Consider the following 117938-nt stretch of genomic DNA (forward strand, 5'->3'; position numbering starts at 1 on the left):
ACGTGGTGAGTTAGACACTAAACCGGCTTGGTTATAGATAACAGAGGGTGATGGAGGGCATGTTGAAAAAAACCAGAGGGTCATGCCCAAATTGTTCAATTTATAGTATATTTTTGTCCATGAAATTTAGTGGATCAGTGTTGGGATCTATGTGCTATATACGAAAATTGAAGGAGGTGTGGATAGTGCTGTCAGAATACGGCAGGATTTTGATCAGATGGAAATTTGAGCAGAGAAATGGCAGAATCACATTTTTCTATCTGGGACATATGACAATAAAACACTCTTGACACTAGTGTGAGGGAATGCATTTTGGGAAGTCAAATGCAATGGGGAAAGTATACAGTTAATGGCAGCACCGTTGGGAACATTAATAATGGGATTTCGGGCATATGTTTGTGGGATGAAGAGCATGCTCCTGTCTGTTCCTCTATACATTGTATTAACTTTAGATTTTAAAAATCTAAAGTGAAAAATACCACACTGGGCAGGCTCACTGCAAAATAAATATTCTCTAATTTTAAGAGCCCTCAGTCATAGCTCATACCCACCACTTGGTCTAATGGTTAACGTTTCAAGTCCCACACTAATGAGCTTGAAAACAAAACGTATACTGAGAAACCAGTGTAGGATGAAGGAAGCATTGCCAACTGGAGCGACTGTGTTTCAGATCAAAACCAGTCTGTGTTCTGAAAACAAATTCTGTGAAATATCCTGTTCCAGTTCTTTAAGAGAAGTGAGTTCTATACAGTGTTCCAGCCAATATTTTACTTCAAATAATCTATACAACAGTACAGCACAGGAGCAGAGCCTCTGGTCCACAATGAAACAAGCCAAATCAAACTAACACCTTCTGTTTGCACACAATCCATATCCCTCCATATCAGGTGCCTATCTCAAAGCCTCTTAAATGTCACAATTGCAGTGCCCTCCATAATGTTTGGGACAAGGACGCATCATTTATTTATTTGCCTCTGTACTCCACAATTTGAGATTTGTAATAGAAAAAAAATCACATAATAATAATAATAATATCTTTTATTGTCATTGCACGTCAGTGTAACGAGATTTAGTGGCAGCTCCACTGATGTACAAGAAAGGTAAATAAATACAATACATAAATAAGCAAGCTGAATTGATTGACGTGACCATCTGAGGGAGACTGTCCAAAGGGGGTGGGTGGGAGGGCACTCAGCAGGGCCGGTTCAGAGCCGCTATAGCTCTTGGGATAAAACTGTTCCTGAGTCTGGAGGTTCGGGCGTAGAAGGCCTTGTAACGTCTGCCGGAGGGAAGTAGTTGAAACAGACCGTGACAGGGGTGTGATGAGTCCTTATGGATGCTGAGGGCCTTCCTGAGGCACCGCGTGTGGTAGATGCCCTCCAAGGCTGGTAGCTCTATCCTGATGATCCGCTGCGCTCTGTTGACGACGCGCTGAAGAGCTCTCCTCTCAGTCTCCTGAGATACCACACAGAGATACCACACAGAGATGCCATACGTTAGTATGCTCTCTGTGGTGCAGCGGTAGAACGTTGTCAGCAGCTGTTGGGGCATGTGGTTAAAGTGCACATTGTCAAATTTTATTAAAGGCCATTTTTATACATTTTGGTTTCACCATGTAGAAATTACAGCTGTGTTTATACATAGTCCCTCCATTTCAGGGCACCATAATGTTGGGGACACATGGCTTCACAGGAATTTGTAATTGCTCAGGTGTGTTTAATTGCCGCCTTATGCAGGTATAAGAGAGCTCTCAGCACCTTGTCTTTCCTCCAGTCTTTCCATCACCTTTGGAAATGTTTATTGCTGTTTATCAACACGAGAACAAAAGTTGTGCCAATGAAAGTCAAATAAGCCATTATGAGGCTGAGAAACAAGAATAAAACTGTTAGAGACATCAGCCAAACCTTAGGCTTACCAAAATCAACTGTTTGGAACATCATTAAGAAGAAAGAGAGCACTGGTGAGCTTACTAATCACAAAGGAACTAGCAGGCCAAGGAAGACCTCCACAGCTGATGACAGAGAATTCTCCTTATAAGAAAAATCCCCAAACACGTGTCCGACAGATCAGAAACATTCTTCAGGAGTCAGGTGTGGATTTGTCAATGACCACTGTCCGCAGAAGACTTCATGAACAGAAATACAGAGGCTGCACTGCAAGATGCAAACCACTGGTTAGCCGCAAAAATAGGATGGCCGGGTTACAGTTTGCTAAGAAGTACTTAATGGAGCAACCACAGTTTTGGAAAAAGGTCTTGTGGACAGATGAGATGAAGATTAACTTGTATCAGAGTGATGGCAAGAGCAAAGTATGGAGGAGAGAAGGAACTGCCCAAGATCCAAAGCATACCACCTCATCTGTGAAACACAATGCTGGGGGTGTTATGGCCTGGGCATGTATGGCTACTGAAGGAACTGGCTCACTTATCTTCATTGTTGATACAACTGCTGAGGGCAGAAGCATAATGAATTCTGAATTGTATAGACACATCCTATCTGCTCAAGTTCAAACAAATGCCTCATTGGCCGGCAGTTCATTCTGCAGCAAGACAATGATCCCAAACATACTGGTAAAGCAACAAAGGAGTATTTCAAAGCTAAAAAATGGTCAATTCTTGAGTGGCCAAGGCAATCACCCAATCTGAACCCAATTGAGCATGCCTTTTGTAAGCTGGAGAAAACTGAAGGGAACTAGCCCCCAAAACAAGCATAAGCTAAAGATGGCTGCAATACAGGCCTGGCAGAGCATCACCAGAGAAGGTACCCAGCAACTAGTGATGTCCACGAATCGCAAACTTCAAGCATATGGATATGCAACAAAATACTAAACATGACTACTTTCATTTACACTGCTGTGTCCCAAACATTATGGTGCCCTGAAATGGGGGGGACTATGTAATTTCTACATGGTGAAACCAAAATGTATAAAAACGGTCTTTATTAAAATCTGACAATGTGCACTTTAACTACATGTGATTTTTTTTTCTATTACAAATCTCAAATTGTGGAGTGCAAAGGCAAATAAATAAATGATGGGTCTTTGTCCCAAACATTATGGAGGGCACTGTATATCTGTTTCTCCCAATGTCCCAGCAATGCATTCCAGGCACTAAACTAAACACTCAACAAATCGTGCCTCGCACATCTCCTTTAAACATTTGCCTCCTAACCTTAAACCTATGCCTTCCAGTATTCAACATTTCCACCTTGGGGTACACAACCGTTTTGACTGTCTAGTATATCTACGCCTCTCATAGTGTTATAAACTTTTTTCAGATCTCCTCTCAGCCTCTAAAACTCTCCAGAGTAAATAATCCAAGCTTGACCAACCTGTCATTTGTAGCTAATATTGTCAAATCCAGGCAGCAGCCTGGTAAACCACTTCTGCATCCGCTTCAAACTTCCATATCTTTCCTGTAATTGGGCGATTAGAATTGCATGCAATGTTCCAAATACAGTCTAACCAAAATTTAAAATTCAGCAAAATAACTCCCTGAATATTCCAATCAGTGCCTCAATCAATGAAATAATCTGTATTTTTTTTAACCACTCAATCTACTTGCTACTTTTAGGAACTTCCAAGATACAGGACAGAATGCCATAGGAGATCCTTCTTCCCTGTGGCTAGCAAACTATACAACTCCTCCCACTTCTGCCGTGGAATAGATTGAGACTGACTCCCTTCCCTCCCTGAAATCTTTACACATCCCCAATCCGTTCCACTCGTCATTTTAATTTCATGTTTCATGTATTTTGTGTTTTTATGACTGTTGGCAGATCAGTTTCTCTCCTGGGATATAGAAAGTTCCATCGCATCATATTGTATCTAATTGTGGACATCCCTGATGTTGAGGGTCCTGCTATTAACTGTCTACTTCTCCCTTATATTTGGTGTCCAAAAGTGCAACACCTTACCCTTGGCCGGATTAAACCCCATCTGCCATTCTTCTGCCCATATCTACAACTGGTCTATATCGGCAGCATCCCTGGAGAGAAGGAATGGATGATGCTTCGGGTCGAGACTCTTCTTCAGTCTGAAGAAGGGTCTCGACCCGAAACGTCCCATTGCTTCTCTCCAGAGATGCTGCCGGTCCCGCTGAGTTACTCCTGCAATTTGTGTCTATCTCCAATCGTCTTGGCCCCGCTCTGGGAGTAGGAGTGGGGCGGATCCGGATCCGCAACAGCCGTGAGCCCCAGGCCGAGCTTGGCGATCGTTTGCCTGCTTCTGCTGCTGTTGGAGGTGAGACGTTGCGCCGCGCCAGGGTCTTGGGCCTGTCCCACTTTGGCCGTCAGTTATGCAACAGGCCGTTGGCACGCGAAGATTTTGTGCAGGATGAAGTCCCCACTCCTCAACGCCACTCCACACTCCTCCACGCCACTCCACACTCCTCCACGCCACTCCACACTCCTCCAGACCACTCCATGCGCCGTCCCGCACTACCCACACGCTAACAGGTTGCGTAAATGGCGCGCGAAAGACAGTCAAGTGGGATAGGCCCTTTACTCTTCTGGATAAGCCATCTTTGTCATTATCACATTGAAGTAATGTGTGTGAATTGTTTGCTGCACATACCCCAATATTGATCACCTTCTCTCTAAAACAAAGGCACTGGAAAACTATGAAGCGTGTTATACAATTGCTTAGATATTAGTCTTTAAGATAGCAACGATAGTGTGCACGGGAAGAAAATATCTGCACAGGGCTCTAGCGTGCCCCTCAGTTACACTGGAAGACTGGACGGAGTTGGTACGTTGACCCTGTGACCACGTGGGTTTTCTCCTGGTGCTCTGGTTTCCTCCCACATTCCAAAGACGTACAGACGACAATGTAGGTTAATTGGCTTCTGTAAAATTGTCCCTGGTGCCTAGGATAGTGCTAGTGTACAGGGATCGCCGGTTGGTGTGGACTCGGTGGGCCGAGGGGCCTGTTTCCGTGCTGTATCTTTAAACTAAACTAGTCAGGAAGCATCTAAAGAAAGAGAATCTCTAAACTAAACTAAGACTTCGCAAGTACACAGATGGACAAAAACACTTAAAAAAAGGAGTTGAGACATTTGTACTAATTCCTCAGATTTACATCTTTTATTTCAACAATTCAGAACATAAAACACAAACTCATGAAAACAATTCTATAAAATTCTGCAACAGTATTAGTGTAATAAAGAAAATAATTAATTTTAATACATCTTTAATTACATTGCACAATTCCATATAAGCGAACAGGTTTAAAAATAGAATGCCGTTTATTGTCATTTAAACAACAAGGTTTAAACGGAATTACGTTCCTGCGGTCATAACAACAAAAAAACCAAAACACACAAAACTTGTGCATCTTGCACACGTAGATAAACATTGCATTGCTAGTTGCTTCTTGCTTCAATTTGTGGTACTGAACAAGACTCAGAATCTCATTTAATCATTGATTCCCCTGGGATAAACTGATCAAACTTATTTGCTCAGATTACACACACTGGTGCTTTACCTTAAGGAAAGATCACAAGCCCAGGCACTTTAGCATGAGATGTAACGGAACAAGGGATGCAATTGGGATATTCCGTTTCTGGAGTCGGATACTGCCACTACATTGTGTGTCTTGGAGAAGAAACCATCATTAAGATCAAGTCCTTCACTTCCACAGGCATAATCGTCATAGCAGGCACATCTGCCAATTCAAATTATACTTGTTCTTCACCATAAGTCCAGGATCTAAACGTTGCAGTACGATCTACCATTTTAACGCCAATGTGTCCACCCCCACGGTCCTGTTACCACGCACGCTAATGATCTGATAACTGGCACTGGAATTGGTCATTTCTATCTGCATTTCACATTGCACAATCCCAACTAGTGGACACATTGTCCAGAGAGCTGTGCAAGTGTCACAGTGCAAGGCAAGTGAATTGGACACCACATATTCAAATCACACGAATCCAGCAAACATAACGTTCACTCGTTCTATAAACAAAAGCCACAGCAACAATTACAAAATAAAGAAAAACTGGATAAAGAGCAGCCAGCCTTTCACAAGACACTGAATTACAAAAGATGATAAAATAATCAGATTTGTGCTGTCACTTTGCAAAAGGCCATAATATTTTCATTGGTATTTCTTAATTTCATCCTTACAATGAATTATTTTCAGCATGAACAATAAACTGCCACCCTCTTCCTACCTAACAATTATAAAGGATCAGTCCTAAGCACAACAGAATCAATTTAATTTGCTTATATCAGTCATTTTAAATACATCTTATACTTTTCTACGGTCTGAAGAAGGGTCCTGACCTGAAACGTCACCCATCTTTTTCACGATAGATGCTGCCTGATCCGCTGAGCTACTCCATCACTTTGTGTCTATCTTCAGTTCTTTTCTACACATTTTTTTAACTTTTGGATGTTCTGCATCTCTACTCCTTCGCCCATTTCAGGACCTTGCGAATGTGCCAAGAGGCACTAGAGGCCCTGATCTCCATCGCTGATGCTCTGGAACAGGTGATGGCCGCCTTAGCAAGAATGGAATCGGCCACGATGCTTCAACAGCAATGAGAACATAGTGTTAGGACATTCACACCAGAATCCTCACCCCATCCTTTTGTCCTATCGTATGGCGGGAGAAAACTTGGACTCAAGACTTGCATTCTTATCCTTAAGAGGATGAGGAATAATAAGATGAAAAGATTATCTTATTTGAGGGGAAATAAGTCACTTTACCACACTGTCCTATCGTAAGCATATGCAGAATATTGCCTAAAAAACATAATACTTAATAATGCCAAAAATAAATAATTAAATCCAGAGCAACATTAAAAATGCAATTGTATCTTCAGTACATGGCCTGGTAGATGTGAATATCAAAGGAATAAGGCAAAATCCATCGATCCATCTGGGTTTGCAGATGGATTCAAATTCATCTGAATGAAGGGGCAATAACTACACATATTGTGAATTGTAATCAGTGGTAAACAATGTGGATTTGGAGAGAAACAAATGTAACCTCAACATTTATAAAACAATCAAGATCTCTTACAGTTGACAAATCAATAGTTTGCAAACACAACCTACAGGAAATGTACAGCATATGTATTGACATCAGAAACAGGAAAATCACCAAATATCCAAGTGCATAACTGGACTTCTCTCTCTCGCTCCCATCTTGATGCTAACATGGTGAGTCGGGGTATTTTTTGGGCCATTTGTGGAATGTATTTAGCACTTCATGGAGTACAGATGCCAGGGGTTATGGGAAGGAGGCAGGAAAATAGGGTTGAGTGGGAAAGATAGATCAGCCATGATTGTGTTTAAGAAGGACTGCAGGTGAACCCTTCAGGGTTTCGGCCCGAAACGTTGTCTATTTCTTTCGCTCCATTGATGCTGCTGCACCCGCTGAGTTTCTCCAGCACTTTTGTCTTCCTTCAGCCATGATTGAATGGCAGAGTAGGCCTGATGGGCTGAATGGCCTTATACCTCATGAACAATCCCACCCTAACAAATTGGGGATAAATGCAGACCATGTGCCCCAAATATTGTCCCGTACAGCACTGCATTATTCAGCGCTTCATATGGGAACCTTGTATGCCACAGGCTGAAGCATGCCAAGCAAATCAGTACCTCCAACAATTTTGTTGAAAGATAGTTATATCAGTGAACGATCAGGAACGCAGGGTGCTGGGATAGGAATGCTTACTGTGGGGCATTGCCAGAAATAGAGATTTCAATATAGTTACTTCAAAGTTTAAACTAAAAGAGTTTATTTGTAAATATTATGGCTAACGATTCATTGGGTTCTCAAGCATTTGTTATTCTTACTTGCCATCATTCTAGATCAGTGCCGATCAATATCCTTAAGAAAATATTAAAAAGCAAACAAAAAAAGTAAACCTGGCTTAACTAACTTGAGAGCAGAAGTGGTAATTGTTATTTTTTGTTACGAAACATGACTGGTTTTGAAATTTAAAAAAAGTGCTTTTGTATTAAATTCACATAGAAAGCATTTTATAATTGGTAAGCGTGATTGAGTAGTTTAGATACAGTGCAGAAACAGGCCCTTCGGCCCACCGAGTCTGTGCTGACCAGCGATCCCGATACACTAGCACTTTCCTGCACACTGGGGTCAATTTAATATCTTTACCGAAGCTAATTAACCTACAAACCTGCACGTGTTTGGAGTGTGGGAGGAAACCGGAGCGCCAGGGGAAAATCCACGTGTACAAATTCCGTACAGACAGCATTGACAGGATCAAACCCTGGTCTCTGGCGCTGCAAAAGGCAGCAAATCCATGTATCCTTCTTCAAATAAATATGGCAGACTTTTCATTAAAATTAAAATATATATTGGACTGGAGTTCTGTGAAGAATGTACTAGTAACTCTTTCACAGTGGCAGTGAATAGTGCTTCACTAGGTTAAAGCACTCTTTGGTTTGTGCAAATCAACATCTACAATTGTTTCTTAAACCACAGAAAGCATTTCATCTAGCTGCCAAAAGGGAACGCAGAGAGAGTTTGGTACAATGGAATGTTGACAGCCCTCTCAAGTGAACGCAAGAGATGCCATAGTAACATCAAGTAGTACGGGTGTCAGAGGATATGGGGAGAAGGCAGGAGAATGGGGTTAGGAGAGATTGATCAGGCATGATTGAATGGGGGTGTAGACTTGATGGGCCGAATGGCCTAATTCTAATCTTATGATCAAGCCCACGAGTAAATGGGGTAATGACTGGCAGCGCTTCCTGCCAAATATTCCCCTCTCCCTCTCTAAACACAAGCAATAAACAAACAAAGCTATTCATGGAATATCACTGATCTATCACTGTCCTATCTGGGACATTCGATGTCTCTCTCGCAGATGATTAAATAACTTTAATATATACAGTACCTTTCGTAATTTTCAGTGTTTCAAAAGCAAAATCTTGAAGATGCTGAAAATCTGAAATAAAAATATAAATGGTTAGATTTACCACTAACCACTTTTATTTTTATTTCAGATTTTCAGCATCTGCAAGATTTTGCTTTCGAAACACTGAAAATTACGAAAGTCGCTGTATATAGATGCTGCTGCACCCGCTGAGTTTCTCCAGCATTTTTGTGTACCCTGTATATATTAAAGTTATTTCTGTTAGATATCAATGGAATGTGATTGGAATCTATTCTGCGATGAGATTCTGAACTTTGCTTGCTTCATTCCAGTTTTTAATAACCTCATTTGTGGAAGAGGTAGGATCAAGAAAACCAAGTTATTCAATATGGTGACGACCTGAATACGAACAAAGATACAAAGTGATGGAGTAACTCAGCGGGTCAGGCAGCACCGCTGGACAACAAGGTGATGTTTCGGGTCAGGACCCTACTCCAGTCTGACAAAGGGTCCAGACCTGAAATGTCACCTATGCATGTTGTCCAGAGATGCTGCCTGACCCACTGAGTTACTCCAGCACTTTGTCTTTTTTGGTAAATCAGCATCTGCAGTACTTTGGATTCACTAAATACTAATGAATCCTGACAGATTCTCTGGATCTGCCTTCCAGGCATTCAAAATGGCAAGCGTCACACAAAATAGAGAATGGCTCAAAGGGAATCTAATGAACAATTATATATTTGGAGCGTGGAAAAACTGTATTTGTGCAGCTTGGCATAACTCAGCCTATTAAGCCTTTTAAAGTGCAGGGGGAGAGGAAGATACTCTGAAAGAAAAAAAAAGTTAACATGGATAATAAATATTTTCATCAAGCGCCCAAATTCTAAGAAATTTTCCCTGTGTGGAAAGTAATTGAATGCATTCATTTGTTCTCCTACTGTAGAGCTCTGTGCTGAATGGACAATTATTTTTGAGGCACCGATGAGACAAAGTGGAATAGGAGACATGGTGAAGAATATTACTAAAGTCTTACTTTCATGCAGTACCGAGCCAGTGCCCGACAAAGCCGACCTTTGCCTAATTCACTAGGTGTTCCCATATTTAATGAGGGAAAGGCAGTCAGTCACACATTCATATAGAACATTACCAGTTAAGTACTGCCAAACATTGCGTTACTCTGTGCGTCTCCCGACCTTCACACTGTGCAATGAAACTATCTGGCTGAGATCTAAATGACTCTTCTCTATAATGGTCCCAATAGAAATTGCAATTGCCGACATAGAATTTGGAATGGGCCAAACACAACCCTTAATTAAATGCAAGCGCACATAAGACTAAACTGTGCTTTTTCATCAAATCGCAACATTTTGCGTAAAAGGAGAGTCTAAAGACACGGATAAATGAATGACCATGGGAGTTCAAGGCAATACAAATTCGGAATATAATGTCGGTTTGATTCGGTTACAACTGAAATCTGATTTGCAATAGGGTAAAATATCTGCCTTTGTTTATTATTGTATGCAGGTATCTCAAAGTAATATAAAGAATAAAGATAGAGATTCCTTTTGCAATTGCTTTGGCTGGAAGTACACAATATTTGTGGCAGTGCTGTTTTAGGAGCTTGATTGCATATTTTGATTTAGGCTGGGGTATCAGGTAGAAAAAGCATTGGGTGAGACAATCTCACCATAATCCCCACAATTATATTATTTGACATAACTGAAGAATATTGATTTCCTCCTTGTGTTTATTGTGAGATGTGTTTTGGATGTCACTGGCTGGGAGCATACATAATTCTGTTCAACATATAAGATAGACAAAAGTGCTGGAGAAACTCAGTGGGTTGCCTATTTCCTTCGCTCCATAGATGCTGCTGCACCCGCTGAGTTTCTCCAGCACTTTTGTCTACCTTGGATTTTCCAGCATCTGCAGTTCCTTCTTAAACAATCGATTCAACATATATTTTTGCAGTCAAGACCTTCAGTCAGGGCTAAGTTAACAAAGGTCTTGTGTGATTTAAACTTCTTTTTGAAACGAGGTAGAGCATGTCTGGAACACTGCAGCATTTGAATGCAGCTTTTATAAGGTGCAGTTGCTGCCAGCTCTCAAACTGCAGTGGAAATGGCACACCTCAAGGCGACGTTTCAGGAATAATGCTTTTGCTCTTTCTGAGGTCTCATTCCAAAAAATATATTTTCCACCGATATTGGCAGAACCAAAAACATGAATGAAAAAAAATAAAAAATTTGACCAAGATCATTTGTAACTCAACAGGAAGTTTCCCTGGTGTGAAATGTTCTAATTCGAGCCACGCAGAGTCAAAACTGATGAACCACAGGAATGTACAAGATGCACAATTCTGACCTGAAGCTGGGATGTTTGGTGCCAGCACAACTACTGTGGGTTGAAGTCCCTGCTCTTAATTCTTCAGCTTTCACCCACAATAATGAATGTTGCTAGACATGAGCAAAATCTTTATGACTTCTTGCTTAATCCAGAAAATCCAACAAAAATGCATTTTATAGCCTTCTATTTCACACAACAGGTACTGGTCCAGAATGCGTCAAAATCAAGGATAAACAGCAAATGCAACTTCCCCTAACATCTCTCTTCACCTTCACCATTGACCTCAAAAGCAGAATAAAGTGCAACATAGATGCTGAAGTCAATGGAGGACAAGAAAATGTTGAGCAAACACACTAGCTCGCTCGCATCAGATTATAATAATGTGGAAGAGGTCTACTAATTAGATATAGGAAATGAACAGTGCACAGCAATGGAACGTCTAAGTGGGTACTGACCTAAAACAAGATTGAGCTCTGCAAACCAATGAGGATTCTGAGACTAAAGAAAACTTGGAATTATGTCCCACCACCAACAGTAATAGCATTATTGTTGCCACACAGGGAAAGCCCCCAAAAAACATCAAATCAAAATGTTAATGCCACTGGCCGTATTTTCGTCATCTGTTCCAACACATTCTCATGGAAGTACTGAAAATAATTGGATAGTAATTGGCACATATCAAATCAGAAATGTAAAATTTTAACTTTTAGGCCTAACAATAGGCATCAATGTGAAATAGTCACTCAAAAACAAAATGCATATTTATGTGGCCATATGGCATCTATTTCACAAAATGTATCTGTGCCTTCTTCTCAAGTGCAATAGTCACAACAAAACCACCAAACTACCTAAAGAAAATTCAACCTAGACTCCATGCAACCGGATTTTTATTACGATCAAGTACTCACTTATTATTGATGTACCTGGTTTGTTAACAATATTAAATAATTCTTAGCCCCAAAATACCTATAGTCACAAAGCCAACCACAGAACTCAATTCCATAATTATTTACTGCATTTTGGGATTTAAATATCTACAACCAAGAGTGCAGAAATGTATAGTTGAGGTATGAATGTTATTGATTTTGTTTAAATAACCCACCCATCATTTTCTTATAGCCCTATTCTTTAGCTGTGATTTTTGAAAGATTTTGCATATGTTGACTACTCAAACAAAAAAAGTGTGTGCAAAATTATACTGAACAGAACCCTGAAAACTGTGCAGGCTCGTTATTTAACTTTAAGTGTATTGCCAAAAGTGACCCGTTACTCTCTCATTGACTCTCTCATCAAACCTGAACACAGTCAATGAGAGAACTTTGCACAAATTCACCTCAGATTTCAAGCACCAAACAGGTACAACTAAAACCTCAAATCCAGCCTCCGTGCCCCCTTCTGCAGTTGCCTGTGTGTCTTTTGTTGTAAACCAGCATCTGCAGTTCCTTGTTTACTTCAGAAAAATGAGGTACATTTTCACTGTTCTTCACTGAATAAAGATTGTGGAATTGAAGTGACGTGGCCAAATGACTCATCTAAAACAATCACCATACGGTTGGACCTGAAGGATGTCTAATAAAAACCCCAGAAGATTGATTACAGTAGCTGCACTGTAGTCAACATTCATTCAAATAGCAAAAAACAAACTGATGGAGGAATTCAGTGGGTCAGAGAGTATCTGTGGGTGGAAATGGACTGATTACTTTTCATGTTGGGACCCTTCTACGGATTGAAGGATCCCGCCCCGAAACGTTGTCTGCCCATTTCCATCCACACATGTCGTCTGATCTGCCAACTTCATCCAGCAGTTTGTTTCTTGCTCCATATTCCAGCATCGGCAGTCTCGTGTCGTCATTCATCAAAACAGGATGCATCGAGATGGTCCGTAGCCTAATAATATTTTGCATTACATTGTCATCCACGGTGACATTTTCAAAGGTGGTAAACTCATATTTTAAACATATTCAAATATCAGATCAAAATCAGTAACTGCCTTTTTCATACCAGTTTGCACAGTACCATACATTAGAAGCAAAGTTACCCACCCAAAGCAAATTTCCCATATTAATACTTTTAAACTGCTAAAAATGAGTCACCAAGCTTGTGCCTTTCCACAATTCTGTCACCCACTGAAGCACAATAATAATATTAACTGATGGATCTGTATACAGATGTTTGCACTTCATATTGTATTCTCCGAAAGCCTGTCCAAAAGCCATGAGAAACTGTAAATCATAAATCAACTCTCAAACTTTAAAATAATAAAGCTCAAATGAATGAGTTTCCTTTTCAAGTGGGAAGCTGCAAACACAGTGCAGCATTGACTATGTGTTGGACTTGGTCAATGAGAGCCTGTACTACAAAGAGACTGTTGCTGGCATCGTGTTGGTGATTAAACACAGTCCACAATTTATTAAGTCACAACACAAAAAAAGCTGCGGTTCATTCCACTCGATGGGATAAAATTTACTGGATATAGCTCCAATTTAACATGGTAAATATATTTTTGCTTTTATAGTTAAATGTAACTACATTGTGTGACCAATAAAATGTGTATTTATCTCATTGAGTTGGTCATTTACCATAGATCCTAAATAAGAAAAATTGACCACGCCAACCCTGGTTTACAAACTGCAAAGTTATCATGTACCAAGTCAGGGAAAAATATACTTTGAGGAAGATGGTGTTTGATTCAACCAGCTGGAAGAGACAGTAAGAATACAAAATCAGTCTGAATAACTATGATATAGTTTAAAATAAAAATTAAATGTGGGTTATCTTGTGCTTGCTTACATCATTCACGAGGTAGAAAGATTTCTGATGATCGGTAGAATGTTGTTTTCTTAAAAATATCAGTATGTTGCTTTCCACAGTAAATATATGTTCTGGAGAGCACAGATCAATTCATTCTTTCCCCATGCCAAAAGTCCCATATCTACAAATCATTAGAAAACACCCCCCGAAAAATCATATTTGGATTTTCAATTAAATTTAATATCTATTACTTTGGGTTGATGGTCAGTCATCACAATACAGGCACCCCCAGAAGTAGTCAATGAAGAATAAATCCACAACCGAAGGGAAGTGGCGTTAAAATGCTTCCCAATTTTCTTCAATCCTAATGGCACTCATGCTTAATGCTTCTGGCACAAAGAACATCTGAAGTGCATCTATTCCCAGAGATCGATTAATCTGCACAGATCAGTGGAAAGTAATCCAGAAACACAGAACCTATTTGTACAAATTCCTGTCAGTTGTCCAGCTGAAATCAGCTAACTCAGCGCAACTCAAGAATGCCCTTGAGTTCTTGATCAGATGAACTCTAAAGATTGAACCCAGAGGCAGCAAAATGTCAACATATGCATTATTCCATTTCTAATTGTTTGTTTTTACAAGATTTAGGTACTCGATTCCACATCAACCAAGCAATAGATCAACTAGGAAAAGATAGTGTCCGAATTCATAGATTACGAGAAGGAATGAGCATTCACCTAGTCCTCCAGAGCAATGGTGACGATACGATTTCTATATAGATAATAATTTATTATCAATATTGTAGACAGTACAAACTTTTATATAACCTAACTTTAAACAAAAACTTATTTGCGTTCATCCCTACAAGTGCAGGACCATCCAAAGTACTCTTTTTGAACAATTTCCAGAACAACGTAGGATTTAATGAAAAACTGCACGTCTTTGGGTCTTGGTGGTATTCTAGGTAAAGTTAAAATGCCAATGAACAAACATTAGGATAACATGCCACGTATGGACAAGTACTCCAAGTGAAACTCATTTTATAGTTTGACGGTGAATTTGGAGAAGGCATCACAGAGGACCGAATGGAGGTAATTGATTAGTTCTGCAAGAGCTTCCCCATGTATGAATTGTACATCTTTGTTTTTCTAAAAGGACAAAATCCAGTGAAAGACTTAATTGCCTACATTTATTTCTTTTTTAGTTCAAGCACTGCTGCGCTTAATCTGATCAAAAGATCACAAAACAAATGATGGAACTCTATCTGGGGCAGAAAAATAAATGTATTTGTCAACCATAACTTAAAAATATATATCAGAAGGCACAAGATTTCAACAAACAAACTCCTGAAAATTTTTCTGGGACCTCTAAATGCTGGCTCATTTGCTCATACTGACAGCAGATCTCTTGCGATAACGGCAATTCTTGTTCCATGTCCCGGTGACTAGAAAACCAAGTTATTGTCAAGCACGGTGAATTGCCATGTCTTGTGCACTCAAAGTTTCCTTCACGGAAAAAATACATAAAGGGTCTTGCAATCACTCTTAAACAGTTGTGATAAGAGAATAACTTGGCTGGGTGAACTACATTTACAGCAGGGAGGTGTTTTAGGATTACCAAACCCAAGCCAGGAATGTAATGATAATAAAGGGACCGAATGATTGAAGATTTTGGCAAATAAGGTTTGTACAGTGGCTACTCGCTGTGGTCTGAACAGTTCTGATCTGATGATGTTGTACATTGGGGCTTGTTCTTCTCCCAGTGACATATAGCGTTTGTGTATTCGAGAATAAGTTTATCCATCCAAGTTAAAGGTTTTGGGAAAAGCACCGCCCCTTCAAAGAATCCGAGGTGCCCACCGTGGAGTGTTAGCACAAACATGACATTTTCTTTTTTCTCTGTCGAAGAAAGAAAAACATAATTAGAGATATATAAAGAATGTGCGACGCAAAAGTGCAATCAACTAGAGCAAAATATTTGCAGCTTCCCTCCTCTGTACAAGATCTACAAATTAACCTTATTTTTTACTTAAATCAACTTTAACCTAGTTTCAATATGGATTCTGTTTAAGAAGGAACTGCAAATGCAGGAAAATCGAAGGTAGACAAATGTGCTGGAGAAACTCAGCGGGTGCGGCAGCATCTATGGAGCGAAGGAAATAGGCAACGTTTCGGCCCGAAACTTTGCCTATTTCCTTCGCTCCATAGATGCTGCCGCACCCGCTGAGTTTCTCCAGCACTTTTGTCTACCTTCAATATGGATTCTGCAGCTTTCTTCAGAGCTCAGTTGCTCAAGTTCACTGATTAGTGAAATACCAATCAAAGATTCCACAATCAAACCCGATGTAGGATTGACTACTGGATTTCATTTGAGGTACTGGGTATTTCTTCAGAATGTCTAAGAGATGGGAGGCAGCAGTTTTGGACATCATTCAATAACATCTGCCAGAAAGTTTATTGATAGGCAGGGACAAGGCCAGGCCTAGCTGCGATGACAACCCCACAGGCATTGTGAGGTTGAACCCCACACAGGTGCACATTACATCTTCAGTTGTATTAGGATATAGAACAGTTCAGCACAGGAACGGTCCCTTCAGCCCACAATGCTTGTGCCGAACATTAGGCCTAGCTGAACTGATCTCATCTGCCTAGGCATCATCCATATCACTATTCCCTGCATTTCCTTGTACCTACCCCAACAACATCTTAAACGCACTATCGTATTTTCCTCCACAACCCCTCCCGGCAATGTTTACCACCCTATGTGTAAAACACATACAAGATACAAGATAGATTTATTCATCACATGTGCCAGATGGCACAGTGAAATGAAATTCCCATACAGCCATACAATTAAAAAAGGGACACAACACACTATAGGGTTTGACATAAAACATCCCCACACAGCAGAATCAAAGTTTCCCACTGTGTGGGAAGGCACCAAAGTCAGTACCCCTCTCACCTTATAACTACAGTGGCTTGCAAAAGTATTCATACCCCTTGAACTTTTCCACATTTTGTCATGTTACAACCACAAACGTAAATGTATTTTATTGGGATTTTATGTGATAGACCAACACAAAGTGGTGCATAATTGTGAAGTGGAAGGAAAATGTTACATGGTTTTCAAATTTTTTTACAAATAAAAAACTGAAAAGTGTGGCGTGCAAAAGTATTCAGCCCCCCTGAGTCAATTCTTTGTAGAACCACCTTTCGCTGTAATTACAGCTGCAAGTCTTTTGGGGTATGTCTCTACCAGCTTTGCACATCTAGAGACTGAAATGTTTGCCCATTCTTCTTTGCAAAATAGCTCAAGATCAGTCAGATTGGATGGAGAGCGTCTGTGAACAGCAAATTTCAAGTCTTGCCAGAGATTCTCAATTGGATTTAGGTCTGGACTTTGACTGGGCCATTCTAACACATGAGTATGCTTTGATCTAAACCATTCCATTGTAGCTCTGGCTGTATGTTTAGGGTCGTTGTCCTGCTGGAAGGTGAACCTCCGCCCCAGTCTCAAGTCTTTTGCAGACTCTAACAGGTTTTCTTCCAAGATTGCCCTGTATTTGGCTCCATCCATCTTCCCATCAACTGCGACCAGCTTCCCTGTCCCTGCTGAAGAAAAGCATCCCCACAGCATGATGCTGCCACCACCATGTTTCACAGTGGGGATGGTGTGTTCAGGGTGATGTGCAGTGTTAGTTTTCCGCCACACATAGCGTTTTGCATTTAGGCCAAAAACTTCAATTTTGGTCTCATCTGACCAGAGCACCTTCCTCCACATGTTTGCTGTGTCCCCCACATGGCTTGTGGCAAACTGCAAACGGGACTTCTTATGGCTTTTTTTCAACAATGGCTTTCTTCTTGCCACTCTTCCATAAAGGCCCGATTTGTGGAGTGCACGACTAATAGTTGTCCTGTGGACAGATTCCCCCACCTGAGCTGTGGATCTCTACAGCTCCTCCAGAGTTACCATGGGCCTCTTGGCTGCTTCTCTGATCAATGCTCTCCTTGCCCGGCCTGTCAGTTTAGGTGGACGGCCATGTCTTGGTAGGTTTGCAGTTGTGCCATACTCTTTCCATTTTCGGATGATGGATTGAACAGTGCTCCGTGAGATGTTCAAAGCTTGGGATATTTTTTTATAACCTAACCCTGCTTTAAACTTCTCCACAACTTTATCCCTGACCTGTCTGGTGTGTTCCTTGGGCTTCATGATGCTGTTTGTTCACTATTGTTCTCTAACAAACCTCTGAGGCCTTCACAGAACAGCTGTATTTATACTGAGATTAGATTACACACAAGTGGACTCTATTTACTAATTAGGTGACTTCTGAAGGCAATTGGTTGCAATGGATTTTATTTAGGGGTATCAGAGTAAAGGGGGCTGAATACTTTTGCACGCCACACTTTTCAGTTTTTTATTTGTAAAAAAATTTGAAAACCATGTATCATTTCCCTTCCACTTCACAATTATGCGCCACTTTGTGTTGGTCTATCACATAAAATCCCAATAAAATACATTTACGTTTATGGTTGTAACTTGACAAAATGTGGAAAAGTTCAAGGGGTATGAATACTTTTGCAAGCCACTGTATGTTCTCTAGTATTAGACATGTCCACCCTGAGACTGTGTACCCTATCCATGGATCTCAATTTTATATGCTTCAATCAAATCTCTGACATTCTAGAGAAAACAATCCAAGTCTATCCAACCTCTCCTTGTAGCTGAAACCCTCTTATACGGACAGCACTCTGGTAAACCTCGTCAGCACCCTCTCCAAAGCTTCCACATCTTTCCTGCAATGGGCAATACTCCAAATGCTGTCTAACCAACATTCTCTGGAGCAGCATCAAGTATTGCTGACTTTTATATTCAATGCCCCCGAGCAACGAAGGCAAGTATACCATGGGCGATCTCCACCACCCTATCTACTTGTGCTACCACCATGAATTAAGAAAAGCACATGATGTGCATCGTAGATCAGGTGCCATCTTTTGAAAAGCTTCATTTACATTCAAATCTAAGATACTTCACTAAATTAACACATCTATTTAACTATGAGTTTACTTGAGAGAGATGCTACCTGATCTGCTGAGTTATTCCAGTTAGAGTTATTATTTGATAAGGCAAAGCCAGTGGATGTGGTGTATCTGGACTTTCAAAAAGCCTTTGACAAGGTCCCACACAAGTGATTAGTGTGCAAAATTAGAGCACATGGTATTGGGGCAAGGGTATTGACATGGATAGAGAACTGGTTGGCAGACAGGAAGCAAAGAGTAGGAATTAACGGGTCCTTGTCAGAATGGCAGGCAGTGACTAGTGGGCTGCCGCAAGACTCGGTGCTAGGACCCCAGTTATTTACAATACATATATCTACGATTTAGACGAGGGAATGAATAAATGTGACATCTCCAAGTTTGCGGATGGCACAAAGATGGGTGGCAGTGTGAGCTGCGAGAAGGATGCTATGAGGCTGCAGGGTGACTTCAATAGGTTGGGTGAGTGGGTAGATGCATGGCAGATGAAGTATAATGTGAATAAATGTGAGGTTATCCACTTTGGTAGCAAGAACAGGGAGGCAGATTATTATCTAAATGTCGTCAGATTAAGAAAAGGGGAGGTGCAACGAGACCTGGGTGTGCTTGTACATCAGTCACTGAAAGTAAACATGCTGGTGTAGCAGGCAGTGAAGAAAGCTGATGGCATGTTGGCCTTCATTACGAAAGGATTTGAGTTTAGAAGCAAGGAGGTCCTACTGCTGTTGTACAGGGTGCTGGTGAGACCGCACCTGGAGTATTGTGTGCAATCTCCTAATTTGAGGAAGGACATTACTGCTATTGAGGGAGTGTAGCATAGGTTCACCAGGTTAATTCCCGGGATGGCGGGACTGACATATGATGAAAGAATAGGTCGACTAGACTTGTATTCACTGGAATTTAGGATGAGAGGGGATCTTATAGAAACATATACAATTCTAAAAGGACTGGACAGGCTAGATGCAGGAAAATTGTCCCCAATGTTGGGGGAGTCCAGAATCAGGGGTCACAGTTTAACAAGCGAGTGGCTTAGATCATATTTCTGCTGAACATCGTAAATATGCCAGTATGCAGATAGCTCCTCTCCTTGCTATTTGTTTTCCTGGCCTTATGATCCATGGCTTGTTACCAGACTCAATGTTGTCTGTTCTGTTAGTACCAGTCATCAAAGCTGGTAAAGTAGGCAGCCTAAATAATTACAGGCCCATAGCTTTAGCCAGCATACTATCAAAAGTCCTAAAAAGAATTCTGCTGGATAGATTAAATGAATTTGTTAACTCCACAGATTACCAGTTTGGTTTTAAAGCTAAACAGGGCACTGACTTGTGTGTATATGCCTTAAAGGAAATTGTAAACAAATATGGAGGTAAAAACTCATCAATTCTCATGTGCTTTATTGATGCTTCCAAAGCCTTTGATCATGTTAATCATGGAAAGTTGTTTGTTAAATTGAGTCAAAGAGGGGTGCCTAAATACATTGTGAGAATTCTGGCTTACTGGTATGTGCACTAGACTATATGCAAGTAAAATGGGGTAATAGGGTCTCAGCCCCATTTGGGGTTAGCAATGGTGTCAGACAAGGGGGAATTTTGTACCCAGTTCTTTTAAATCTCTATATTGATGATCTGTCCAAGCAATTGAAAGCCTGTACTACTGGGTGCATGATTGTTAATACTCTAGTGAACCATATTATGTATGCAGATGATCTTGTGGTCTTTAGTCCATCTAGCGCTGGTCTCCAGCAGCTCCTTACTATATGTTCTGTGTATGGCGTGGAAAATGATATCAAATATAATGCTGGTAAGAGTGCTGTTATGATCTGTAGAACCAAAGAGGATAAATGTCGAAAATTTCCTGATTTTAAATTATCTGATAATGATCTTAGTGTTTATAATAAGATAAAATATCTTGGACATTTTATTACAGAACAAATTTCAGATGAGGATATTTATCGGCAACGTTGCATGATGTATGCGCAACCAAGCATTCTCTTACGCGTTTAGTGCGTGTACAAATGGAGTGAAGCTGTCTCTGTTCAGAGCATATTGTACACCACTCTATACTGCACACATATGGTCAAACTACAGAAAAGCAAGCTTACAGAGACTTAAAGTAGCATATAATGATGCCATGAGAATATTACTTAAGAGACCTAGATGGTGTCGTGCAAGTGACATGTTTGTGGCTGCAGGAGTACTTTACAAACTGTTTTAAGAAATCTTATGTATACATTTATTTGTCAGATTAATGACTCTGAAAATGACATTTTGGCCTTATTAAACATAAGGTTTAGCACTACACGCTACCAATCACATCTGTGGAGACATTGGTATTGTTATCTCGTTGCAAGACGCATATTTTTTTTAATTCTTGACCTGAAATCATGTATTGTGCTTTTGTATGTAATGTATTCTATGTAATGTCTTGTCTTTTATCTGGACCTTGAATGTAATAAAAAGTAAGTAATAAAAAGGAAGTAAGTAATAAGGGCTCGGCCATTTAAGACTGAGATGAGGAAAAACTTCTTCAGCCAGAGAGTTGTGAATCTGTGGAATTCTCTGCCACAGAAGGCAATGGAGGCCAATTCACTGGTTGTTTTCGAGAGCTAGGTTTAGCTCCAAGGGCTCAAGGAATCAAGGGATATGGGGAAAAAGCAGGAATGAGGTACTGATTTTAGATGATCAACCATGACCATATTGATTGGTGGTGGTGGCTAAGGGTCAAATGGCCTACTCCTGCACCTATTTTTCTAGGTTTCTATGATTAATTGTCATATATACTGACAATGGAACAATGAAATTCTTGCTTAAAGGGGCCGTAAATGCAATAACACACATAAATATATACATGAATCAATAATGCATTAAATTAATAATGGTAACACTAGGTAACTATAATAGTGTAAAACTGAAGTCTGTGGTGCGACCAAAACCCCCCACAGATCGGAGATCATGAATACATTCACTTCAGAGGATAAGATAAAGAACAACTGTGCCAGTAAGTGCAGTGTGTTTGTGCAGGAGATGGTGCTGAACACAAATATTGACCCAGCAGCACCTGCTGTCCAGCTCAGTAACTGCTGGATGGCTTCACGGTCAATCAGCACTCTGTGAGTACAAGGTAACACAGCAAACATTACAGGACTTCACCATTCCCTGTGTTGAATAGGTTTTTTCACTGACCAACACATGGTGCTGTGTACAAAACAGGAAATCAACTGCTCTGCTGAGGCACTTGAGTTACTTCAATGGTTTTTAACTGCGTGTTTTCTCTCTAAGAAAGTGGTTTATGTTTACTGCAGGCAAAATTAAATTAGTAAATCCAAGATTCAAGCAAAGGAGAGAAAATATTTTCCATAAACTTTGAAACAAGCATGAAAATAGATGATTGTGCCAAACATGCCACAGTATTTATATCCTTTAATATACTGCAGGCATACAAGACACAGCACAGGAACGCTGTCAACAGATTTGATCTGCATTTTTGAACACATTGATTTTTCCTCCATAATATATGAATAAAACTTGATTAAGGTAAATATTTTACCCCCAACAATAAACTCGATGGGAAGGGAAAAATTGGACCAGAATAAGGTGCAGACAACTAGAACATTGCAGCCATTAAATATTGGCTCAATGGTACTTTATGGTCACATGGACTGAGCTACAGTGACATTCCTTTTTCAATAAGATCTTACTATACACGAGCACAATCATATTTAAGCACTCGAGTGTAATAATAGTGAATTACAAAGGCAGTATGCAAAAGTCACCATGTTTCCGCCACCACGTGCTCTTCAAGTTCAAAGTTGGTAAAAAATAAATATTTTATACTGCAGAACTTCAGCTCGTAAAGTTCAATTTAAAGTTAAAGCTGACAGCACGCTGGGGAACCTAATATGCGTCCATTCAAATTTAAGTCCCTTGACCGAAAGACACCAAGGAATATGGGCCATTTGTGTGGAGAGCCATCTCCTATCTGCTCCTTCATTTAATGATCATGACTAATCTATACCTGCCCCTATTGCAATGTAAATGGCCGTATATTTGCATTGCACACATTCATTCCGTGCACCTTCCCACTCATTGCCAACAAAATCTAGTGACTTCAAGTCTTGAAAACTAAAATTAGGTCATAAGTGATGAGCAGAATCAGGCCATTCGGCCCATCAAGTCTACTCCACCATTCAATCATGGCTGATCTATCTCTTCGTCCTAACCCCATTCTCCTGCCTTCTCCCAATAACTCTTGACATCGTACTAATCAAGAATCTATTTATCTCTGCCTTAAAAATATCCATTGACAGCCACCACAGCCTTCTGTGGCATTGAATTCCACAGATTCTCCACCCTCTGACTAAAGAAATTCCCCCTCATCTCCTTCCTAAAGGAACATCCTTTGATTCTGAAGCTATACCTCTGGTCCTAGACTCCCCCACTAGTGGAAACATCCTCTCCACATCCACCCTATCCAAGCCTTTCACTATTCGGTAAGCTTCAATGAGGTCCCCCCTCATTCTTCGAAACTCCAGCCAGTACAGGCCTTGTGCCGTCAAACGCTCATCATATGTTAACCCACTCATTCCTGAGATCATTCTTCTAAACCTCATCTGGACCCTCTCCAGAGCCAGCACATCATACCTCTGATATAGTGCCCAAAATTGCTCACAATACTCCAAATGTGCCTTGACTAGTGCCTTATAGAGCCTCAGCATTACATCCTTGTTTTTGTATTCTAGCCCTCTTGAAATAAATGCAAGCATTACATTTGCCTTCTTTACTATCGATTTGACTTGTAAATTAACTTTTTGGGAATCCTGCACCACTACAAAGTCCCTTTGCACCTCCAATTTCTGGATTCTCTCCCCATTTAGAAAATAGTCTACACCTTTTTTCATACTACCAAAATACATGACTCCACACTTTGTTACACTATATTCCATCTACCATCTCTCTGCCACTCTCCCAACCTGTCCAAGTCCCTCTCCAAATAGACAAAAATGCTGGAGAAACTTAGCGGGTGAGGCAGCATCTATGGAGCGAAGAAATAGGTGACGTTTCGGGTCGAGACCCTTCTTCAGAAGATGCTGCCTCACCCGCTGAGCTTCTCCAGCATTTTTGTCTACCTTCGATTTTTCCAGCATCTGCAGTTCTTTCTTAAACAAGTCTGGCAATAAAGGGGGCTTTTTCTGGTTGGCTGCCAGTGACTAGTGGAGTTCCGCAGGAGTCGGTGCTGGGGCTGCCACTCTCCACGTTGTACATTACTGATTTGGATGAGGGGATTGAAGGCTTTGCGGCCAGGTTTGCAGATGATACAAAAATAGGTGGAGGGGCAGGTAGTGTAGAGAAAGCAGGGACTCTGCCTCAGAAAAACAATGCAGAACTATCAATTTCAGATTGGTCGTAGGGAAGCACGGTGGCACAGCGGTAGAGTTGCTGCCTCATAGCTCCAGAGACCTGGTTCGATCCTGGTTACGGGTCCTTGTACATTCTACCCTTGACCGGCCTGGGTTTTCTCCGAGAACCCCACACTCCAAAGACGGAAGGGTTTGTAGATTGACAAAAATGCTGGAGAAACTCAGCGGGTGCGGCAGCATCTATGGAGCAAAGGAAATAGGCAACGTTTCGGACCCGAAACGTTGCCTATTTCATTCGCTCCATAGATGCTGCCACACCCGCTGAGTTTCTCCAGCATTTTTGTCTACCGTCGATTTTCCAGCATCTGCAGTTCCTTCTTGAAGGGTTTGTAGATTAATTGGCTTGATATAAATGTTTTAAAAAATTGTCCCTAGTGTGTAGGATAGTGTTAATGTGCGGGGATCGCTGGTCGATGTGGACTCGGTGGGCTGAAGAGCCTGTTTCTGCGCTATATCTCTAAACTAAAACCGAAGTACAAAAGCACTTAGTCACTCAAGAAGTACTAAATAAGTGAATCTCGGTCTATGTTTGCAGCTGTCAAACGCCTCTGCTATTTAACAGTGTGTGCTAATTCATTTTGCTGCAATCCCAAACAGTTGAGAACTGTATATACCATGCTAATCATAGTTCAATCTGTGACAGTCTGTAAAAGTGCTCCCATTACTGTTTTGTATATAAAGAGGTTTCAAAACCAAAAACATCCTCCTGCTGGCAATTTGACTCCACATCAACATCCAACGGTCTTCCAATTAACCCTAATCACAAACAAACGAACAGAGCCACACACTAAAGCTGCAGTTTGGGCGCTGTAAGTTATGTCCGATTTATAGGATATCAGCAAAGCTAGTGTGTTTAATTGTCTGCTGGTCTCCATCTGTTATAAACATATTTCATTGGCAGAATTGAACCAGATGTACGACATAATTGACTGTTGGGTGTAAGACAAGGACCGTTAAGTTAAATACTGGATATGTAATCCTGAACAAGGACACTGCAGAAACACATTTGAAAGCTTGAACAGGTTCAAGCCATTTGTTATGCCATAAACAGCTTTTACAAGGTACAGATTGAGGTTGTTTTGTAAAGCACTATTTCAACTTATTTGTTATTCACTCGTCTTGCATGGTAAGATTTTTAAATTGGAATGGCATCAGTTAAATGACTGATTTGTCAGCCTACTGGCCTTGTCTCGTTTCTCACAATTACAACCATCTTTCCCAAGTTTCTCTCAATGTCACCAGTCAATAAAAGTTATACATTGGATACTCATAGCTGTCTGCAACCGTTTGTGCACTACAACCAACAGAAGGCGCTCACAGGCCATTGCAGCAGGAAAATAAAACTAATTCCACGATCATACCACCTTTGCAGGGTGTCAGAATTTAATCAGTTCAGAAAACATAGCAGCAAATAGTGGGATGCACAACCTACCTCAGTTGTTTTACTGTAATGATAAAGCACTTTAAACCTAATGGGAGCACTTAACCATGTTATAAATAACGGCTTCTAATGGAAGGTATGCATCCTAACTCCTCATTTTTACTTACTAAAGCCTTTCAGCTTCTGAACTTTGCTTGTCTTGCTTCGGGAAGGTCTAACACTATGACGTTGCAAGCTTTTGTAGTTTTGATTTTCCGTTTGGAAGGGTTGGGAGGTAGGACAGATGCCTGGGTACATCCACAGTCAGGAAGAATCATACATGTTTCTGTGAAGCGGAGACTTGAATGCAAAGTCTTTTGTTTTGACTGTCAATTATAGTAAACCTTCATAGACCATGGAGAGGAAATGGTGTCCGATATGGACGATTATATACATGCTATAACCAAGTAAGAGATTACTGCGTAATAGAGTAATGTTGTATAAGTAGCAGAAACAAAGAACTGCAGATGCTGGTTAATACACAAAAGTACACAAAGTGCTGGAGTAACTCAGCAGGTCAGGCAGCATCTCTGGAGAACATGGATGGGTGACGGTTCGGATCGAGACCCTTCTTCAGACTCTCGATCTGGAACTGGGCCTTGAATCCAGGTGAGGAAGGCCCCAGCCTACTGGTGGCCGGGGGAGATGCGAGGATTAGCGGAGTCATTGGTTGCGGCCTGTGGGCGGCCGGCTGGAGTGCAGGTAGGGGTCGGCGGCAGCCAGCGCATCCTAGAAGTGGCTGAGGAAGCTGTGTGGGCTGACAGTGGTGGCAGAAGAAGTGGCAAGGAAACAGTGCAAGCCGGCTTCGGCAGCTCGGCCTGGCGGTGATGGTCGGTTGGTCCTGCCTGGAAGCGGCCGGCAAGGTGGTGTGGGCTAGGGGTGGTGTCGGCAGCCCGGTCTGGTAGTAGCCAGGGTGGTGGTGCGGGCAGGAGGTGGCATCAGCAGCCCGGCCTGGCGGTGAAGTTTGGTAGGTCCATCCGCCATAACCGAAATCCGTTCTACAGATGTCCATGATAACGAGGATTTACTGTTTTGATCTTTTCTAATCCTCAAAGTGTGACCGGGATTACCTTAAATCTGGGCTAGATAGCACTAAAATATCCTGGCAACATGAGGCAAACTGCTTGCATCACATGAACAAAAAGGATACAGAATATATTTGCATTACTGTGTACAAATTTATTCCAAACCAGTTCACAGAGCCAGGTGTTAACTTATAAAATTATTCATTTCCCTTGCATATAGTTCTCAAAGCAACAAGGCTTCTCCAATATCTCATTCCTTGGGTAATTCCTTTTTCGGTAATCTCTAAATTCCAGTATTTGAGATGCCCAAACAGTACATGGTCAAAGGTCAAAGGTTATTTATTGGTCACATACACCTAGGTGTAGTGAAATTCTTCTTGCCAATGCAGCACATAAAGAAAGAATACAGACATAACATTAATAAGAGATTTAAACATAAAGAACATCCCCCCACAATGGCTCCCACCATGAGGGAAGGCACAAAGTCCAGTCCCCAACCCCAGTTCACCCATAGTCGGGCCTATTGAGGCCTCCACAGTTGCCTCTACGGAGGCCCGATGTTCCTGGCCGTTCTCGCCGGGTGATGTTGCTCCGGCGTCGGGAGAATCCTCGCAGCGGCCTGGGAACCCTGGAATTGATGCTTGAGTTAACACTCAAAGGTAGATCAAAATGCTGGAGAAACTCAGGGGGTGAGGCAGCATCTATGGAACGAAAGAATAGGTGACGTTTCGGGTCTCGACCCGAAACGTCACCTATTCTTTCGCTCCATAGATGCTGCCTCACCTGCTGTGTTTCTCCAGCATTTTGATCTACCTTCGATTTTTCCAGCATCTGCAGTTCCTTCTTAAACATAGAGTTAACACTAGATATCCTACCTCAAATAAACCATACGGTATCAAAGTGATACTTTGTCCTTCCTACCTTGTGGAGATTGGAGGGAACGAACCTGGTAGAGAATGACTGAGATGGTGAGCACTGATGGGCAAAGGAATATCCACTAAACCTATTAAAGATGGATGGGGATTCAAAAAACAAAACAAGCTGCTATTTTTAAAGAGCTTTATTTAACTCACCTGCAAGTGAACGAGGAATGGTCAGCAAGCTCTCATGCACTAGAGGGTCATCTTGAGCATTCACTAGCAGTAGAGGAATCTGTATCTGTGTCAGGTAGAAACAAGGTATTACATTACAAATAGATGCCACTTGCTGATAGGAATAGCAGATACTTTTTTTCACCTTTTCATTGATAATCAATTAAGACTGTGTCAGTTTTATCTCACTTTTCCCCTCCCAAGTATGCCTGCTATATAAATGCCAATGGTGATAATTAGGTGAGTGGAATGGCAGGTGGGTGAACCCTTTGCCAAATGCATTGCATACTTATTTCCTTTAGCTCGAAATCTAGAGCATCAGTAACGCAGAATATGCGAATGTTATTTGTCTTTCAATGGTGAAAATTAGCATAATGGTCCAAGGGACTCTTTTTTGTTTTTACAAGGGCCCCAATCACTTGTACAACATCTCAAAGAATTAGCATTGAAAATCTCGAAGCAAATTGACCTGCTATTTACCCTATTTGATTATTGATACTGATCTATTAAACAATCCAAGCAATGGTCATGTAAAACATTTGAAGACCAATACAAATGCATGCTGCAGCTAGAGGCAATTTGAACCAGAAGAGCAAGTATTCACATTCACCATGCTGCATACACTTAAAACGCAGTCACTGAAATCAACATTACAAAGAATATGCATTATTCACATACAGTGCCCTCCATAATGTTTGGGACAAAGACCCTTCATTTATTTATTTGCCTCTGTACTCCACAATTTGAGATTTGTAATAGAAAAAAACATATGTGGTTAAAGTGCACATTGTCAGATTTTAATAAAGGCTATTTTTATACATTTTGGTTTCACCATGTAATTACAGCAGTGTTTATACATAGTTCCCCCATTTCAGGGCACCATAATGTTGGGGACACAGCAATGTCATGTAAATGAAAGTAGTCATGTTTAGACTACTCCCCCCATGTCTGCTTCTGCAAAGACCGCTCCCTCCGTAACTCCCTTGTCAATTCTTCCCTTCCCTCCCGCACCACCCCCTCCCCGGTCACTTTCCGTTGCAACCGTAAGAGATGCAACACTTGTCCCTTTACCTCCCCCGACTCCATTCAAGGACCCAAGCAGTCGTTCCAGGTGCGACAGAGGTTCACCTGCATCTCCTCCAACCTCATCTATTGCATCCGCTGCTCTAGATGTCAGCTGATCTACATCGGTGAGACCAAGCGGAGGCTGGGCGATCGTTTCGCCGAACACTTCCGCTTGGTCCGCATTAACCAACCTGACCTCCCGGTGGCTCAGCACTTCAACTCATAGCAAAAGGATTTGAGTATAGGAGCAGGGAGGTTCTACTGCAGTTGTACAGGGTCTTGGTGAGACCACACCTGGAGTATTGCGTACAGTTTTGGTCTCCTAATCTGAGAAAAGACATTCTTGCCATAGAGGGAGTACAGAGAAGGTTCACCAGACTGATTCCTGGGATGCCAGGACTTTCATATGAAGAAAGACTGGATACTCGGCTTGTACTCGCTAGAATTTAGAAGATTGAGGGGGGATCTTATAGAAACTTACAAAATTCTTAAGGGGTTGGACAGGCTAGATGCAGGAAGATTGTTCCCGATGTTGGGGAAGTCCAGAACAAGGGGTCACAGTTTAAGAATAAGGGGGAAATATTTTAGGACTGTGATGAGAAAAACATTTTTCACATAGAGTGGTGAATCTCTGGAATTCTCTGCCATAGAAGGTAGTTGAGGCCAGTTCATTGGCTATATTTAAGAGGGAGTTAGATGTGCCCTTGTGGCTAAAGGGATTAGGGGGTATGGAGAGAAGGCAGGTACAGGATACCGAGTTGGATGATCAGCCATGATCATATTGAATGGCGGTGCAGGCTCGAAGGGCCGAATGGCCTACTCCTGCCCCTAATTTCTATGTTTCTATGTAACTCCCCCTCCCATTCCCCATCCGACCTCTCTGTCCTGGGTCTCCTCCATGGCCAGAGCGAGCAACACTGGAAATTGGAGGAATAGCACCTCATCTTGGGGAGTCTGCATCCTTCGGGCATGAACATTGAATTCTCCCAATTTTGTTAGCCCTTGCTGTCTCCTCCCATCCCTCAGCCCTCGGGCTCCTCTTCCTCCTTTTTCCTTTCTTCTCCCCGCCACCCCCCATCAGCATGAAGAAGGGTTTCGGCCCGAAACATTGCCTATTTCCTTCGCTCCATAGATGCTACTGCACCCGCTGAGTTTCTCCAGCAGTTTTGTGTACCTTCGATTTTCCAGCATCTGCAGTTCCTTCTTAAACATGTTTAGTATTTTGTTGCATATCCTTTGCATGCAATGACTGCTTGAAGTCTGCTTCTTCTTCTTCCTCTTTCGTGTGGCGTGCACATCCTAAAGTTGTTGGACAACTTGTTCTATTTGATCTTCCGTTTGAGCACGTCTAGTTGATTGCATTAGTCGAAAAAGGGCGGACAACGTGAAGGTTGCAATCTTCCACCCCCTTGAAGTCTGCGATTCATGGACATCATGAGTTGCTGGGTGTCTTCTCTGGTGATGCTCTGCCAGGCCTGTATTGCAGCCATCTTTATCTTATGCTTGTTTTGGGGGCTAGTCCCCTTCCATTTTCACTTCAGCATATAAAAGGCATGCTCAATTGGGTTCAGATCGGGTGATTGACTTGGCCACTTAAGAATCGACCATTTTTGGCATTGAAAAACTCCTTTGTTGCTTTTCCCTCCCCTTACCAGCTCTCCCGCAGCCCACTGTCTCCGCCTCTTCCTTTCTTCTTCCCACCCCCACCCCCACATCAGTGTGAAGAATGGTCTTGACTCGAAACGTCACCTATTCCTTCGCTCCATAGATGCTGCCTCCCCCGCTGAGTTTCTCCAGCATTTTTGTCTACCTTTGTTGCTTTTGCAGTATGTTTGGGATCATTGCTGTAGAATGAATTGCCGGCCAATGAATTTTGAGGCATTTGTTTGAACAGATAGGATGTGTCTATACACTTCAGAATTCATTGTGCTACTGCCATCAGCAGTTGTATCATCAATGAAGATAAGTGGGCCAAGTACCTTCAGCAGTCATACATGCCCAGGCCATAACACCCCCGCCACCGTGTTTCACAGATGAGGTGGAATGCTTTGGATCTTGGGCAGTTACTTCTCTCCCATACTTTGCTCTTGCCATCACTCTGATATAAGTTAATCTTCGTCTCATCTGTCCACAAGACCTTTTTCCAGAACTGTGGTTGCTCTTTTAAGTGCTTCTTGGCAAACTGTAACCTGGCCATCCTATTTTAGCAGCTAACCAGTGGTTTGCATCTTGCCTATGTGTTTCTGTTCCTGAAGTCTTCTGCGGACAGTGGTCATTGACAAATCCACACCTGGCTCCTGAAGAGTGTTTCTGATCTGTCAGACAAGTGTTTGGGTATTTTCCTTTTTAAATAGAGAGAATGTTTCTGTCATCAGCTGTGAAGGTCTTCCTTGGCCTGCCAGTCCCTTTGTGATTAGGATGCTCACCAGTACTCTCTTTCTTCTTAATGATGTTCCAAACAGTTGATTTTGGTAAGCCTAAGGTTTGGCTGATGTCTGATTGGCCGATAAACAGTTTTATTCTTGCTTCTCAGTCTCATAATGGCTTCTTTGACTTTCATTGGCACAACTTTGGTCCTCATGTTGATAAACAGCAATAAAAGTTTCCAAAGGTGATGGAAAGACTGGAGGAAAGACAAGGTGCTGAGAGCTCTCTTATACATGCATGAAGGAGACAATTAAACACACCTGAGCAATTACGAACACCTGTGAAGCCATTTGTCCCAAACATTATGGTGCCCTGAAATGGGGGGGGGGGGGGGCTATGTATAAACACAGCTGTAATTTTCAAATGTGTAAAAATGGTCTTCAATAAAATCTGACATTGTGCACTTTAACCACATGTGATTTTTTTCTATTACAAATCTCAAATTGTGGAGTACAGAGGCAAATAAATAAATGACGGGTCTTTGTCCCAAACATTATGGAGGGCACACAGTAGACGAGTGAATTTTGACATCAACATCCACATTTCACTAAATAAGTAGTCAACCTGCTTAGATCAACTTTTTTTTTTAAAGAAACATGAGATTGGTGAAGTGGAGAAAGCCCCACCTCTTATTCCCTGTACCTGAAGTAACAATTTTAAGTGGGCTCTTACTAGTCCTCAGAAGACTGAGGAAATTCAGCATGTCTCCAATGACTCTTACCAACCTCGACAGATGCGCCATAGAAAGCATATTGCCGGCTTGCATCACCGTGTGGTTTGGGAACAGCTCTGCCCAAGACCGCAAGAAATTGCAGATGGTTGTGAATGTAGCCCAGTTCATCACACACACCAGACTTCCCACCATTGACTCCATCTACATTTTGTGCTGCCTTGGAAAAGCACCCAACATAATCAAAGACATCCCACTCGTCAATCCTTCTCCTCCCTGCTCCTGTCAGGCAGAAGATACAGAAGTTTTAAAGTGCACACCAGACTCAGGAACCTATGTTATCAGGCTTTTGAACGGTCCTTCCATAAGCTAGGGTACTGCCCGATTTACCTCTGACCTACAGTGGACATTGCACTTGATGGACTTGAAGTGATGCGCTACAATGCTGATACTATATTCTGCACTCTGTATCTTTCCCTTTGCTCTAATACTGTACTTGAGTTTGACTTGGTTGTGTTATGTGTGTAGTGCTATCAGATCTGATTGCATAGCATGCAAAACTAAACTTTTCACTATACTTTAATATACACGAAAATAATAAACCTAAACCATCCTCCTGGATATCAAATAGAAGGTTCGTCCGAGCAAGGATCTTAAGATGTCCTTGCATCAATTTCTAGCCAGGGTTAACAAGAATACTTTAATTACCTTTCTTACCACAATGGGCAGGATGGAGGCATGCTTACAAACTGGGACAATTGAGCCATGTGTAACACAACATTTGGTTAAATTCATTGGAACAATACATAGGTAAACACCATTGTTATAGCCATCAGTATGGGTATTGGCATTGATCCACAAAACAATGGTGAATTGAACTCCATCTGTTGGGCAAGGATGACTAATCTGTGAAAGCAATGCCTTTGAGGTTTCTATCACAAAGTGCTATTACATGTGTGTGGAATTGTGTTGGAGCTACATGATGCCAAGTTCTGGGAGTCACAAAAATGCTTCAGGGCAGAATAGTGTTGTAATCCAAGTAGTTTAGCAAATGCTCCACTGAGACATAGATATGGTAGACAGTCAGACACTTTTTTCCCCAGGGTGGAGTGGGGGGTTAGTTTAATGGAGATGTGTGGGACCTGTTCTTTTTTTAATCACAAAGATTAGTGGGGGCCTAGAACACATTGGGATGGTGGTAGAAGCAGATAAGATGGTGGTATTTTAGAGGCTTTTAGATGGAAGTGCAGGGAATAGAGGGATATTGGTCATGTCAAGCAGATGAGATCAATATTATTCTAGGTTCTAAGCAAAAATTATGGTTTGCAATATATAATATTGGGATGTAATGTACTGTGACCAACTGCACTGGCCCTCAGGTATCTTGAGGGAGCCCATAGTACACAAATGCCTTTGAGGGATGTTGATGTAATGCGTGGGTTTTAAGTCGGCAATCACCAAGGAAAAGAGAGGGCAAACTCTGCTAGCTGTCAACATAGGATCCTACCACAATAGGAACATGACATTCCGAAGAAGGGTCTGGACCAGAAACGCCACCTATTCCTTCTCTCCAGAGATGCTACCCGACCCACTAAGTTACTCCAGCACTTTGTGTCTATCTTCACACGACACTGACCAACTGCAATGGCCCATCTTTTACATAATTAGCAAAACTTTTTTTAAATTTGGCGGAAGCAAACGGAAATCAAAATGCAAGAACTGCGACAAATAAAATCAGAATCCATGAACTTACATTGTGAAGATAGTGCATACAGCTTTCTTGCTCGTAATATTCTTTCAGCGTGTCATAGCCATGGAATTTCCTGAAACAGACATATTATTGGAGGACCAAACTAAACCAAAATTGAGATAAACAGAAAAAACATGTCTGGTAATTCATTTTCACACATCACATTTTCACGTTAGTCAAAATACACATTCAAGTAGAATAGTTGCATGTGAAACACATAATGTATAAAATTGCCTTGTCAAAAGATTGGCATCCTCCCAGATAATCACAACTCATGTATTTACTGGAATAGGATGTAATAGAATGTAAATTCTCAAAGTTTTAAAATGTAATGCACAAAAGATGTCTACTTCCAAAATTCACAATTATCTGGCTGACAAGGTAGGATATGAGCACCATGGTTTAAATAAGCTTTGGTTTAAGCAAGGTGGTAGATGGGATGTCAGCCAGAAGAACAAAGGAATAGTCAAGTTCATAGTAGATGGGTGATACGGTGGCACAGTGGCCCTCCATAATGTTTGGGACAAAGACCCATCATTTATATATTTGCCTCTGTACTCCACAATTTGAGATTTGTAATAGAAAAAAATCACATGTGGTTAAAGTGCACATTGTCAGATTTTAATAAAGACCATTTTTATACATTATGGTTTCACCATGTAGAAATTGCAGCGTGTTTATACATAGTCGCCCCCCATTTCAGGGCACCATGTTTGGAACACAGCATTGTCATGTAAATGAAAGTAGTCATGTTTAGTATTTGTTGCATATCCTTTGACTACTTGAAGTCTACGATTCATGTACATCACCAGTTGCTGGGTGTCTTCTCTGGTGATGCTCTGCCAGGCCTGTATTGTAGCCATCTTTAACTTATGCTTATCTTGGGGGCTAGTCCCCTTCAGTTTTCTCTTCAGCATATAAAAGGCATGCTCAATAGGGTTCAGATATTGTGATTGACTTGGCCACTCAAGAATTGACCATTTTTTAGATTTGAAAAGCTCCTTTGTTGCTTTAGCAGTATGTTTGGGATCATTGTCTTGCTGTAGAATGAACCACCGGCCAATGAGTTTTGAGGCATTTGTTTGAACTTGAGCAGATAGGATGTGTCTATAAACTTCAGAATTCATTATACTACTACCATCAGCATTTTGTATCATCAATGAAGATAAGTGAGCCAGTACCTTCAGCAGCCAAACATGCCCAGGCCACCACTGTGTTTCACAGATGAGATGGTATGCTTTGGATCTTGGGCAGTTCCTTCTTTCCTCCATACTTTGCTCTTGCCATCATTCTGATATGTTAATCTTTGTCTCATCTGTCCACAAGACCTTTTTTCCAGAACGATGGTTCCTCTTTTAAGTGCTTCTTGGCAAACTGTAAGCCGGCCATCCTATTTTTGCAACTAACCAGTGTTGCATGTTGCCTCTGTATTTCTGTTCATGAAGTCTTCTGCGGACAGTGGTCATTGACAAATCCACACCTGACTCCCGAAGAGTGTTTCTGATCTGTCGGACAAGTGTTTGGGGATTTCTCTTTATTATAGGGAGAATTCTGCTGTTATCAGCTGTGGAGGTCCCTAAGTTTTGGCTGATGTCTCTAACAGATTTAATTCTTGTTTCTCAGACTCATAATGGCTTATTTGACTTTCATTGGCACAACTTATTGGTCCTCATGTTGATAAACAGCAATAAAATTTTCCAACGGTGATGGTAAGACTGGAGGAAAGACTAGGTGCTGAGAGCTCTCTTATACCTGCATTAAGGAGGTATTTAAACACACCTGAGCAATTACAAACACCCGTGAAGCCATGTGTCCCAAACATTATGGTGCCCTGAAATTGGGGGACTATGTATAAACACAGCTGTAATTTATACACGGTGAAAACAAAATGTATAAAAATACCCTTTAATAAAATTTGACAATGTGCACTTTAACCACATGTGATTTTTTTAATATATCACAAATCTCAAATTGTGGATTACAGAGGCAAATAAATAAATGATGGGTCTTTGACCCAAACATCATGGATAGTACTGTAGGTGAATCCAGGTGGGGGGGGGTTGGTTGGCAGATAGACACATGTGGGGAGAGTAATGGGTGGAAATAGCAGAGTCTTGAAGCTGAAAACAAAAGATGAATGGCTGCAGACGACAGAATCTGATAGGAAGGAAGGTGAAGAATAAAACCAAATGGGCACAGCTGGTAGAGCCGCTGCCTCAAAGTGCCAGAAACCCTGATTCGATCCTGACCTTGGTGCTCTCTGTGTGGAGTTTGCACACTCTTCCTGTGACCGCGTGTGTTTCCTCCGGATGCTCCGCTTTCCTCCCATCCCAGACGTGTGGGTTAATTGGTCTCTGTAAATTGCTGCATGTGTAGGGAGTGTGTGCGAAAGTGGGATAACATAGATTGGGTGATTGATGGTCGGTGTGGACTTGTTAGGCTGAAGGACCCATTTCCACGCTGTATCTTTCAATTAAATTCAACCAAAATAATGGATGTAGGATGGGTGACAGGGGAGAAGGTGGGGGAGGAGAGGGGGGCTTTCAACTCGGAGCACCAGAAGGTGGATAAAATGATTGCCTCGTCTGTGCTTGGTTTTACAAATGTTGTGAAGGCCATGTTGAGAGATCCTAATGAAAAAGAAAAGGTTGTAAACAGTGCATGTGAATCACTGCCTCACCATGAATGGTTGCTTAGGCCCTTGAATAGAGGTGAATGAAACTGAACCGTGCTGTAACCTGGGGACGACTGCATTGTGATTTTGGTGTCAGTTTTCCCACGGAAGTTCTTGGGAACTTTAACACGTATCTGAACACGCACCAACAAGCATGCAACAATGTGGCACTCCCTCAATATTTTGCTGGAGTGTCAATTCCGATTAAAAGTCTGAATGTCTGTAGACTGTATAGGACAGCCCTTGAATAGGCAAGACTGCTTGCAGAACCACTAGAAACAGATCACCACTTACCTCATGATGTTATCATCAATATGCATCAGTGAGGTTGCTGTGTAAAGTTTGCTAAGATCCACATCTACTAGAGCATTAGGCGATTTGCACCCATTCTCTCCAAACAATATTTTTCTGCAATAAAACGTTAACACGAGGAACAAAATATTAATTTCACATTAATATTTACAGAAAACAATTGAAAAAGTCTAACATTAGGAAAAACAGATAAAGGCAAAATATTGTTTGAATGCGACAAGCTCTGATGTACCTGTACCAACAACAGGTACATCTAATTCCAGGTCTGTAATATCATTGTCTACCTCAAATCAATTGCTGTTGAAATCGTCATCCTTGCCTCTGATACCTAAAGAAATTACTTTTCCAATGTTATCCAGTTCATTTCCATTCCATTCTACTCTTCACAATCACATAGAAACATAGAAAATAGGTGCAGGAGTAGGCCATTCGGCCCTTCGAGCCTGCACCGCCATTCAATATGATCATGGCTGATCATCCAACTCAGTATCCTGTACCTGCCTTCTCTCCATACCCCCTGATCCCTTTAGCCACAAGGGCCACATCTAACCCTCTTAAATATAGCCAATGAACTGGCCTCAACTACTTTCTGTGCCAGAGAATTCCACAGATTCCACAAAGTAATAAGACATTAAAAATACTCACCACCAAGTCTTAAGTCTCTCTAGGTTCCATTCAATCATCAACCTGCACATATACTGGCTGCCAACCAAGCAATGCTATTTAAAATTCTTGCCCATTTTCAGATAATCCAGTTTTGCCCATCCTAACCCTTCAGCCCAATAACCTTCAATATGCTCACAAAACTGTGACCTCTTGATCTTCCCCAAAATTTTATCCTACCACTCCCGACCTTTACCCGCCAAAGCCCGAAACAACAAACTACCTTCCTAAATAATTCTGTTTCTTGACTTCTCTACCTACTTTTATGATGCGCTTTAATAACATCTCTCTGATCAAGTTTTTCGGCTTTTCCCATGTATATCATTATGTACCTTAATGCTCCTGCTTAATAATGTCAGGAAGTCCCTGGGAATGTTTTGCAATGTTTGAAGGCCAATAGATGATTAACTCTAGCTGAGTACTGTACATCCATGATGCCGATGCAGTTATTGTTGTCATTGGGAGCTTAAATCCACCATAAACAATGGGAGGTAGACAAAAATGTTGGAGAAACTCAGCGGGTGAGGCAGCATCTATGGAGCGAAGGAAATAGGCAACGTTTCGGACCCGAAACGTTGCCTATTACCTTCGCTCCATAGATGCTGCCTCACCCGCTGAGTTTCTCCAGCATTTTTGTCTACCTTCAATTTTCCAGCATCTGCAGTTCCTTCTTAAAAATAAACTATGGGAAGGTAATTTACCATCTTTGCTTTCTGTATGATTAGCTGGGCTCTTTCTTGCTACCTATGCTGGTCCTTCAAAGGTTTCCATTCTATGTAGGTCTATTCATAAGTAAGCAGCCACATCTGCACTTAAGCCTTTGTTTTATCGTAGACGGCAGTAAAAAGTTATGTTAACCATCACTGATCTAAAACACGTGAACAAAATCTCATTCTGGGCCAGCTAGGCCACATTTAGTGGCATACAAACCTCAAATTATGGACCGCATATTGGCTGGCTGGTGGAGCTGCTGCCTCACAGCACCAGGGGCCTGGGTTCAATCCTGACCTAGGGGTTGCAGTCTGTGTGGAGTTTGCAAGTTTCCCCGAAGACTACATGGGTATGTAATGCCGGTTTCCTCCCACATTCTACAGACGTGCAGGTTTGTGGGTTAATTGGGTTTGGTAACATTGTAAATGGTCCCTATTGTGTGGGATAGTGCTGGTGTACGGTGTGATCACTGGTCAGCGTGGACTCGGTGGGCCGAAGGGTCTCTTGCCGTGCTGTACCCAGACTGTAAATTGTCCCTAGCGTGTTGGAAATTAATGCTGTGAGTTAAAGGACCCGTTTCCACACTATCTTTTAATCAATCAATAATGGCTGCTCGATGATCAATAACTGCCCACAGCCACGATGTTACTGAGCTGAGAGGAGAGCTAGCAGTTCCATACTTTACGAGCACTCCTTTTTCATAAAAGATGGTTTTGAAAAGTGGCAGCGATGCAAGACTTCTTTACAAACTGAACCTCTGTTGGGTGGATTTTTTTTGAAAGCTAAGTGACAGCACATTAATACAAGTAATACCGTAACTCAAGAATAATTTGCCTTTCACATTATCATGAACATTGCACTGGCTAATCGACACAAAAGTATTCTGTCATATGCCCTGATATGGAACAATGAAATTCTTACTTGCTGCAACACAACAGCAATGGATGCTAATAAGGTCATAAAATTATTGGCAGCACCAAAGTAAACTTGGCTAGTGATCAGGAAAATGAAAGTAATGGTTTTAGAAAATCCAGCTAGCTTACTTTGATGTTACTATTGGGCAGCATGGTGGTGCAGCGAAACAGTTGCTGCCTTGCAACGCCAGAGACCCGGGTTAGATCCTGACTAACTGGTGCATGTCCGTACGGAGTTTGTACGTTCTCCCTGTGACCACGTGGGTTTTCAGTATTTCCTCCCACACTCTAAAGACATGCAGGTCTGCAGGCTAATCGGCATGGTATCATTGTAAATTGTCCCTAAGATAGTGTTAGTGCACAGGGATCGCTGGTTGGCGGGACTCGGTGGGCCAAAGGGGTTGTTTCCGCGTTGTATCTCTAAAGTAAACTATTAATTGGGCATTACATCACTATTGAGAATCCAAGCTCCAAGATGGCAGTGAGCACAACGTCAGAAGACCTTACAATAAAGTATTTCCAAACATATGCTCTAACGCTGCACATAAACTCTGTTTAATCAATTACAAACAAGTGCAAAGTAGGACTGGGGTGGGGGGGGAGGAGGGAAATGAAAGTATGGTCTTATGCAAGTTAGACCTGTTATGAGCACATAATTATGCAATGACAGGTTAGGCATTGTCTGTTGTGACTCTGCAATAAGTTCATAGGTTTTGTTCACCAAGCATCACCTAATTTACTCGCAACAACTTTTACAGAGTACTACACAAGAATCACAATACGCAAATGATCAACCCAAGAAAAGGTCACCTGTGAAATAAAATAATCTTTTTCATGTTGTCTGCCATTAGGAAGTTGTAAAACCTCCGACACTGGTCCCATTGGAGGAAAGTTTCCTGTGCCCTAAGCAAAACAAAAAAAAGTTAAGCATGTGGTAAAAATACATAAAAGCTCCATTCATGATGTGCTATGCAAAGCTGGTTCTTGCAGTAAGTTTGGAGACAAAGAGAACTGAACCTTATTACAGAGTACTGATATTTTATCTACGTTTACAATTTGCTAGAGACTTGAATTCCATATGTCAGGAAGCTCTTCAAACCAGTCCTGACATTCCTGGCTAGAAGGCAAACAGCAGTTTCCTGCCTATTGCAGAACATATTTTCCCAGCCTTCAACTTACACATCCCCCCCCCTCAACCTTTCTTGGGCAAATCTAATTTATTGATCCTGTAATTATTATTGACCTAAAATGTCCTCCCAATGTATCTCACCATGCTGCAACTTTCACCCTCTTCCCAAAATTAGAAGTCATCGCATGGTTTTCTACACCAAAACATTCCTTAGACGATCTTAAAGCTCTGTTACTTTGAAAATGCAACAAAAAAGACTTAGTGAGTTGCCTAGTTTGGTCATTTTTTTATTGACTCTGGTGGTGTGCTGCCCAGTAGACTGGTCATCAATGTAGATAACAGCAGATGTCACAACAGGCTTAATAAAACTAACTCCTTCGATAAAATATGGTACAAAATACCAATGATGCTGGAATCGGGAGAAAAAGAAAAACTGCTGGATCAGGGATCCGGCAGCATCTGTGGAGAGAGATGTTCCGTCAATGCTTGGGGTCGGAACCTTTCCGTCGACTGTCTATCTCCCTTCACAGTTGCTGCCCGACTTGCCGAGTTCTTCCAGCAGTTTGATTTTTGTTCCTTCTATAACCGTCTCGCAACAACTCTGTTTATAACAAGTATATTGATAGACCGAGAATTAGGGCCAAGAGTAAGTTGTAAAGGGCCTGTCCCACTTATGCGATTTTTTTAGGCAACTGTCATAATCGTAACAAGTCGCCAAAAAAACCGGCGACTGCACCCCACCTACGACAACCTACAACAACATACCACCTAGTCGACGGCAAGCTACCGACAACCGGCGACCCATTAGGACGTCCACCTATGGCCAGACAGGCGACAACCTACGACAACCGTATTCAACCTACGTCCATCCGCGACCAGCTACGACCCTGTCAACGACAACTGAAGACAAATCAGTCGCCGGTTCCTGTCGCCGGTAGGTAGTCGCCAATGGAATTCACCGAAGTCAGCACCGGCGACAACCTACGACGGCACCTACGGCAGGAGAAGTCAAGCTACGCTCATTGGCGTCAACCCACTGTCGCTGAAATTTTTTGAACATGTTGAAAATCCAGCGGCGACCAGAAAGACGCTACGACTCTTTGGGCGACTGAGGAGACTACTCACTACCATACAGGCAACACCCCGGCGACCATGTGGCGACAGCCTAGTCGCCTAAAAAAATAGCCCTAGTGGGACAGGCCCTTTGTTCAAGATTTGCTTACATAAAATGTCCTGTTAATGCATTAATAATTCAAACAAACCAACTTAGTTATACAAAAATGGCAGAGGTTCACATGCGGTACAACTACAGGAGGAGGATTGACCCTCACAAGGTTTAAAACCCATTTACTTTCAGACATTTAACATTTTTCAAGCAATCCATTCAGGAATTCAGACTTGTTCAGTATATATTAACAAGGGAGAAAATACAATTTATGTGTATTAGGCCATTTTTTTGCGTTCAAGAATTCTAAAAAGTAATATTTGTTCTGCACGATCAGCACATGATCAATTTTGGGTAAAATCAATTTCCGTTGTATATAATTAACCTCAAAACAATAAAGAAAATGAGAACAACCAGATGTTTTTACGTTGTAAATAATTACTTCTTACTGCTAACTGTAGGAAGAGAAGCCAGAAATTGGTTCAACTCTAGAATCATTTTGTTGATGTAAAGGTTGTGGTAAATTATCTCTGGACTATACTTAGCGGGACATCACAACTTGGCCTTTCATTAGCCTCTGAGGTTTGAGACAAAAGAGAATAAACTCATGTTTTACATCTGTGTTGGATGTGATACATTTTACATCATAAACACAAGGGCAGCAGTCTATTGACAAAATGGTCAACCTCTTAACCTGCCGCCCTTGTCTCCATCTGACTAGGAGCAGACCACCAACGTCACCATTGAGCCATGGGTATGCCAGAGCAAAAATTAAATACATAGAGTTTCATAGTCAAATTAACAGAAATTGAGTGAAATGTACACACTATATAAATATTAATTATTCTAAAACAGCATGCATCTAACTTACACAGCTTTGCTCTGCAATGTACGCCAATGAGCAAAGTAGAAATTAATTTGTAACGCGCCAAAGCTAAGCAAAAGTTTAGTTTAGTTTAGAGATACAGTGTGAAAACAGGTCCTTTGGCCCACCGAGTCCGCACCGGCCAGTGATCCCTGCACATTAACACTATCCTACATTCACTAGGGGCAATTTACACTTATACCAAACCAATTAATCAGTCAAAAGGGTCTCAACCCGAAACGTCACCCATTCCTTCTCTCCAGAGATGCTGCCTGTCCCGCTGAGTTACTCCAGCACTTTGTGTCTATTGTCAATGAATCCACAAATCTGTACGTCTTTGGAGTGTGGGAGGAAACCGTAGATCTCAGAGAAAACCCACGCAGTCACGGGGAGAACAATGGAGTACAAACTCTGTACAGACAGCACCCGTAGTCAGGATGGAACCCCGGGTCTCCAACGCTGCAAGTGCTGTAAGGCAACAACTCTAACGCTGCACCACCCAAAACAGCCAGCACACAAACCTCTACTGTTTAAGTGATGTAAATTCTCTGGGGATAGCTTTTAGTCATTGCTTATTTAGTCCACCGAGTTTGGACTGATGCTGTTAAGGCTGGATTCCATAAATGAACTGTTCTTTTTGAGCAGAAAAAGTGTAGGTTTACATTCTCTGACTTGTCCTCTATATTTAGCTACGAAAGAGATGTGCAGAGAATTCTTGCTGGAAGTGTACACATTTCAGTCAATGAGTATTAACGAGAAATTACTAACAACCAGTTCTCTCTGTAAACTCATTATTGTATAAAATATTGGTAATCTGTTGTTTAAAAAGGAAAATCCATTCAGCTTGCACAATGAAAGAAAAAAACTTTCAACTGTGTTTTATTTAAATATACTATTAAAGAGATCTGTATTCTAAAGCTGCATTCATTTATACAAACACTAGAGGTCTTATGCTCTGTGCTCGAAACATGAAAGATTCCAAATATCAGCATATAAAATCATTTTTAGTTTGTTTAAGCTCATGTTTTAAAGGGATATGTTCCAATCTAGAACACGCTCAATATGGGTCTCATTAGAAGTTTACAAAGCTGAATTGACAAACCTACAGAACTTAACGTCAGCAAAAGCTGGTGATTTTGGTCGTGGAGAGGGACAAAAATAAAGACATTTTATGCAGAGAATTTGGGCGGCACAGAAGGGCAGCTGGTCGAGCTGCTTCCTCACAGCGCCAGCGACCTGGCTTTGACCGTGATCTTGGGTGTTGTCTGTGTGGAATTTGCACATTCTTCCTGAGATTGCATGACTTTCTCCGAGTGCTCCGGTTCCTCCCACATCCTAAAAGGCATGCGAGTTTGTAGGTTAATTGACCTCTATAAATTGCCCCTTGTGTAACCAGTGAATGAGAATGTGGGAAAACAGAAAACTAAGGCAGACGGGTGATTGATGGTTGGCATGGACTCTGTGGGCAGAAGGGCCTTTTCCCCATGCTGTATCTCCAAATTCAACTAAACTCTTAACGGTAAAGGACCAGGTTGATTTGGGGTTTATTCCTGTGGTTTGATTTCGGGGACTTTTATTGGAAAGCTGCAGCTGCTTCACATTAGTTTACAACAACAACAGCCAGGACACTCTTCATTATCTGCTCAAGGCCTCTTTGTAACTAGACATTGAGCGAGCTTAAGACCACAAACTTTCTTTTCATCCTTTGTTTAGCACGAGGGGAAATATTTCCTCTTCCCAAAGTAATCTGGAGTCAAGATTTGAAACTGCACAGGAAATCAGTAATAATAAACCATGGCTTATGAATTTGTGGCACAATGAGAGAGCAGCAATATAGTGCCTTGCTACACTCTTAATTCTAACAATTATATAACAAATATATTTTTAACAATTATCTAACAATATACAACAAAATATATTCCAAATAATATTTATCTACTGCCGAATCTAGAGATGTTCATGAAATCTTTGTCATGCTTTATTAGAGTCATAGAGTCAGAGTGATAGTGTGGAAACAGGCCCTTCGTCCCAACTTTCCCACACCGGCCAACATGTTCCAGCTTCACTCGTCCCACCTGCCTGCGCTTGGTCCATATCCCCCCAAACCTGTCCTATCCATGTACCTGTCTAACTGTTTCTTAAACGATGGGATAATCCCAGCCTCAACTACCTCCTCTGGCAGCTTGTTCCAGACATCCACCACCCTTTGCGTGAAAAAGTTACCCCTCAGATTCCTATTCAATCCCCCCCCCCCCCCCCCCCTCATCTTGAACCTATGTCCTCTGGTCCTCGAGACTCGGTGCTATCTGGGCAAGAGACTCTGTGCATCTACCCGATCTTTGAAATGCATCATTCAGAGCTGCTTTGTAACACAAATAAGCCAGAAATATTAAAATTCTCACAATGTTCAGGAATACCCGGCATACGCATTTTCAAATTTTGAGTTGTAGGGGGGGAGGGGCAGTCATGTAGATACATTACAAAAGATAGAGATGAACTGATGCAATTTGTGTTTTTATGTAGGGATAGTAGGCAGGTGAGCAGGGAATCCCTTCATATATCAACGAGGCATGGAATCTTTGGTTCCATTTGACCAGGCAAAGTATTTAAAATAAGAAATCATTTTTAACAAAGCAACATCCTTTTAGAACTGAACCAAAACAATGACTTAGATTTAATGCTCAAATTCGAGAAAGGGACTTGCTCTACAGCTTCTTAATTAAAATTAACCAGTCAAATCGACCTTAGAATAACATAAATTGTTTGTGCTGTGCTGGAACAAATTGGTAAAAGTAATTTTGCCATTTAAGTATTTTGTCTAAAGCGATGGCAGGATATTTCTGTGACTGTCGTGGTGCCTGGATGGGAAGAACCTGGTTTGACGTAACAAAGCCACATCTATACTACTTCTAAAACTGAGCATAGAAAATAAATGGCATTAAAAATGCCAATATTGATACAGAATGTGTTGCTCTTTATAATTCTTGGCTTGTTCCACCTTAAGAGAGTATTTTAAATTGACTCGAAATAGAATTGGAAAAAAAAATCTTACGGTTTATCCTTTTATAAGGCGCATGGGAAAGACATGATCTGAATCTCTACAACAACACACTTGTAAGGTTCACAAAAACAAAACTAGAAACATCAAGTGGAACAGACTTCCCCTTGAACAAATCAATTCCCAAGTGACTTTACAAAGTTTACTATAAACGTTTGTTTTCTTAGGCCCAAGCACACCTCACTTCATCTTCATTGGATTGTAAAAATATTGCACCATAGCCTACACTCTGCACATTCAGGGCCACAACTTTGACTGCAAAACACCTCACTACTCTAATGTTTTCTCTTAAATCAACTTGCATAAAGTACAGCACACTTATCAACACTTAATCAATGGAATCAATCTCACCTGTATTCTCCCGATTCTATTAGCTTTCCAGCGTTTCTCCATAAAAGGCAATATGCTAAAATGTACTCTGCTAAAATACCAAACCAAATATGACACTGTCTATCAAACACCCATCCTTTTTCTCCAGAGATGCTTCCTGACCCTCTGAAATACTCCAGCACTTGGTCTCTGTCAAACGATTGTTTTGCTGAACACGTATGCTCAGTTTGCTTTGGTCTACCCAGTTGCCAAACATTTTAACTCCCCTTCCCATATTGACCTTTCTGTCTGAGGCCTCCTCCACGGCCAGAGTGATGCCAGATGCAAATTGGAGGAACAGCACCTCATATTTTGCTTGGGCAGCTTATACCACAGCAGTATGAACGTTGAATTTTCTATTTTCAAGTAACCCCTGCATTCCTTCCCTCCACCCTCACCCATCCCAGTCATCCTACTAGTTCCACTGTTTGCATCTCCATAACCCTTCGTTATCACCTCTTCCCTAGCCAACAATCGGCCATTATGGCTCCCACCCTTCCTTGGATATCTATTACCAGCCCTGATTTGTTCTGCCCTTTCTCTACCACCAGATCCTCTCCCCGCAACCCCCCCCCCCCCACCCGCCATACTTTCAGACCCATAATGTCACCCATCCTTTCTCTCAAGAAATGCTGCCTGACCCGATGAGTTATTCCCGCATTTTGTGTCTATCTTCTAAATAAGAAATGATATGCAATATCTCTAGCTTCTCTTAGTTAATCTTTACTTCAGAGTTCTCATGAGGTTTGACTGTTTGTTTAAAAGGTTCTTAATTGTGTCGAAAAGTCACTATATTCAGACTTTAACTGAAGTCCATTGATTTACCAGAATTGACTGATTGTTTGGTCTATTTTTTTGTTTAAAAATGAATTCACCACAAGGGGAAGTAGGGAAAGGAAATGAACTTGTGGAATTTCTGAATCTGCCTACAACATTATTGCAACATCCTGAATTAGTCTTTTCTGCAAAATCTGAAAAGAATTAATGTTTATTTTACTACAACTTAGAGCCAATTGTAATTTGTTTAAAGACTTTTGTAAGTGAAGCCAGATAGCACTTTGGTACAGGACAGCAAGAGTTTGAAATTCCTCCTGAAAAGGTATCGCTAGGCAAACTCATTTGAAATGTGAGACCGATAGATTTTGGTTATAGTATTAAAAAATATGGGCCAAAGGGATTATGTCTGGATTTCAAACATAATCATGATTGCAGTGCATAATGGCTGTAGGCCAGTCCAATTTCATTTTTATTCAATCGCAGAATGAGAGTATGTGAGAAGGCTGGCGATAGACCAATTCGCTTCTTGGCAATTTTTACAAGGCTGCTAATGGATAACCAAATGGTTCTGAGGTCAGTAGTTTTCTCTCTTGAAAAGGAAGCATAATTTTTTTTTATACTACCAATCTATAGTTGTGCAGGCACCTCTGAAGCAGCTCTTCATTCCAGTCTGATGAAGGACCCGCAAGGGTCTGTAAGGTTAGATCGCACGGAATCCACGTCGAGTTAGTTAAATGGATTCAAAAAATAGCTTGGAGGAAGGAGTCAAAGGATAGGTTTGGAAGATGATTTCTCAGATTGAAGACCTGTGACCAGTGGAGTGGTACAGGAGTTAGTCCTGGATCTATGGCGGTTGTTACCTAAATTAACAATGTGGATGACAATATAGTTAACATTTCCAGTAAATTTGCAGACTACGCAAAATTGGCGGAATAGAAGACCGTGAGGAAGGATAACTAAGTTTGCAACAAGATCCAGATCAGTTGGGAAGGTGGGGCAAGGAATAGCAAGAGAAACTTAACACAAATTTGTGGTGTTGCTCTTCAATATGTCAAACCGGGGCAGTACTTACACAGTAACTGGTAGTACCCTGGAGAATATTGTACAAGAGTGATCTGGATCACTCTATACCCATGACAGCGTAGCGAACCACAGTGCGAACTCCATCATCAAGTTCGCTGACGACACCACTATTGTGGGGCGTATCACTGATGGGGATGAGTCAGAGTACAGAAGAGAGATCGAGCAACTGTCCATATGGTGCCAGCGCAATAACCTGGCCCTCAACACCAGCAAAACCAAGGAACTGATTGTGGACTTTGGAAGGAGTAGGAGGGGGACCCACAGCCCCATTTATATCAACGGGTCGATGGTTGAAAAGGTCAAGAACTTCAAATTCCTGGGCGTGCACATCTCTGAAGATCTTTCCTGGTCCGAGAACACTAACGCAATTATCAAAAAAGCTCATCAGCGCCTCTACTTCCTGAGAAGATTACGGAGAGTTGGATTGTCAAGGAAGACTCTCTCTAACTTCTACAGGTGCACAGTCGAGAGCATGCTGACCGGTTGCATCGTGGCTTGGTTCGGTAATTTGAGCGCCCTGGAGAGGAAAAGACTACAAAAAGTAGTAAACACTGCCCAGTCCATCATCGGCTCTGACCTTCCTTCCATCGAGGGGATTTATCGCAGTCGCTGCCTCAAAAAGGCTGGCAGTATCATCAAAGACCCACACCATCCTGGCCACACACTCATCTCCCTGCTACCTTCAGGTAGAAGGTACAGGAGCCTGAAGACTGCAACAACCAGGTTCAGGAATAGCTACTTCCCCTCAGCCATCAGGCTATTAAACCTGGCTCGGACAAAACTCTGATTATTAGCAACCACTTTCTGTTATTTGCACTACCAGTTTATTTATTCATGTGTATATATATTTATATCATGGTATATGGACACATTTATCTGTTTTGTAGTAAATGCCTACTATTTTCTGTGTGCTTAATCAAAGCAAGAATTTCATTGTCCTATACAGGGACACATGACAATAAACTCACTTGAACTTGAACTTGGAAGTCCAGTGCATGGTTCCCTAAAAACGGTGAGCCTGGTGGACTGTGTTGTGAACAAGGCGTATGGCTCGCTTGCCTTCATTGGGAAGGTTAATGAGTGATTGTCAGAGGAAGCTATAAAAGCTGATACAATTACCACTTTCAAAAACATTGGACAGACATATGGATAGGAAAGGTTTAAAAGAGCTAAGGACCAAGAAGAGCTAAGGACCAAATACAGGTAAACAGGACTGGCGCAGAATGCCAACTGAGTAGCATGAATAATATGGGTCAAAGTGCTGTGCAGTTCTATGAGTCTTAAATTGAAACTTTAAATATGAAATCCTATACAAATTGAACTTATGGCTCAAAATTGTTCATACAGTTCTCCAATTGTTAGCCGCCTAATGTATCCATTAAATGGCCTTGCCCCACATTCAAATGCCAAGCTTCAATACTTTTCTATCAATTAAATCAGGTGCAATTGCACAGCCCTCATGTTTTTCCCTCCCTCATACAAAGAACACTTCATGCTGGTCCTATGTCAACTACTATTGATTGAAGAAGCCCATCACAGATCCTGTCCTCACTCATCATCCTTGGTTATTAATTTTCAAATGTCTTATGTACAAGTGCATGAAATGCATTGATTTAACTTCTCTAGCTCCAGGATACTAAAGGCAACCCCAGAAGCTTAAACAATCTTGTGGTTGCTTAACTGGGGACTGAATTCAAGAACATCAATGTTAATCATAATTGGTTTGCATCTGCGCGCAGAATAGATTTACGAGAATGTTGCCAGGACTTGAGGTATAGGGGGAGGTTGGGCAAGCTAGGACATTATTCCTTGGAGCACTGGGAGATGAAGGGTAATCTTACAAAATCATGAGGGAATTGGATAGGGTAAATGCACAGTCTCTTACCCAGAGGAAGGGAATCAAGAACCAGGGGTTATGGGTTTATGGTGAGAGTGGAAACAATTAATAGGAACACGAGCAGCAACATTTTCCACGCAGAGGGCGGTGGGTATAAGGAACAAGCTGCCAGAGGATGTAGTTGAGGCAGGTACTATAACAAGATTTGAAAGACATTTGGACAGGTATGTAGATAGGTAAAGTTTAGTGGGATGCGGGCCAAAGGCAGGTGGGACTAGCGTAGATGGGGCATCTTGGACGGCATGGGCAAGTTGGGCCAAAGGGCCTATTTCCATGCCGTATGACTCTCCCTTGGGACATAATACATGCATACATTTCCATAAAGGTCAACTTACCGTAGTGCGCTGTAGCCTTGACAAACGCTGATGCAACAAAGAACATTTTCCTGGTTCACTTGATCCTCTCCAAGAAATTTGCAAACTATGTTTCCACCCAGGCTGAACCCCACAACCACCAGCTGGGTCTGAGGGAATGCTTTCTTTATGTTGTTCACCATGGCGCCAAATTCCCATGTACAACCTATATGGAAAAAATGATGTTAACTTCCAAAGTAACTGAAAATAGAAACATTTCTTCAAACATTTCAATCCCAATTCACCGCATTTCTTCGGTTCCGTACATCATGTGTTCTGGGTTCTAGCAAAATTAAAAATACAGATTTGCAGTTAAAATTGTTAGAAAATGAATATTTTAACGAAATTCATTCATCGTCAGAATGGAAATGCTCGTGTTGTTTTGGGAATTCACTTAAAGGTCTTAATTCAATTTTGTTTAGTTTATTGTCACTTGTACCATATTATGTGCAGTTTTGGTCAAATCTTTCCATACTATATTTAGGCAGCAGCCAGCAAACCTAATTTTGCAGAACAAATATCCACGTTAATTTGGCACATCTTCCTATCAAAAAAAGTGAGCACAGTGCAATTCTGTAACTTTAATCCACAATGACTGTGCTGCTGACAAAGATAGGTATGTAGTTTAAATATGTGAATTGTGGATGTACGCACATCCACAACTGATATAATGCGAAATATATAATGAAAATTACAGTACCGCAAAGGCAGAATACGCAAATTTCCTTGCAAAGTCATTATGTATGAAAATTATCAAAAGGGCAATTATGCAAACTAAATGATTTTTATGTAGTTTAAACGGCTTTTGAGCAGTAGCACACAAAAGATGTATTGATGACCCATGGCTGGAATATATCAGTTTTTCCACGAGCATACCTTCCACATGCAGCGTGATCCAATAACACAAGTCTCCAGAACTATTCAAAGACACCTCTACAAATTTACGGTGCTAGAGTGGTTCATCATATCGTTGAATTCAATGGAAATATTTCATTGTGTTTGACTTTATTTTTGGAGTGCAGTGCACAATGTCTGTGTAAATACTATAAGCTTTTAAAAACAATACTTTACAAAGTAGCAAGGGGCTTATTTGATTTTGCTGATTATTTCCCAATAATGAGACACCATATCTCCCTGAACTCTCAAATATGGTTATAGACCAACTGCAGTTGAGGATGGCCATTGGGGCTATTACATCTCTTCTATCCAGAACCACCCGAAAAAAGAGTCACTTCACGACTTCCTTGTGCAACAAGTGCAGCTCCAATCTTAACCTGAACACGAGTTTAGTTTAGTTTATTGTCACTTGCACCGAGGTACAGTGAAAAGCTTTATGCGTCCGAACCAGTTAGCAGAAAGACAATGCATGATTACAATTGAACCATCCATACTGTACAGATAGCATAGTTATAGACCTGTCCCACGGTGCGAGTTCATTCAAGAGCTCTCCCAAGTTTAAAAAAAAATCAAACTCGTAGTAAGCACGGAGAATGAACATAGCGGGTACATCGGAGCTCGGGGACGTCTCTTCGCAGCTAGTTACGCTAACGGCAGGTAATCGGGAAGACTCGCTAACGGCAGGTAAACACGGAAAACTAGTGGAGATTTTTCAACACATTGAAAAATGTCCACGAGAGCCCCGAGTACTGACTAGAGGCCATTACCGTAAATCTCCGAGTTCGAATCAGGGCAATTCGGGAGAGCTCTTGGAATGAACTCATACTGTGGGACAGGACTTTTAAAGTAAAAAACGCTGCTGTCGGGGTAGAGACTTAAAGGAGTAGAGCGATTGTAATGCGTGATTGGAAATCCACTTCTGTGATTGGACACAGAGAGCATGGCTTGGGTGCAATCCTAGATCTAAGATGATAGCACTAGGGTTGCCAACTGTCCCGTAGTAGCCGGGCCATCCGGTATATTGGGCTAAATTGGTTTGTCACTCATCGAAGTCCGGCGCCCGGGCCAAAACACCTCAGCCAGTCTGCCGGCTGGGCTTTGTGTGCAGTCCAGCACCTGGGCCAACTCATCATTCACCCAGCCATGGCCAAGTCAGTCAACAAATTGCCGTCGGGAATTTGTCCCTTATTTTGACCTTTTGCCCCTTATTTGGGCGTGAGAAAGTTCGCAATCCTAGATAGCTCCCTAAGTAATATCACATTTAAAGAATAAATTATTAACTTGAGCCACAGGTGACAGCGTTTCCATCTGTGCCAGACACAAATGCAGATTATTGTCAAATCTTAAATAATAACTTCCCTTGAGAAAATATTGCACAAGCAAGTCCCTCAAGTAACCAGCTCCTTTACCTTGTTAATCTGGTTATGTTAAAGAAAAATAAACCAAGTCAAAGCACATAGAGCAGAACATCGAAATAAGAGACGAACAAGGCTATTGAATGCTAGCAACATTAGTTGTTTTTTTTAAAGCTGAGAAGAAGAGAAGAATCTAGCAAAGTGATCCTAAGTTTGAGTTTCAAGAAAAGGGTAGAATTAGCTGTGGTAACACGAGGCTTGATTTAAAAAATCAATGAAGATGCAAGGAAAAAGGAACAAGTACAGAGATTTTGCTCCTTTTGATATTATATTTAATAAAGCATGCAGCTGGTGGTAGCAAGAAATCAACCAAGAAATTTTATGACTAATTTATTTACCAACTCCCATAGCAACAGGCGGTTATTCTTAGCAATGACAGCAGGGGAATGAAGTCTGCATAACTTTAGGAACATTCAAGTGAAAGAACATTCAGGTGCATCAAACATTGGCATGGATTTCAGCAGAGTACAAAGGTGGAAGAATGGATTCAGAACAAGTGCAGTAACATTTTCAGGGTGATTTCTTTCCAATCCTTCCAGACTCATTTGAGTTTATAGGTCATGCAATTTCTCGAGTGTTTGCCTGCTTTCAGCACTATGTCAAAATACTAATTCTTGGGAAGACCGTCAATCAGTCACAATAATCAATCAGCAATGTCAAATCTAATGCAGTGAAAAATTTAGAAAATGATCACAGGCTCTAAATTTGTAATAAAAATCAAAGGGCTCTGTGGCATATGAAAGTCTGGCCGTTTATTGCGTTATTAGCAAGCTTTGTAATGAAATTAAATGCAGCTGGGCTTCATCTCTACAATTCTTTCAAACTGTTAACGGTGATTTAAGAACAATAAGAAGAAATAATATCTCACTCAACAAATAGCAGTATATTTCTAATTACATGCTCACTTGGCATCTACAATGAAGTTGAGCACATTGTATGTGTATAGAATAGAGGGTTAAAGGATCAGCCCAAAGATCTGCTTCTACTGTTGGATCTTTTTTTTACAATATAACCATATAACAATTACAGCATGGAAACAGGCCATCTCGGCCCTACAAGTCCGTGCCGAACAACTTTTTTCCCTGAGTCCCACCTGCCTGCACTCATACCATAACCCTCCATTCCCTTCTCATCCATATGCCTATCCAATTTATTTTTAAATATATGTGGTCATCTTTAGAAAAACACAAATCTGTTTACATAACCCTACTTGCCTCAAACTATTACAGTCCTTCTAATGAAGGGATTCCCCGTGCTAAATTTCCCGGAATTAGTATAAACACATGTAACTTTAATTATAAAGACATAAAGCAAAAAAGAAATATCATTAAAATGGATCAATTGGCAAAGGTTTTTCAATCGCATTTGGTTAATCAAATGTGGTAAAAATATGAGCAAGTTATTGATATGTTATTTTAACAAGATACAGGAAAGAGTTACCTCAATCCCAAGGAACAAAGGCAACTTCTAGAACTTTAAATTGCAGAAATATATGCAGGGAACAAAGTAGAAATGAATGATGCCATAGCATAAGAACAGAGATGGCACTTCTATTAAACCACAACGTTACATGTCCAAATTAAGGTTGTGAGCAGTGCTCACTGTGAATCTTTATTAATCCTATGATCTACAAAATGCACAAATGAAATTTAATCTTGGTAATATTGCAACTATTTCAAAGGTTATACCTTTGGACTGTGAAATGTCATGATTATGCACTATGGACTGAAACAAAACAGATATGCTGAAACTTGAATGGATAATCAATGTTAATCCTTCAACTAAGCTTGAAAACTGCACTCAAAGTGAAGTTCAATCAGATGTTATATCGATGGGGCGTTGTCAGTTGTGGAAACTCTATAACCAGAGAGCTCCAGCATCTGAAAACAACACCCACAAATACGTCAACATTTATAGTTCAGTAATGTCAACGTGAAAATGTGTTTTTTTTTCTCCTTCACAATCACGGGTGAAATTCATGAAAAGGTTTATTACAAAAGGGCTTTTGGCCATCATTTCATATCCATTTATTCATGTGAAAACATCCCAGGTTTTAATTTAGATCTGCATTCCTGCAGCGTAGATCAAGTAGTAGATAAGATGCAGTTCCAACTGCATACAAAAATATAGCCAAAATTATTATGGCTGTCAGCAACTCTAATCAGAAACACAACATCGACTTAACACAAAACGCAGAAAGGAAAGCATTTATAATAACTCATAAATTTACTAAAGCACCAGAATTAAATTATGGAGTTAACCTAGATCTAAAAAAGAAAAATAATCTAGACAAAGATACGGGTCATAATGCGAGTCACCAACAAGGCTGATGTAGAAGGAGGCTTGTCATACTGTCCACATATCACACAACCTAACAGCACAAAGTTAGTTGATCAATGCTTCAGTGCCAATTCTTTGTAAAAGTAATCCAAATGAACACATTCTCACTTTAAAGTATTTTGGAATAACCTGACGATGTCAGTGAGCTTGACGCCATTGTCCTTTACCTGTCATTACTCCAAGTGTTTACTCACTCTTACAGGCTCCAAAATTCACAGCATTTTCAGCTTAGCTTTAGTTTAATAGCTGCATAATTTTGCCTCTGGTCACTTCAGTCCAGTGGAAATTTGCCAGAATGCTCATAATCCAGCACAGCCAGGTCTTTGGTTTTGCCTGACTCAGATTTCTCAGGCAATTGAATTGTTATTCCTATTAATATTTAAACACCTTTTAAATTCACTTTAAAAAAAAGATGTTACACAGCTTTTTGAATTTTCTAGTAAGCCAGGTAAATTTAAAGAGTGTGCGGGAACAGGTGAATTTCAATGGAGCACAGAAAATTGCAACTCCCAAACAATTGGGATTTCCGAATACTTAAGATAGTCGATCATTGTAGATTTACTCTGATCCCATTCTCTCAAGTCTCTCCTCCATTTGATTCATATTTGTTTGCACTTTGTCAAATTGATACTCTCTACTGACTCCACTTTTATTGCACTTTTTACATCTGTATCCAGTAGGCACAAAGTACAGGGTCTCGACCTGAAACCTATCGTGTTCTCCGAAGACTCTGTCTGACCCAATGAGCTCTTTGTGTTTTCTCTTTTGTTTCCCAGCCTCTGCAGTTCCTTGTTTCCACGCTTCAGCACAATGTACATGGATGTGTTAGCACTGTATGCCAATTTAGCATTCTTTTGCTGTTCTTATATATGGGTAATTGCCTGAGATTGTTAATATACATTCGATTTATCAATCTGTATTTGGACTTTCAGGAAATTGTCCCAATAGATAGATTTATTTTTTGATTTATGCCCTCTAAACACATCTTAATTGCATCTTCGCAAAGTCACTCACGTTACTCTGTCCTCATTTGTCAAAGAGCTTTCAAATAAATTGTAGGAGAGAAGGCAAATAGAGATGTTCTGTAAAGTTAGCGAGATTCAACTGCTGCATTGGGAATTAATTTCAATAAGAATGCAATGACAAGTCTTGGAACACTCAATAAATTACAGACAAAATAAAACTACAACAGGCCTGGAAACGCTCGAGCTTTCAAGATCTACACAGACTGCAATTTCTGAAGATACTCTCATGTTAAAAGAGATACCGTCAAAGGCAATATCCAACCATCTCATCAAGAGTATTTAATTATAAAGCGTACCTCTGTAGATCCAATCTTAGAAGTTAGCTACATTTCTGTGGTGAGCTGTTGGCAAAAACTGAAGTGATCTTTAATTCAAAGTCATTATCATTTACAAAAATATTAACTAGAATTTGTATGCCTCTGGGAACTGTTGCAAGAATGAATTAGTTCAAGAAGGAACTGCAGATGCTGGAAAATCGAAGGTAGACAAAAGTGCTGGAGAAACTCAGCGGGTGCGGCAGCATCTATGGAGCGAAGGAAATAGGCACCGTTTCGGGCCGAAACCTTTCTTTCCGAAACGTTGCCCATTTCCTTTGCTCCATAGATGCTGCCGCACCCGCTGAGTTTCTCCAGCACTTCTATCTACCCGCAAGAATGAATTTACTGCTTTTCATTTTGCACAGTGCTCTGGAGCGAATACTAGAGAAGATACTCTGTTGACTGTGCAAAATAATAACTGTAATAACTGAGCTAATTTATTACAACTTCAATAATTATAGCTGCAAATTGTAGGGACTGCCTGGAGTTTAAACTATATAAATTCTCAAGGAACATTGTTCAATTATGTTGATACCGACACACAGACGCACTCACATACGTGATGGCCACAGGATAGATTGAAAGATTGGTTAAAATATATTAGTTGACACAGAAAGAGTAAGGAGGTATCCCAGGAGTATACACTGCACTACCAATTCACAGCTCAAGTACTGCACACAAGTGTTGTGGTCACAGTACAGAACTGATGCAATTACCCTGGAGAGAGCAGAGAAGAATTAAGATGTTACAAGCATTGGGAATTTTTTCGCTGTTTAAAAATGAAGGGTTTTTTTTGTTTTTGAGAAACAGTGGAAGCTTTAATGGAGGTGTGTAAAATTCCAAGGAGCCTCAAACTAGTAAGTAGGAAGTACCCAATTCCCCTAACAGGAGATGCCAAAGACCATGGATGGCACAGATTTAAGATAATCTGTAGAAATAGAAGAGGGGGTGTATGGAAAGGAGATAAACATCTGGAACTCATTGCCAGAAAGGTGTCGATACAACAAAAAAAAGACCCTAAATTAAAAAATTACTTGAAGGTGTATTTGAAAAGGCATGACCTAGATGATCATAGACCTACCGCTGGAAGTGCAAGTAAGTTGGTACCTTTTTCAATCTGCATGGACATGGAACAAATGACATTGTGCTGTACATTTTCTGTAGTTCTATTAAAAATATGCTTTTGTAAATACTTATGCTTCAAATTTAAGATTATGTTAAGATTAGACACATGAAGACAAACTAACAAAAGGGTTAGAAATTTGGTGCCATTTACAACATGTTCCATAACCCCACGTTTAGCTGCAAACACCCCAACTATCAGCTTTGCCTTTATCAGCTGTGAGGCATGTTATCTGCAAGTTACATATGGCCAGTTGCATGCTTCATAAACTCAGCATCAAAAAGCAATAAGGAAGCACACATCACTAGAACAGAATAGTATGGGAACAGGCCCTTTGACACACTATGTCTGCACCAAACATGACGCTAAATTAAACTAATCCCCATCGGACTGCACATGGTCTGTGTCTTTCTATTTTCTGTCTGTTTGGATGTCTAAATGCCTCTTCAATGTTCGATTAGATTTTTCATGTGCCTAATTTGTAACTGTAATTGATTTATTAGCCTCGTATGTAAAAACATAAAGAAATAGATTTGCCACACAGTCATACCAAAAAAGCAACAAGACACACAACTGCATAAAAATGGACATAAACATGCACCACAGCACACTGTGATGGAAGACAATAACGTATTATCTGCTTCCTTCCTTTCCTCCTGCAATCAGGGCAGTCGAGCCATCCGCAGTCGGGGAGATTGAAGCTCCCGTAGCCGGCAATCGAAGCTCCCGCGTTGGGGCGATCAAAGCTCCCGCTTCTGGGCGATCGAACCACCGAGTCGGAGCGATCGAAACTCCCGCGTCGGGGCGATCAAAGCTCCCGCTTCTGGACGATCGAACCACTGAGTCGGAGCGATCGAAACTCCCGCGTCGGGGCGATTGAAGCTCCCGCGATCGGGATGGTCGAAGCTCCTGCGGTTGGAGCTCCCGAAGTCGTTCCCTAACCAAGGGACAGCGAGCTCCATGATATTAAGTCCGCATGCTCCCGCGGTTGGAGCTCCCGAAGTCAATCCCCAGCAAAGGGACCACCAGCTCCACGATGTTAGGCCGCAGGCACAATACGGAAAGAAAATGCATCTCCGCTGAGGAAATAAAAAAGTCTCCCACACACACACACACACACACATATAACACAAAACTAAAGGTACACTAAAACATACATTTAACAACAGACTAAAAACAACAAGAAAAGGACGAGAAAGACGGCTGGCGAGGCTGCCATTGTACGACACCACCTCCAGTATCCAACATTTCCAACCTTGGAAAATGACTGACAATCTTCTCTATCTTTGTCATTTATAATTTTATATATTACTATCACAAAGAATAATCAATTAAAATGAAGCATCTCCACAGCTGATAGTTAAATATTAATGGGAAAAATCTCCAAATATCAATTGTGCACTTTACTCAAGTGAAATTCATGTCACCGGAACACTTCTCCTTAGTTCACACTGCTCTCTTAGGCCATTTTCTACACATGAATCTAATTCTCCAAGCATACTTGATTAATCCCACTGGGATCTTCAATCATCACATAACAGTTAATTACCAACAGTGACGAGAGACAAATATCATAGATATTTGCAACACAGATTACCCAATAACGCTGTTGCAGCAAGGGATGGAGATGCACAGCTCAGTAGCTGAGTAAAGCCTCTATGCCCACTAGGCAATAGTATTTGATTTAATTCAGTAACATACTGAAGCGGGGACGATCAGCCATGATCACAGTGAATGGCTGTGCTGGCTCGAAGGGCCGAATCGCCTCCTCCTGCACCTATTTTCTATGTTTCTATGTTTCATACAGAAGCTGGGAGTTCGGTTCATGAGGAAATTGGGAAGATTGTGATGAATAGGGTTCAGAAAAGATGAGAGGGACTTGGCCAATACCTTGAATTAGATAGGGGCTTGAAGATTAAAGAAAAGGAAGGCGAGCAAAATTATACTGCATGTACAAGAGTGAGGGTGGAGGTATGTTTGTTGGAAGCAAGAGAAGAAACATGTTTTGCCATTTGTGGTCTAGTTTTCTTTTTAGAAAGCAATTTAGAATAAAACCATGCTAAAGGAACAAGAAATCAGATTTAGGCAGACAAAAATGCTGAAGAAACTCAGCGGGTGAGACAGCATCTATGGAGCGAAGGAATGGGTGACGTTTCGGGTCGAAGGGTGGGTCTCCAGCATTTTTGTCTACCTCCGATTGTTCCAGCATCTTCAGTTCCTTCTTAAACAAGACATCAAATTTAGTGGCTATGTGTACAGATCAACAAAACTAGCATTTCCACAGGATATGGAAAGCCCCTGCGATTGTGACCACATTTTGTGCAACATTATTGTATACAGTTAACTTTTACACTTATGCCTATACTTTTATTGTAGACTATACTTCATCTTGGCAGCATCCAGGGGCAACAAAAAATATTACTGATGCCATAATATACAAAAACTGGCAAATGAACTATTAAAAAAAATATAGGTTGTTAATTTTAGTATATTCCTCAACATTTTATACATAACAGATTGCTCTGTATATTGCCAGATTGTAGAAAACAAATAGGAAACTAACTCCAGCAACAGGAACTAACAATGAATATCTGGAAATAATGAAATGTTGCATAGTTCTCTCCATTAAATAAAGACAGATTCTTTCAACAGAAATTTAACTCACATCATTTTTCAAAATGAACCATTACAGCCATTTCAACCTCCTTTCATCAAACCCCTTTGATGTCAACCTTGAAGAGACATGGCCATTGCCAAATAGTTTGTTTATGATGACAGCAACTAAAAATATGCTCATGGGGAGGTGAACAAAGTGCAAGCTGGTTGTAGCTCAAGAGACAGCAGGCTTTGGATCAGTTATCAGAGCAGTCTGAAACCATAGCACCCAACCCATTAAATCAAAATGGCATTATTCCTGAACTTTGGGTGTGATATCAGGACAATCTCCAGTAATTCCCATGAAGTGGCTGGGGACATTTTACTGTTAAACCTGATTTATAAAATCACAAATTAACACAACACAAGAAACGGAAGAGACAGTCGGTCACTCACATGGGAGAGCCATCATGCAAATGAACTCAGGATTCACCCCTGCACTGTTTTTGATGAGTTTAGTTTAAGTTATTATCATGTGTACTGAGGTAGAGTAAAAAGCTTTTGTTGCATGCTAACCAGTCAGCGGAAAGACGAGACAGGATTATAATCGAGCCTGCCACATTGTACAGATTAATGATAAAGGGAATAACGTTTAGTGCAAGATAAAATCCAGAAAGTCTGATTAAAGATAGTCCGAGGGTCACCAAAGAGGTAGATAGTAGCTCAGGACTTCTTAGTTGTTTATAGGATGGCTCAGTCTCCTGATAACAGCTGGGAAAAAACTGTCCCTGAATCTGGAGGTGTGCATTTTCACACTTCTGTACCTCTTGCCTGATGGGAGAGGGGAGAAGAGGGAGTGGCCGAGTGAGACTCGACCTTGATTAGGATGGTGACCTTGCAGAGGCAGCGTGAAGTGTGAATGGATCAATGGAAGGGAGGTTAGCTTGTGTGATGGTCTGGGCTGCATCCATAATTCTCTGCAATTTCTTGCGGTCTTGGATGGAGCTGTTCTCAAACTATTCCAATAAAGTGGTTTCTACAGTGCATCCGGAGAAGTTGGTTAGAGCTGTAGGGGACAGGGCAAACTTCCTAAGCTTCGAAGGAAGTAGAGGCATTGGTGTGCTTGGCCATTGCTTCGACATTGGTGGTCCAGAACAAGTTTCTGGTTATATTTACCGCGAAGAATCTGAAGGTTTCAACCATCTCTACTTTGGCGCAGTCAATGCCTGCAGGGTTATGTTTACCACTTCGATTCATGAAGTTGATCACAATCTTCTTGGTCTTTCTTGCTGACATTGAGAGAAACTCTATATCTTTGAATTAACTTAAATGAATTGAATTGCCTAACAATCTATTTTTTAATATATTCAGTAAGCTGGTGTCCACAGATTTATTGAGTAAAGAATGCTGAAGGTTCGTGAGCATCAAGACGACAAAACTCCTTGTGGCTCAGCCATGAAAGATAAACCCCTGATTTTAAGACTCCTGACCACGGGTCTAGACAGACCAACAAAGGGAAACTTCATTCTGCATCTACTCTTTCAGGTATTGTTAGCAAGTTTTATACATCAGTATGATCAGCTCTTTCTACTCAACTTGAATTGTAGGCCAGTCTGCTGAATCGTCAGACAAACCCATCATTCCATTCCTGGCGTCACACGTACATCCTTCATGACGCAAGCAGACCAGACCAGTACACAACGTACTGGTCTCTACACCTTTGCTTGAATTGCAATTAATTGACATGAACCAATTACAGTAAAACTGCTATCCAACTATTTGGAAATGTTATTGCTATTACATGTTGTATGAGAGGGGGTAAAGGAGCGGGAAAAGGGGGTAAAGGCATGTAGGAAGGGAAATGCAGATGCTTCGGCGTCTGATTCAACAGATCATTTGCTCTGTTCCATTTCGATTCACTGCGGTCCCTGCCCCCACACTCCACTTCAACTTAGCTGGTTCACTGGAAAAATTACAATGCTGTATAACATCTACAGTGAACATCTAAAAAGGAAATCTAAGTTGCGATATCAATAAAAAATACCATCCAAAAGTTTGGAAAATGTGTTAGTGTGCCTCAGTATCAAAATTTTGCTGAACACCAAAAAATTTATTTTGTGTAATTATTGGCTGGATTTTAGCTGAATCGTAACTGCAACTTCACTGCACAATATTTGTCATAATCATTCTGCATTGTAATTGTTTTTATTAAGATAAAGCAAAACAATTTATTTTTCTTACCATATGTAAACATACGAGGAGAAGTAAGTTCAATATTAGGCAAAGCACCGAGATGATTGAGAACAGCACAGCGGTATCCATTCCTCTGGGCATAATCGACAAATGTCCGAATGTACTGCTTTTCACTGTGATTAGCTATCCCAGGACAAATCACCATAGTAATATCCTCTAATCAAAAGAAGAAATTGGTGGTATCAATATAGTAAATGTTATACAGGCTAGTGATCAGAATGTCTTAATAATGGCAAGATGATATTTGTTTAACCCAGAACAAAAGACATTTAGCCTAGATTCCAAACTCTCTACTATGCACATCACCTACTAGATGTTTCCCTCTCTGCTAACATGTAGGACAGAACTTTTGTACTGTACATACTTCAGATTTATTTTCCAGTAATGTATTCGACAAATCTGGTATCTTTTGGATGAACATATTCTACTTACTTTATATATTATGCTCAATAAACAATACATATACATCAAATTCATCAAGATCAATACCCCCTCCTCGACTACAGTATAATAACCGGGAAAAAATTAATATTAAAATTTTGGAAAGGCCCTACAACCCCCACAATTAAAATGTGGATTGTGGAAATGTCGGAGACCCTATATCTAGAAAGAATTAGACTTGTCTTAATGGACAAACAAGAACTTTTTGATAAAATATGGGCTCCATTCATTAATTATCTGACGGGATAGATTGGCCCAGCACGAAAACCCAACTGAAACTTGATTAGATGAAAAGTCATACTTTATAATTTACGAACCTATCCCCAATGACGTATTATAAGTAATCCATTCCACCTTTTTTGTTTTTTTGATATTTGTAACTCTTTATTCTCTCTTTCTCTCTTTTTCTATATAAAAAAAACACTAGAAGCAGAAGTAATCGACAATTGAAAATTTTAATAATGTATGACTGATGTGTATGAAAAGTTTTTTTACTATAATATGTAACTATACTTTATAATATGTCTACTTCTAATAAAAATATTATTTAAAAAAATTTTTTTTTTTAAAAAACAATACCCCCATGGATTAAGGGACTAGATTTGCAGTGTACGAAATAGTACATTGCCAAAGCGTTCTTCAATATTGTGTATCAGCTTAGAATCAACATACTACTCACTATTGAACAAGTTGGTGTATTAAACAGAGTCTGTGCCTGATTGCAACCTGAGATGCTGCCTGTCCCGCTGAGTTACTCCAGCTTTTTATGCTTATCTCCAGCTTTTACATGATTGTTGAACAAACAATTTAGATTTAAAGGTAGATTTAATTTATCCTCCATTTTCCAAAATCTAGCTGTGTAAAAAGTATTGTAATGGGGTCATACAGCATGAAACCAGGCCTTCATCAGCCCAACTCACCATGCAGACTAAGATGACCCAGCTAAGCTAAACTTATTTGCAGTATTCCATATCCCTCTAAACCGGCCCAGATGACTTTTAAATGATGTTACTGTGTCTGCTGCAACTACTACTTCTGGCAGCTTGTTCCATATACCCAGCACCCTGTGAGTGGAAAAGATACCCCTCAGGTTATGCCCTCTAAATCCTATACTTTAATGGATTATGTACTCGAACTACAATATTCCCCAAAGCCCTACCAATGAGTGATGTTGTTGCTGCAGCTAAGTGTACAGTCAACTGACTGTAAATGAAATCCTTCTCCTTTTGCACATTTGAATAGAAGAATAACTATTATGTAGTTTTAATACGTAATAAATATTTGTAGTTTCACCAAATTCTCCCTCAGTCACACTTGGTTGCTCACTCACCTCCAGTGTTGTGCTCTGCCATAGGCTCAAAAAGGTCCCACGTAGCAGTAGCTCCATCAGGCATGGGAAGATACTTGCGTAGACCATAGGGATGGGGAGAGCTTACACGTCCCATTTTACCATACAATGCTGTCTGCACATGTCCACTCTTTCCCCAGATGAGGGGCGGAATATATCTGTTCAATAAAACAAATGCAAATACTAGTCACTTCACAAGAACATCGTTCCTCAAGCCATTATCCACAACAAGATATCCTCTTTGGTTCCCACCCATCTCACAATAAAGCCAAATATTTCTGCAGATTAAAGTGTTTTGTTGATAGCAATGCTGTTCTTATGCAGTGACACCTTATCAGATGTCTTAGCTTACAATCCAGCGATATGAACATTGAATTCTCTAATATTCGATAACTTCCACAAACACTCCCCTCCCTCTTCCTTCACTAACCTGCTCCACAGTTCAAAACTATATATCCGTCTTTGGCTCACACCAGTCGTAGCCAACAGTCAGCTTATCAGGGAACCTCCTTGTCGGAGGTCGTCTGTTGTCGGCCCTGATTTGTTCTCGTCTTTTGCTTCTAGTCCCACCTCCCTCCTCCAACAATCAGTCTGAAGTAGGTCCTAACACAAAACGTCACTTATCCATTTTCTCCAGAGATGTTGCCCGACCCACTGAGTTACTCCAGCAGTTTGTATCTATCTTGTGTTCATTAGGTCTAACCTTGCATTCTTCACTGAATTACATTTCAAAATGAATTCTCCCGAGACCTTATGTTTTGAGTCTTATTACAAAATAAGACTCAAAACATTGGACAGGTATTAGCTGCCTAACTGAATTTTAACTAATCTTATGCCTTGGTTTTCCTTGCAACTGATTCCTTATATTCTTATGTCGTGAGCAATACGAGCAAGCCCAGGCCATAAGACCGGTTAAACCAACTTTGCAATCGCTAAAATCAAGCTAATCCATTACCCCATCCATTTTCTTTCCTGATCCTCTTGACTTGAGGTATCCAAATACTAAATACTCATCAGACTTCCTCTCCATCAGACCTATACTGTTTCATCAGGGACTGGATTGTTTTTACTGTTATTATGTGTGAAATGTTTAAGTTTTATGTGCGATGCTCTGGTATTCCCTGGGAAACGTCTTCTCATTTTGCACTGTACAATTGTTGCTTTGCAAGGTGACAATAAAGGTTGATTTGATTTGATTTGATATCTATACCTCCTTTGGAATCAGTTGCAACTCTCTGTGCAAAGCTTTCTTGGCTAGAAAATTAAAAAAAACTAATAATGCGGTGGCGCAGAGGTAGAGTGGCTGCCTTATTGCGCGATGGACCCATGTTCAATCCTAACTATGGGTGCTCTCTGAACGGAGTTTGTACGTTCTCCCTGTGACCGCTGGGTTTTCTCTGGGTGCGCCTGTTTCCTCCCACAGTCCAAAGACGTGCAGGTTTGTAAGTTGGTTGGCTTCTGTACATCGTCCCCAGTGTGTAGGGTAGAACTAGTGCATGGATGATCATTGATCAACAAGGACTCAGTGGACCAAAGGGCCCGTTTCCACACTGCATAGCTAAACTGAAATCAGAATGAAAAAGACATCTAACCAACTTACTGAATTTCTAACCTCACACAAAATCACGGCCCAAGCTCCAACTCAATAACCAAAAATTAAACATCCTCTGAATATCCCCGCCATATGACTTCCTCAATTTTATCTTACAAGAGGATTTCCTCTCATTTTTCATGCTTCAAGAACAGAAACCAATCCCACACAATAATTCTTCAAATGACAACCCTTCATCTTTCAAATCAATGTACAGGGTTACATCACGCTACCTCCAAGTGTAACCTTGCCGTGGTGGAGACAGTAAAAATTTGCATTGTACCTCAGAGGTGTTCAAAATAAATTTGTGTACAATAATTACAAGGTTTCCTTCTTGTAAACAGAACATTTGCTATAAAAATCAACTTACCATTTGTTTCCTAATCACTTGCTGCACCTGTGTGTGTGTGTGTGTTGTTAGTGCACACAACCATAGTCCACTCAATACCAAAACTACATTTTTAAAGCATATTTTTGGAATGACGTTCCTCAATATTATATTCCATATACCAGCTTGTTGCCTAACTAACCCGTCTATACACCTTCCTTAAAGCTTATTCGTCACCTAACCTTTTTGTCAGACTTGAATTTATTAAACTGTTCTTTTATCTAGCTATTAATATGATTGTTAATACCTGATCCTTGCACCCTAAGTAATAACTCAGCAACCCAAAAATTAAATAAAAAGGAACTGCAGATGCTGGTTTACATCAAAGATAGACACAAATTGCTGGAGTAACTCAGTGGGTCAGAGAGCATCTCTGGAGATGCAGCCTGACCCACTGAGTTACTCCAGCATTTTGTGTCTAACCCAAAAATAACCTGTTTTATATTATGTTAACCAACCTACATGCTTATGTATGACGATGTTCATGAACTCTTATGAAGCGTCTGTTTTCATGGCACCTTTTAAATACTTTTTAGAAATACAGATACATTTTCACTTATTTATCTTGCAAGCTGTAACATAAAAAAAACGCGTGCAATTTACAGAAAACCATGTTGAGTTTACCTGGCAAAGAATCTTCTTGTGTAGGAAGGAACTGCAAATGCTGGTTTAAACCGAAGATAGGCACAAAATGCTGGAATAACTCAGCAGGACAGGCAGCATCTCTGGATAGAAGGAATGGGTGATATTTCAGGACCCTACTTCAGACTCTTCAGAATCTCATTGGTGCCTCTTCATTAATTGCTTGCATTTCTCAGTAAATCAATTCCAAGTTACCAGATTTGGAGCAGCCCTTGTCTAGAAACGTTCTACATTAAATTAACCACTGATAAATAAAGGAATCTGCCATTGCAAAAGTACATTAAAAACAAGACTATGGCAGGAGGTATCCATTGGTGAGAAATCTTGTTTTTTCAATAAAATGTCAATTTGTATTTGCCTCAAAGCACATGTAAACAAAAATACTAAAGAAACAAAACTACAGAGGGCTGGTTTACAAAGAAGACAAAATGCTGGAGTAATTCAGCAGGTCAGGTAGCATCTCTGGAGAACATGGATAGGTGACGTTTCGGGTCAGGACCCTTCTTCTACAATCTGATAGGAGTATACAAGACCTGATGGAAATGCAAGATAATGGGAGAAAGATAGAGGGCAGGTAGAATCTCCACCACCTACAGAGGTATTAAAAACTAGGTTTACAGTGAGAGGAGAGAGTTTTAAAGAGGATCTGAGGATTGTTTTGCGAGTGAATATCATGAATGCACTGCCAGAGGAGGTGGTGAAATCAAATGCCATCTCTACATTTAAGGCTCATTTAGACAGACAGAAATAGGCAATGTATAAAAGGGATTTGGGCCTAATGCAAGCAAATAAGATTAGGCAAAAAGGTTGACATGGATGTGGTGGCATCAAGTGCCTTTTTTCTTGCTGTATGGCTTTAGGACTCCAAGTTATTCAAGTGACTTGCAAACCGACTACAGATGTACCTCGACTTACGCTATGTCAACTTTACGATGGTGCACGGTGGCACAGCGGTAGAGTTGCTGCCTTACAGCGAATGCAGCGCTGGAGACCCGTGTTCGATCCAGACTACTGATGCTGTCTGTACGGAGTTTGTACTTTTTCCCCATGACCTGGTAGGGTTTTCTCCGAGATCTTCGATTTCCTCACTCAAGACGTACAGCTGGGTGGAAGTAGAAAGTGTCCCTAGTGTGTGTAGGATCGTGTTAATGTGCGGGGATCGCTGGTCGGCGGGCCTGTTTCCAGGGGTACCAGGGGCTGGGCTGGGCCAGGCAGCGAGGGCTGGGGTAGGTTCAGCAGGACGTGGTCTCTATCCCACCAGGGTTTTCTGGGCTACACTCAGAAGGTAATCAGAAGGTAACTCTATCCATCGTAAGTTGAGGAGCACCTGTATATAATATTTTGATCTTTTGATCACTAGCCAAAAATTTACACAATTTCAATGACACCCTCAGTTTAAGAAAAAAAACAAAATGTTTACATGGAAACCTAAATCACAGTATCAAGGGCTATTTATTGAACCAGGTTAAATTGAAGGCTCTGTATGTCAGGCCAAATTTGGCCTAATAACTGCTTCTGTCATATCAGGTCTTTAATTTATGCCAAATTGGAAGAACATTAGCTTTTACTTCACTAAATTATATATGCTTCATCAGGTGCTATTGACAGAAGCAATGCCATTAAGGTTAATTTAAAACAACTGGAGCGCTGTCAAAAGTTAGGCACGTCTTTTAATTTCCTTGACTGCATGCGGCTCCATTCATTATTAAATAAAGTAGGCTTAGTGTATGACAGTGTTGCAATGTGGTAGAGTTACACGGATGGATCTCATGACTTACTTCAATCCGACTGCAGAGTGCTTATGAACTAACCCTAATTGCACAAAAACTTCGACAAAATAGTTATTCAGAAGACTTGAGCTAAATGCTGACTATTTTCACTAGCATTATTATTTCACATTTTTGCCATTAAATTTTACCAGTGTTATTATCATCAATGTTCTTCATGAAGAAGCATCCTAAAGTTGTCATCAACAAGAAAGCAATTCAATACCAGCCCATTAAAATCACAGCAGATCACAATTTTAAGCAGAAATTAGTTTGTTGCTAAACTACTACAGTAAGTAAAGTGCACAAGCTGCCATGAGTTAAGTCACTGGAGGCAACATTAAAATGTAATCTTCTCAATATATTATGAGATTTTTAAAAAACTGGGACATGCCCTTTAATTATAATATGATTTTAAGGTTAAACAGGAAGTAATTTTGTTCCATGCAAATTACAGACATATAAAGTTAATGGGGAAGGATATTAAACATTCAGATGGGCATGTAGGACTTTGCTCAATAGTACTCAAAGATCATGACCCCTCTCTCTTAGTCTCATTAAACCAGAACATGGGGTTAAAGATGAACCTGGCATCAAAGTACTACATTTTACAGGGGATAAGGGTTAAATTACAATATTATCAAACCTTTATGTTCAGGACCTAGAAGAATTCTGATTTTGCAACGAACCTATAAATAATCCAAATCTTTAAACAGAATGACTATACAAGTTTAAGAGAACTTTCCATTTCCCTAGGCACAGATCAGCTCCGGCATAATCACATTTTATTAGCCAAGTATGTATTGCAACATATGAGGAATTTCAGTGGCCATACAGTCATCATACCAATAAAAAGCAAAACACACAAAATACATTTTAACATAAACATCCACCACAGTGACTCCTCCACATTCCTCACTGTGATGGAGGGAGAAAAAAGTTCAATCTCTCCCTTCTTTGTCCTCCAGCGGTCGGGGGCCTCTAACCTTCCGTTGACGGGATGATCTTACTCCCATAGCAGGCAGCGGGTCTTTCTTGTCGGGGCGATCAAGGTCCTGCATCGGGTGGGGAATCTCAGCATTCCCGCATCGGGCGATCGACGAACGTCGTGCGGTTTTTGGAGCTTCCCGACGACGGTCTCAACTCGAGACTGCGAGCTCCCGATGGTGAAATCCACATGCATAGAGCATCGATCCCAGGTAAGGAATCGGCTCCGAGCAAGTCCAAGCCCCGTGGTAGGGTTCAAAGTCAGTCCCGAGCAAGGCCTTCAACCCCACGATGTTAGGCCGCAGAACGATCGGAGATGCGATCCGGAAAATAATCGCATCTCCGGCAACGTAAGCGATTGAGAAAGTTTCCCCCCGACTCCCCCCCTAAAAATGTTAATAGATATTTTAATATCTATATACAGTGCCCTCCATAATGTTGGGGACAAAGACCCATCATTTATTTATTTGCCTCTGTACACCACAATTTGAGATTTGTAATAGAAAAAAATCACATGTGGTTAAGGTGCGCATTGTCAGATGCTAATAAAGACCATTTTTATACATTTTGGTTTCACCATGTAGAAATTACAGCAGTGTTTATACATAGTCCCCCCCATTTCAGGGCACCATAATGTTTGGGACACAGCAAGGACATGCAAATTAAAGTAGTCATGTTTAGTATTCTGCTGCATATCTTTGTATGCAATGACTGCATGAAGTCTGCGATTCATGGACATTACCAGTTGCTGGGTGTCTTCTCTGGTGATGCTCTGCCAACCTGTATTGCAGCCATCTTTAGATTATACTTGTTTTAGACAATAGACAATAGGTGCCGGAGTAGGCCATTCGGCCCTTCTAGCCAGCACCGCCATTCAATGTGATCATGGCTGTTCATCCACAATCAGTTCCTGGCTTCTCCCCATATACCCTGACTCCGCTACCTTTAAGAGCCCTATCAAGCTATCTCTTGAAAGTATCCAGAGAACCAGCCTCTGAGGCAGAGAATTCTGGGGGTTAGTCCCTTCAGTTTTCTCTTCAGCATATAAAGGCATGCTCAATTGGGTTCAAGAACAGAACGGACCATTTTTTAGCTTTGGAAAACTCCTTTGTTGCTTTAGCAGTATGTTTGGGATCATTGTCTTGCTGTAGAATGAACCGTCAGCCAATGAGTTTTGAGGCATTTGTTTGAACTTGAGCAGATAGGATGTGTCTATACACTTCAGAATTCATTATGCTACTACCATCAGCAGTTGTATCATCAATGAAGATAGGTGAGCCAGTACCTTCAGCAGCCATACATGCCCAGGCCATAACACCCCCCACCAACGTTTTACAGATGAGGTGGCATGCTTTGGATCTTGGGCAGTTCCTTCTCTCCTCCATACTCTGCTCTTGTCACTCTGATATACGTTAATCTTGGTCTCATCTGCCCACAAGACATTTTTCCAGAACTGTGGTTGCTCTTTTAAGTATTCTTGGGATTTTTCTTTATTACAGAGAGAATTCTCTGTCATCAGCTGTGGAGGTCTTCCTTGGCCTGCCAGTCCCTTTGCGAGTAGTAAGCTCACCAGTGCTCTCTTTCTTCTTCATGATGTTCCAAACAGTTGATTTTGGTAAGCCCAAGGTTTGGCTGATGTCTCCAACAGTTTTATTCTCATTTCTCAGCCTCATAATGGCTTCTTTGACTTTCATTGGCACAACTTTGATCCTCATGTTGATAAACAGCAATAAAAGTTTCCAAAGGTGATGGAAAGACTGGAGGAATGACTAGGTGCTGAAAGTTCTTTTATTCCTGCATTAAGGAGGCATTTAAACATACCTGAGCAATTACAAACACCTGTGTCCCAAACATTATGGTGCCCTGAAATGGGGAAACTATGTATAAACACAGCTGTAACTTCTACATGGTGAAACCAAAATGTATAAAAATGGTCGTTATTAAAATCTGACAATGTACACTTTAACCACATGTGATTTGTTCCATTACAAATCCCAAACTGTGGAGTACTGAGGCAAATAAATAAATGATAGGTCTTTGTCCCAAACATTATGGAGGGCACAGTAAATGACATTGGCAGGTAGTTAAAAGGGGAAAGCAACAAGTAAGTTGTGCTAGACGTTCACACCTAGATTTGGCATTTAAGGGACTTTTGGATAGGCACATGGATTTGCAGGGAATGAAGGGATAAGGGTTATGTGCATGCAGATATGAACTGTACAGTATCATATTCAGCACATTGTTGGCAGAAGGACCCGTTCCTAAGTTGTACTAAGTCCATATACCTTTGATGTTCACCAAAAGTGCTTCAAAGAAGACATATTAGTTTCTGAAACAGGCCAAATGAGGTAGCCACAGTTCTTTCGTAGCTAATGGGGTGAAAATAACAAGTTAAGCTGCTTAGGTTGATGTCACCTTTGGAATAAATGTTAGCCAGAGTACTGGCTGAACTGCCCTGACTTTCAAATAGTGCCAAGAGATCTTTTGAATCCCTGAACAGATTTAATATTCCACCCTAAAGATGACACCTCCAATAATGCAGCACTCACTCTGTCAAATTAATCCAGATTTCATGCACAAATCTGTAGTAAATCCAAAACATGGAGGACCCAATAAAACAGGAAATACAGGTGCACAACCTTTTATCCAAAATTCCAAATAACGAAAAGCTCCGAATAGCGGACATTTTTTCGGTCCTTGAAGACGTTCACCGAGGGCGGCCCGCAGAGGTGACAGCGGAACCTCCGGTCGGTCCTCGAAGAAAGGAGAACTAAATCCTCATTCATAAAAGAGAAGGTGAGGGTATATTGCGCGGGAGGGTTAATAATTGACAATCTGCTGCTGCCTGCCCGCTGAGTTAAAAAGTTCCCACGGTAGACTCACGATACACAGTGTATCGTGAGTCTTGCGTGGGAACTTTTTAACTCAGCGGGCAGGCAGCAGCAGATTGTCGCTCCCTTCAGTTTCACCCCACCTACACCCCTCTGCTTCCCAGCCATGTGTGTGACCCCTTCCCTCCCCTCTCCAGCTCCCCGCCCATTGCACCGGTGCGGGGGCTTTGCACTGTCTTCACGTCGGCGATGCCAGCAGATCAGTGCCAGTCACCGGAGACGTCAGGACCAACGGGACACCGACCCCCAGGCCCACTGCAAGCACGGAGATCCCAGAGACCCACAGCCAGCAGCAGCCCAGCCCCGTTCCAACTCCAGAGGAACCCGGGTTGCGGATGAGGGGGCGCAGCTCGGGCTGTGGGCGAACTGCCACTTGTCGCTGTAGCGGCCCATCGGGGAGCGGGTTCCTGTTGGTCCTGACATTTCCGGCCACCCCCCTGGACAGGAGCTGAGACTGGGAACTTTACCGCCCTTGCCCCCTCCCTCTGCAACTGCAAACCACCCCACTCTCCTGCTCACCTGCAAGGGCGGTACAGTTCCCAGTCTCAGCTCCTGTACAGGGGGGGGTGGCCGTAGACGTCAGGACCACCAGAAGCCGCTCCCCGATGGGCCGCTATGGCGACAAGTGGCAGTTCGCCCACAGCCCGAGCTGCGCCCCCTCATCGGGACACCGACCCCCAGGCCCACTGCAAGCACGGAGATCCCAGATCAGCAACTCCAGCCCAGCCCCGCTCCAACTCTAGAGGTGTGCAAGGTACGTCTTGTTCTTGGGGTGGCGCAGCTCGGGCTGTGGGCGAACTGCCACTTGTCGCCGTAGCGGCCCATCGGGGAGCGGATTCCTCTGGAGTTGGAGGGGGAGAGGGGTATTGTGCTGTTTGATCGCCCCCTGCTATTCCAGGGACAGGGAGACACAGCAGCTTTTGAGAATGGTGGGCAATCACTTCCAAAGTTCTGCCCACACAGTCATTACACCTCTCCTACACTTGTCTCCCGCACTAAGATCATCTCGCAGAGAATGATCCCAGCCTGGACGATAGATGGCACAATGGGCTAAGTGTTCGGCTGGCAACCGGAAGGTAGCTGGTTCGAATCCCGCTTGGAGTGCATACTGTCGTTGTGTCCTTGGGCAAGACACTTCACCCACCGTTGCCTGTGTGTGTCCTTGGGCAAGACACTTCACCCACCTTTGCCTGTGTGTGTGAATGTAATTATGTGAAGCACTTTGGGGTCAATGCAAGTTGACTAAAAATGTGCTATATAAATAAAGAAATTTAATTTAATTTAACCCTCCCTATTCTCTCCTATTCTGCAAGAAAACACTACATTGAAGACTCAAACCCGCGATCGAGTAACTGCCGGGATCGAGGCGCAAACTCGCGACCTTGCGGATATGAGCCGAGCACTCTACCACTGAGCCAGCCGTTAAAATCTACACTAAAAATCTTCCATTCCGAAAGCCGAAAAATTCCGAATTACGAAAAGTGTCTGGTCCCAAGGCTTTCGGATAAAAGGTTGTGCACCTGTAACGTGAAGAAAGGATCAATGCTACACATTACATGTGAATATTTTCACTAAAATTCCAACCATAAGCAGAAATGGTTTTGCAACCATAAGCAGAAATGGTTTTGCAAGGGTTAAAAGCACAGCTGATTGATTGCCACAGGAATCCTCTTTCTTGTGAAATTTAAGTACCTCGCTGCATCTCATAGAAGCAGAACAGCTCCAACAAACTGAAGAAACAAAACAAACTGTTTGAGCCACAGAACCATGTGTTAAACTTCCCATGCAAGATGACAAATCTTCTCTCCTCCCAGTTGAATATACTTCAGAAATTGGCTGAGATTCTGTACAGGATTTAAATTCCAGAGTCCAGTCAAGTGAATGCAATCCAATTCCTGACCCAGTCAGGCAAATGAAATTCAATCTATTTATATCTGCCAAGTCTCTCCCACCACGCCTAGATAACTAACATTTATTTAGCAGAGACGGTTCAATCCATGACAATAGCTTGTCTCAAACCACTTTTTAAAAGATTTCAATTGAGCTTAATAAAGTGACTTGGGAGTTGATTTTTACCTCAATTTTAATCATGAACTTATTTCTTGGAAGAGTTGATTCTTTGGGCTCATTCTTTCAATATGGCATTTTCTGGCCTGAGTGTTCATTGGAATTATTTTATCATGACCTTTATACTAATCCCATCTATTTCTAGAATGTTCTCCAGTCCAAATCTGAGGAAGGACATTATTGCCATAGAGGGAGTGCAGAGAAGGTTCACCAGACTGATTCCTGGGATGTCAGAACTGTCTTATGAAGAAAGACTGGATAGACTTGGTTTATACTCTCTAGAATTTAGGAGATTGAGAGGGGGTCTTATAGAAACTTATAAAATTCTTAAGGGGTTGGACAGGCTAGATGCAGGAAGATTGCTCCCGATGTTGGGGAAGTCCAGGACAAGGGGTCACAGCTTAAGGATAAGGGGGAAATCCTTTAAAACCGAGATGAGAAGAACTTTTTTCACACAGAGAGTGGTGAATCTCTGGAACTCTCTGCCACAGAGGGTAGTCGAGGCCAGTTCATTGGCTATATTTAAGAGGGAGTTAGATGTGGCCCTTGTGGCTAAGGGGATCAGAGGGTATGGAGAGAAGGCAGGTACGGGATACTGAGTTGGATGATCAGCCATGATCATATTGAATGGCGGTGCAGGCTCGAAGGGCCGAATGGCCTACTCCTGCACCTAATTTCTATGTTTCTATAAACCTCCCAGATCTTTCTAGTCTTTTGTTCTTCCTGCACTTGTTTTGCTCCACCATTGGTCATCAAATTCTATTCCCTGGTATTCCCTCCCTAAATCTCCCCGTCATTAATCCTTCCATATGCACTTTTTCCACCTAACTTTATCCTCAATATCAAAGACAATGTTCAGTAAGTGTTTTCCTGTATCAAAGGCCCTTGAGAAAGGAGTTGTATTATCAGAGCAATAAATAGACAATAGACATTAGGTGCAGGAGTAGGCCATTTGGCCCTTCGAGCCAGCACCACCATTCAATGTGATCATGGTTGATCATCCCCAATCAGTACCCTGTTCCTGCCTTCTCCCCATATCCCCTGCCTCCGCTATCTTTAAGAGCCCTATCTAGCTCTCTCTTGAAAGCATCCAGAGAACCTGCCTCCACCGCCCTCTGAGGCAGAGAATTCCACAGACTCACCAGTCTCTGTGTGAAAAAGTGTTTCCTCGTCTCTGTTCTAAATGGCTTACTCTTTATTCTTAAACTGTGGCCCCTGGCTCTGGATTCCCCCAACATCGGGAACATGTTTCCTGCCTCTAGTGTGTCCAAGTCCTTAACAATCTTATATGTTTCAATGAGATGCCCTCTCATCCTTCTAAACTCCAGAGTGTACAAGCCCACTCTTAGTGTCAATGAACAATTGTCATTTCCACAGAGCGATATAGCATGGCTGTTGATACACAATTTACCACGACAAACTTCTCATATCTATTGTAGACATGAGGAACTGCAGCTGCTGGCTCACAAAAAAGACAGTGCTGGAGTGACTCAGTGGGGCAGGCATGGTGGTTGGGGGAGAAAGCTGAATGAGAAGTGGGGGCAGGGAAAATTCTAGCAAGTAATAGGGGGATATAGGCAAGGGGGATTTTTGATTAGCAAATGGTTGGACAGAGATGAAAAGACAAAAAGTATGAGATGAGGATAGAAGAGGCATAAAGCCAGTGGAAGTGGACCGGGAGAAGGGGAATGGGAGAAATGGGTGTGCATCCAGGTGGGGCACAGGGGAAAAATTGGAGGGAGAGGGGTTAGTGAGGACTGTTGGTAGATTAGTTACCAAAAATTGGAGAAGTCAATGTTCGTACCATTGGATTGTAAGAAACCCAAGCAGAATACAAGGTGCTGTTCCTTGCTGGTCTGTGTGTGGCCTCACTCTGGCAATGGAGGAGGCCCCGGAACAAACGGTCAGTATGGGAATGGTGAAGAGTGCTTAAAATAGCAGCCGGGATATCCAGCTGACCAAGCAGGTGTTTGGTGAAACGGTCGGCCAGTCTATGCAATGTCTCACCAATGTAAAGGAGGCCACATCAGGAGCACCGAATGCAGCAGATGAGGTTGGAGGAGGTACACATGAACCTCTCACCTGGAAGGACTGCTGGGATCCCTGGATCAATATGAGGGAGCAGGTATATGGACAGGTGTAAATCTCCCGTGGCTGCAGGATAAAGTACCTGGGGAGGAAGTGGTTAGGGCAAGTAGTTCACTCACATCATTTTTCCTTATGTCTATTATTGCAAAGAGAAGAAAGTCTGATGGGTGCCAGGACCTTTATCAAAGGATTGATGGTAGAGGAAGCTTATGAACCGAAGCCACTCATTCTGACTTACAAATGGCCATTCCCACCTCGATTATTTCACAGGATTGCCGGTAAAAATAGCAATATCCCAAACATCATTGGGATAGTAAATTACAATTTGGACAATGTTTCAATAAATTGGCCGTTTTAAATGTTTACTTTATGAATTCATGGGACATAATCTCAAAATGTTCATTGGTAGAAAAGAAACACGAGGCATAAGATGGATATCTGTACCAGCTTGGAAAAGCACAGGATCAGTATTGCTCTAGTGGTGAACATTCTTCCAGAACACATAAGAGATTAGCTTGTCCGTGCGGCACTGTATAAACGGCCCAAGTGGAATGACTGCGTGGTTGACTAACATGTCTATTCCTAGGGGAAGATACCATTTTGCATTATGCAAAAGTCAGTAGTTTATGCACGCTCTGGCCAACATTATTCCTTTGAGCATCCTCAGGGCAATTCAAGCAAAGTTGCTGTGGACTGCGTATCTGACAACATTTGCCTTTCTCTCCACTTCAAACTAATTCACTGGACATCATATGATTTATTCTGTCCACACGGATTTTAATCGTACAAAGAGCCACGTCTAATTCAAAAGGCGACCAGTTACTCAACTTTTTTTTGCTTCAATTTAAGAGATGATCTCTGAAAAACAATGTTTAACGGCATTGAAAAATGATTAGCCAATTTTGTCCATCTCGACAAAGCCAACTAACATTAAAACTAATCGCGAATAAAAGGTCAACATTCAGACTTTTCTTGATAAGTAATGATTTAACTAAACAATAAGCAAGGAAATGCAAAATAAAGTCTGCTGGTGGAACAGCGAGAGTATGGTTTGCATCTGTGGAGACAGAGGGATAGTTGACTGCATCAGGATTCAGGATGTTGAGGGGAGAGGAAGAGGCTGGCGTGGGGGGGGGGGGGGGGGGGTTTGACGCAGGAGCTGGTAAGTAGAAGCAGATGAGGGGGGGAATACGATGAGCAGATGGAGCAATATTGGAGGAGGGGAGGGATGGAGGCAGAGAGAGGCTGGAAGGTGACAAGTGGAGACTACAAAAGTCTGCAGAGTCTGGATTCTGCTAAGTATCGAAAGCCATAAGTGGAACCAAATAAGGGAGAGATGATGGGTAGAATACATTTAAATGCAACTATATTAAAGACTTTAATTTATAACTAATAACAGCAACCTTTTATGATTATTAAAAAGCCAGAATATAAATTAAGTAGTTAAAATATTGAGATTTATTAAATAAAAACATTCCTGGCAAAAAAGGTTGAGGGGGAGGTTTGGTGTGTTCTATCATCTGTTTTTATGAAAAATCTATAAACATAGACATTAAATGGTCCCAAATGCAAGTTTTTATGTTGTACAGAAATGTTAATAGCCCCTAAATGAAAAATGATTTGTATAACTGTTGGAAAAACCAAGTTCCCTCATGTCAAAAGAATGTGTTTCCATTATCAATATCCAACACTGGATTATACAATTACTCTACAAGATCACCGGACAACAATTGTGCAGGCTTTCATCTGGACATACCAAAGTTGGACAAAATTTACGAACCATTCTCCAAAGAGGTTCTGGAAAATGTGAGTAAAAAGGAGTAAATTGCGAGGAGGCCTCAGATCAACAATAGTTCTAACGAACAGCATATGATCCGCCAACATTATCGCCACCTCCAACGGGATCCCACCACTAGCCCCATCTTCCCCTCTCCACCCCTTTCCGCAAAGACCTTTCCCTCTGCAACTCCCTGGTCAACTCGTCCCTTCACACCCAAACCACCTCCTCCCCAGGTACTTTTCCCTGACCCTACACCTGACCCTACACCTCCCCTCTCGACTGTCCAAGGTCCACGAGTCTTTATTAGGTGAGGCAGTGGTTCACTTGCACCTCCTCCAACCTCATCTACTGTATCTGCTGTTCCTAGTGTGGACTCCTGTATATCGGCGAGACCAAGCCCAGGCTCGGCGATCGTTTCGCTGAACATCTCTGCTCGGTCCATCTGAATTTACCTGATCTCCCAGTTGCTGGACACTTTAACACACTGACCTTTCTGTCCTGGGCCTCCTCCATTGTCAGAGTGAGGCCCAGTGAAAATTGGAGGAACAGCACCACATATTTCACTTGGGCAGCTTACACCCCACCTGTATGAACATCGACTTCTCTAACTTCGTAACCCTTGCTTTCCCTCTCTCCATCCATCCCCCTTCCCAGTTCTCCGACCATCCTTACTCTCCCCCGACTACATTTTATCTGTTTGCTTTGTTGTTACCTTCTCCCATGATCTATTCTAAATATTCCTTGATCTCCATTCCCTTTGCCCTGTTTTCACACTTCCTGTTCTATCTCTCTCCCCCCCCCCCACATCAGTCTGAAGAAGGGCGTCGACCTGAAACATCACCCATTCCTTCTCTGCTGCCTGTCCAGCTGAGTTACTCCAGCATTCTGTGTCTATCTGTAGTTCTAATGAAGTTATACTTCAATCTCAAAACTACTCTCTTTACATGTATAAATGAAAGTCAACATTTTACTGTTCATGATTTAGATTATAACTCCAGTATTTTACATTTAGCCTTGTAGTCTTCCAGTTTTAACAAAAAATATAAGAACAAGAAACGGCAATTTGGAAAAATTATTATCATTCTGATAAAGTGGTACAGACAATAAATATAATTTGTGCAGAATTTACTATTCCTGTTCATTTTGCTTCAAGAATGTTGCATGTGGCTTTTAAAATTCGCACACTGCTGACTAGTCCCATTTGCTTGTGAAAAGTATTGGGCAGTGTAGCAATAACAGTGAATAGTCAACAGTTGTACATAGTCACTAACTTGGAATGTGCAGAATTAGGCATTATTAAGATTAATAGGTCCGTTGGCCCACAATGTCAGAGCCAAACACAATGCCATTAAACTCATTACCTCTGCCTGTGATCTATACCTCTGCTTGTAATCCATATACCTGCATGTTAATGTGCCTATCTAAAAGCCTGTCGTATCTGCCTCCATCACCACCCATGGCAGCGCTTTCCAGGTACCCACCACAGTTTTGTTTTTTAAAAACTCACCTCGCAACTTTGCCCTTCTCACCTTCAAGCTATGACCTCTAATCGTTGACATTTCCATTCTGGGGAAAAAGATCTAAAGAAGCATCTCGACCCAAAACGTCGCCCAATCCTTCTCTCCAGAGACGCTTCCTGCCCCGCTGAGTTATTCCAGCATGTTTGTGTCTATCTTCGGTTTAAACTGCAGATATTTCCTTCCTACGCAAAAGGTCTGACTGTATACCCTATCTATATACTTCAAACCGGTCTCCATTGAACCTCTAACACTCCAGAGAAACCAATCCAAGTCTGTTTAGCTGATACCACATCAGTCAGGCAGCATTCTGGTAAACCTCTTCTACATCCGAATTGAGATTAATTATGACAATCACTGGGTACCAGCATTATTAGAACTAAGTTGGTGGCAATTTAATAAGAATTTCCTTACAGCAACAACTCACAGATGTGTTTAAGAAGGAACTGCAGATGCTGGAAAATCGAAGGTAGAAAAAAATGCTGGAGAAACTCAGCGGGTGCAGCAGCATCTTTGGAGCGAAGGAAATAGGCAACGTGTCGCTCCATAGATGCTGCTGCACCCGCTGAGTTTCTCCAGCATTTTTGTCTCACTCAAAATGTGCTTTGATGAGCCTTTCAAATGCAACATTGAGTCTTCAGCAACACATAATTGCTGTGCACCTATATATATATATCGCATAGAGGCAATTAATTTACTTACTCTTTGGTCAGCAGTGGGCATGATTTCAGCAGAAATCGAGTTAGCGGAGTGTCCTGGAATGTCAGCTCTGGAGAAGCAGTTGGGCTCTTGAGATTCAGGCATCTTACAATGATGTACAACACTGCGGCGACTGCGGCCAGCTTCATCCCATCAAACATGGCCGGCATTTCCGGAGCAATCCTCACACTTTCGGAGTCTGCCATCGTTACCTGCAAGTTCACTTTAAAGGGGGGAAAAAATGGTCAGCATATAATATGACCAGTAACATAAATGAAAAGGTTCAATGCTTAGAAATACACAGGCAACATGACTTTGTGTACAAAATTGATGATTGCACAATTCAGTCTGAAGAAGGGGTCTCGACCCGAAATGTCACCTATTTCCTACGCTCCGTAGATGCTGCCTCACCTGCTGAGTTTCTCCAGCATTTTTGTCTACGCACAATTCAAATCAATCCACTTGGTTTTAGTTGACACATAATAGTTCCCTGGAAGTGATTTATGGGGCGGGAAGAATGAAAAATGAATATTTAGGTCCCGGTAGAAAACGACTACAGAGTAAGCAGTTGGATTTAATGCTCCCTCGCTCTATACACAATCGGAATTTTCCATACACATATATATTGCAAAACGAGTCAATCTTCAAGAGAAAAGGGAAAATTTAAATATATATTCGCAGACTTGTACACAACACAGTGATAGCTATAGTAAATTCCAAGTGTTTGCAACTATAATTTTTTGCACTATAAATTGCTGAGCCACAGCAGTGTCCATCTCGACTCACATAAGAGCGACAAAGTGGTGCAGTGCTAGAGTTGTTGGTTCACAGCTCCAGAGAGACAGAGTCAATCCTGACTACAGGGTGCTGTCGGTAGGGAGTTTATACTTTCTCCCTGTTACCGCGTGGCTTTGCTCCATGTGCTCCCTCGCATTTCCTCCCACACTCCAAAGTCCTAGCGACATTGGAGGTTAATTGGCTTCTGTAAATTGTCCCTAGTGTGTAGGATAATGCTAGTATACGGATGACTGCTGGTCAGCCCAAATACGATGGGCCGAAGGGCCTGTTTCCTCGCTGTATCTCTAGTCTAAAGTAATAAAATGCACTTTGTTTTTAGTGCCTGCTTCCGACTAATCTTTATTTATTTATTTTAAATATATTTTTTTTTATTAGAAGCAAACATATAGTTACATATTAAAGTATAGTTACATTTTATAGTAAAAAAAACTTTTCATATACATCACTCATACATTATTAAAATATTCAATTGTCGATTAATTCTGCTTCTAGTGTTTTTTTATATAGATAGAAAGAGAAAGAGAAAAAAGAATTACAAATATCAAAAAAGAGAAAAGGTGGAATGAATTACTTATGATACGTCACTGGAGATAAGTTCGTAGATTATAAAGTATAACTTTTCATCTAATCCGGAGTTCAAGCTTCAGTGGTTTTCGTGCCGGGCCAATCTATCCCTTCAAATAGTTAATGAATGGAGCCCATATTTTGACAAAAAGTTCTTGTTTGTCCATTAAGACAAGTCTAATTCTTTCTAGATGTAGGGTCTCCGGCATTTCCCCGACTAATCTTTAGAGTTCCAAGAAACTAAAACTTGTCTTTCTTATGTTCTGCCGCATTAGAGATTCTTACGTTTTTTTAATTAAAAAACAAGCACAAAATATTTTTAGGAAAACCACATCCCGGGTTAGTTCAAGCATGGGAAGGGATTGGAACAGCAGAGAAGGGGTAATCTAAAACCCACTTTTCCCAGAATCACTATAATCCACTTGTACACCATAGCGAAATGAAATGAAGGAAATTAAAAATGAATATAAACTTACCAATTAAGTTATTCGCTCTGATCAAAAGCAAATTCAGTCAGAGTAGAGGTGGGAAATGGTTCTATTTACGTAACAAGATTTGGTTTTCTGATTGCCAACCTATTAAAACAAACACTACTTTAATAAATGTATCGGCATCAAATGGCATGGGGTTAAAAAGATGCTGTAAATTAATTACATTTCTCCACAATTTACATCGTAACAAGCCAGCACTAAGACCAATACATACCACGTGCACCTCTTGAAAAATAATCATGATTCATCCAAAACTGAACAAAGATAATCCATCATCCACTTCTTCACTGAATTGATTGACATTGCTATTTTTAACTCTCAATTATCCGATCAGCTTCCAAATGTAGCCATTATATAACAAGTTATATTTATGGCCATCTAACAATAGCAATGCATTCACATGGTGGCCTTACAATAGCTCAGTGCTTTACGTTGAAGTCACATTTAGATAGTAGCATCGGGGGAGTTAGCAGAACTAGTGAAAAGCAGCTAATAAAGCCGGATTTTAAGAGTGTAAATAAATGTGACAAGGGGGGGGGGAAAGGTCAATGGTGTGGAGTTAAGATACCTAACACTACAGAGGTGAGAGGCATGTCTTGCAAGGTGTGCTGGCAGGAGATATTGCAAGAGGCTGCAGGACAGGGGAACAAGGAAGTTGAACAGATTTAAACATGAAATAGTCATTAATCAATACAAAAAGAAATCAGTAAATGATTACGATATTGAGCTTGCTATTTAGGGTGATTCATGCGTATAGCAGACGCATGGGAAGCTTAAGACAGAACAAAGGTGATGTTCATAAAGGTAGATGAAGTGAGGAAGGTAGAGCTCCAGAGGGTAACGACTTCGACATATAAAGCAAGGCTGGTGGGTTGCACAGCACGATTGAGCCAAGTAGCTATCTCCCATGCAACATAAATTGTAATCAAAGAAACTGGGAAGAAAGAACCATTAACGGACCACAGGACATACAAGAACAACATCAGTGAGAATGTGGGGAGAATAAAATGGTATTTGCACTAATAGTGAAGATCGGCATGGACTTGGTGAGTCCAAGGCCCGATTTCTGTTCTGTACGACTAGGAATGGGCAAGTTTCCTCTGACAGCAGCCCATGCATTTCTCCTGGCTAGTTCTCAGACACTTTCCCATTAGCTCACAGAAGTGTCCTTCTTTCTTATTTTCTTCCCCCTGTATAATAATTAAACATCCACTCATTATCCACCTTCATTTATATCTCAAATAATTTCCTTTATAAACAAGAAACTCGTTCAAGAGCAGCATTCATTGGAATACACACACTACACTGTAAGTGAGCAAAGATAGTCCTGCAAATATGCAGAGGTGTTTCAGATTCCTCCACATCCAATAAATACAACTGCTGCAAATGAATGTGATATGCATATTAACATAGCAAGATCCAGTAGCTAACTACGAGATCAACTTTTGGACAACCTTTTAGGAATATTGCAGAAGACATCATAAGGACCATTAGATCTTCTTTCAATCTGCCTTACGCTTTTCTACTTATAATAGCACATACTACAAGATAAACTTTAAATGCCATGGGTTTCTGAGATATTAGGAAACAAAGGCAGGAGTTGATCCTTGAAGCCAAGTAGTTTATGGTGCTCACTCGGAGCACAGGAAAGAAGAGCAGAGAAGAAATAGGAATCTTCCAGACAAGTACCTCTCACTGACAACCCAATTTTAATTCCATGTTTTTTTAAAAGTTTTAAACCCCTTGATTAGTTTGTAAATAATAACATATTTCTTGCATTCCATTTCCATGGCTTACAGCATCGGGTCACAACCAATTTTCTCTGCAGATGCTGCCTGACCTTGTGCATTTTTCCAGCATTTGTCTTTTTAATTTTAGGTTTCCAGCATCTGCAGTATTATTTTGATTTCCATCAACCATGACAGTCTGTTAACAACCAAATAGCTGACTAACATGGTGATACGAGATACTGAAACATTGATTTGATCGTGGTTGCAATTGTGCAATTAAAACGATTTGCGGATGTCAGATTAATCATAATCATAAAAAGGAATATATATCAGCTTATTGAACCTCATGTGTGGTTATAAAATATGTGATGAAAACTAAATGTAAGTGATGCAAACTTTATAACAAGCGTCAGTTTCCTCTGAAAATTGTCCATGTCTAATTAAATGTGTATATCGAAAGAGGAAGCATAAAGTGAAAGATTATTGGAAATAGGATTCAATAAATTTTTTAAAACCCAAATTTTTGAACAGCAGGATGAATTTGCATCGCCAATCATCAAATTAAGTAAAATATTAATTTAGTCGGAAGAAGAGTCCCAACCCGAAACTTTACCTATCCATTTTCTTCAGAGATGCTGTCTGGGCCACTGAGTTACTCCAGCATTTGGAGTGCCTATTAAATCAAGTGACTTTGTTTCTCCTAACAACTGTGACTGTTTATGTTTCATCAGCTCCTGGTAGATACACTAAAACTCTCAAATGAATATTCCATAAACTCTATTACCTCATCTTCAGGACAGCATGTTTGTCAAGTTACAACCCCAAATACTGGATCTGCATGTTATGCTTTGGAATGGTGTATTGATCAAACATCATTTTTAATGCTGTGCTTGCTATATTAGAATATTCTATTTACACTCAAAGCTGTTTTAAGAACCAGAGTAATTTCTATTCAAACAACTGTGTGATGTTATTTCCATCACGTATCCCAATTTGTCGCTTACTAATACTTTATTTCGAAATTCATGGGTAGACACAACTGCCAGAACATGTGACTCACAGACGGGACAACAATTTAAAATGCAGAAGTAAAATGCAGAAGTTAAAGTTGTGCATAAAAACCAAAATACCAATGGAAAAAACATTAGTGTCACCTTCTGTGATGGTGTTTCTGCTGGAGTAGCTATTCTAATCCCACTTTCCATCCATTTCCACACATCCTACAAAATGTCCCCACTTTTCTTTTAAATGTTGATAAAGATTCTGCTCAATTGCCATGGAGTTAAACATTACATGCCCATGAGTTTTTACTGTAAAGACAATATTGCAACTCTTTTGCTTTCTGTATATGGATACCTTGATCAATCAATACACTTATTCCTAATGCCCCTTGTAAATTCTAATGATCTCCCTAGCAACAAAATAATCACATTTTAGCAAATTTAATTTCATTGTGTTATTTTATTATTGGCTTCTACTATTGGCCTGTTATTTTCTGTAGGCAGGTTATTTATATCCATATAACTGGTAATATTGATCCCAGAATCTGTATAAATGCCTTTTACTCAATCTTTCAAACTAACTTTCTGCATAGCAGCCATACGTTCCCTCATTGTAGCAGCATCTTGTTACCAATGTACATTCTTATTTATACACATTTTAACCCATTTATCAGTGATGCTAACGGCCATCCTTCTCAATTTACAAATTTGTGGACGACACCACCGTAGTGGGCCGAATATCAAATAATTACAAGACAGAGTACCGGAAGGAGACTGAGAACCTTGCACCCTGGTGTCAAGTAAACAACCTTCTCAATGTCAGCAAGAGAAAGAAGATTGTGTTCAACTTCAGGATGTGAAGCAGTGTATATATATCCTGGTATACAATGACAGCGCCAAAGTAGAGAATTTTGAAAGTTTCAAGTTCCAAGGAGTAAATAACACCAGCAACTTGTCCTGGACAAGCCATATTGAAACAATAGCCAAGAAAGCACATCGACGCCTCTATTTCCTTAGAAGGCTTAGGAAATTTGGCAGGTCCCAGACAATTCTCACCAACAGATGCGCCACAGAAAGCATTCTATCGGGATGTATTACTGCATGGTTTTGGAACAGCTCCCCATCCAAGACAGCAAGAAATTACAAAGAATTGTGGACGCAGCACAGACCATCGCACAAACCAACCTCCATTCCATTGACTACATCTACACTTAATGTTGCCTCGGCAAGGCTACCAGCATAATCAAAGACAATTCCTCCTCACCTCTCTCCTATCTGGCAACAGGAACAGAACCCTAAAAACGCATACTTCCAGATTCAGTTTCTTCCCAGTGTTATCAGGCAACTGATCCATCTTATCACCAACTGGAGAGCAGTCCCGAGCTACCATCTATCCCATTGGAAGCAGTCAGACTATCTATAACCGGATTTTGTTGGACTTATCTTGCACTAAACGTTATTTTGTTTTTCCTGTATCTGTACACTGGACAGCATGATTGTAATCATGTATAGTCTTTCTGCTGACTGGATAGCATGCAATAAAATGTGTTTGGATAAGGATAATATGGATAGGTGACGTTTCGGGTTGAGACCCTTCTTCAGACGCAAGGAGGGCCTGAATAAGGGCCCTGACCCGAAACATCACCTGTGTTCTCCAAAGATGCTGCCTGACTCGACGAGTTACTCCATCACTTTGTCTTATTTTATCTGAAGGATGAAGTTGTGAAAGTTGCACAGCAGATTTAAAAAATAACTATTGATACATATAAATTAAGATACTTATCAGCTTGACTGCAGCAGCATTCTCAGAACTTCAAGAGCAAGTCATAGTCCGATTATTTTTGTAGCTGCCACTGAGCAACGATGCAAACTGCCAAGAGACCATCATCGAACAGTTCCAAAACCACCAAATTCAAGCTTCAGCAATTTAACAATGAAAATTTGAGGAGCTTCTCAGAATAAATTACTTTAATAAGAAAACTGCCAACATTGACATTGTAACAATTGCCATTCATGCCAAGGGTTCTCAATTTTTTTTCACACTCAGTAAAATACTTGAATATAAAGACTTCACAGATATCCAAATGGGACATTTCTGAAATGTCAAAACTATTACTGCAACTTAATCCATCAGTGTTTCCCACATTAGCTAAAGCATAAACTCCAAATTTGCCAAACAATTTTGTAACTACACCCCTCCATCCCTGGTAGCATTCCATTAAGTCTTTACTACCACTTTTCCACTGATTGCACGCTCTCCTTGGAACCAAAAGCTACAATATTTGTGTTACACCAACATGTAATTTTACAAATAAGCATGTTGTTTTTCTTAATTCTACTTTCCCATGAGAAAAAAAATATTTTTTCCAATAACGGCATCACCGATATCATCCATTATGCACTCACCGTGTAAAGAGTATTTCACTTTTCCCATTCTTAAATGTAAAATGTATTTCACGTTTTTAACAGCAAACAACAGCCCAGCCACGCTGCAAGTTTATGGATATCTTCTTGCTTTCTTTCACAATTATTGAGCAGTTTTTCCTTTCCCTCTCCAAACTTCACCTCCCCACTCGTGCTCCCATTTCTAAATTTTGGTGATATCAAATCACATGCTTGAATTTACCTTGTACATTAACCCCAATTCTTTTCACATCCAGGCTGTTCATCTACTCAGTAACCAGCAGTCTCTTCAGGAACACCTTTAGAGGTTGATGAACTTTCGTTCACTCTTAACAGTGACGCAGCTGAGACCTGGGTTCAGCGCCTGAGACCTGGGTTCAACCTTGATCTCAGATGCTGTGTGGAGTTTGCATGTTCTCTGTGACTGTGTGGGTTTCCTCCGGATGTTCCGGTCTCTTCCCACATCCCAATGACGTGCCTGTTTGTAGGTTGATTGGCCTCTGTCAATTGCCCCTAGTGTGTCAGGAGTGGATGACAAAGTGATAACACAGAACTAGTGTGAATGGACAAATGATGGTCGGCATGGACTGGGTGGGCCGAGGGGCCTGTTTCCATGCCTCTCTAAGGTAATCTATTTCTCCAACTATGTGTCTATCCACAGAACAGGTTCTTCATTATTGTTGCTTGTCAAATCTCAAGTGACTTCTCCTTTCGGTCTTCCAACTAAATCAGAATTGATCTTGTATCCAATAGCTGAGAGCCCGAACATCAGCCACTGAACCCCTTTGCCACAGTAAATAATGGTAGAACTGACCTCAATACTGCATTTACATCTACCTGCCATAACCTTTACGTCTGTTTAAAAAATATTCATGACTCTGTTTCCACCCGCCTTTGAAGAGGAGGGCTCCAATGACACATGGCCTTTGGAAATAAATGGTGCCATGACTTCAATTCTAGATTCTTTCACACGAGGAAACCGCCTTTCTCAATAGACAATAGGTGCAGGAGTAGGTCATTTGGCACTTTGAGCCAGCACCGCCATTCAATGTGATCATGGCTGATCATCCCCAATCAGTACCCCATTCCTACCTTTTCCCCATATCCCCTGATCCCCATATCCACTCTATTTTTAAGAGCACTATCCAGCTCTCTCTTGAAAGCATCCAGAGAACCTGCCTCCACCGACCTCTGAGGCAGAGAATTCCACACACTCACAACTCTCTGTGAGAAAAAGTGTTTCCTTGTCTCCGTTCTAAATGGCTTACTCCTTATTCTTAAACTGTGGCCCCTGGTTCTGGGTTCTGGACTCCCCCAACATCGGGAACATCCACCCTGTCAGAATCATATACATTTCATTCAAATTACCTCATACTCTTTCAAACACATAGCCTAGATTTACTCATCTTTATTCATTAAAACAAACCTGTCATTCCAAGTAATAGTCTGATAAATCTTTACCAAAAGACTTCCAAGACATTTACAATCATTTTATACATTGAGATTATGGATGTTAATATCTGCATTAAGTTTATCAGAGTCAGAATGATTTGTAGGTAACAATGCCATTGAGACTGGAGATGAATGTGCTGGGGAGGTTTACTCCAATGTTGATTATTGTTTGCAATATTCTTGTGGGGATGTCAAGCCGAGATGCTTCTGGTGAGGCAGAACCCAAAGGCAATTATGCTATATATTTCCAAATTACACACATGGTGCAAGAGAATTGAAACTACCCAAGAGACAGCCCAGTTCCAACAGCTGCACCCTTAGCATAAAAAAAAGCAGACAAGCCTCTCATCATGTCAATAAATCCCCTCACCAGACAATCACAGTAGATTCATAAAACACTCCCCTTCTTAAGTTACCTTGGTTACATCACAGAACAGGACAAGTGGTGATCATTAAGCCGACTGCACATCTTCCTTTTTGAATGAGCTTTCCACAGCCCTGTTTGTTCCTTCCATAGCTCTCATTTCCCCCTCCCCCCCATCCCATTTCTACTCAGTTCTATCTTGTAATGCACCACCAAATATGCCTGAGGCATCCTTTCAGGCAGTGAACTCAAGATCCTAACTTTTGTTTATAAATAAAAATCAGCAGCTCCAATCTAGTTTCTTTGAAAAATACCTCAAATCTTTGATGCAAAACTGAATCCTCTTGATATATTTGGAAGGTCAGATGGCATCTGTCAAGAGAAAAACAGAATTTAGGTTTCAGGTCAATGACCATGTATTAGAATCTAAATATTTTTCTTGCTTGTATTGATTGCCCCTCCTGCCAAAGGAACCATATTGTGCTAATTCACTCAAATCAAAACCTTCCATGATCCGACCAACTTTTGAAAATCTCATTACCATTCTCAGCATGATGGAGAACATTTATAGTTTAACCTCTCACCAAATATGGTACCATTTTAATAAAACCTCAAACTCTTCTTACTACTCCTAAAGTTTGTTAAAATATGCCAGGTGCCAAACTAGTGACTTGAAGGTTTAAAATCCCAAGAAAGTGATCTTGCTTTTGGAAACAAGTTTCAAGAAACCACAAACAGAATATTAATACAAGTTGCATGTGCTCTTCTACAGTTTGTAACATGCATTCGTTTATCAACAACAGCCAAGTTGTCTGATCATTCTCTTACGTTCCACTATTAGTTGTACACAAAAGATATTCACCCAAAAACCTTTCAAGAAGTAACAAAACAACATCCGAGGAGTTTCTTTCTCTCCACTAATTCTGGTCTCAGAGGAATTTCCAATCTAAACTTTATAATTCAAAGATATTTCTTTAAGAACACAGCACAAAAACCAAAAGTAAAATCTAAAATGTCTGAAAGATGAAGCTGCTCTATATGCCGCAGGCCAATTTGCCCAAGTTATCGACTGTAAAATTCCACGTTTAGATTTCTTTTTTACCACTATGTTTTATTTGAAGCTTCAGATCAGAAAGTCTACAAGGAACAATCCAAAGCCATTTGATAGATAAATAAATGGCAAATCGGATCACAGAGATTTGGTGTTTTTAGCAATATGGTTGTCAAAGGACATCCATTTTGGAATTCCAAAACTGACATGAAATCACCAAAAACATGTGATAACATGCAAGTTTCATAAATTTCTATTTAAATTTGGGTGTGATTAACCCAAAATCAAAATTTCAAAGACTTGTTTTTCTATGATTATAAAATTAATATACTTTAGGAGCTACACTCCTAACCCCATAAATCTGGATTCTATGTGTAGGAAAGAACTGCAGATGCTGGTTTAAATCGAAGGTAGACACAAAATGCTGGAGTAACCAGCGGGTCAGGCAGCATCTCTGGAGAGAAGGAATGGGTGGCGTTTCGGGTCGAGACCCTTCTTCAGACTCTAGATCAGTAAAAGTTTTACTTTTATATTGAGTGTTCATTTTGGCATAGTTACTTGCACAGAATTGTAAGCAAGATATAATGAAAATTAAATAAAAAGCTGACATTTTAAATAGAGGCCAATTTAGCCCATGGAAATGCATGTATTTCTCTCACTAGTAATTCAACACACCTTTGTTTTCGTTCTTAGCTATCAATTTCTACATTGAACTACGAAGCAATTTGTCTTAACACTATGCCACAAGGTTTGCATCTTCAACATATTCACCAAATCAGCAACAAAGGTGATTTGCTGCACTGTGGTCATACCGGAGTATCAATTAAACTACAGACAACACATACAAATCAGGAATTTCCTGCAACAATGATATAACAGTAATTAGTCAACATATGGAAATCTCATTGAAAAAAATTAGTGCAGTGAAATATAACCTAATCATTATCATTAACAATAGATGCTTTTGAATAATTCCAAGAGGCGTATCTAATTTCCAATTTCATTTGGTAATACCAACTGGAAATTTCACAACTGTAATCTGAGAAATGGTGAACTAACCTTTAAAACTATGGCACAAACACAGACTAGATAGAGTGCCTAAGGCTACGCATTTTTAATTAATTGGCTTCAAAACAAGAAATTGTCGATTCGCAACATGGAACGGCTACAAAGTCATCCGACATGCTGTTATCTCTCAAAAAAGACAAAATATAGATTAGAAATGGAAATGGAACTGTAACTAGACATAAGTACTTAGTGAAAATTAGGGTCAGACGTATTGGTCGAAGGATTTGCCAGCAGACAAAAAACAGACAATGGAACAAAATTTTCTGATCAGAGCTCTTTTTACAGCAGTGATCATCTAAAGCTGTCATGATGTTCTAGGATAGAGCCTCAATGGACTTCCGAGGCCAATGGTACAATTGGCCTCCCAAGGCCAAGTCACCTCTCAGCTCACCCTGTCTTGTGGGACAGTGCAGGTTGAAGGTTCAGGTTGATAGACACAAAATACTGGAGTAACTCAGCAGGTTAGGCTGCATCTCTGGAGAAAAGGAATAGGTGACATTTCGGTTCGAGACCATTCAGGTTGTTTTGCTTACACACGTGGAATAGCCAACGGCAAATGCAGATACTGGGCTAGCCAGCAGTGTATTTTACATAGCACTTAAATGAAGACTTCAGAAGATGTTGTGAAAGACAGTAAAACGGTCGCTATTATCTTTTTTTTCTTTGCTCTTAGGAAACTGCAAGAAAATCGAGATTAAAGCAGAATAAGGTGTTCCTGACTGTAAAATATTGAATTCTCAAGCTCAGTGGACAAGACATTTTTACATAAGAAACAAAGAAGAACAGCCACTGATGACTAATAGAACACTAGTGGATGAAACTAGTTTGTACGATGGCAGTGATCCAGGGACAAATAGTAATACTAAATAAATAAAACAAAAAAAATTGGAGCTCAACCCACCGAGCATCAAAAGAAACTCGTCTCTACAATTTTCAATCCTCTGTGAAACAGAATATTCGTTGCTTTGTATTTTAATAAAAATAATTCAAAGAGTAAACTGGTCGAAGGACACTTTTAAATCCATTCTGCCAGTATTTATCTCAAGTTAACATTCCCGTAGTAAACATTCTAATTATGAATGTATCACAATGAAGAATATGCAGTAAAACAGTTTTCAGGTCAGAGCACACAAAAGGATTTACATGATGGGTGAAACCATTTGAGCTATGATTGCAGTTAAAACATCACCTACACGACTGTCATTATGAGCACAGCGTCTACAAACTGCAGACAATCACAGTACAATTCTACCCAGTAATTCAAAATATTTTGGATTTGAAATATCAAAAACAAGTCTTGTCATCACCTTCTCAAGGACATCTCAGAACAGGCTTTAATGTTAGCCTTGTTTGCAACGCCTACATCTCAAGAATGAAATAAGCGATGCCATAAATTCAATGCCATGTACACCAAGTGCCATTTTGTTGATACAATGCAATTTTACAGCAGATGCTCCTAAACCTTGCTCTACGTTTTCCACGTGTCAATCTCAAAGAAAGGAGACTTTGAAGGTATGAGACGGGAATTGGCTAGGATAGATAACCCCAGTTATTTACAATATATTTTATCGATTTAGACAAGGGAATTAAATGTGACATCTCCAAGTTTGCGGATGACACAAAGCTGGGTGGCAGTATGAGCTGCGATGAGGATGCTGTGAGGCTGCATGGTGACTTGGATTGGTTGGGTGAGTGGACAGATGCTTGGCAGATGCAGTATAATGTGGATATGTGCTAGGTAACCACATTTATCCACAAGAACAGGAAGGCAGATTATTATCTGAATAGTGTCAGATTAGGAAAAGGAGAGGTGCAATGAGGCCTGACATGTTGGCCTTCATTGCGAGAGGATTTGAGTTTAGGAGCAAGGAGATCCTGCTGCAGTTGTACATGGTCCTAGTGAGACCACACCTTGAGTATTGTTTGCAATTTTGGTCTTCTAATTTGAGGAAGGACATTATTGCTATTGAGGGAGTGCAGCATAGGTTCACCAGGTTAATTCCCAGGATGGCAGGACTGACATATGCTGAAAGAATGGGTCGACTGGGCTTGTATTCACTGTAATTTAGAAGGATAAGAGGGGATCTTACAGAGACATACAGAATTCTTAAAGGATTGTGCAGGCTAGATGCAGGGAAAATTTACCCAATGTTGAGGGAGTCCAGAACCAGGGGTCACAGTTTAAGAATAAGGGGTAGGCCATTTAAGACAGAGATGAGGAAAAACATTTTCACCCAGAGAGTTGTGAATCTGTGGAATTCTCTGCCACTGAAGGCAGTGGAGGCCAATTCATTGGATGTTTTCAAGAGATTCAATTTAGCTCTTAGGGCTAAAGGAATCAAGGGATATGGGGAAAAAGCAGGAATGGGGTACTGATTTTAGATGATCAGCCATGATCATATTGAATGTCGATGCTGGCTCGAAGAGCCGAATGGCTTGCTCCTGCACCTATTTTTTTATGTTTATATTAATCAAGATAACACTTGCAAATGTGATAAATAAGCTGATTATTCACTTTTAGTCCCTTTACAAGAGTTTATACATTTCTTATCTCTCTTGATGTGGCCTCTCTTAGATTGGAGATACCTCATGAAGACTAGGTGACCGCTGTGTGGATTTCCTGTGCTCAGTCAGCCACTGTGGTCATCTGGATCTTCCAGTTGCCAGTCATTTTAATTCCCCTTCCCTCAGTCTCCACCACTACCAGGTGTGATGAAATGTAAACCAGGAGGAACAGCATCCCATAATCCATAAGGTCGTATATAATAGGAGTAGAATTAGGCCATTCAGCCCATCAAGTCTACTCCGCCATTCAATCAAGGCTGATTTATCACCCCCACCTGACCCCATTTTCCTGCCTTCTCCCCATCACCTCTGACATCTGTACTAATCAAGAGTCTATCTATCTATGTCTATGCCTTAAAAATATCCACTGACTTGGCCTTGACAGCCTTCTGTGGCAAAGAATTCCAGATTCACCATCCTCTGATTAAATACATTTCCCCTAATTTCTTACCTAAAAGAACATCCTTTAATTCTGAATTTCCCTGGGTATTCTATAAGCTAATGGCATGAACACAGAGTTCTCCAATATACGGTTAAGTGACACCCCCCACTGCCCCTGTCTCACTTGCTATTTACCCGGGTCCTCTTATTACATGCCCATCTTCACATTATAACCCCCTTCACCCTGTTTACCCCCCTCCAGATACACATGCCTCTCCCGCTGAGCCTCCTTTCACAATACTGCTCACCTCTCGACTCTCTGTTGCTCCCAACTGTCACCATCCTTCATTCAGTTCCATTCTTTTCCGTTCTTTCCTATCAGATTCCAGGATCTGCACTCTGATGTTCTGCACTTGCACCTCCCAGCCTCTGTTGCTGCTATCCCCACCCTTCCCTCCCCACCTCACTTATCTGCCAATCCCTCCTCACCTACATCCACTGTCACTAGGTTTCGCACACCCTGGCTACTACCCCCTCTAACTCTTAGTCTAGCGGAAGTGGTTTCAACCTAAAACGTCAACTGTCCATTTCTCTCCACAGGCGCTGCCTGACAGTTGGGTTCCTCCAGCTGCTCTCTGTTTCTTTTAACTTCAGTATCTTGTACAGTATCTATTTCTCATCAGTTATCTGCCATAGGAAGTGACGAAAGAAATAGGAAAAATGTTAAATGAGAGTGTTTTGTGCAAACAAGGGCAACTGAGCCAGTCTTATATAGGTCTCTGTTTAAGAAGGAACTGCAGATGCCAGAAAATCGAAGATAGACAAAAATGCTGGAAAAACACGAAGTCTGAAGAAGGGTTTCAACCCGAAACGTTGCCTATTTCCTTCGCTCCATAGATGGTGCCTCACCCGCTGAGTTTCTCCAGCATTTTTGTCTACCTTATATAGGTCTCTGTTTATTTGGAGCATCTGATATCCAGTACCTTTGATTCCATGCCATAAGCAAAATATTTAAAACATAAAAAAACTATCACTCAAGCTGTCCATTCTGTTATCCAAGTTTGTTTAAACACATCATCATGTATTCCATACTGTCACAATGAACAAATACAAGATTCCTTTGATCGTAAGGCCGTATCCAAAGGGGGATAGAATACCTAGCATGTGTTGCATCACTAATACAATTCAATTACTTTCAAATTAATGCCAACAATCTACAATATAGCGAATATTTATGTTTTTTTAGTAAACAGTTATTTTGCATTGTGCGTTTCAGAAAGCAAGAATCTAAAACTGTCCCCAAAGGTTGAATTAAAAGTAGGTGTCATGAGAACTTTGACAGGAGATATCTTCATTTTGGCAGGAAGAACTCAATCAGATAAGAGGGAAGGCAAGTCCACTGTGGAACATCAACTATCCTCACGAGTTGGAAGTAAACGAGAGACTGGATTGGACAGGTTTGGTACATGGATAGGACAGTTTGAGGGATATGACCCAAACGCAGGCAGATGGGACGAGTGCAGCTGGGGCAAGTTGGGCCGAAGGGCCTGGTTTCACGCTGTATCACTCTGTGATTCTATGACTGGTGAAGAAAGGACAGAGATCCCAGGTTGACAACTTATCATTCTGTCCTTGGCTCCATAGAAATTAATAAGGTCAAGTGCAATGGAATAGGTGGTTATACAGTAATACTTGGAATATCAGGAATATTGGCTTTAATGGAACATGCTCCTTAACTAATGACTGAGAGCACAATTAATGAGGATGTTGTAAAAATGGGGAAATTCTCCTGACGGCAAGACAACCTTTGAGGATGGTTCTCATTTCCTGCTTTCTGAAAAGTCCAGTACAAAATAACTGTTCACAGCAAAGCTTACACTAACAAAAATACAATTAGTGCATCAAACTGACCAAAAGTACAGGGGAGCGCAGGGCGGCCTGTGCTTCCTACTGCACGCAGAGGGAGATTGCCCTCGGTTCCCAGGGTGCTGGGAGGCTGTCGAAAGATGAGTGGGTGAGATAATGGGGTGGTGCAGGTGGGCATTGGCCTGGGTGGGGCGGGGGGAATGTCATGTTAAGGGGGGGGGGGGGGGTGGTGAATGTGGTGGTGGGGGAGATGGAAGTGAGGGGGAGATGGAAGAGTAGATGAGGAGATGGTGGGGGGGGGGGAATGCAAAAAGACATGAGGAGATGGCGGGGGAAATGCAAAAAGAGATGAGGAAGGGTAAAAGGAGTTGGGAAAGGGGCAGTGGGGGAGTGGAGGTGAGAGGGGGAAGAAGGGAGGTGGATGGGGAGCAGGGGACGGAGAAAAGTGGGAGGTGGGGGAAGGAGGTTGTGCGAGAAGGAAGAGAGAGGGGTGAGGATGGGGGAGTGGGAGGACGGGGGGGGGGGGAAGAGGTGGAGAGGAGGAGGCCGGGGGGGGGGGGAGTAGAGAGAGGGAAAGGGAAAGGCCGTCCGGCGGGTGAAGGAGGAGAGGCCGGCGGCTCGCCTCGCCCCTGGCCCCGAAGCTACACGACCCGCTTCACGCCCGCCCCCCGATCCCCCACCACCACATCATCGCTCCTTCCCTTCCTCCCATCTCCCCCCCCTCACAACCCACCCGGCGCTCACCTCCTCTGCGACCGGCACCTTCACCCGCGCTGCGCCTGCGTCTCCTCCCCCCCGGCAACGCCCCGCCCCCTCGGGCAGACCCGACTCCCATTGGCCAACGCGGCGCCTAGTCCCGCCCCTGGCGCCGCTCTCCATTGGTTGGAGCAGCTGCCCGTCCGGCCGCCGCCGAGTTTCCTGGCATCCATCGTCACAGATGCAGGTCCCGCCCCCCCGCCTCTCTCCCATTGGCCTAACCCGCCCAGTGATATCACCTGACGGACGGCGCGAGCAACCAATGGGAGTTGAGGTGCGGTCGCTGGAACTCAGTTTGTGTTGTGGATGCTGGAAAACTGGGACAGTCATAGTCATATAGTCATATGATCATAGTCATATAGTCATTGAGTCATAGAGTCATATTCTTCCTTACTTAGTTGCTTCCAATGTTGAGCGCATTGGGCAGCAAACTTTCACCATTCTGTTCGGTTATGTGCGACGTTGTCCACCATCGATCGATAGAGGGGTTGTCCTACTGCGGCGACCTAATCTGTGGGTTTAGAAGAGTTTGCCCTCGACTCATTGTCGACACGAGGTCCGATGAGGTCACTGGAACTCTTCTTCATGCTCGAGGACTTGGGGAAAAACAGGAGCACTGCCCAGCCTACCGGACGAGCTTAACATTTTCTATGCCCGGTTCGATGCAGACTACACAGCGCCCACCATGAGTCCACAGGTGTACAGGGGGACTACCATGAGGCGGTCCCTCAAAAAGGTCAATGACCGCAAAGCTCCAGGGCCGGATGGTATTCCAGGGCGGGCTCTCAGGGCGTGCGTTGATCAACTGGCAGAAGTGTTCACCAACATCTTCAAACTCTCCCTGAGTCAGTCTGTGGTTCCCACTCCCTGCAAAACATCCATCATTGTTCCTGTTCCAAAGAAATCTCCTGTTTGAATGACTACCGTCCTGTCGCACTGACATCAGTCATCATGAAGTGCTTCGAGCGACCAGTCAAAACTCACATCTGCTCCTCTCTCCCTGACACCTTGGACCCTCTTCAGTTTGCGTATAGAGCAAACAGGGCCACGGACCATGCCATCGCCATGGCAACTCACACTGCGCTCACCCACCTGGACAAAGGGAATACATATGTGAGAATGCTCTTCATTGACTACAGCTCGGCATTCAACACTATAATTCCCTCAAAACTCGTCCCCAAGCTCCTTGATCTTGGACTGGAGACCTCCATCTGCGGCTGGATATTTGACTTCCTGACGGGCAGGCGCCAGGTGGAGAGAATTGGCAGCCACACCTCTTCCTCACTGATCCTTAACACAGGTGCACCACAGGGTTGTGTGCTCAGTCCTCTCCTGTACTCCCTGTTCACGCACGACTGTACTGCTAAGCACAGCTCCAACACCATCTTAAAGTTTGCTGATGACACGACCATCCTGGGCCTCATCACAGACAATAATGAGATGGCCTATAGAGAGGAGGTAAAGGCACTAAACAGCTGGTGCCAGGAAAATAACCTCTCTCTCAATGTCAGCAAAACTAAAGAGATGATCGTGGACTACAGGAGACAGCAGGAGAGTGGACACCTCCCCATCCACATTGGTGATGCTGAGGTTGAAAGGGTCATCAGCTTCAAGTTCCTCGGTGTGCACATCACTGAAGTCCTCTCTTGGTCACTGCAGCACGGACACAATAACAAAGAAAGCCTGCCAGCGGCTCTTTTTCCTGAGAAGACTGAGGAAGTTTGGCATGAACGCCAGCATCCTCACAAACGTCTACAGATGCACCATCGAGAGTCTGCTGACGGGCTGCAGCACAGTCTGGTACGAGAACTGTTCTGCCCGCAGCCGCAAATCACTACAGAGAGTGGTGAAGGCGGCACAGCACATCACTGGCAACTGTCTCCCGGCCATTCAGGACATTTTCCACAAGCGGTGTAGTCCATCAGGCTTCTGAACTCATAAACACATCATATATGTTGATTATTTTATATATTATTGTCTTTTACCTACTTATCTTTTCTTACTTTTATCTTATCTTATTTTCATCCTTCTAATATCATTGCTGATGGGACCCGTTGTCTTGTCAAACACATTTCATTGTACCGTTGACCCTGTGTTAATCTACATATGACAAGTAAAACTGAACTAGAACTAGAACTAGAGGGAAGTTACCACATACACATGGCCTCAGCTAGGTCGCGGAAAAATTTTCAGCATGTTGAAAAATTTTCCGCAAGTAATATTTGGTTGGCATGGTTCTTTTTAACTCGTAGTGCAGTGGAGTGGCGGTCACTATTTAGTTACAAGCAGTCGCGGGCAGCCGTAGGCAATCCCCTTCGTTGACCGGGCATTTTGATTGGCTCATTGGAGTTTTCAGGGCCAGGGAAAACCGGCCGGTTGGTAAAATGCCCGCTAAACTTTATTAGATTTCGTGATTTCGTGAAAGTGTCTCTACTCCTTCTCCCTGGCATCAAGTCCAACAGTGCCCCAGGCTGTTACAGGGCCTCCAGTGGCCCACTCCCCCCTCGAGGCCATGCACTCCCTCCCGCAGCTGGTCTGCTTAACAGCCCACCGTCTGACTGCTACACACGCTAGGTGGGCGAGCGGGGCCTTCCAGATCGGTTCCGATCCACGGCGTGGGTCCTAGATGCATGGCCAGTGCGTCCCCAGTCTGCAGCAGATGAGCTGGTCATTCCTATCCGGTTCCGGTGTGCGGCACAGCTCCCCTGTCTGCAGCGGGTTAGTCCACAGTCTGCGGCAGGTGAGCCGGGCTTTCCGGGCAGTTCATTCTTCCTCGGTCTACAATGAGCGATCTGGACCTTCCAGCCTGCTCGTGGGTCTGGCCTCGACTGCCGGGATGCTCCGGCCGTGCGTGGCTTGCTGGGATCTACTGAACTCTCTACTGTACATCTATGGAGGTTCAAGAGAGTATTCGACAACAAACCAAATGTCTTCAATCCTCTAAGGAACTAGAGGCATTGACGGGCTTTCTTTATGATTGCATCACGTGCTGGGTCCAGGACAGATCTACACAATGTCCACTAGGGGCGCCGGCCGCATTGATGGCAGCCTCTGCCTACAGTCTGTCTGTTTTTCTATCTTTTTTAATTTTAGTTTGTCTTAACAGTTTGTTTTGGAGGTTTCTTTAGTGTTTCTATGTTGAGGAGGGGGGGTAGGGTAAGGGGGAAACCGTTTCCCAGTCATTTCCTGGCGAGGTTGCGACTATTCTCCGAGTCGCGTCCTTGCCCCCCTGCTCGCGGCCTACCAACTGGATTGGCGCGGCCTTTCCTGTCGGGGACCGGACCAGAGCTTCAGCAGCGGCGGCGCAGCGCTGGATCCATCGCGGAGCGAGCGATGCCTACCTGGATCGCCGTTTGAAGCTCTGGCGTGTTGGGCCTGCAGCTTCAACATTGCGGAGCTGTTGTTCATGGGGCTTCCAGAGCGGGCGGAGCTGACTTCAGCGTCACGGAGTCCTGGGATCCCTTTGCCGGGGGCCGCTGGCGTGGGTCTCCGCCCGGCGCGCCCTGTGGATTTCTGGAGCCGCGGACTCCGGTAGGAAGTGGCCGATTCAGATGTCCAAGCCGCTGAGGTTGTTCTCCCAGTCCGACGTCGGAGGTCCATCATCCCGGCGAGCGGGCCTGAACATCAAACCACCTGTAGCGGCGACTGCGGAGGGCTCGGGAGGCCCCGATCACGGGTGAACATCAAAGAACATCAGAGGAAGATGACTGAACTTTTGGTGCCTTCCCTCACAGTGGGATACTTTGATTCTGCTGTGTGGGGATGTTTTATGTAGGACTCTATCGTGTGTTGTGTTCTTTTTTATTCGTATGGCTGTATGGTGACCACACATTTCACTGTACCAATTGGTACATGTGACAAATAAATGTATCTTGTATCTTGTACGTTGGCGAATTCTTCCGAGAAGTCAAGTACAAATAGGTAGAGTCAACTTGCTTATCAACCCCCAACCCACCTACAGTCGGGACAAAGCGCAGTCGTTGATTTACCTGTCAACTAACACATTTTTAGGATTTGGTCAAAAATAACTAATTAATCCGCGCACATTAACCTGAAAATTTGCATCCTCTGCTCTGTCTGAACTAAAGGTCAGCATCACACTTGGATGGTTGAGCTCTGAGACAGTGGTAGTATCGTTCAGATAATAATTAAACAGAATATATAAACCAAAAATGTAACCATCAACTTTGATTTAAATGGCTTTTCTAACATAGCAACAATTCACAACAAAAACCTTAACAACCACGCAAGTGAAATTAATGCAGATCTACATAAGGAGAAGATAGCAAAGAGGTCCTAATGCTTGATCAAAGATTTTGTTTTAAAGAGCTTATGGCAGGAAAATAAAGAAAAATGGGTGAAGCAGCTTTGAAAGGGAATTTGTCAGCAGAAGGCAAACATTCCCGGTAGGCGGCGCGACTCTCGTGAGCAGCGGCCTCTGCAGTCCGTCTGCGTTTTTATTATTTTATGTCTATGTTTTTATGTAGTTTTTGTTATTTTTGTTGGGGTATGTGTGTGGGGGGGTGGGGGTGGTGTGGGGGGGTTGGGGGTAACTTTTAAATCTCTCCCTGCACGGGAGACCCGACCTTTTCTTTGTCGGGTCTCCGTTGTCGTTGGGGCTGCAACGAGGAGCGGCCTCCAACAGGAAGACCGGGGGCTGTGGTGCCGACTACTCACCTCACCGTCGCGGAGCTGGCCGAGTCCAGAGCGGGTGGAGCTGTGGTGGACGCTGCTGCGACCCGACCCCCGGAGATTCGGTGGCTGCAACTGCGGGTTTGGCGGGCGGCACCGGGAGCCCGCGGGTCCCTGGAGGGAGACCGCTTTTTGGGGCTTCCGCAGCGGCGACTTCTCCCGCCCGAGTTGCGGGGTTGAAGAGCTCCTGGAGCGGGGCCTTACAGCACTGCCCCGCGTGGCTTGGAATGGCCGCGGGTCTCTGCGAGCGCACGCCGGGGGCTCTAACACCAAGACCCGGTGTGCGACCTTGCATCACCCGGCGTGGCTTTAATGGCCACGGGACAATCGCCATCGCCCGCCGGGGGGCTTTGACTGACTTTGACTCTGACATCGGGGGGGAGAGTGCAGTGGAGAGAGAATTTTTTTTGGCCTTCCATCACAGCAATGTGATGGATGTTTATGTAAATTATGTTGTGTCTTGGGTTTATTTGTTTGTAATGTATGGCTGCAGAAACGGCATTTCGTTTGGACCTCAAGGGGTCCAAATGACAATAAATTGAATTGTATTGTATTAAATTCTGGATAGTGCTAGAGGCATGAATCGACATGTTGAAGGTGTGGAAGCAATAAGGAAAATGCTAATTCTGATCAAAGTGCACAGATGACAGCACCGTAGTGGACCGGATTCCAAACAATGACGAGGCAGAGTACAGGAAGGAGATTGGGAACCTCGCAATCTGGTGCAATGACAACAACCTCTCCCTCAACTCCACCTCCCATTCCGAATCCGACCTTTCTGTCCTGGGCCTCCTCCATGGCCAGAGTGAGGACCATCGGAAATTGCAGGAGCAGCACCTCATATTTCGCTTGGGCAGTTTGTACCCCAGCGGCATGAACATTGACCTCCAATTTCCGGTAGCCCTTGCATAGAAAATAGGTATAGAAACATAGAAAATATGGTATCATAATTAGTGCAAGATAAGTCAAGGGACATGGGGGAAAAGCAGGAACAGGGTACTGATTTTAGATGATCAGCCATGATCATATTGAATGGCAGTGCTAGCTCGAAGGGCATACTCCTGCACCTATTTTTCCATGTTCAATGTTTCTTGCTGACTGGTTAGCACCCACAAAAAACCTTTTCACTGTACCTCGCTACACGTGACAATAAACTAAACTGACTGAAGACTGAGGAAGTTCAGCAAGTCCCCAACAACCCTCACCAACTTCTACAGGTGCTCCGTTGGAAGCACTTTATCAGGATGCGTCACAGCATGGTTTGGGAACAGCTTCACCCGAGACCGCAAGAAGTTGCGGAGAGGCGTGCACTCAACCCAGACCATCGCGCAAAACCAAACCTCCCTTCCATCTACACTATCTACACTTCACGCTGCCTCGGCAAGGCTACCAGCATAATCAAGCACCCAACTGAACTGTCCTCTCGCCAGCCAGAGTGCCTTCCTGACCTCCCATCTACCTCAAAACTAGCTTTATTCAGACTTTATTGGACCTTAGAAACATTGAACATGGAAAAAATAGGTGCAGGAGTTAGCACTGCCATTCAATATGATCATGGCTGATCATCTAAAATCAGTACCCTGTTCCTGCTTTTCCCCCATGTCCCTTGACTTTTCTTACACTAATTATTATACCATATTTTCTATGTTTCTATACCTATTTTCTATGTTTCTATTTGATTGGGGACGATCAGCCACGATCACAATGAATGGCGGTGCTCGCTCGAAGGGCCGAATGGCCTCCTGCACCTATTTTCTATGTTTCTATACCCTTTATCCTTTATCTATACACTATGGACGGCTTGATTATAATCATGTATAGTTTTTACTTTGACTGGATAGCACGCAACAAAAAAAGCTTTTCACTGTTAGTGGACACAAAATGCTGAAGTAACTCAGCAGGACAGGCAGCATCTCTGGAGAGTAGAAATGGGTGATGTTTTTCAGTTTTGCACTGTACCTCAGTACACATGACAATCATAAACTAAACTAAACCAAATCTAAACTAAAAAGTTCTCCTCAAATTCTAGTGTAGACAAAAATCTTGGAGAAACTCAGCGAGTGAGGCAGCATCTATGGAGCGAAGGAATATGCGATGTTTTGGGTCGAGACCCTTCATCAATTCTAATAATATTTCTCATTTACATTATGCATTCCAGTACCTCCAAGGACAAACCATCAAGGAAAACCTCAATCAAAATAGTGAATCCTCTCAACCATTTCACCACGTGGGTTTCTGGCCTTTGTTTCAGTATACTTCCAGAAAGGATTGGACAAGCTAGATGCAGGAAAAATGTTCCCAATGTTAGGCGAGTCCAGAACCAGGGGCCACAGTCTTAGAAGAAAGTGGAGGACATGTAAGATTGATGTGAGAAAAATCTTTTTCACCCAGAGAGTTGTGAATTTATGGAATTCCTTGCCACAGAGGGCAGTGGAGGCCAAATCACTGGTTGGATTTAAGAGAGAGTTAGATAGAGCTCCAGGGGCTAGTGGAATCAAGGGATATGGGGAGAAGGCAGGCACGGGTAATTGATAGGGGACGATCAGCCATGATCACAATGAATGGCGGTGCTGGCTCAAAGGGCCGAATAGCCTCCTCTTGCACCTATTTTCTAATGCTGACACTGGTACCTCACACAAGCATGACAATGGGCTCGATTGCACTTGTCCTGGCCCACATCATCCTGGTTGACTCTATGCTTGCCCCAGCAGCAGCACTAACCTTAAGTGGTTGCACATCTCCTTAGTATATCAGTCATGCAAATCCTTTCACATAAAGTACCATTTTCTTAATACAATTGGGTTAGTTGTGTCATCATAGAATGATACAACGAGGGGTGAGGATGAAAGGATCTAAATGAAAAAGGATCTAATTGAAACCTAAAACATATTGACAATGCCAGCCAGCCTGCATATAGGGTATGTGTTGTCTTTAGCTGAGAGTGGGGAGTCTAGAATCTAGGGGAGTTCACAGTCTTGGGTCACAGAACAAGATAATTAGGACTAAACTGAGGAGAAATGTCTCCACTCAATAGTTGGGGAACCTGTTCAATTTAAGGTTTCTTGACCCGAATCGTCACCCGTTCCTTCTCTCCAGAGATGTTGCCTGTCCCGTTGAGTTACTCCAGCATTGTGTGTCTACCTTCTGTTCAATTTATTACCATAGATGACTGTTGAGGCCAATTTACTGAATATTTCAAAGGAACCAGATGTACTTTTAAAGATATTAAAGACATAGAGAGAGAGCAAGGCTACGATACCGAGATAGATGATCAGCCATTATTGGATGGAATGCTGGAGCAAACTCAATGAGATAAACGGCCTCTGACTAACATTGTCTATGTTTCCGTGATTCGAAAGACATAAATAATTTAAAAACTGTTAAAGTAATTTCACATAAAGGGATTTGGGTAGCACGGTGGCACAGCGGTAGAGTTGCTGCCTTACAAGTCAAGTCAAGTCAAGTCACATTGATTTATATCGTACATTTAAAAAACAACTCTCGTTGGCCAAAGTGCTTTACATTTGTTTTAACAATAGTATAAACAAACAAACTACATACATATATACATAAAGCCCTCTCTCAGAGGACGTCAAGAAAGGCTTGGGAGTAGAGATGAGTTTTAAGTCTCGACTTAAAGGAGTCGATGGAGGGGACAGTTCTGATGGGAAAAGGGATGCTGTTCCACAGTCTAGGAGCTGCAACCGCAAAGGCGCGGTCGCCCCTAAGCTTATGCCTAGACCGCGGGATATTCAGCAACTCCAAGTCGGCTGATCTGTGGGACCTGGAGGTGTAGTGGTGGGTGAGAAGACTTTTAATGTAGGTGGGGCAAGCCCAAATTGAGGGCTTTGTAGACATAGAGGAGGAGCAAAGAACTGGTTCGATCCTAACCATGGGGTTGCTGTCTGTATTGAGTTTGAATATATGTTCTCCCACTTGACCACGTGGGTTTTCCCTGGTGCTCCAGTTTCCTCACACACTCCAAAGACGTACGGATTTGTAGGTTAATTGGCTTTGGTAAAAACTGTAAATTGTCCCTAGTGTATAGGATAGTGTTAGTGTACGGGGTGATTGTTGGTCGGCGAGCAGCTTGGTGGGGCTGAGGAGTCTGATTCCACGCTGTATCTCTAAACTAAAAACTAAACTAAATTTAACAGTCATACATTAATTAAAATATATAATTGTTAATTAAAAAAAAAAAAATACTCATATTCAGTGCCTTTTACAGGCACTGTAAATGAGTCCACTGTCTCATTCATATGAATGATGCCATTCTGGATGTTGTCTGAAGGCAGGTTCCAGCCTGAAATGTTATCTGTCCATTTCCCTCCGCTGGTGCTGCCGAACCCACTGTGTTCCTCCAGCGCTTTGAGTTTTACTGAAGATTCCAACATCTGCATGGCCCTTCGGGATATGTCAGCAATGGGTGGCATTACGCTGAGGGGCCAGATACGAAGTGCACCTGACCTGTTAGTGGGCAACAGTACCTCTGAATCCATGGATGGATATGCCAGTGTTGGACTTACTCTAGACTTTCATGTTGCAGTGAAAGATGTGTAAGTCCAGAGTGCATTGACATGTGCACCACAGCTCACCAATTGAACTATTTACTAGCTAAGTCATATGAGCAGAATTAGGCCATTTGGCCCATCAGGTCTACTCCACCATTCAATCATGGCTAATCTCTATTTCCCTCTCAACCCCATTCTCCTGCCTTCTCCCCATAATCCCCTGACACCCTTCCAAATCACAAACAATAAGTCAATCTGCCTTAAAGATACCAAATTACTTGGCATCCACAGCCATCTGTGGCAATGAATTCCACAGATTCACCATCCTCTGACTAAAGAAATTCCTCCTCATTTCCTTCTGAGTCTTTGGCCTCTGGTCCTAGACTCTCCTGCTAGTGGCACCCTCCTCTCCACATCCAATAGAGCCAGACCTTTCACTATTCAGTAAGTTTCAATCAGCTCTCTCTTCATCCTTCTAAATCCCAGCGAAAACAGGCCCAGTGCCATCAAACACTCATCATACATTAACCCAATCATCCCTGGGATTATTCTCTGGTTCTGGTTCTGGTTCTGGTTGATTACTGCGCAAACACCACATCAGTGGTTATCTCTCGCTGGTCGGAGTGAGTAGAATAGTGATTAAATTTTGACGTGGGCCTTTTTGACCAAGTTGAGGAGATCTAGACCTCATAGACCTCCACTGGGCCCTCTCCAAACCAGAATTATTTGTTAGAATATGGTCTCCATTTATTGAATTCTTAAAAAAGTGAATTGGCTTAACACAAGATCACGGATGAAACTTGAGTTTGGGATTGGATGAATAATTATACTTAACATCTCCTGGATTTATCTCCACAATCTTGTTATTTGTAATTTATTTGTTCGTCTTCTTTTTCTCTCTATTAGTTGATAGTTTCTTTTATCTTTTTCTCTCTTTATCTTTATTCTTTAAAAAAAAATTAAAAAGTTGAAGCTATGTAAGAAATCGGTAATTAAATTGCCGCTTACTAGGTGCACAACCTTTTATCCGAAAGCCTTGGGACCAGACACTTTTCGTAATTCAGAATTTGTCGGTCTTCGGAATGGAAATTTTTTGCGTAGATTTTAACGGCTGGCTCAGTGGTAGAGTGCTCGGCTCATATCCGCAAGGTCGCGAGTTTGCGCCTTGATCCCGGCAGTTACTCGGTCGCGAGTTTGTGTCTTCAATGTAGTTTTTTCTTGCAGAATAAATGTTTGTATGAAATGCAGTGTAGGAGAGGTGTACTGACTGTGTGGGCAGAACTTTGGAAGTGATTGCCCACCAGTCTAAAAAGCCGCGGTGTCTCCCTGTCCCTGGGATAGCAGGGAGCGATCAAACAGCACAATACCCCCCTCCCCCTCCAACTCCAGAGGAATCCGCTCCCCGATGGGCCGCTACGGCGACAAGTGGCAGTTCGCCCACAGCCCGAGCTGCGCCCCCTCATCCGCCACCCCAAGAACAAGACGTACCTTGCACACCATCAGCTTCTGCCCCTACGTGTTCCTCTGGAGTTGGAGCGGGGCTGGGCTGGAGTTGCTGCTGGCTGTGGGTCTCTGGGATCTCCGTGCTTGCAGTGGGCCTGGGGGTCGGTGTCCCGTTGGTCCTGACGTCTCCGGCCACCCCCCTGGACTGGATCTGAGACTGGGAACTGTACCGCCCTTGCCCCCTCCCTCTGCAACTGCAAACAACCCCACTCTCCTGCAAGGGCGGTACAGTTCCCGGAGGATGGCAGGTGGCCGGAGACGTCAGGACCAACAGGAACCCGCTCCCCGATGGGCCCCTACGACGCCCCGAGCTGCGCCCCGTCATCCGCAACCCAGGTTCCTTTGTAGTTGGAACCAAAGATCTTTGGTTGGAACGGGGCTGGGCTGCTGCTGGCTGTGGGTCTCTGGGATCTCCGTGCTTGCAGTGGGCCTGGGGGTCGGTGTCCCGATGAGGGGGCGCAGCTCGGCGAACGGCTTCTGGTGGTCCTGACGTCTCCGGCCAGTTTGCAGTTTTCCTCTGTAGTTGGAGCGGGGCTGGGCTGCTGTTGGCTGTGGGTCTCTGGGATCTCCGTGCTTGCGCTTGAAAACGTTCACCGAGGGCGGCCCGCAGAGGTGACAGCGGAACCTCCGGTCGGTCCTCGAAGAAAGGGGAACTAAATCCCCATTCATAAAAGAGAAGGTGAGGGTATATTGCGCGGGAAGGTTAATAATTGACAATCTGCTGCTGCCTGCCTGCTGAGTTAAAAAGTTCCCACGGTAGACTCACGATACACTGTGTATCGTGAGTCTACCGTGGGAACTTTTTAACTCAGCGGGCAGGCAGCAGCAGATTGTCAATTATTAACCTTCCTGCGCAATATACCCTCACCTTCTCTTTTATGAATGGGGATTTAGTTCCCCTTTCTTCGAGGACCGACCGGAGGTTCCGCTGTCACCTCTGCGGGCCGCCCTCGGTGAACGTTTTCAAGGACCTTTCTTCAAGGACCGAAAAAATGGCCGCTATTCGGAGGTTTTCGTTATTTGGATCTTCGGATAAAAGGTTGTGCACCTGTACTATTTGTATACATGCTTCTAATATAAATAAATAATAAATAAATAAAAGAAGACTGTGTGCTGAGTTTTAGAAAATTAATACAAATCTCTGAAAGTGGTGCCTCAGATGGAGAGGGTGATGAAGGAGGCTTTTGCCACACTGGCTATCAGTGAGGGCACTGAATATAGAAGTAGGGACGTTATCTTACAGTTGTACAAGACGTTGGTTCAGGCACTCTTGGAATATTTAGTTTAATTTAGAGATACAACATGGAAACAGGCCCTTAGGCCCACCGAGCCCGTGCTGAACAGGGATCACCTGTACACTAGTTGTACTCTACACACTAGGGCCAATTTACAATCTACAGACGCCCACTCACCTACAAACCTGCATGTCTTTGGGAAGTGGGAGGAAACTGGAGCACCCGGAGAAAACCCACACGGTCACAGGGAGTACTTACAAACTCCGTACAGACAGCACTAGCTGTCAGGATCGAACCCAGGTTTCTGGCACTGCAAGGCAGCAACTCTACCGCTACACCACTGTGCCACCCAAGTTTTGGACACCCATTCATAGGAGCGATGAATAAAGCTAGAAAGAGTGCAGAAAGGACTTTGGAGGGTTTCCATTGTTTTGAGGGACTGAATTATATCAAGAGGTTGGGCTGGCATTATTCCTTGGAGCAGAGAAGACTGAGGAGGTGATCATATACAGGTGAAGTAGATCATCAGGGTATAGATTGGATCAACACACACGGTCTTTTTCCCAGGTTTGTGTAATTAAGAAGTAGAGGGCATGAGATAAGCTGGGTAAGATTTAATAGGTACCTGAGAGCAAACCTTTTCACTCAAGAGGGTTGTGGGAATATGAATGAGCTGCCAGTGGCTAATGAGCCTGTCACACTTAGGCAATTTTTTCGGCGACTGCCGGCGACTGTCATAGTCGTAGCAAGTCGCCGAAAAAACGGTGGCTGGAACCCCCTACGACAATGTCCACGGCAATGTCTACAACAACCTACTTCCTAGTCAGCGTCAAGCTACGGCAAGCTACTGACCATCGGTGACCCATAGGACGTCCACCTACGACCACACCTACGACAACCTACGTCCACCCACGACAAGCTACGACAAGGTAAGACAATTCAGTCGCCGGTACCTGTCGCCGGTTGACGTAGGTAGTCGCCAATGGAATTCACCAAAGCCAGCACCTACTTTATCCTGGCGACAACCTACATCATCCTGGCTACGATCGTTGGCGTCAAGCCCATGGGCGCCGACTGTTGCCGAAAAGTTTTGAACATTTCAAAATCTAGCGGCGCGCAGAAAAAAGGTACGACTCTTTGGGCGACTGAAGCGACCATGCAGGCGACACCCCGGCGACCATGTGGAGACAGCCTAGTCTCCTGTAGTCGCCCAAAACATCGCCTAAGTGGGACAGGGGCATAAGGAGGGTATAATAACATTTAAGGGAAATTTGGACGGGCACAGGGATCAGAAAGGTAGTGAGGAGCGAGCATAGGACCCACAAGAACAACTGGATGAGTGTAGACGGGCATTTCTGTCAGCGTAGATCAATTGAAACAAAGGGCATATATCTGTGCAATATAATTGTGCTATAAATTCTGTGCTATAATGGGTCTCTAAAAGGTGCTAAACTTTAATTAAAGTAATACTTTTATGTATTTAATTTAATGTTGTAAATTAATAATTTTATAGATGTTTAGATCAAAAGTCAGTAAGATAAAATTCGTTGAAAGGTTTAGATAAAATGTCAGCGGTTTTTATATATCGTAGATGTACGTCATTCTTTTATTTGACACGGTTGATGTTGCAAGCTTATCGTTAATCTATTGCAGTTTGGATAATAAAATGTTCAGCATTTGCATCGCATTGTCAACGTGGCATAATGGGGAAACAAGGAAGTGATGACAAGTCTTTGACTCTTTGACCTAGTTTCTATCTCCAAGTTCCCAATGTTGGGGGAGTCCAGAACCAGGGGCCACAGTCTAAGAATAAAGGGGTAGGCCATTTAAAACTAAGATGAGAAAAAAACTTTTTCACCCTGAGAGAGTTGTGAATTTATGGTATTCTCTGCCACAGAAGGCAGTGGAGGCCAATTCACTGGATGAATTTAAAAGAGAGATAGATAGAGCTCTGGGGGCTAGTGGAATCAAGGGATATGGGGAGAAGGCAGGCACGGGTTACTGATTGTGGATGATCAGCCATGATCACAATGAATGGCGGTGCAGGCTTGAAGGGCCAAATGGCCTCTTCCTGCACCTATTTTCTATGTTCTATGCAGCTTGGTCTGCAGGACATTTACATTGTGTGCTTTTATGTCAGATTTTCAGAACCAACAAGGGTGGCACGGTGATGCAGTGGTAGCGTTGTTGCCTTACAGTGCCAGAGAAACAGGTTAGATCAGGTCTACAGGGCTGTCTGTACGTTCTCCCTGTGACCACGTGGGTTTTCTCCGGCAGCTTCGGTTTCCTCCCACACTCCAAACACGTGCAGGTTTGCAGGTTAATTGGCTTGGTATATATGTAAATTGTTCCTTGTGTGTGTGGGATAGTGCGAGTGCACAGGGATCGCTGATCGGCATGGACTTGGTGGGCCGAAGGGCCTGTTTCCACGCTGCATCTCCAAACTAAACTAAACTAAACCTGCATCGTCTTACTTGAAGTTGATGAAGATTAATGCGGAGAAATGTGGCAATGCACTCCAGCGATCCCCGCACATTAACGCTACCCTACACACACTTGGGATATTTTTTACATTCATACCAGGCCAATTCACCTTCCAACCTGTACACCTTTGGAGTGTGGGAGGAAACAGATCTTGGAGAAAACCCATGCAGGTCACGCGGAGAACGTACAAATTCAGTATAGACAAGCACCCATATTCGGCATCGAACCCGGGTCTCTGGCGCTGTAAGGCAGCAGCTCTACCGCTGCGCCACCGTGCTGTTCTGACGGTCTCGGGAGGATTGAAAGGAGATTTACCTGGAGAGACAGGTGTAGAAATTTGCCTGCTTTTGAAGGGCTGCACATTCTTCCTAGTTGATTATTAAAAGGGGTGGTGGGGTGGAAGTTCACATGCGTCTCCCCCCTCTATCTCTGAGCATGCCAAGGGCAGACCCACTGAACGGGCACTGAAGATCCATAACAGCGCCTCACCGCCTCACCCTGATAGCACCAATGGCACCATCTGTACAGGCAGCAAGTTCCCAAAGGTAGTACATTTTTTAAAATGTCAAAATAGACTTTATTCAAGTGTGTACAATACATGTACAGTGCAATAAACTCCATCCGACATTCACGGATGTTATACGTACATTCAATACATTTTACCCAAACACAATTTTACCCCACACCATTGCCACTCATGTGGCCCACGGGCGTGAAATCCCTTCCCTTATTTTGAGGGGGGTCTCCACCACACCATGCCCCCCAATGTCCAGCAGCAGAAGGACCCTAGAATGTTTTCTTTTTAATCCAAAAATAATTTAAATCAACTACTTACAAAAATACAGTACAGAAATACAAACAAACCCACCGCCAAAATACAAAATACAAAAATATTCTTCAATACTAAATCACTATTTCCCCATCCTTCTTGAGGATGCACTCCACCCCCCGTGGTGCCCAACGGTCCCGGAAATCCCCCAGAGCGTAGTCCGTTTCAAAATCTACCCGGGCACGGATGTATCCCTGGAAAAGGGGCAGGCAGCCGGTTCGGGCAGAGCCCTCTTCCACCTGGCACCATGACTCGCAGATGGCCAGCTTGGTCAGGCCCAGGAGCAACCCAACCAGGACATCTTCAGCCCTACCCTCTCCCCTACGCACAGGGTGTCCAAAGATGAGGATGGTGGGTGTGAAGTGCAGCCAGAAGGCAAGGAGGTGCCCCTTTAGGTATTGGAACAGAGGCTGCAGCCTCATGCACTCCACGTACACGTGGAACACAGACTCATCCAGCCCGCAAAAATGTCAGGCGGCTGGCGAATGACACGAGACTGTGATTCTCCCCCACAGGGCCTTGGCGTTGGCTGCACCCAGCTTCAGTGCGTCCCTCAGCATGTATGTCTGCAGTCTGGAGCGGGCCAGTCGGCAACTCCCTGATGGACATATTGCTCTGCTGGCCAAAGGCTGCACATGAGAAATGTCAACTATGAGCAGACTGCAGAAGCTCCATCGGGCAAGGCAGTCTGAAGAGAGATTTATAGAAGCACTTAACAATGGGGTTTGACAACATGACAGGAACAAATTATTTCACTGGCAGGAGGATTCTGAAACCCATTTATAAGGTCATAAGGTCATAAGGGATAGGAGTAGAATTAGGCCATTTGGCCCATCAAATCTACTCTGCCATTCAATCATGGCTGATGTATCTCTCCCTCCTAACCCCATTCTCTTGCCTTCTCCCCATAACCTCTGACACCCGTACTAATCACGAATCTATCTGTCTCTACCTTAAAAAATATCCACTGATGGCCTCCACAGCCTTCTGTGGCAAAGAATTCCACAGATTCACCACCCAATCATATAGGATTGTTTAAATTCTTTTGATTTTGGTATCTTTATGCGGGTATAAAATATGAAATTGCAACTGAGTGGTTCTGAGCATTTGATTCTATTATAATTTATTACCAGATAAAGGAGCTGGCAGCCTGAAGCAAACTTAACTCCCATGGAGCGATTGAAGATGCATAAATGCAAAAAGCCAACAGTGACTAAATCAGATCACAAGGGGATGCTGTGGTCACATTACTAAGCATTTGCACGGCCACATATAGTCGGCTGTAAAGAAAAGGGAAGCTAAATACACAAAACTGAGCCATTCCTGCTACATGAAAGAGAAGATGTACCAAACCTTGAAGTTTGGGCCCCCCCCCAAAAACAATATGAGGTTTAAAAGGTGAACTTTGTTGCATGCTCCATTTCAGTGTTAGTGGAGCTAAACAGGTTGGCTGTGACATACAAAGTGCTGGAGTAACTCAGCGGGTCAGGCAGCATCCCAAGAGAACATGGATAGGAGACGTTTTGGGTCGGGACCCTTCTTCAGACTGATTGTAGGGGTGGGGTGGGGGGAAAAAAAGCTGGAAGAGATGCAGGAAACAAACATGGTGAACACTGGCAGGGTTGGTTTTTGATAGGCTGATGATAGGCATGTGATTGGATGAAAAACAGAAGGTGTGATACGAAAGGATCGATGAGTTGCAAATTGTGAAGCCAGAGGAAGGAATGGAGGGGGAGGGAGAGGGAAGAAGTGCAAGTCCAAGTGGACCCAGGGGAGTGAGTGGAGATGGTGACAAAGCCAGACATAGGGTGTGAGAGGAGTGAGGGGGGGGTCAGGAAACATCAACTATCTGCACATCAAGGTTTGCGCAGTGACAGAACAGCGAGAAAAAGCGGGGCTGCACGGTGGCGCAGCGGTAGAGTTGCTGCCTTACAGCGCCAGAGACCCAAGTTCGATCCTGACCACGGGTACTGTCTGTATGCAGATTGTACGTTCTCCTCGTGACCTGCGTGAGTTTTCTCCGGGTGCTCTGGTTTCCTTCCACACTCCAAAGACCTTTGTAGGTTAATTGGCTTCTATAAATTGTCCCCGGTGTGTAGGATAGAACTCGTGTACGGGTGATTGTTGGTCGGCGTGGACTCGGTGGTTTGAAGTGCCTGTTTCCACACTGCATCTCTAAACTAAACGAAACTAAACCGTCTTTGTGCTTATTGAACGTTGTGGGTGAGGGATACAGTTAATCATGATCATAATAATAAAAATCATAAGCATACTTTATTAGCCAAGTATGTTTTGCAACATACAAGGAATTTGATTTGTCATACAGCCATACTAATAAAAGGCAACAAAACGCACAAAATACATTTTAACATAAACATCCAGCACAGTGACTCCTCCACATTCCTCACTGTGATGGAAGGCGAAAAAAAATGTCAATCTCTTCCTTTCTTTGTCCTCCAGCAGTCGGGGGCGTCTAGCCTTCTGTTGACGGGACGATCTCTTACTCCGCTAGCCGGCGACGGGTCTCCTCATCTGGGTAATCTAGCTCCTGCATCAGAGGGGATCTCAGCTCCCCCACGCCGGGCGATCTACCCTGGGTCGGGGCTAGTCGAGCATCGTGCGGCCTTTGGAGCTTCCTGACTCAACCTCTCCCGAGACTGCGAGCTTCTCGATGTTAAAGTCCACAGGCCGCGGTTGGAGCGTTGATCCCAGGCAAGGAATCGGCTCCGATGGTGAGTCCACGGCCCCGCGGTGGGGCTCAAAGTCATTCCCGAGCAAGGCCTCCAGCTCCACGATGTTAGGCCGCAGAGCGACCGGAGATACGACCCGGAAAACAACCGCATCTCCGGCAACGTAAGAGATTGAAAAAAAGTTTCCCCCGACCCCCTCCCCCACCCCCCACATAAAACAAACCAGAGAACATTAACACAAACTTTTTAAACACTAAAAATAACAACAAAAAAGACGAAAAGGACAGACAGACTGTAGGCGAGGCTGCCATCGAAGCGCCACCCGGTGGTATGTGGAGGCATCCCAAATAAAGGTGGCAGTGAGTGGTGAGCAACATATAGGATGAAGCAATTCCCTCACCCCTGCAGACACCAGCTTATTGACATCAAGACTTGTTCCTTTCAATGTGTAAAATCTCTTCATAGTGATGCTAAAATGTACATTACATCTTCCCTCTGTTGTGAGCAGTCTACCGAGCTATGCACATCTTTCACACAAAGGAGTCCACACAGATCCTGATCACACTAGCACATTGAACAGTATAAGCTCATGTTCATGTCATTGGAGCAGAATTAGGCCATTCAGCCCATTGAGTCTTCCTCGCCATTCAATCATGGCCGATCTATCTTTCCCTCTCAAGCCCATTATAGACAATAGGTGCAGGAGTAGACCATTCGGCCCTTTGAGCCAGCACTACCATTCAATGTGATCATGGCTGATCATCCACAATCAGTACCCCGTTCCTGCCTTCTTCCCATACCCCCTGACTCTGCTATCTTTAAGAGCCTATCTAGCTCTCTCTTGAAGGTATCCAGAGAACCGGCCTCCACCGCCCTCTGAGGCAGAGAATTCCACAGACTCACAACTCTCTGTGTGAAAAAGTGTTTCCTCATCTCCGTTCTAAATGGCTTACTCCTTATTCTTAAACTGTGGCCCCTGGTTTCTCCCGCCTTCTCCCCATAACCCTTGACATCCTTACAAATCAAGAAGCTGTTAATCTCCACCTTAAAAATACCCAATGACTTGGCCTCCACAGTCGTCTGTGGCAATGAGCAGGCACCATGTTTCACAATGTCCGTGATGAACACAAGGCCGAGTTAAACTCATCTCATTTGCCTGTACATGATCTGCATCCCTCCATTTCCTGCATATCCATGTGCCTATCTGAAAGCCACTAGCGTAACTGCCTCCACTACCACCCAGCCTGTTCCACGGACCAACCACTCTCTTTTTTTTTTTAAACTTGCCCCTCTCACCTCAAAGATCTAGTCTTTGACATTTTTATCCTGATCAAAAAGGTTCTGACTGTCTACCTTATCTGTCTGCCTACTCTCATCATTCTATAAGGGTGGCACAGCTGGTAGAACTGCTGCCTCACAGCACTAGAGACCCAAGTTCAATTCTGACTTGTGTACTGTTTGTCTGGAGTTTGCACGTTGTCCTTGCGACCACTTGGGTTTCCTCCAGGTGCTCCGGTTTCCTCCCACATCCAAAAGTCATGTGGGTTTGTAGGTTAATAGACCTCTGAAAATTGCCTCTATTATGTAGGGAGTAGATGAGAAAGTGGGATAACATAGAACTAGTGTGATCAATGGTAAGTATAGACTTAGCGGGCCGAAGGGCCTGTTCCATGCTGTATCTCTAAAAAAAATAAACTAAAGTGTTCAGTTGACCTTTGGATTTTACATTCAATTCCTTCATGTAGCACATTAAAAAAATATAGCATTGTTCTATTTAATTTTGAACTCCTGATCTTTTAACAAGTTCACATCGCTCAAGTTAAGACTTGCATTCAAAATATGAAGTTGTCCTTGCTATGTCCTTTAACTTAAAAAAATCAATTAGACAATGGAGCTTTCTTCACTTCCCACACCTTTCCTTGATATGACGAAAGGTGAATGAAGCAATGAGCAAAAGGTGACCTTGAATCTTTCACAGATTGCATTAGAAAGTTTGCGTTTTAATTTCTGATTATTTTGTGTGTGTTTAAGGTAGTCAGATTTGGCCGTGTAGAATGGGCAAGAGTTGGACTCTTGAGCAAAACACAAAGTGCTGGAAGATCTCAGAGGGCCAGGCTGCATCTGCGGAGGGAATGGTCAGACAACGTTTGGGGTTGGTGACCATTTGTCAGAATGATTGTAGAAGAGGGGAGAAAGCTGGCAATCTAACCCCCCCCCCCCCTTTCACCCACTCACCTGTATCCACCTATCACTTGTCAGGTAGACAAAATTGCTGGAGAAACTCAGCGGGTGCGGCAGCATCTATAGAGCGAAGGAAATAGGCAACGTTTGAAGAAGGGTTTCGGCCCGAAACGTTGCCTATTTCCTTTGCTCTATAGATGCTGCCGCACCCGCTGAGTATTCCAGCAATTTTGTCTACCTTCGATTTTCCAGCATCTCCAGTTCCTTCTTGAACATATCACTTGTCTGGTTATGTCTTGCCCTCATCTCTTTCTTCCAGCTTTCTCCCCTCTGTTGCAGTCAGTCTGATGAAGTGTCCCGACCTGAAATGTCATCTATCCATTCCCGCCACTGATGTTGACTGACCTCCCTTTGACCCCAGTCCTTTGTGCTATGCACAAGAGTGACTTGTGGTGTTGGACCATTGGAAGTGATGTGAACCAGAGGGGACGGCAGTACCTGTGATGGTCCGGGCAGTGTCTCCCACTGTCTGTTGCCTCCTTCGTTCCTGGGCATTTGAGTTGCTGAGCCAGGCCGTGATGTAACCAGTCAATATCCTCTCCACAACAACACACCGATAGAGGTTCAAGACAGGTTCAGGCCACAGAAGGATGTGGAGGCCAAGTCAATGGATATTTTTAAGGCAGAGATAGGTAGATTCTTGATTAATACGGGTATCAGGGGTTGTGGGGAGAAGGCAGGGGAATGGGGTTAAGAGGGAGTGATAGATCAGCCGTGATTGAATGGCGGAGTAGACTCGACGGGCCGAATGGCCTAATTCTGCTCCTATCTTTTATGAACTTGTGAAGACAGAATTCGGCAACATAGCAAATCTCCTCAATCATCTGAGGAAAGTCCTGCCATTAACAGCATATTATAGACATAAAGAAGCTTAATCTGATTTTAACTGCCTTTAACTGTCAACCTGTCCTAACCAGTCAGAGAAATTTCCTTTCTTCCATCCATCCTCCTCCTCCACTTCCTTCGACACTTAACCAACTCGTTTTTCAAGTTCCCAGTTGTGCTGAAGGATCGTAGACCGGAAACATTATCTGTTTCTCTTCCCACAGATGTTGTCTGACCTTTGCTGAGTGCTTATAGTGTTTTCTGTTTGAAATGGCAGGTTAATGTTACTGGTGAGGAACCAGATCCAAATAGACTAATGGAGGCTGAAAAATAATATTAACAGACATGAATAACTCGGGGACATTCACCAGGATCACAGACACCGAATAAATGCAAGCTGGTTTTGATACAGACGAGAAAAGGTTTAATAGGGGTTAAATTCCAAAGATTTTA

The 117938-nt window shown here is 42.4% G+C and overlaps 1 protein-coding gene across 3 annotated transcripts; it reads right to left on the minus strand.

Annotated features, from left to right (window-relative positions):
• Nucleotides 1-13579: 13579 nt before the first annotated feature.
• On the minus strand, nucleotides 13580-96538 carry abhd2 (abhydrolase domain containing 2, acylglycerol lipase). Of its 3 annotated transcripts, XM_033050447.1 has the most exons (12): nucleotides 96464-96524; nucleotides 89103-89160; nucleotides 81824-81922; nucleotides 79989-80208; nucleotides 63552-63727; nucleotides 61769-61936; nucleotides 49798-49981; nucleotides 39930-40022; nucleotides 36814-36927; nucleotides 33849-33918; nucleotides 27916-28000; nucleotides 13580-15846 (listed from the first exon to the last, which is right to left on the minus strand). In XM_033050447.1, the coding sequence occupies exons 4-12, from the start codon at nucleotides 80189-80191 to the stop codon at nucleotides 15644-15646; spliced, it is 1296 nt and encodes a 431-aa protein (XP_032906338.1). In that variant the 5' UTR covers nucleotides 80192-80208; nucleotides 81824-81922; nucleotides 89103-89160; nucleotides 96464-96524; the 3' UTR covers nucleotides 13580-15643. The 3 variants fall into 3 exon arrangements, with proteins under 3 accessions (XP_032906338.1, XP_032906339.1, XP_032906340.1); XM_033050448.1 differs by lacking the exon at nucleotides 89103-89160 and having other exon boundaries at nucleotides 96464-96538; XM_033050449.1 differs by lacking the exons at nucleotides 89103-89160; nucleotides 96464-96524 and adding an exon at nucleotides 88841-89076.
• Between the last annotated feature and the right edge of the window lie 21400 nt (nucleotides 96539-117938).

This window comes from Amblyraja radiata, chromosome 34, assembly GCF_010909765.2.
Source record: "Amblyraja radiata isolate CabotCenter1 chromosome 34, sAmbRad1.1.pri, whole genome shotgun sequence".
Classification (NCBI taxonomy): domain Eukaryota; kingdom Metazoa; phylum Chordata; class Chondrichthyes; order Rajiformes; family Rajidae; genus Amblyraja; species Amblyraja radiata.

Coding starts and splice junctions, on each gene's coding strand:
- abhd2 (XM_033050448.1), bottom strand. CDS start 80,191: ATGGCAGACTCCGAAAGTGTGAGGATTGCTCCGGAAATGCCGGCCATG. Junction 28,001..33,848: donor GTATGCACTATCTTCACAAT/GTAAGTTCATGG, acceptor TACCTGACACAG/ATACAGATTCCTCTACTGCT. Junction 15,847..27,915: donor CATTCCTCGTTCACTTGCAG/GTGAGTTAAATA, acceptor TTTCTTCGACAG/AGAAAAAAGAAAATGTCATG.